The sequence below is a fragment of the Pholcus phalangioides genome, unplaced genomic scaffold, assembly GCF_987345545.1.
Source record: "Pholcus phalangioides strain wild (caught in Gottingen) unplaced genomic scaffold, Ppha-v1.0 ptg000027l_1, whole genome shotgun sequence".
Taxonomy (NCBI): domain Eukaryota; kingdom Metazoa; phylum Arthropoda; class Arachnida; order Araneae; family Pholcidae; genus Pholcus; species Pholcus phalangioides.
The window spans coordinates 8,491,208-8,603,120 of record NW_028301617.1 but is presented as its reverse complement, the minus strand read 5'-3'; the positions used below and the strand labels follow the sequence as shown (position 1 = coordinate 8,603,120).

Below are 111,913 nucleotides of genomic sequence, written 5' to 3'. Positions count from 1 at the left end.
GACCAGATTTTTCACGGTCTACATATATAGTAAACAAAAAAAAAAAAAAAATTAGGAACTCTTCTGGGTTCTTGGCAGGGCCGTTTTAAGAGCATCATGGGCTCCGAGCCAAGTGATTTTTCTAATTCCCTACGTGAAAAATCCTCGAAAAATACAACTACCTCTTGTTTTTCTGAGGCCCCTCTTCTCTTGAGGCCCCCGGGCCATGCCCGGGTGGGTCCATGCGTTAAGACGGCAATGGTTCCTGGGCTTGAGCCATGCTAGCTCCACGCTAGTGGAGGCTACAGTTTCTTTCACTGTCTTCTGTGGTCTAGATACTGTGTTTCCCAACTGGCGTCGGGCCGGAGCAACACCTATAGCGGAAGGCCTCCGCGTGAAGCTCATGACATCACTGAAGTTGCCCATTACTGATTTTTTACTACTTTTTCGCGAAATCTTGGTAATTTACACTTTTTGAAGTGGAAAATTAATTTTGCTCACAATACTTGTGAGCGTGCTTGAAAGGGAAACAACCACAAGCATCACTTCTTTCCCCCTTTGACGTTGCGTAATAAATACAGTCGAGTTCGGTTATAACATAGCCCCTAGGTTATTCGAAAAGTGTATGTCATAACCGACGTGCATGTTATAAGGAAGGTGTTGAAATTAGATTACGTAGCAATAGCATATATGCATTATTGAGATTGTCGTGGAAAAAATAAGCTTATGCCTCACATAATTGAAATATAATGTAGCATGAATACAGTCAAACCTCGTTAGTGCATCACCCGGTTAACACGTCACTCCGCTTACCAGGTCACTTTTTGGAAGTTCTAATTGTCCTCAGGCAGGAATTGGCACAGCTATAGCTTACTCCATTTAACGAGTCACTCCGCCTACTAAGTCATATTTTTGCTCTCCCAAGAGTGACTCATTAACGAGGTTTGACTGTATATAGGTTATGATTGGTATCTGAAAATTTTGGAAATTTATTTGGAAAACGAGGTAAAAAAATATAGGTGCCACATGCATATTTATTGAAATGTTAATGATTTTTTTGAGTTTATGCCAGTGCTATCTGTTGATTAGGAAGTGTAACTATTCCATCCATGTATTGTTGCGTTTATTGGAAAAATTTAGGTCTAAGATATCACCCGTATATACAAGGAATGTCGTCCATAAAAGGTTGTTTTTGACTATATTTTCCTGGGGTTTTTTTTTACACTGTAATATCTGAATTATTATTTTTTGGTTAAGCCCGTTTTTTTTTTTGTTTTGTTATATCCACGGCGTATGTTTTCAGCAGGGTATGTTATAATAGAGATAAAAATGTACAGGACGTGAATGTGGGCCAAATTTTAAGGATTTCACAACCGTATTTGTTATCCACCGGTTATGTTATAAGTGTACCCGACTGTATATGCAACTTTTTTTGCATTTCGGAAAAGGATGCGGTAAAAAGCATTTGAAAAATAAGGTAAAATTAATAGAAAATTAGATACATTTTTTTTTTAATGAGAAATTTTTGATTTAAACCGTTTCATTTATTCGAGTTGTTGTTTTCGTGTGTGTGTGTGTGCGTGTGTGTGTGTGAGAAAAAATTGATTTGGAATTCTTTATTGTGAATAAATGCGAAATTTCTGATTTAAAAATTAAAAATTTCCGAATAAATGAGGAATTTCGGATTTAAAAAACTTTTTTTTTTTTTTGCGAAATTTACGTATCCCCTAATTATAACCGACCAGCAGCGGTATCATAAAGGTTGAAAACCACTGATCTACTAGAACCTAGGACAGTTTCCCAAGTTTTTGTTTTACCGCCCCTTCAATTATCGGGTTGTCAAAGGAATTGTTGTGTCAAGTTCTGGCTTTCTATATTTGGGTGAGATGCCCATCCCCCCCCCCCGACACTTCTGCCTTGTCAGGAGGAAAACACAACATGAGGTGGGGACTAAAGTGAAAAAGAAAAACTTCTTTGCTCACAAGCAAAGAAAAATAGGGAGAAATATATTCGCCATATGTGAGCAAGAATTTTGGAAAAACCGCCACTCGCCAAAGCCAAAAATTTCCCGCCTAACCGTTTTCAAACCAGCCTAATTTTGCGGAAAAACCGCCAATCTGGCAACTCTGTGTTAATGTATCCCCTTGGTTTACTAGTGCGTGTGCGCAAGCGGGCGCGCGCCTCGCAACTAAGGAGGCATAGAGTGACCATACGTTCCGTATTTTCCGGGACAGAACCGGTTTTTTCTGGTCGTCCCGATTTTTTACGTATTTTCACCGAAGACAACTCGACTTTTTATTCTTCAATTTATTCATCAAATCAACGTACCTTCCCAACTCAGAAATGATATTACGACAATTAAGACTTACATATAAGAGCATTCATCTTTATTGTCTTTAATTTTAATTCACTGCAATTTGAAGTGGGTCTTCGTTTCCCACGATTGGTGACTTTTCTGTGGTTTTAGCATGTGTTGGCGACTTTGCTTCGTTTTTGGCGATAATTGGCAATGTCCCGTATTTCGAAGCCCAATTTCACGAATTTTTCCCGAGCATATATGGTCGGTCTAATAAGGAGACTGTATGAGGATTATTCTAGAGGCTATATTCAGAACGAAAACTCGTGTGACGGCAGTGGGTTCATCATGTGCCTCTTCTTGGATATTGAGCGTAATGCAACGAGGGACCGTACAAGCATTACGTCAGCAGATTTTTAGCTATCTTTGACCCCGCCCCCCTCGTCAGCACTTCCCCCTACCTCCTAACGCGTATTGAGATCAGAGACGTACGCGGAGGAAGTTGGGCACGAGCCCCGCTATGCTGCCCCACCCCCGATGCAAAAATTATTTAAAACACATTAAAGTTTCGGAAGAAAATAAATTTATATGGTTATTACAATCAATTTCTGTTAATTTCAACGCGTTATTTGAAGGGTAAGAACTCGAAATTTCTCTTCGAGAATTTCATTGCGACCCACCCTGTAAGCCATATATGCTAAACCTATGTATATGTCCACGGGCCAAATGTGGGCCTTGAGGGTTATATGATGTGGCCCGCCACCTCAAACCTGATTTTGTAAAAATGAACTAAGCGGCACATTTACAGATCGCTTAAATGACCCGCGGCACAGTTCCAGAGCATTTAGGCGACCCGTGGCCCGTTTTCAGATCATTCAAATAGGCCGTAGCCTATCGTGCAAGTCGGGTCCCATTTGGTATATGTGCAAAATTTGGCGACGATCGATTTAAAATTGTAGATTTGTATAGAGAACTTACACGCACGCATACAGAAAATCAATTTTATATATATAGATAATGGCTTGCCACTTTTTCAATCCTCTCAGCAATTGAAGAAAACCCTGGCAGCGCCGGGTATTATAGCTAGTCTTTTGATAAATTTGCCAACATAGTGAATGAAGCTAGCATGTAAGCTACACATAATAACAAGGTTATAGTATCAAGCTACAAGGAAAGAAAAAGCCCAAACTAAGCTTCTAACGAGATGGAATACTTCAGTTAATTTTCAAAGAGTGACAACCCGCTACTGGCGAAGAAATGTACTTTCGTTCGGTGTTTGGCTCGTAACTGACCGTCAGAAAAATGACACGTAACCAAAAATCAAAGTGTTACAATTCACTTAATATTCGTCCGACCCAAAAAAAAAAAAAGCGAAAAACACGTTCCTTACGCGACTCACGTAAGCATTATTTCCAGTGTTTTGCATCCCTATGACCAACAAGTATCTTTCTAAATAATATCGAAGATTTGGTTTTGCCATGTTCTAGAACAGGGGACTTGAACCTTTTCACAACTGCTGAAGGGTGAAAATATTCGAAAATTTTCGCCGCGCGGCTCAAATACGATAATCTATTTGCGGACCGGTGAAAAATAAATAAATATAGGAGAAATAATGCACAGATAGACGAAAAGTAAATTCGAAAAATAATTCGAAGAAGTCCCGCCAACAGTAAAGTCAGAAATATAAACCAACATAAAGATGGCAAAGTATTTAACCGCTTCGCGTTCAAGCTGTTGACGATGAATTTGAATAGCTATGTCCTCACCCGTGCGTCTTCTTTCAACTTTCAATCTCGGTTTTTTTTCTTTACCGTTTAAAACGCTGGAAAACGCTGTTCTAGAAGTTGTAGCAGGTGTTATACCAATAGTATGAACCTGCACGCATCGGATTGGTATTGATTCTTCCTTATAATTAAATATCCAATTACAGCCATCCATATGCTAAAGCAACTAATGACTTTCTCAACAATCAAATCCGTTATTGAGAAGTAACGGGGGGGGGGGGGAAGTAAAATCGTAAAGTAGCAGATGAATTTTTTCAGAAGATACATTTCCTAAGGATCTTCCTTTGGTAAATACAGTAGAGTCTTGATAATTCAAGTCTCGAGACTTCGGTTTCAAGAAATCCCAGTCGCCGCAATTTCATTCTAAACCTGCTTTTTTGCCAAGAAAGAATTTCCTTTCATTTTTCACTGTTGAAAAGTCTTTTTTTCCTACAAATGCGAGTCCTATTTTCAGTTTGAAGCGGTCTTAACGATTCCCGGACTTCCATAGGAAATTTATACAGTAAAAAAAAATAGTAATAACATTGGGCTTAGCGCCCCCTCCCCCTGTTTATGTTCAATGAATTAACCCTTACAGCAGCAATCCCGAGATATCTCGTCAAACCTGATCTGCTTTATTTCGATCACAACCAAAATATGTCGCGTTCTTAACTAAATGCCCCTTTACACGTACAATCTTTGCCGCACGCCCGGAGCGGGACGTTCTTGCGCGAAGGATTAGAGGGCGGTTAGGAACGCGGCGTTCAAGAGCGCGTTGTTAAAAAGAGACACATTCTTGCGCGCGCTCTCTCCTGCACGAAAGAAGGCCCCGTTCAGAATTGTGTGTGTAAAGGGAAGCGTGTGGCGAAATTCATACGCTTTTGCGTGGCGCGTGGACTTTCGGGGAAGCACAAAACTCCACGTTCCTGGCCAAAGTTTTTTCCCTGTTGGCAGATCGAAATCGGCTGACGTTTGCGCGGAAAAAATAGAGATTTCAAAATCTTATTATCAGTACGTGGATTATTCATTTTTAAAAATAATTTCAGTAATCATTAATTGAAATTACTGTTACAAATTTATGGTAATTTTTTATGCAATTGATAAGAAATTGAGAAATAAAATTTCTGTGATCGTTAATTTCAAATTTTTATTGTTTCGATTCGGCTTTCATTTGTTCGTTCGACTTTAATTGCTGTAATTATCTCTTAACTACATTTTCTGAATTTAATGGTTTATATACTTAATATTATAATTTTACCGAAACAAGAAAAAAATCAGATTTATTTTCTTCCATCAGTTATTGACTCGGTGTGTAGCCGATGTTTTTTTAATACTACCAGCCAGAAAAATAGATAAAAACTATTAAATTGAAACTTCGCTACAACGATTCTCGATATAACGATAAATCCTTCTACGACGATATATCTTCAAATCTTTTTTGGAAATGTCTATATTCTAATGTTAAACCGCTGCCTCCCGATATAACGATAATCCCTCTACAACAATATTTTTTTCTTGGTGCGCTGAGTATCGTTATATCGAGGTTTCACTGCACTTTTTTGAAATTATGGTGTTATTTTGTAGGGCTTTATTTCAGATATTTAAGAAATTCTTGATAAATTTCTCTCGGTTGTATTCATATCCTCAAAAAATCATTTCAGTTTGATGTCGAGCATAAGCACTTCATAACAATACAAAAATAACAAATAAATTGAAGCATAATTTTTTTCAAATTTTTAACAACAACATTCCGTTGTGTGTCATACTATGACAGCAATAAAATTAAAATTGCGAATAGCAATACGTTTTTAGTTGGATATCATTCATGATATTGGATGGTTTTTGGTTTTAAATGAAATCAGCGATAATCTTATAACATGAAACATCCCTTTTACTTGGTATTTTGAACATCACTTGATCTTGGACATCTTTTGTGATCTTATCATGGAAAAGTACAGCACATTGTCCACTGAACACCTGCTATGAATGCAGAGTTGGCTGGATCTAATGAATAGGATGCTTCTTTTCAAACAGCACCATTGTTAACCTTCAGACATTCAGATAATGAAAGTTTTTTCCACAACCCTAAATCCCTTTTAATTTTTTTTTCTAGTGAGTTGAAGTCAAATTTATACTATCAAATTTAAATCAGATGTTCTTAACCTTTTTAGCAACGGCTTAAAACATCACCACCAACTTTGTGTTCCCTAGATATATTTCCAATTTTAAACATATGCGTATTGAATAAATTTCTAATTAAAATGGGGTTTTTTTTCGAAAATTCTGTAGCCACTGGTAGGCGTCTTAACTGGTGAGTGAACAGGAATGGAACCAATGCCAAATCAAACAAGAGGCTCCAAGTTATTGAAAGGCTTTCATCTATTCTGAAATTATCTTTTTTCAATTCTGGATTTTTATTAATTTTGGAATAATTTCTTTCATCAATTCGCGCATTATTTTGCATTAATTATGCGAACATACTTCTATCGTTAATTTCAAATTTTGAAACTGATCTTTCTTAAAATGCTTTTTTCTATTAAAAAAACAATTATTTTCTTATTTTCTTTAAAAAGAAAAAAAAGAACTTATAGGTTAAGAACCCCTAGTTAAACTATTTTAAATTTTTCCCACACCCTGAGGATAAATGAAAGCTTGCGAAGTTATCAAAGTAATAATAGTAATTTAATATATCTATAAATCTGATAATAATGTTAGTAGATAAAGGAACCAAATCAAAGTTCGAAAATTATTACGATAACCTAATAAATGTAATTACGGCATTTGAAAAACTAATTTATCATTTCTTTAAAAAAACAATTCGTTGGAAAAAGGAAGAAAAATCGTCAAATAGACTCTGAAAAAAAATTGCAATAAATGTTATTGCTGAAAAAAATTATTTACATTGTATACATCTCTTTTTTTAGAACGATAATGAAGGAAGACGACGCAGGAGACGAGAGATTCGCCCCGTTTTTGCCCGTAGGGTGGGTTTGCGTTTAGACGTACGATTTTGAGTTCGCGATTGAACGCTGGAATGACCAGTTCCTGCGCGCACTCCTAACCGCACACTTTTTTCGCCTTTACACGCACACTCTTGAAGGCGGTTCTGAAGTTGTTTACAGCTATCGCGCGCGCAAAAGCGTAAGTGTAAAGGGGCCTTAACACCACCTACAGAACAAGGCCTCCGCACGAAGCTTGTAACGTCACTGAAGAAGTCCATTTCTCCTATTGCTATTGGACATACGGCAAAAAAAGGTAAATATATCGAATGCGTCGGCCTGCTATATCCAATGGCAATAGATAAAATGGCCTTCTTAAGTCACGTCACAAGCTTCGTGCGGAGGCCTTGTTCTGTAGGCGGAGTTTGTCTTAACACGCTTTTATTTTCAATGTGGCAGTTATAATGCGGATCAGGAAAACTTTAAAAACCGTTTAAAGGCTAAAGGCTTTTGAATTACGAGCAAGTGTTGCTGGTAAACCCCCTCCCTCTACTTAAGAGGTTCTCAACCGGTGATCCGGGAAGCCCTCGGGGCTCCATGTGCACTTCCCAGGGCCTCCGCGGCCACTCAAGGATAATAAAATAAATCAATAAATTTGATAAACAAACAAAAAAAGAAGCCAAAAGGATACCGACGCCATGTAAATAATATACTGAAAAGGGCTTCGCGAATTAGAAAAGGTTGAGAACCGCTGCTCTACTTGAAAAGTCGTTTTCTACTTCATTTTATTTCAAAAATAATTGTTCACAATTAACATACTCAGTCATGGACAATCTCCAACGAATGTACCATCATGTGCGTCTTCAAGCTGGAGCTAACTGAGAATGATTTCTCGCAAAAGTTACACGCATATGGCATTTCTGTGGAGTGGACTCTTTTGTGCTCCTTGAAACTGGAGCTTTCCGTAAACTTTTCTTTGCAAATGCCACACTCGAATGAATTTTCTTCCATGTGAGACTTTCCATGATTATTCAAACCAGACCTGCGGGAAAATGTTTTACCGCACACTTCACAAGCATGGGGCTTTTCCCCAGTGTGAATCATTTCATGTCTCTTCAAATTGGAGTAGTGTTTAAAACGTTTGTTGCAAACTTCGCATTCATATGAGTTTTTTCCAGTATGACTTCTTTCGTGGTATTTCAATGAGGAGTTACGACGAAACTTTTTCTGGCAGAACACGCACTCGAATGGTTTTTCATCGGTGTGAATCTTTGCGTGACTGTTTAAACTAGATACACATATAAATTTCTTGCCGCAATGTTCACACTCATATGGTTTTTCTCCAGTGTGGATTCTTCGATGTCTAACTATTGCTGAAAAATCGTAAAATGTTTTACCGCAAACCTCACATTCATGCGGCCGTTCTCCTGTGTGGATTCTTTTATGAATTTTCAAGACGGAATCAAATGTAAACGTTTTATTGCACAACTCGCACTTATAAGGCTTTTCCCCGGTGTGGATTCTTCTGTGTTTTTTTAATCCATAGCTGTTCGAAAATTTTTTTGTACAAAACTCACATTGATACGGCTTTTCCACAGCATGGACTTTCTTGTGACTGTTCAGACCAGACATAAGCCCAAACTTCTTAGCGCAAATCACACACTCATATGGTTTTTCACCGTTCGTTATACTGGTATGGATTTTTTTATGACCATTTAAACTCGATTTGGTGCGAAACATTTTGCCGCAAGATCCACACTCATATGGTTTTTTACCAGTGTGGACTGTACTGTGATTAAGTAAATTATGTTTTTCTGCAAAACTTCTACCGCAAGACTCACATTTGTGCGGTTTTTCTCGAGTGTGCACTTTTTTGTGACGCTTTAACCCTGACTGTTCTGTGAACTTTTTACCACAAAACTCACATGCGTATGGTCTTTCTCCAGTATGCACTCTTTTGTGATTTTCTAAACCTATCTTTTGTCTAAATCTTTTACCACAAGTATCACACTCATACGGCCTTTCTCCAGTGTGAACCCTTTTGTGAATTGTCAAACTATGCGAAAACCCAAATCTTTTGCCACATACATCACAGCCATACGGTTTTTCTTTGGTGTGGACTCTTTTGTGCGAGCTCAAATCAAAGCCTCTCGCAAACTTCTTATCGCATAAGTCACATTCATGTGGTTTTTCTTTGGTGTGGACCACTTTGTGGTTAATTGAATTGGACAAGTCCGAAAATCTTTTGCCACAAAATTCGCACTCGTGCGGCTTTTCTTCTGCGTGTCTTCTTTCATGAATTTTCAAAATGCCCGCAGTCCCAAATCTTTTACCACATAAATCACATTCATGCGGTTTCTCTCCAGTGTGAACTCTTCTGTGTAAGCGTAATGAATAGCTCGTCGCGAACTTTTTATCGCATAAGTGACACCCATAAGGCTTATCTTTGGTGTGGACTATTCTGTGATTAATTAAATTGGACACATCCGGAAACCTTCTGTTGCAAAATTCGCACTCATATGGCTTCTCTCCAGTATGGCGCCTTTTATGGGGAATAAAACTCTCCTTATGCTTGAAGCGTTTACCGCAAACTTCACATTCATACGGTTTTTCTTCACTATGAACCTTCATGTGACGGTTCAAATTGGCCTTTTGCACAAACTTCTTGTTACAAATTAGGCACTCGAACTGCTTTTTCCCAGAATGGATTTTTTCTTGATTTGTAGTATCTGTTGCTGTTGTTGTGACAGTAGATAACTCTTCCATATCAATATCTTAAAAAATATCAGAAGATAGAATGAAATTTAAAGCAGAAAATGACCTTTTCTTACACAATATGTTTTCCGTTGACTGGATATTGTTCTATGAGCTGTAACGGTCCATTCACATTCGCAAAACTGAGAATTTTCTTCTGGAGGATTTGATGGCGATCTTTATTCGCCTGCAAGAAAAACGAAGTCATCATCATGAAAAGGGCCACCAAGTTACCACGAAGACATGCCAACACATTGACCTTGAAGCATTTCAGTAATGAGGAATCGTACACGACATTTAATTATGTGATTTAAGCATATGTAAAGTGAAATTGAGGGAGAGAGAGAGAGACAATGTAGGTAGGCCCCTACATGTCGTGTGAGAACAACAGCTGATCTGGTATTTCTAACAAATGAACCCTCGGACAATCCGAGGGGGCATCCGATCACGTGATCATCTCGTGCTCCAGTACAAAATGTACTGAGATTTTTTCACGTGACCAGCGCGCGTGCTTGATATGAGAGCCAATGTGCAAAACATAATAATGTCGAGGCTCTTCACCAGGCATCTTCGAGCCGTTGCTCGCGAGCACCATGGTGCTCCCTAAAGCACCCAGGGGGGCTCGATGCTCGTGTCCGATTCGGTGCTCGCGAGCACTTGGCCAACATTCCAATTAAACTCCTTGTACAAATTGCATTCAAGATTGAAATCATCCTAATGTCGTACATTTGTTTGTCAAGCATGCTATCAGGGTGCTCTTCTTTTCACGATGGGTGCAGGCAGTGCTCGCGACTATAAAAAGATTGAAGACCTCTGCTCTACACATTCACTTTCTTGAGCTAGTCGGCAATTTATAGTGCCTACTAACAAGAAATGGCCATCCTCTCTGACAAAGTACCGGAACAAATAATGGGAATCGCAAATCTTCCTCAGAAACTGACGCTTTCCATCAAGGTTCAAAACATGGACAAATCAGGTCTTCAACACTGGCAAACACGAAATGGCCCGTAATGTTCACCGATTTGTATGAACAGAATAAGAAGAATATGACCACAAAATGAGTCGAGACATTTTTCCAAAAGTAACTTCTTTTCTCATGGAAATTAATAGTTATTTTCATCTCTCGGTAATATTCGACTAATTTTCTCTAATTCTTTATACCGCGAAATTTTTGACAACGTGCGTTCCCAGTTAGCGGGCATTTATTCTGAATCATGCGAGATGTAGGAACCTGAGGATAGTCTAGCAAAGTGCCGACTTGGGCTATCCACTTTAGAAGCGGCCTCACGGTTGTTAGCGTGTTTTTTTTTTTAATTTTGATGCGTTCTATTCATCGGAATCACTTTCGCTCGAGCCATTGCTCTCATATGCTTACAACAGCGTGGTTGTTTTGATAAAATATGTAAGATATGTTAGTCGACTGCGTAAAAATGTCTGCATTCTGAGTCGTTGTTGCCTTAGCATTTCTGAAATGTCAAGAGAACATTGCAAATTATACTGAAATGATTTCAAGTTTTTGAAATGTTAATTATCTAACAGTGTAATTTCATTAATTAAGTTCATAAATAAATTAACTAATCAGGTTTCTTAGGGCTTGTGTTAACTAAGGAAAAAGAAGTATTCGTGAGTACTGTATGCACTATAGACCACTCTTTTGGTCAATCACCGATATGGTCTCTCGATCACTCTTGTGGTCGTTCACCATGTGTACAAATTCTATAGATCACTCTTGTGGTCGTTCACCATGTGTACAAATTCTATAGATCACTCTTGTCTTGTGGTCGTTCACCATGTGTACAAATTCTATAGATAACTCTTGTGGTCGTTCACCATGTGTACAAATTCTATAGATCACTCTTGTGGTCGTTCACCATGTGTACAAATTCTATAGATCACTCTTGTGGTCGTTCACCACGTGTACAAATTCTATAGATCACTCTTGTGGTCGTTCACCATGTGTACAAATTCTATAGATCACTCTTGTCTTGTGGTCGTTCACCATGTGTACAAATTCTATAGATAACTCTTGTGGTCGTTCACCATGTGTACAAATTCTATAGATCACTCTTGTGGTCGTTCACCATGTGTACAAATTCTATAGATCACTCTTGTGGTCGTTCACCATGTGTACAAATTCTATAGATCACTTTTGTGGTCGTTCACCATGTGTACAAATTCTATAGATCACTCTTTTGGTGGTCACTTCCAAGCTTGCACACCGTAGAAGAGATATAGCAGTATACTTTCTCGAAGTTTCTCTCCTCCTATACCTCTTCTAAGTTATACTCTCTAGGCCATTCTTGTAGTCGGTTACTGACCTGGTCTTACGCTCCAGATCACTCTTTTGGTTGCTCACACGAGCTGTAGGTCATTCAAATGCTTGTAGAAGGCCGGTGCAAGCATGTGACTCTTTTTGGGCGTTCTCATGCTTACTTCCTAAGTCACACTTTTGCACGTTCTCACGCTCACTCTTTTGATCACTCATTCACCTGGTCTCTCGCTCTCTATGTCATTCTTATAATTCTTGACATACTTGCACACGCTCCAGGCCACTCTTTTTGCCGCTCCAACGCTCACTCTCAAGGTCACTCTTTTGATCAATAGCTCACAGATGTGGTCCCACATTCTATAGATTTGTCTTTTGGTCACTCCCATTCTTCCACACAAAATGAACAAACTTCCACATTTCTAGATCACTTAAGTGACCCGCATTGCAGTTCGGTATCACCTAAGTCATCTACGACACATTCTAAGATCAATTGAGTGACCCGCAGCATATTTACAGATCACATGAGTGACTTGCGGCAAAGTTCCAAAGAACTTAAGCGGACAGCGTTTCGTTTTCAGATCAATTTAGTGACTCGCGCCACAGTTTCAGATCGCTTGAGTGTACCAGAGCATATTTGAAGATCACCACGGCACAGCTCTATAGCATTTAAGCGACTTGCGGCACACAGTTTCAGATCACTAAAGTATCGCGACCCATTCCCAAATCTCTTAAATGACCCGTGACATATTTTCAGATCACCAAGGAGCATCATAACTCACTCTGAATAACCCACAGCATACTCGGCAGGTCACTCAAGTGACCTGTGGCATGTTTACAGACCACTCGAGTAGCCTTCGGCACATTTACAGCTCTCAAGTAACCTTCGGCGTTGTTCCAGATCACATGATGAACTGACCTGCGACACGTTTCTAAATCAATGAAGCGGCCCGTATTCTCCTTAGGCTTCAATGCACTGTCAGCTTGACGTCATCATCGAAGAACGAATGAGAAACGCGAAACGTGCACCAACATTGACTGCAGGAGGGGCCAGGAAACGGGAAACGAATCACTGAAGAGATGAATTACATCATCCGTCAGGTGGAGCATAAAACTGGATTTTTTGAATCTCGCTTTTTTAGTGACGTCACTAGATTCGTCATATGACCTCTGCTAATGAGAAAGTGATGCAAAATTGCTTTGGTTATGAATTGTTTATTGGAGTAATATTTCTAAACATTGCAAATTTTTTTGAGCTCGAATATCGTCCATTGCCAAGACATTTATTTTAATTTTTTTTAATAAAGTAGCTAGTTCATTTTTGACAATTTTTTCTTTCAGACCTCATGCAAGAAATGCTAAATTTATGACAAATTGATTTTTTGCAAAGAAAATGCCGGAACTGAATCATCAAAAATGTCATTCTTTTGTAGTCGTAATTACCGTAATGTAATTTCTGAATTTGGGAAGATAATTTTATTAGTTGATTTGAAAAATAGCTAGTCAAGTTGGTTTAGTTGAAAATACGTGAAAAACCGGGACATTTTTGCAAAAAGGTCGGGACAGCCAGAAAATAAAAAGGAAACGGGACTGACTGTCCTGGCAAATATGGGACGTATGGTCACCCTAGTTATTACAAAATCACCCCCCCTTTCCCCCCCTGCCCTCCCAACAACGAGCTCTAGCAACGCCCCTTTCCGTGATACAATATCACGATAGAAACAATGAAAATTCGGAAATCATTTTAAAAATAGGGAAAGAAACAATTCCAAAAACACTGAAAATTAACAAACATTCAAATAATTTGTGGAATGAAACAAAAAAAAAGAAACGATGAAAATTCGGGAATATTTTAGAAATTAGTGAAAGAAACAGTAACAGTGAAAATTCAGAAACAATTTCAGAATTAATGAAAAAATAATTTCAGGAACAATAGAAATTCAAAAAATATTCAATATTCAAAAGAAATTCAATAGAAAATCTAAAAATTAGTGAAAGGGGGATCATGTTCTTACTGATGAAAAGTGCCGGCATTTAAATGGGGTACGTATGTTCAACTAAGAGTTAAATTGATTATGAAAATATATATATTTTTTAACAATATATAAAATACAATCAGAAACGTATTTACGGTGTGGAGCCTCAGTGCGAGCGGCAGAAAATATTAGGAATGACTGGTTGAGAAAATTAGTAAAATGGGAGCAAGGCAATGAAATTTTATGGCCTTATTCAATAAAACCATGATTCCTCCCCTGCCTTGTCAGTGAGTGACCAAACGAAGGACCTAGAGAGTGTGCGAGCATCTGAATGAATAAAAGAGAGACCAGGGATCAGATCAGCGAGTGGCCAAAAGAGAAAAATAAACAGTTGGCAAGCACAAGAGTGACTAACACAGTGTGCAAACTCATGAGTAATTAAGGCAGTGTTCAGTCATCAAGCACGTGACTGACCGAAACCCAAAGAGTGAGTAATCCGGTCAATAAATGACCTAAAAAAACAATCTAAAGTGTACGCGCAAGCATTATAATGACCAAAAGATTGACTTATAAAGCGATGGACCAAGCGAGTGGTCAAAGGAGTGGCATAGAGAGCAATGGATCATGTGAGTGAGTGGCATAGAGAGCAATGGATCACGCAAAAGAGTGGCATAGAGAGCAATGGATCATGTCAGTGAGAGGCCAAAAGAGTGGCATAGAGAGCAATGGATCATGTCAGTGAGAGGCCAAAAGAGTGGCATAGAGAGCAATGGATCATGTCAGTGAGAGGCCAAAACAGTGGCATAGAGAGCAATGGATCATGTTAGTGAGAGGCCAAAACAGTGGCATAGAGAGCAATGGATCATGTCAGTGAGAGGCCAAAACAGTGGCATAGAGAGCAATGGATCATGTTAGTGAGAGGCCAAAACAGTGGCATAGAGAGCAATGGATCATGTCAGTGAGTGGCCAACACAGTGGCATAGAGAGCAATGGATCACGCGAAAGAGAGGCATAGAGAGCAATGGATCATGTAAGTGCGAGGCCAAAAGAGTGGCATAGAGAGCAATGGATCATGTAAGAGAGAAGCCAAAAGAGTGGCATAGAGAGCAATGGATCATGTAAGTGCGAGGCCAAAAGAGTGGCATAGAGAGCAATGGATCATGTAAGAGAGAAGCCAAAAGAGTGGCATAGAGAGCAATGGATCATGTCAGTGAGAGGCCAAAAGAGTGGCATAGAGAGCAATGGATCATGTCAGTGAGTGGCCAAAAGAGTGGCATAGAGAGCAATGGATCATGTCAGTGAGTGGCCAAAAGAGTGGCATAGAGAGCAATGGATCATATCAGCGAGTGGCCTAGAAAGCAATGGATCATATCAGTGAGGGAACGAAAGAGGGACCTAAAGAATGTAGGCCAGAATAATGTGTGACAAAAAAGGGGTAATTTAGAGCGTGTGCAGACCCCCAAGCAGAATGTGCCGAAATCTGCGACGTACGTCGCAGAAAAATTACCGTTACTGCATAACAATTAGGAAGAATTTTAAGAAAAAGTGCAAAAAACACTATTACATGTATGGGGATTTTTACCGCAGAACATTTCCAGTTAGTCAGCCAAGAGCTCGTTGCAGAACAATGCTAACACATTCTGCTTTGAGGGCTGAGACTACACTCAACAAGGGCCCTCCAACCAATCAATATTCAAAGTTTCAACATAATGCTTGAGATATTTTTCAGTGCGAAGTTATTTAAATTTGATTTTATTTAACTTATATACGCCCGTAATCAGGGGACGGATCTATGGGTCTATCAAGCAACATGGGATAATTCATGAAATTTTTGGAACTTCTATATAATATTGCAACAACAACTTCAAGAAAACTTCGACCAAAAAAAAAAACGGATAAAACCGAGACATTTTTCAAATAAGTCGGGATAGGGAAAAATACTGAAAAACGGGACGGTGCTGCAAAATGCAGGACATATGGTCACACGCGGTAGGTTTTGTCACGAACTCAACTAAAGTCGCAGAAAAGGAAATTCCAGTGAATCAAAAAAAAAAACAAAAAAAACATGGCAAATATGTGAAAGGGGCCGTTCAAGTATTAGCAAAAGTCATCAAAACTATAACCACCCCCCTCTCCCCGCAACTCTCTTGTCACCAAAATTTCGGCATCAGCTCGGCCCCTCTGAATCCTAACGCATATTGGTGGGATCAGAGACATACACGGGGGGCATAAGGGACTCGTGACCCCCAGACGATCAAAAATTTATTTTTTTTAATTTAAAATTTCGGAAGATAATACCTTTATATGCTATAATCAATTTCTGTTAGTCTCAATGTTATTTGAAGGCTATGAACTCAAAATTTATCTTTATTAAATTCATTGCGACCCCCACCCTCTAAGCCATATAATCATAAATCGCATAAAGGCCTTTGGCCCGTGGACCAAATATGGCCCTGGGAGTTATCTGATGCGGCCTGCCCACCTCAAGCCTAATTTTGTAAAAATGAACCAAGCGGCACATTTACAGATCGCTGTAGTGTCCCGTGGTACAATTCCAGAACATTCAAGCGTCCCGTGGCACATTTTGAGATCACTTAAATGACCCGCAACACAGTTCCAGAACACTTAAGCGATCCGTGACACATTTATAGATTCCTTGAGTGACATGTGACGTAGTTTTAGAGCACTTAAGTGGCGCCCAGTGCGGTTCTACATCACTCAAGTTACCCGCGGCACATTCTCAGATTATTTAAGTGATCCGCGGCATATAATTACGGATCACTTGAGTGATGCGAGGTGCAGTTCCAGAGCACTTAAGCGGCTAGGATACATTTCCAGATCACTTGGATCCACGAAACATTTAGAGATCACTGAAGTGGCTCTGTAGGGCACTTATCAATGGGGGGGAGGTGTTACTTCAAGTGCCCACAAACTATGGAAAGGTTTTTCTCGTTTTTGGCGCACCGAGTAAGCTGTCGGTACAGCCAGAAAATCAGAAAAAACCGGGACTGTCCTGGCAAATACTGGACGTATGGCCACCCTTGAAAATCACACCCCCCCCCCCTCCCAACAGCGAGCTCTAGATACGCCCCTTTCAGTGATACAATATCACGATAGAAACAATGAAAATTCGGAAACAATTTTGAAAATAGGCAAAGAAATAATTCCAAAAACACTGAAAATTAACAAATATTCAAATAATTGGTGGAATGAAACAAAAAAAAAAGATAAAACAATGAAAATCCGGGAGTATTTTAAGAATTAGAGAAAGAAACAATTTCGGGAACAGTGAAAATTCAGAAACAATTTCAGAGAATTAATGAAAAAATAATTTCAGTGACAATGAAAAATCCAGATATAATTTCAGAACCAATGAATCGGTTTCGGTAACAATAGAAATTCAAAAACAATCTAAAAATTAGTGAAAGGAACAATTTCAGAAATAATGAAAATCCAGAAACGATTTCCGGATCAATGAAAGTTCAAAAAAAAAATTCAGAATTAATGAAAGAAACATTTCCGGGAACAATGAAAATTAGTTCCGGAATTAGTGAAAATAAACAATTTTTGGATCAATGAAAACTCATAAATAATTTAAGAAGTAATGAAACAATTTAAGAAGTAATGAAACAATTTAAGAAGTAATGAAACAATTTAAGAAGTAATGAAACAATTTAAGTAGTGAAAGACCAATTTCAGAAACAATGAAAATTCAGAAAGAATCTGAGGATGAAAATTTAGAAATAATCTAAAAATCGAAATTTAGAACATGGAAGAAATAACTTGAAAGAAGCAACAATGGAAATTCAGAAACAATTCGAGAGTTAGCGAAATCAAGAATTTTAGGAAAAGCGACGATTCAGAAATAATTCCTGGAACATTGAATATTCAGAAGCAATTAAAAAATTGGTTATGACGTCCGCTTCTCCCTCATTTGCATCAAATCCTATAACCAAACGATAAAGCAGTTTTTCATGATTTGAGGCACCATTTTATATGGCAATTCATAGATGGCAGCACATGCGAAGTAGAAAGCTTGGAAGGAATATGTTAGAAAAAGAAGAAATTTCACCATTTTTGTTTTTTGATAGAAAAAATGAAGAGACTCACCTTCAACGTATGAAGTTGGCAGCGTCTTAAAACGATCAATAAACACGTTAATTATGATGTCAATTAGATGTCAATTCAATCCACCGATGTCTAATGGGAAGCTAAAAATTAATGTACCGCTAACCGCGGGATAACCCGCTCGAGCGATGTTAATGTATCCTTGTATCAAATCCCTTTGGATTACTAGTGCGTGTGCGCAAGAAGTCGCGCGCTTCGCAACTAAGGTATAAAAAGACCATACGTCCCATATTTCCCGGGACAGAATCGGTTTTTCTGATCGTCTGAATGTGACCATACGTCCCGTATTTTTTTTTTTTTTTTTTTTGGCCTCCCGATTTTTTCACGTGACACCTACTTGAATTTTCATTCTTTATTGAAGTCAAACATTGAAATCATTTTTCAACTCATAAATTATATTATGATAGTTACATATTAACACATTTGTCTTGGTGAACGTTTTATCTCGTGGAATTCATTTTGATCCACTGCAATTTGCAGCAATGTTTCATTTTCCGCCATATTGTTTTTCACAGTGATTTCAGAAATATTTAGCAACTTTGTTCAGTTTTGGTAATAATTGGCGATGTCCCGTATTTTCCTGTGTTTGGAATCCCAATTTCCCGCATTTCTCGAGGAAATATGGTCAGCATAGGTCGTCCCGATTTTTCACGTACTTTCACCGAAGCCAACTCGACTTTTTATTCTTCAGCCGCGGACACTGAAAGGAATTCGTTACCATTATGAAATACTGCTACTTACTTGCTTATGTTACTTGAGTAACATCACTTCATGAAACTTTCAGCTTGCTGTTCAGAAGTCTTAAAAATCGTGGTACGTAGCAGACTAATTTTTTGAGAAGAAACTTTTTACCTAAGGATTTTATTTTGTATATAAATATTGTAGAACAGTGTTTTCTCAACTTTTTTGAACCCAAGAACCAGTAAAATGTCTGAAACAATTCGACGGATCACTTGCATCCCGCATTACGGAAGCATTTCTGTATTTTTAGTGGTTCTGATTTTCTTTTTTATACATACTTTTTATACGTTTTTTCAATGACGTTTATTTGAATTTATAATGTTCACTAAATTTTTCGTTAATAAACAGCGTTTTTATAACTTACTAGTTATAATACCCGGTGCTGCTCGGTTTTCTTTCAATTGCTGGGAGAATTGAAAACGTGACAAACCTTATAAAGGCATATATAAACTATAATACATATACTGACATGATTTAAAGAAGTGACACACCATTGTAAAAGCATTTGCATGTCTGAAACGCATTGGTAGGAAACCACGATAACCAAAGTAAACATCCCGAAAGTGGTTGTTGAGGCCGATAACCCCGCATCAAGTCGGGGTACATAAATATGTATATATTCCAATCCATTTGGTATATATATGCAAAATTTGGCAACGATAGATCTAAAAATGTAGATTTGTATAGAGAACGCACACACATAGAAAATCAATTTTAAATATAGATGATAATTTTTGGTATAAATACAGATATTCATCTCACATTGTAAAGTTAAACTGCTTTTCCTCAATTTTTCAGCAATTGGGGATTTTACTGACGTATGACAGTTTTTAAAGACATTTAGCGACGTCCCGTATTTTACAATAATCGAGTCATTTCAATGTTTCCCCCCGTCAAATTTTTTGTTTACTTCGATTTATAGCAACGTTTTATTTCCCCACTTTTAACCTCTTTCTCGCAGTAATTAGAAAATTTGTCATAAATTACATTTTTGGGCTGCAAATTAGTGATATCCCGTATTGCAATTTCTTTGATGAATCTGAGTATGAAACTACAATTTTTATTTGTGAATCCATATGGATATTACTATAATATAAATTACAACAATTGAATAGTTTTCCATTCAGTTAGAATTGAATTGCCTGCGGATCACTTACACCATCTCCGCGGACCATAGGTAGAGAAATGATGCTGTAGCATGTTTGAACTTGGAAAAACACTTTGTTAGATGAGAGCGTTTGTAGACAGGACCGTCTTAAGAATATCATTGGGCCCCGAGCCAACTGATTTTCCCGAGGCTCTGGAAAATTACTCTCGAAAATTTCCAGATCTGATTTTTGTGAGGCCCGAGTGAGCCCATGTGTCCCAAAAGACGCAATGGGAACTATTCGGCGTAGAAAAATTTTTTGCATCAAAAAATATGTTGAAAGCTTCCTTCAGAATCGACATAAGTTGGAAACTAACCTTTTACAATAAACATACTCATTCATGGACATTCTCATGCGAGTGTATCATCATGTGTGTCTTCAAGCTAGAGCTAACTGAAAACGATTTCCCGCAATTTTCACACGCATATGGAATTTCTATGGGGTGGATTCTTTTGTGGTCCTTGAAACTGGAGCTTTCCGTAAACTTTTCTTTGCAAATGTTACACTCGTGTAAATTTTCATTGGTGTGGAATTTTGCGTGACTACCTGAATCAGACTTGCAAGGGGAAGTTTCACCGCAAACTTCACAAACATGGGGCTTTTCACCAGGGTGAACTATTTTATGTCTGTTCAAATCAAAGTTCTCCTTAAAACGTTGGTTGCGAACTTCACATTCATGTGAGTTTTTTTCACCATCACTCCTTTCGTGGTATTTCAATGAGGAGTTACGGCGAAACTTCTTGTGGCAGAGAGAACTCGCACTCGAATGGATTTTCTCCGGTGTGCATCTTTCTCTCTGTGACTGTTTAAATCAGATTTACATGTGAATCTCCTACCGCAATGGTCACACTCATAGGGGTTTTCTCCATTGTGTAGTCTCCTGTGTCTAATTATATGAGACATATCGTAAAACGTCTTACCGCAAACCTCACATTCATGCGGCCGTTCTGCCTGGCAAAAACTGAGTGTCTCTTCTTTTGTTCACTGCGACCGGGGGGGAAGGGCATGGCGTCGTCACGAAAAGAAGCCCAAAGATGCATGGGGGGGGGGGGGGGTTGAAAATTCGAAAGCAATGATATTGCAACCGAAATAAAAAAAATACACTCTATGAAGAATAGGTGCCAGAACGTAAAGGGATTTTGTAAGGGAACTGAGCCGCCGCCGCCGCCCCCCCCCCCCACGCCCCGAGTATAATTACTGAAAAAACCAATGCAATGCATCCTCTCTCTCCTTCGTAAACGCTTGAGTCCCGTATATCCGGGAGAACCAATAAATTTCAGCACCCCCCCCCCCCAATGTTTTCTTGAAAAATATTGGGAAAAAACAGTACATTCTAAATGTCCATTCATAATAGATCTTGAGGGCCGATGCCGAAGCATTTTTCGAGCCTCTTTACAACAAAATTTGACTGGGGGTGGGAGTAGAACATAGAATCAAATAAACGACAAGTGAATTATAATATTGATTTAAAAAAAAATGAAATAAAAAATGAATGACAATTTTTCAAAGGTTCAGAAGCCTCTCGACCAGAACCAAGAACCTCGACTCCTCAAGAACTTCAGAAGATTATGTTGATTTTATAGTTGATTGTTTATTGTATATTATGATCCGCCGTTGTCGAGTGTTGATTATATGAAAAAAAAAAATTCCACCATACACATACACCGGTCCTCCGGGTACGCTTCGATATCTCTGAGTTTGAGTTGTGAAGCGGGGTGTGTCCGGTCTTCAAAGGTCTAAGGCGTAAGTCCAAGCCATAGGCGTAAACTTGTATGTGGCCCACGGGCCCAGGCCTCTCCAATAACTTTGGAGGACCGGCTCAGCGCCCCCCCCCCCCAAAAAAAAAAAAATTCGCGTGCATACGTTTCCCATATTTGTGTCGGAAAAACACTTTATGATTAGTAAAATTGCCCCCAAAAAAAAGTTTAGTAAAAAAAATCTCAAAATTTTATTTCAATACTTTTTTAAAATCGCAATCGAGTTGTCGTTGGCCTTTTTTTGTAGCAATTTGTAGTATTTCTCACAGTCAACGACGACACTCGATTTCCAATTATCATTCTCCCTTGATGCCCCAAAGGCATGCATCTCTGGATGACATCTGGAGACGATATGGGGTAGGTGATTTGACCCTTTCTTGTTCCCACTGTCGGAAAAACTCAGAAGCATCTCTTCTTTTGTTTGAACGTGACCCTTGGGGAAAGAAACTTCCAGACGATGCAGCAGGAGGAAAAGAAAGGTTAAAAAATGGACCGATGATGATTGAAACCGAAACAAGTACACTCCGAGAGTCATATTTTACTTATCGAGTTCGAGAGCCCGGGCCGAAACATTTTTAACAAAATACTGCATGACTAATAACACCGAGACAAACAATAGCTAAATGAAATGCAGCGAAACCTCGATATAACGACTGCGGACGAAGAAAAAAATATCGTTGCAGAGGGATTATTGTTATATCGAAAGGCAACATTATCATCACATGCCTTGAAATTTCTGTTGCTGTTGGCATATTTTCTGAATCATGTTGTTAGTACCACCAAAAAAATGCGCTTTTCAGTATTTATTCACCGCAAAAATAATTTAATTGATTAATAAAATTCATTTGGATGTATTGCCCCCATAAAGAGCTTAATCGCAATACGCCGGCATCCTCACATCCTGTCGGAGGGCGCCAAGACTGAGATCTTTGGCGAGCCCTAGCCAGACTGATTCTCATGGGCCCCTATATAGTAAATTTACTGCGTGAAAAGTAAAAAAAAGACAAGAATCATCGCGGGATGGAGCCTTGTCAGCCCCACCAATGTGGGGGGGGGGGCATGCTGAAGCACCCACATGAAGAAAACATTGAAGGGGGCTGAAAGTTGCTGGTCGTCCCGAATATACGGGACTTGAGCGCGTACGCAGGAAAGAGAGGGTGCCATGGTCCCCACATCTTGGTGAAGAGCCCGAGGCTGGAATATTTGTCGGGTCCCCCGAACCAGATTTTTCAAGGAATTTTTACTAACCGAAACGGCGACCCAGTCCATATTTAGAAATTCTTCGCCGTTTCGGTTAGAAAGTAAGTAAAGCCCCCTATACTGAATTTATAGCATGAAAAATAAAAAAATAATAATTTTCCCGGGCCCTGCCAGCCCTATGTGGGACCATGTGGGAGCCATGGAGGTTGCATTGCATTGTTTTTCAGAAATTATTGGGGCGGGGGGGCTCAGTTCCCTCATAAAATTTATTGGGAGGGCCTCCTCAAATGGCTCCGTCGGCCCACGGAACAGGAAAAATAAATTTCAAATAAATTAAGTCGTATTTGAATATCAGTATTTCATGAGTCATTGCAGAAAAATAACGTGCGGCGTGTAAAACGCTGTGATGTTTTTACAAAAAATTTTGGCCCTGGGCTGCAATTTTGGGAGGACAGCAAATTTTAGGGGAAACAAAAACTATCTTTCAAAGTCATCGATTTTGACAGTGAAGGTGATGTAAAACTACATTTGTTTCAGCCCTGCTGAGTCCTGTCAGCCCCACCCTTGTGAGGGCCATGATTGAATAAGGGAAGAATGAAAAATCCGCGTTTGCCGTCTGTGCATATTGTATTCCTCCCCCCCCCCCCCCGAAACTATTGCTTGTCTTTAGCCACAGGGGCAATGGCTAAAATTGGCTAAATCCGATAGAGCCAAAGGTTCACGTGTTGCTTTTGAAAGAGAAAGTACCGACAACGACATTCAAAGCACAAAGAAAGTGTTCATATCGAAACTTGCGGCCTTGTCCACGACACGCAGCCTACCACAATTTTTTCCCACAGAAATAGAAACCAAAGATATTTTGAATTAAAACCATTAAATTCTTTAAAAAAGGGCTATGGCTAGAGGAGAGGGGTCATTTTCAAAAAAATTCATTAAAACGACTTTCACATTTATACGACGTCTTGACCAGTACGAGCGTGTAGACCTCGTTTATACGACGCGTCGTATAAACGAGGTTTCGTTATATTGATACTGAGTCCCCCCCCCCCCAACATTTTGAATAACTTTACGCCTATGACCACTAGTTACACTCGTATGGAATTTTTTTTATGACCATTCAAACTAGATTTAGTGGTAAAAGTTTTACCGCAAAATTCACACTCAAATGGAGTCCTTCAGATTTTTTATGACAGCATTATTGAAATCGATCACTTGTTTGAATTCTTGCAGCTTGTTGGTTACGAAGTCCTTGAGCTCGGTGTTTTGTTGCATAATCCTTTCCGAAAGAAATCCGAAATATTCGTGGAATCACTGCCGCCACCGAAAGGACCCTTGGGAGAGGACGTACACGCTACACAAGTTCATTTCCTCAGTTTTTCCTGCAAAAATTCACGTACAGCGATTACCGCTGAAACCGTCACACGTGAAACGGAAACTTCGTTGGCACACGGTGCATTTGAGTGAATCAGAAACCTCAACTGAATCCGAGAGCGTGTTACAGATTCGGTATGATTAAACGATGTTAAATTAGATGACAGGAGGTTAAACACTTACATAAATTAATTCATCGACAATTGTCTGAACCTGTTAATAAAAAATTAGCCACCAAACTTCGTGTAAAATTATTAAAAATTAAGAAAAATTACGGAGCGACAAGTAAACAACCGATGCCGTTAGCTGTGGCCACTCACTCACTCACTCACTTAATCTGAATGAAATAATTTAATTCTCTTAATAAAATACTAAATATTTTGTGTTATGTGTAGAATTTATTTTATAATATTTCGTAATCATAATATTTGATAATTTTTTTTCTAGATCATTATTATTTTTGATAGTAGTATAATGATATTTATTTGAAGTATCTATATGTATAAAAATTGATTTTCTATCTGTGTGTGTGTGTGTGTGTGTGTGTGTGTGTTCTCTATACAAATCTACAATTTTAGATCGATCGTAGCCAAATTTTGCATATATACCAAATGGGACCCGACTTGAACGATAGGCTACTTTAAAATTTCGTCAGCCCAGGGCAAATGCCCCAAACGGGCAAAACACTGTCCGGCAACAATGGTTTTTGGGCCTCAACAATCACTTTCCGAACGTTTACTTTGGTTACCGTGGTTCCCTAGCAATGCGTTTCAGACGTGTATATGCCTTTACAACGGTTTGTCACTTCTTTAATCCTGTTAGTATATATATAATAGTTTATGCCTTTATAATGGTTTGCCATATTTTCAATATACTCTCAGTAATGAGGCTTTTTGAATAGACGTCATAATCATCGTCAGCATCGCTTTGAGAGTCAGGAAAAGGGTGATCCTCATTGAAATCAGTGCTAAAATTGTCGATTTTACTGTAGAAATGCGGAAATTAGTGGGATTTTCCGCCCCATCAATAATTTTAAAAATTGTATTGAATTCTCGATTTTTGAAATATTCAGTTCGCTTAGAGATATACGAAGCCCAGGAGATTAAATACGAAGTAATTAGCCAAACCTATACTTTTGAGTTGGATATTCGAGCAATATCATTGATTTCATTTATATCTTCTCAAGTACGAAAATGAATGTCTCCATATTGTCTCTTTTGATATTTATTTGCATAAATTCATGCGGGTTAGGATATTTTAAAATTAGTTATGAGCCCGTGAAAAGTGCATCGAAAAAATTCCACAGCTTTAACTAAGGATTTTTGGAAGCTGAAACAGACAGATGGATAACTTGAAGTTCAGGAGGGGAGGGGGGGGGGAATCGAAATACCTAGCGCCCCTTAAAAAAGAAAAATATATATTCGTTTCTACGTTTCTGCGTAAATCTATATTTGTTTATTTCATGAATCGCGCAGGTCGCCATATTGGTTAACTTGGACACGGTTTGCATGTCCCTCAAAGAAAGAGAGAGATATCACGTGATCCAAAAAAGCCTCATTCAAGAAAACCCGTGCAGCGCCGGGTATTATAGCTAGTAAGTTATATATTTATTTGAAGTATAAGTTATATATTCACTTAAATAATTAAATTATAAATACGAAATTATAAAAATTAAAAATGTTCCCCTATTTCTATCTTCAAGAAGAAAATAAAACTTTTCGTATGAATTTAATTTTTGAATTTAAAGAATCACAGTTTTGAAACTGAAATTGCACTCAAACCAATAAAATTATCAAAATTGAAATAAGTTTAATCTAAAAAGTTTCTTTGTATTAAATTTTATTGCATCTAAAACCTAAGTTATGTCTCAGAGAGTTTGAGAACATTTTTAATCATAAATCTCAAAAAATTATTTAATTTCACATTTTATTCTATAATTCCAATTTTCGAAATTTCCAATTGGATCAATTAATATGATGTTTAAGTATTTTTAAACTTCAAATTTATGTATTTCTGCTTTTATTTACAGTTAACAAACCACACGAATTTTCGCGTCGTTAAATATCCGAAATAATAATTGTTATTTATCAAAGCGTTAACATCAGCTAATGAGGCTTTTCGGATCACGTGATATTTTCCTCTTTCTTGGACATGCAAGCATAAGAGGAGATTGACTTGGAAGTCTGGGGGGCCACGATGATGATGATGATGATGTCAATTCATATATACATATATACATTAGATCAGTCGAATCCACCTTTGACGCTAGGGGAAGGGGGCACCGCCCATGCATGCAAGGTAGCCAATATGGTGACTTGCTGTGTGACTCATGAAAGAAAGAAATCTAAATTAAAGAGACATAGAAATTAATCGGTTTTTTTTTCTTTTTAATGGGAGCTAGATGTTTCGAAATTTTTTTTTACATCGTTATCGATCTGTCTGTTTTTTCCTTCAAAAAATGCTTGATTAAAGCTGCGGAATTTCCTCAATGTAATTTATATGGGTCCATAATTAATTTCAAAACATCCTAAACTATATGGATTGATGCAATTGGATAATATAAGACAATACGGAGACATTAATTCTCAATTTTCGCGCTTGAGAAGATATAAATAAAAAGTTGTAGTTTGTAGTCAATGTTATTACACGGATATCCACCTCAAAAATGGGTCTGGCTCATTATTTTATATTTAATTTTCTGGGCTTCGTATCTCTAAGCGAACTCAATATTTCGAAAATCAAAAATTTAATTCAATTTTTAAAATTATTGGTGTGGCAGAAAACCTCGGCTGACCATATTTCCTCGAGAGAAATATGGGAAATTGGGATTCCAAATACGGGACATCGCTAATTATCGCCAAGAACAACGCCAAAAGTGCAACAACCAAATATTGCTGAAATTACGGGAAAATCGCAATGGCGGGAAACGAAGCGTTACTGCAGTGGATTAAAATGAATTCGACAAAATAAAACATTCAACAAGACAAACGTGGGAAATTAAAGTTCTTATTTGTAGCTGTAATTATCATAATATAGTTTATGAGTTGAAAAATAATTTCAATCTTTGACTTCAATAAAGAATTAAAATCCAAGTAGGTGTCATGTAAAAAACGAGAAAAACCGGGACACTTTCGCCAAAAAGTCGGGACGGCCAAAAAAAGAAAGAAAACCGGGATTGTCCCGGGAAATACGGGACGTATGGTCACCCCGAAAAAACCCTGCTAAATTTCCGCATTTTTAAGCTAAAGTCGACAATTTTAACATTGACCTCTATGGGGATCATCTAGTGTTTTTCCCTCAGAGTGATGCTGATGATTATTATGACGTCTATTCGAAAATTATTTTCCTTGAAAAATATATATATAGGCTGACCATATTTCCTCGAGAGAAATACGGGACATTGCGTTTCCAAATACGGGAAAATACGGGACATCGCCAATTTTCGCCAAAAACAACGCTAAAACCAAACAAAGTTGCCAAATATTGTTGAAATTACGGAAAAATCACAATGGCGGGAAATGGTGCAAATTGCAGTGAATTACAATGTATTCCACGAAAGACAAATTTTCAAGGCAAATGTGGGAGATTAATATTCTCATATATAGTTGTAATTGTCGATAAATAATTTATGAGTTGAAAAATAATGTCAATCTTTGACTGCAATAAAGAATAAAAATTCAAGTTGGCTTCGCGTAAAATACGGGAAAAACCGGGACACTTTTGCCAAAAAGTCGGGACGGCCAAAAAAACAGAAAATACCGGGACTGTCCCGGGAAATACGGGACGTATGGTCACCCTATATATATATGAATATAAAAACAAGTAAATGAGAAAATGTTTTTTTTTTGATAAATTTTAATTCACTTCAGGAGTTTATTATGAATTTTTCTCCCCCAAGCTTGTGGAGGGGGGGGGGGGAAGAGTTTGTCCCGAACAGATATTTAAGAGCAGTTTTTGACATTTTTGCGCTATAGTTGGCAATTTCCCTGTAATTCGGTGATAATTAGCGATGTCCCGTATTTCCCCGTTTCGGCAAACCGAATATACCGTATTTTGCTGGATGAAATATGGCCAGTTTATTTAAGCTGTAGAATCTTCTACTCTAGAAGATTTTTTTACCTGTTGGCAACACTGCTCATCGCCCGCCCTGCCTTTCCTGCTTCCGATTCCGTGGTTTTACGTTGATTTCAACACATACTGGCTTCTCATTGAACATCCGTGGAGTGAAGTGAAAGTCATCATCGATCGACCAACGTGTCTGTTGTTGGTGTTGGGAAGGTTGCGAGCTTCGTATATTTAGAGGTAAGCCATTTCCATTCCTTCTAAAGAGAACGTCACTGTTAATTACTCTTCCTTTAAAAACAAACTTCAATGCATTGGATCGTAACGTGCTGCCATCTGTTACTGAAAACATATACTCAAATGTTTTCATAATCAAAGCTGTATTAAGAAATGTTTAATACAGTTTCGTAATCAATAGAAAAAAAAAAAAAGATTGTTCCTTAAATTGTTTCTTTCATCATGGCCTGCACTAGGGGGGGCTGATAGGGCGCCCAGGCCGATATTTCTTTTTTTTTTAACACTCAGTGGTTCTTAACCGAGGGTGACCGGAGAGAATTCGGGAGTGCGAGATAGAAACGAAGGACTTACGTGTTCGATGATTATTCGGGAAAAATTGAATTTTTCGATTGTTGAAGAACATAAAATTATACAGATATGTTTGACACATTCAACTTGTGATTGTAGAAAAATGAAATGAAATTCACGTGGAAAAGGTTTGTTTTTCTATTAGCGTTCGTACTTTTGTTTTACATTTCCATTTTAAACCATTAATACCCAAAATATTTCGCCGTTCATTAACATTATTGTACCTCGTGTTATTAGCGTGCTGCGCTTAGGTTGGATATTGTCTCTAGCATAGGGTGACCATATTTCCTCGAGAGAAATACGGGAAATTGGCATTCCAAATACGGAACATCGCCAATTATCGCCAAAAATGACGCCAAATCCGAACAAAGTTGCCAAATATTGTTGAAATTACGGGATAATCCCAATAATGGGAAATGAAGTATTACTGCTAATTGCAGTGGATTAAAATTAATTCCACGAAAAGCAAAACGTTCTTCAAGACAAATGTGGGTGATTAATATTCTCATTTATAGTTGTAATTCTCACAATATAATTCATGAGTTGAAAAATAATTTCAATCTTTGATTTCAATAAAGAATAAAAATTCAAGTAGACTTCGTGTGAAATACGAGAAGAACCGGGACACTTTTGCCAAAAAGTCGGGACGTCCAAAAATAAAGAAAATACCGGGACTGTCCCGGGAAATACGGGATGTATGGTCACCCTACTCTAGCATGACATATCTCAGAAAATTTAATCTAGTGCCAAACAAACACGCGCAGCTCGTGAAGGAGGCTCGAAGGCGCGCTCCCTCCTGAAAATTTCAAGTCATTAATTTAGTCCTTCAAATGTATTTGGTGCTAATTTAATGCCATTGAATTTATTTTCAAATGAATTTGATAACTTCGAAAAGAAATATTTTGGTAAGGCTTCGTCATATGGTCAAGGTACGGCGGAGCCTTACATGGAGGAGTTCTCTGTTATTATTCTGTACCGCTGAGCTATAGAGCAGTGGTTCTCAACCTTTGGCGGCCCGGTATCATTTATTTTTGTGACTGGAAGGCCCGGTCAAACACACGACCAACGGAAAACAAATGGGAAAAAAGTAAACGGCCAATCACTCGCGGGCTTGTATGAATTATATCAGGACCCAGAGTACCGGGCCGCGGCCCGGCGGTTGAGAAACACTGCTATAGAGAAACTTTCCTTATAGCTCAGTATTCTTTCCTTAGGCGCTGTATTCTTTCCGACCTGCGCTGATACGAAATACACTTAGTACTGATAAATGCGAGAGAAGGGGAAAAGGGGATTGTTACAACACCTTCTAAAGCAGAAAGCCATAGGCGGTTGTAGACTTGGAAGTCTGGGCGGGGGGGGGGGGGGCACGATGATGATGTCAATTCATATATACATTTATGCATTAGATCAGTCGACTCTACCTCTGACGCTGGGCCCCCCCCCCCCGTATCTCCGCCCATGCAAAAAGCCTTTGCCCACAATATTTTCGATGCTGTGACGTCATCACGGTCCGGCCGATGTTAACGAGAAAGAGATTCTCTTCTCGGCATTCTCCCCCAACCGAAGTTGCTTGTGCCAGATAATCGCCATTATAACAGCAGTTCGTAACGAACACACGTGGTCGCCGATTGTTAATTCAGAGATATTTTTCCTGAAGTATGCCTGACAAGTGATGTGTTCTACCATATTGTAGAGAAAATTACCTGTCAGGACCGAAAGTATCTATATTTTATTTTCCGAAATGTGAACATCTGAAGAGGAAGTGGTTAAATGCCATCCAAAGAAAGGACTTCGTACCCAATGATCGCAGTAGTGTAAGTGCTCATTCCGTAACAAATGATATTGTTTTATTAGGAAAAATTAAAAAACGAAATGAAATGTGCGTGCGAAAAAATTAACTCCAATTAGCTATGTCAACACTGGTGCGTGTTTTCTGCGTCATTGCGCTTTCCACTGGCACACCTGTCATCAAGCGTGACTCAATTTTGTTGAAAGGCCGCCATTTTTTAAGAGGCATTCCTTTTCCTTCTGCTCCATCAGGTGTGGATTTTCTTTCAATTTCCTTTTCTTGAACATTCAGTGTTGTTTTCGTAAGTTTTTCTCCATGTTTATATGATGCCATCCAAAAAAAAAACTGATACTTTTGAAGACTGTTCAGGTCACGTAGCGCATTACGTGGTATTATTGAAGGTAAATTTAAATTAACGGTAATTATAATTGCAAAATTATAAATTAAATGGTTGTCATGAAAATTATGTTTTTGGTAGAATTTCATATTAAAATGCTGGTCGATTTCTTTTTCATGGTTTTGCGAAGAGCTCGCGTTACGGAGGTTTGCTGTGTAATTATAAAATATTTCACGAGCTCTTCGCGTTGCCACCTCAATGCATGGGGCAATCCAGACACGGTGTGAGAACTTTAACCAGATGTGTTGGAGGGCTATTTATGGTAATAAGATCTAATGGTATATGATTTTTCAAAATATGTAAAGTTGGTAGGCCCTCCAATATCACTTTCATCGGAGGTCCACGGTGCTGTTGAAACACGATTCCACGTTTTTCCAAACATTTCGTGGAGGCACACGAATAATACTTAGTCAACTGTTGGAGGATCACCCTTACCGGATGCAAGACCCCTTTACCAGTGCTTGTTTCTTGCATGGACAAACGGGTCTGTTATTTGCGTATCTTTTCTTTGACTTGTGTACGTCAGCACCACCTATCAGCTGTTTTTTGAGTTTTTTTTTTCCTGTCCTTTCCCGTGACCTAGTAATGCCAATCATGCAAATCGTTTTTTTATTTCGGTTATTTTTCCGGTTTTTATGATTTTTTTAAAAGTTTCTACGGACTTTTTTCCCCACCCTGTAATAAAGGTAGCGACAAACTCAGGGGCGTAGCCAGAAATTTCGTTCGGGGGGCGACCACTTTCATTTTGGGGGGGGGGGGGACCAAAGTGACAGAACAATAGATTTGGCCATCTTTTTCCCTTTTTTCGGTCATTTTCTCACATTTCGGGAGGGGGGGGGGAACCAGACCCCCAATTCCAATTTCCCCCCCCCCCCGCCCGCCCTCGCTACGCCCTTGGACAAACTGTTTGAAGCATTTGAAATAGAAGAGACCGTTTATAGGCCATTAGAGAAGTTTACTTCTGGGAACTAACTTACAAACACTCGTGTGTTATTCCAGTTTTTATTCTGACTGTATGCAATGCAACGCACGTCCCCTCCTCCTCGCGGACTCCTTCGAATTCTGTATGTACTGGATCAGGAGCGAACGCAGGATCGAAGTTCGGGGGGGGAAGGCAGGAGAAATTTCTTCCAAGAAAAATTCGCATTACCAACCTTCAAAAATTATTTAAATAACGAGAAATCGATTAATATACTATAGCATAGAAAAAGTATCTTCTTTCGATGTGTTTCAATTTATACCTTACCAGAATAAATTCTCTCTCCTCCCCGAAACAAACGCAAAATACAGTAGACTCTCACAAATCCGGCACATATCAGACCAAGTTGTGCGGAAGAATTACTGGAAGTTAATTGAAAAGCCAATTTATAAATAAGGGGCCGTTCAAGTATTACGTAAGCAAATTTTTAGCCATATTTGACCCCCCCCCCCTTATCAGCAAACGTCAGCAAAACTCTGATACCCCCCCCCCCCAATATCAGCAAAATTTCGTCATCAGCTCTGCACCTCTGAATCCTAACGCATATTGATGGGATCTGAGACGTACGCGGGGGAGGGGAAGGGGCGGGGGGGAGACGATCAAAAATTTCAATTTTCAAAATTTAATGCAAAAAATATTTTTTTTAAATTGAAATTTCGGGAGAAAATACCTTTATATGTTATTGTAATCAATTTCTGTTGATTTCAATGTTATTTGAAGGCTGTGGACTCAAAATTTATCTTTAATAAATTCATTGCGACCCATCCTCTAAGCCATATATTGATGAATTGCATAAAGACCCTTGGCCCGGGGAGCAAATATGGCCCTGGAGGTTATCGGATGCGACCTGCCCTCCTCAAACCTAATTTTGTAAAAATGAAATAAGCGGCACATTTTTACAGATCGCTTAAGTGTCTCGTGGTACAATTCCAGAACATTTAAGCTGCCCGTGGCACATTTTCGGATCACTTAAATGACCCGGGACACAGTTCCAGAACACTTAAGCGATCCGTGACACATTTAGAGATCCCTTGAGTGGCATGTGACGTAGTTTTAGAGCACTTAAGTGGCCCCCAGTGTGGTTCTACATCACTCAAGTTAACCGCGGTGCATTCTTAGATTATTTAAGTGATCCGCGGCGTATAATTACGGATCATTCGAGTGATGCGTGGCACAGTTCCAGAGCACTTAAGCGGCCCGGACACATTTCCCGATCACTTGGATCCGCGAAACATTTATAGATCACTAAAGTGGTTCCGTAGGGCAGTGGTTCTCAACCAGGGGCCCCCCAGGATATTCCAGGGGAGCCATGGAGGAAAAAAATCGCAAAAGGGGAGTCACGGCTGCTGATAAGGGGGTCGTGAAGAAATTTATTAAAAGAATGACCAAAAACATTTAATTTCAAACAAAATGCATAGAATATTTTTTTCGCAATTTTTTCCCTTAACCCTATTAGTATTAAGTTTTCCTATTAGTATGAAGATTTGATTGATTTTTGATTGGTTGGCAGGATATTCCAACACCAAGCTAAGGATCTGAGTAGTTGAAAGATGAAATTTAGCACTTGAAGTATCAAAAATTTTAAGAGTTTCACGAAAACAATCACAATGATTTTTTTAGGGCTCTGATTTTTTTTACCTAAAGATGAAACATCGTTGCTGTTAAGTTATTAGCATCTAAGTTTCTTCTTTAGGTCATAAAAATCAGATTCTTAGTCATAAGCTTGTGTTATCAATAATTATAAGGTTTGGAGATGGATGTATTTATATATACAGTGTCACTTTATTGACAGTAACATTTATTTGAAGACAACCAACCAAAAGAACAACGTTAAATGCGGATAAAACGGTTTTGTTGGCATCAGGAGAGACAGGACAACAACTTTGTAATTGGGTTTTTGAGCACACGGGTGTACGTATAAAAAGTTAACATTTTTATTTTAATAACTATACAACCGCCTCGCAACATGAATGGCATATCTGAGTACTACACGTTATTTGGATAATTTTTCTAATTGAAAATATTCCTGTAGGGTGAACGCGGTTTGCCAGTGAAATACCATACGTCTTGTTACCTCTGCACGCTGTACATTACATGTAGTAGTGTCTGTTATGTGAAATATTGTGTAAGCCAAAAACTAATTAATAATGGTCGCAAGAGGGCCACAGGAATGAGAAATGGTTGAAAGGGTGCCATGGGAAAAAAAAGGTTGTGAACCACTGCTTTAGGGCACTTATCAATAGCGGGGGAGGATGTTACTTCAAGTGCCCATAAACGATCGAAAGGATTTCGAATCTCATTTTTGGCGCACCGAGTAAGAGGCCATTAATAATATTTCATATTTTCATAAAGGGTGGTTGATGACGTAAGCATCACGTAATACTTGAATGAACCCTAATGTAATCAGTGCCGTAACTAGCCATTCCTGTGCCTTGTGCAAGTATTTGCCTTTTAGGCCCATTCTTGGGGACCAAAATGGGCCATTCTGGCCTCCCCCCCCCCAAGTGGGACCTATGCGGGTGCACATGTTGCACCTGCCTAGTTACGGCAATGATTGTAATCTAAAATTCTGCGCACAGACGCGCAGTGATATGTTTTCCTCTTTTAAGGCCCCTTTCACACGGAGCGGATGTGGGTCCCGAAGAAGTTAACAATTGGTATATGCGGAGCCTTTCATACGAGGCGAAATTCGCCCGCAACTTCGAAGTGTTCAAAGCGGGTCCGAATGTCGTCCGCGTGTGTCAAAACCTAAGTGCGGGCTCCGCATCCGCACGTACAAGTTTTGCGTATTTGGTTATTCGGAGCTATTCACACGATGCGAAGCGAATATTCGTCCGCATCTTTGGATACATTTTTAAAGATGATTTTGCACGGAATTTTTTTAATTATTTGCCATAAATACCCTTAAAAACACCATATGAAAGTCCCTGTTCATCAATAGGATGTGCCCACATACGTCTATACCTTCTCTCTGAGATGAAGGAGATATAGCAACTTTAACTGCCTTTTGTCCATACTTTACAATTTTTGTACAATAAAACTTGTCAAAAACGGCCACTGACGGGACCAAAATTATAAGCCGTTCTGGAATTCATTGCGAATATTTTAATTGACTACATACTTTAATAACTTTTAAATTTAATTTAAAAAAATTTGATTCTTTTCCATTTAAATATTTAAAATTATTTAAAAAATATGACTTAAAACGTTTGACTCGATCTTCAAAAGCTTTTTGAGAAAAAAATAACAGATCCAGACTTCTGGTTCACCATTCGTCTTTCATTGATGAAGATTATAATTGCAATATTTTATAAGTCATACTACCATAAGCCATGAACTATTTATCAATATGTTGACTTCATTATTTCCCATTGCCAGGTACTTGAACATCTGGCGGATCAATTTCCTCGAGGAAAAGAAGAGAACGTAGAAAAATCCACAACCATTTCAAAATAAATAAGGCACACCGCGAGAACTTCATCAGAAATAGCAGGCTACAATTATAATTGAAGAAACAGAGAGTAAAGTTTACATCTTCTTCCAAATCACCTCATAATTTCAAATCAAAAAAAAATCGTAAGATGGACGGCTTGTCTTCAATGCTGATACAAAATGTAGATGGAGCTTATGATAGTGATTCCAGTGATGTCTCGTTCATGACAACATGGATTTCATCAGAAGAAGAATCGTCTGCTGAAGAACAAAAAACGAAAGATACGCGCTGCGATTTGATTTCTTGTTGGATCCATACTAATGAAAAACCGAATGAACAGGATCTACGCTGCGACAACGTTCTCCCGCAATCCCATTCAGAGGGACATACTTTAGATAAAATAAGTAAAAATGATGACTCAAGGCAAAAGTCTGCATCTTCATCCATACAAAGCCATAGCACACGGAACGAACAGCAAAAACAACATCATGAAAGAGATGTTTGCTTGCTCCACATGGTTGACTTTAATCTGAATCACAATGGTCAAGATACATTCGTGTGTGTAGTTTGCAATGAAAAATTTTCGTCGCCTACTATATTCAAGCACCACAACATCGTTCATTCTGAAAAAGAACAATCCGAAAGTAATAATTTCTGTGAAATATTTTCATACCTTTCGGATTTCAAACTGCAAAAATATATCCATTTTGAAAAAAAGCCTCAAAAAACGGATTCGGGCATCCCCGCAAAGATGCCATCAATGAAGAAAGCGGAAAAAGCCCACTATGATGAAACGCTATATAAGCGTGATGTGTTAGATGTAAAATTAACCGAACTCGCTGCACACAATACACATAAAACGGTTCACGCAAGGCAGAGACAATATGAGTGCGATGGTCGTGTCAAAAATTTTTCGGAAGGCTCTTCCTTGGGTACCACAAAAGAAGTCCATATTGGCGAGACACCATATGAAAGCGATGTTTTTGATAAAAAGTTTTCGCAATTGTCTCATTTACAAAGACACAAAAGAGTCCACAGTAGGAAGAAACCGTATGAGTGTGATGTTTGTGGTAAAAAGTTTACAGATAGCTCTTCCTTTAATAAACACGAAAAGGTCCACACTGCAGACAAACCGTATGAGTGTGATGTTTGCGGTACAAAGTTTTCAGACCGCTATTCCTTTGAAAAACACAAAAAGGTCCATACTGGAAAGAAACCGTATGAGTGTGATGTTTGTGGTAAAAAGTTTACAGATAGCTCTTCCTTTAATAAACACGAAAAGGTCCACACTGCAGACAAACCGTATGAGTGTGATGTTTGCGGTAGAAAGTTTTCAGACCGCTATTCCTTTGAGAAACACAAAAAGGTCCATACTGGAAAGAAACCGTATGAGTGTGATGTTTGTGGTAAAAAGTATTCGCAGTTGTCTCATTTACAAAGACACAAGAGAGTTCACACTGGAGAGAAACCGTATGAATGTGATGTTTGTGGTAAAATGTTTTCGCGATTGCCTCACTTACAAACGCACAAAAGAGTCCACACTGGAGAGAAACCGTATGAATGTGATGTTTGTGGTAAAAAGTATTCGCAGTTGTCTCATTTACGAACACACAAGAGAGTTCACACTGGAGAGAAACCGTATGAATGTGTTGTTTGTGGTAAAAAGTATTCGCAGTTGTCTCATTTACAAAGACACAAGAGAGTTCACACTGGAGAGAAACCGTATGAATGTGATGTTTGTGGTAAAAAGTATTCGCAGTTGTCTTATTTACGAACACACAAGAGAGTTCACACTGGAGAGAAACCGTATGAATGTGATGTTTGTGGTAAAAAGTATTCGCAGTTGTCTTATTTACGAACACACAAGAGAGTTCACACTGGAGAGAAACCGTATGAATGTGATGTTTGTGGTAAAATGTTTTCACGATTGTCTCACTTACGAACACACAAGAGAGTTCACACTGGAGAGAAACCGTATGAATGTCATGTTTGTGGTAAAAAGTATTCGCAGTTGTCTCATTTACAAAGACACAAGAGAGTTCACACTGGAGAGAAACCGTATGAATGTGATGTTTGTGGTAAAATGTTTTCGCGATTGCCTCACTTACAAACGCACAAAAGAGTCCACACTGGAGAGAAACCGTATGAATGTGATGTTTGTGGTAAAAAGTATTCGCAGTCGACTCATTTACGAACACACAAGAGAGTTCACACTGGAGGGAAACCGTATGAATGTGATGTTTGTGGTAAAATGTTTTCGCGATTGCCTCACTTACAAACGCACAAAACAGTCCACGCAGAGGATATACCGAATGAGTGCGATGATTTTGGTAAAAACATTTCTAAAAACTCTTAGTTGAGTAGACACGGAAAGATCCACAGTGGATAGAAACAGCATCAGTACGATCTCTGTTGCATAAGGTTTTCACAAGTCTCTGGCTTTGATATACACAGAAGAATCCTCACAGGAGAGAAACTGTCAGTGCGATCGTTCTGATAAAAGTAGGCTGATCATGTTTGGTCGAGAAAAATCCTTGAAATATTGGCCTTCAAAATACGGGACATTGCCAATTGTCACCAAAAATGATGCCAAAAGTAAGGAAAGTTGCCAACTCGTGCTAAAATCGCATTTAAGTCGCCATTCGAGAAAAATGAAGTGCCACTTCAAATTGTAGTGAATTAAAAAAATTGACAAATATGTGAAATGAATTTTATTATTTGTATTCGTAATTATCCTAATGTAATTTCTGGGCTGGGAAGATGATTTTGATCGTTGATTTGAAGACTGTAAGTTAAGTTGACGTCGTTGAATATACGTGAAAAACCAAGGCATTTTTGCAAAAAAAAGTCGAAACAGCTAAACAAAAACTTGAAAAACCGGGACCGTCTCAGCAAAAATGGGATGTACCCTAGGTGAAAGGTTCTTACAAGTCCGGCTTGAATATGCACAAAATGATCCACACTGGAGAGAAACTGTATCAGTGAAATGTTGGTGATGAAAATTTCTTTCGAGAGTCTGTGATCTCCACATACACAGAAGGACCTACAGAATCTCTCATTTTCTCCAGACATTCAATGTCTTCTCCCCTATCCTCCGTATATTCCTGACTTTCTCAATATTCCTTACACAGGAACTGCAATGGAAACAGGCCTCGACTAAATCCATGTCGATAGACTAGGGTAGGTAGCCTAGAAATACTAGCGGGCTCATAAATAAGAGTGGCAACCCTTTTGAGTCCACTTATGGATGGTTACAGTGTCTCCCCACAGAGAGCAACAGGTCTACAACGGTATAATTATTCAATCATTACACGGATCGTACGATCCCTTAGGTTAATATTGGAATGTAATATGTGTTTATGTATTTGTGTTCTGTATTTGTCTTGACGTGTTAATGAAATTTCATTTGCAAAATATATGGCAGATGGCAGCACTTTTACAAGCATTACACAGAAACAAACTTCACGTAATGTTCGCAACAAATACACGCATAATTCATAGCAAGGCCAGGGTCTTATTCGACAAACTGTTACATCACTTCATTGAGAGACAGCGGCGGGCCACATGATCTGGTTAGGAGGTGATGGCAGACGATGCCTCGAAAATCATGAAAAAAATCGTTAAACACTCACTTACTTCAACAAGGCGACAATATCTATTCGCCCCGTCCACGACCCAACATTAAATACGGAAAATGATATATCGAAAACTTTTTTTTAAAGAAAAAATTATTTAAAATAGCTTATGCATTACAACAGCGCATGCGTTGCCATCGTATCCGCCATCACCGAGCACTGTGACATCAGCATTATCGCTTGATGAGCCTGCCCGTGTCTTTAGACGCTATTATAGGTTAGGAGGAAGTGCGTGCGTCGTCATAACTACCGAATAGGGAGGAAGAGGGGTTTTTTTTTTTTTTAATTGTATCAAATTAATTAATTTATTAATTTTTTGTACTTCCGAACAAAAAACGATAATTCAAATCTGATGAAAGAACTGATAATCAGATAGTATTACTTTCAATTAGTCAAAATTTTCATTATTATTATACAAATACAACGCCACAACAGGCAAATTGCCCAACGAGGTGGCTGACTTAAGAACATCATGGATCCCCGAGCCATTTTTTGGAGGCCCTACCTACTACACCACACATGTGGCCCGCCCACACCCCCCCCCCGGAACCCCCCAACGAATCGGTACATGCGGGAATGTGCGTGTACGTGTAGTGAAACCTGACGTGAAGTTTTGTTGTTTCTCAGTAATGCTTGTTATGTGTAGTGCTGCCATCTGCCACTAGTTTTTCTAACTATGAATGAAGTGTTATGATTGAATGATTTATTGTTGTAGGACTGTTGCTCTCTGTGGCGAGACTTTTTAACGGGGAGATCGGCTCGCATTTGCGCCTTGAAGTTGGGAACCACAGAAAACCAACTTCAGCCGACCAAAAACCAACTTCAGCCGACCAAAGAATATAAGTTATTTCTTAAATCAATTTCCAATGTCCATTTCGTTGGTTCATTTTTTTTTTTTTTTTTTTGTGGGACTCCCCTTGCGGGTGGAATTTTGAAAACCCCTTCTTAGTCAGTCCTTACGTCATGAAGTGAAATTATTCACAGAATTCGGTATTTATATCTTCAGCGGTTTCAACTCGAAGTGATTACTCTATTACGTTTGAATCCCCCTTTTCAACCCCGTAGGGGTCGAATTTCGAAAAACCCCCTTCTTAGTGAGTTTTTACGTCATGAAGTAAACTATCGACCAAATTGATATTTGTAACTTCAGCGGTTTTGGCACCGTGAAGATGAATCATTCAATCGGTCAGTCACGACATTTTATTTTATATACAGGGTGTCCTACCAAGACCACTCAAACTCTGCGCAGCCAGATTCCTCGATTAAATGCCATACATAAAAAATACCAAAACAACTGTACCTGCACGACCCAATTTTCGAGAAAAATGCGAAAGAAAAGTATGACGTCATATCCGGTGCAAGGGAAAAAACAACTTTATTGGAAACATGAACATCGGTATTTGCATATGTTTACATAGGAAGATGTTCAAAATATCCATCGCACATATCGAGGCATGCATGCGCGCGCCGTGGAATGATGTGGAAAGTTTTTCTTTTCTTGCACCGGATATGACGTCATACTTTTCTTTCGAATTTTCCTCAAAAACTATGGGTCGTACAGGTACCGTTCTTTGGGCATTTTATACATTCCAAGCGAGGAATCTGACTGTGCATAGTTAGGGCGGTCTTGATGGGAGAACCTGTATATAAAGGTAGAGACTAGCCGGGGGGGTCGGAAGTGTTTCGAACCTGTGGGTGCCCGTCTTGAGATTCATGTAGGAAATTTCGATTTTTGAATCAATTCTGTGGGTGCTCGAGCCCGTTCTACAAACTTCCGTGGGTGCTCGAGCACCCCCGGCTCCGACGCCACTGGAGACTAGCCAAGACGGGATTTCAGGAATTGCAACTCCCAGGGGTGGGGGTCATGAGGGATTTAAATCAGCGCAAAGCAATTTTCAGATCACCAAATCCACACGAGCGAAGCCGCGGGTAACACAGCTAGTTCTATATAAATAGATAATACCGACCGAATTTCATATTTATAGCTTCTAGCGGTTTGGGCTCAACGAAGATTGTCCCATATAACTTTTGAACACCACCCCTTCCTCCATGGCCCCCTTACAGTATCCATTTGATTAAAATCCATCGTTAGTGAGTTTTTACGTTACAAAATAAAATTAATGCCCAAATTTGATAGTTCGGCGATTTCAGCTCAGCAATTATTGTCCCATATAACCTTTGGGGCCCCCTCCATGACCGATTTCGGGGACAAATTTCGGAAAAAACCTTCTTGTTGAATCTTTGTCATCAAATAAAACTTTTGACCAAATTTCATAAATACAGATAGCGCTCCAGCGGTTTTGGCTCGGTATGATTTCTCTGTTTAACTTTGAACCTCCCTTAGGGTTCGAATTTTTAAATAACCTCTTCTTAGTGAGTCTTTACGTCATGAAGCAAAACTTTTGATCCAGTTTCATGAATAGCTATCGTGGTTTTGGCTCGTCGTGATTTCTCTGTATAACCTTTTAACCCCCTTATGACCCCTTCAGGGGTCGAACTTTGGAAAAACGTCTGCTCAGTGAGTCTTGACGTCGTGAAATAAAACTACTGACCAAATTTCATACATTTCTCTAGCGGTTTCGGCTCGGCATGATTTCTCTGTATAACATTTGAACCCCTTTATGACCCCCCTCATTGTTCGAATTTCGAGAAACCCCTTCTTAGTGAGTCGTTACGTCATTAAACCTCACCAAATTTTATTTATTTTCATCATACTCACCAAATTTTATAAATGTTGCTCTAGCGATTTCGGATCGGCATGATTTCTCTGTATAAACTTTGAACCCCCCACTATGACCCCCACCCCCAGGGGCCGAATTTCGAAAAACCCCTTCATGGTTTGTCTTTACGTCATAAAGTAAAACTTCTGAACAAATTTCATGACTATAGTTTCAGCGGTTTTTGTCCGGCATGATTTCTACATGTTACCCTCGAACGCCCCCCCCCCTTTTTTGACTCCCTTGGAGATCGAATTTCGAAAAACATCTTCTCTGGTTTTTTTACGTCATGAAATGACACTTCTAAACGAATTTCATGATTATAGCTTCAGTGGTTGTTTAGGTTCGGGATGATTTCAATATGCTACCTTTGAACCCATTTTTAGCGGTCGAATTTCAAAAAAACCTTTTCTAGGTGAGTCTTTACGTCATAAAACAAAACTATTCACCAAATTTGGTATTTATAGCTTAGTGGTTCCGGCCCGGTGATGATGAATCAGTCAGTCAGAACATGTTACTATACACAGGGTGTTCTGTTAAAGGACCAACACACTCAGAAGGTTGTTAGTGGACACCAAGAGGAACAAAAATTGCAATAGAACGTGGTGTCGTAAACCACGTTGAAAGGGTTAAAATCGCGAAAAACGCATGCAGGCTTCGGCGTCACGCTGGAACGACAAAAAGTACAATAAATAACTACAAAAACGTTTATTTTATTAATTATTACAAGAGTTGTTGGAAGCGGCGGCCGCTGACGCCATTGCACAGCGTACAATGGCGTACGTAAAAACGATTCCCGGACGCGCTCGAAGATACCATGCTGTTGATGTCGTCCGCAGCACGTGATCCTACCCCAGCTCATGCGTTTTGCGACTCTGCTTACGTCAGGTATGGTTAGCGAACCCACGAACGCATTCAGTGGTCAACTGACATCCACCTTTCGTCTGCTCTGGACTCAGGGCCTGCATGCGATTTTCACCCTCTCAACGTGGTTTGTGTTAGTAACGATCCTCCCTCTTCGTGGTCGAGTAACTGAACACGTACTCATTGATGAGTCGTCTTTCAAAACAATAATCATATTTATTTTGATTAAGGAGGATAGAGAAAAGTGCTACACAACGAGCACATCACACCTTACAACAGCACACTCATCATAATAATAATCAGGAAAAAAGACCCCAGGGGGAGCGTTTCTCTTTTCTTCTCTCTGTGGCTCCCGCGCTATATTTTTCAGGGTAGTTTTTCCCTCTTTTGCTTCTTCGTTTAGCAGCTTCCCTGACGATTCGTCCCGGAACCTTACTCGTCCCCCCTTGGGAGCTCATTGTCTATCTTTTTTTTCAAGACAACTGAGCTTACCACATTTAGGAAAAGAAATGAACAAAGAAAAACATGTTCAAGCACACATACAAAAAAAAAATCACAAAATCAACAATTACCATCGTGGGATCAATGAAAATACCATACTGAATACACATTAGTAATACATATGCACTGAAATGCATTCACATTTACAAACATTTTCCGTGTACTTTCCTAATATATACATTCCCCGACTGCTGAACACGTCTAAAAATTCTTTCGGTTTCGAATAATTGCCGTTGCTGTGAACTTCCAGCTTATTAGATAACCCCATTACGTGGTTCTGAATGTCCTGGACTGATTTCATTTTTATGTGAACAGGAGCGTAGTCCACATCTCCAAATTCTACGTCCTGATCAAATATCAGTCCCACGTGTTGTACTCTGGCAATGTATGGCCTCTGCTTGACTTGGGTTCTAAGGGTCCAATGTAGTCAACGCAGCAGACCTCGAATGGGTTTTCGGGTCTCACGATTGGTTGGATGGGTAGGCGATCTCTATACGTGACGGTGCGTCTGACTTGGCATTCTCGACGACTCCTACGAAACTTCTGAACATCCTTTTTGATGGTAGGCCAGTACGACGAATACTTCATGCGTTGTTTCGTTTTGCGCTCCCCTAGATGTGCTGCCAAAGGTATTTCATGGGCCATCCGAAGCGTTTCCATTCGTTTGCAGGTGGGAACGACAACCTGTACGATATTTTCGCCGTTTACGTTCTCGGAGTGAGTGAGAACACCATTCCTTACGCCATAAGGTCTTTGGCCCAGACGTACGAAGTCCCAGCCCTTCTCGAGATCGCCATCTCCAATTAGCAAACCGATAAAGTCCTTGTCTCCTTTATCGGGGACTTGTGATGCATCAGGGATGCAGTTCCCTCCTTCCACGTTCGAATCCAGGAGTTGTACGACCGACATCGTTGAGTCTCCGGTATGCCGAATGGACCCAGTGAGCTGCACACTTTCCGACAGCGCCTCGTACGCAGTTGAGCATATTAACATGTCGTTAACAAGTTTCTTCGACACGGCACAAGTTACAGGAATGTCGCTGTGCATACCATCATCGATTCTCATCGGGATAACTTTCAGTGCCGCTACCTCAGTTTCCCCGAACGCAGATATTATTCGTATAGTGCCTTCTCCGTCGCAGTTCGAAGGCACCAAATCCTCTCTCAGAACTGATATCTGAGCTCCATTATCAATAATCGCTTTAAATTTTTTCGTTCCGCATTTGATGGGTGCAATTTTAAGTTCATCGATTTTCCCCGTGACCTTCGCAGAAGACACAGGAACCGAAACCTTCACCGTCAAAATATTCGAGGCTTCACTTGGTTCCACCGTCATTAATTGACTCTGTGCATTCACAATGGCATGCCCTTTCGCATTATTGTTGCAAACCCTCGATATGTGCCCAACCGAGCCACAAGAATAGCAAGTTGGCTTCACAAAGGTTTTACGCGTTTCGGTTTTGAGTCCTGGCCTGGAATTCGGTGCTTTAGGAGGAAAACTTCTACTGTTACCATATTTGCCAGCTTCATCTTTCACGTTATCATTGCCCGAGCCCACCTTCCTGAAGTTTGACCGCACACTTTCGTATTCATCTAGCTTGTCAGCTAGGATAGACGGAGATATGAAAGAGGCCCATTCGTCCACGAAATGGCCACGTATATCGCCGGGAACGCGTCGTTTTAGTTGGTCAGTAATGACAAGGCTCTTCAGTGTCTCGAAGTCACCAACGTCCAGACCCCGGATCCACTCTTCGAAGAAATTCGATATTTCGAAGACAAATTCTCGCCATGATTTCGCCGGGTTGCGTTGATGTTTGGTGAATTTTTGCCGGAAATGTTCCGCACTTAATTTGAATTTCCTAAGGAGGATCTCCTTAATGTACTCATAATCATCAAACTTCTCTTCCGATTCTCGGGCGATTAATTGGGTTATATCTGACGGCAATAAGGTCAGCAAAGCTGACACCCAGTTTCTTTTGTCCACCCCGATTCTATTCGCCTGGCGTTCAAATATTATGAGAAATAAGGCGATGTCATCCTCCTTGGCGTCAAATTTTGGAACAAGCCTCGTCAGTTCCGTACTGAATGAGGTTAAATTCTGTCGTCCATTTGTGGACGCGTTCGTCCTTTCCATCTCCAAGCGGAGTTTTTCCATCCGAAAGAGGTGTTCTCGTTCTTCACGCATCCTCCCTTCAGCTAGGTCACGCTCTTCTCGTGCTTCCCTGTCTCCCTTGATGACAGCTAACTGCTCTCGGATGAACTCCTCGTCATAGCCGTCACATTTGAGGATGCTATTCCTCAAGTCCAATATGTTCGACCCGTCCTTGACCACCAGACCCAACTCCTCTGCCAAAACCACCAAATCACCCCTCCTTGCACGCCCGAGATATGCCATGTTGCTTGGTATATCGTTTTTTTTTCGCTTATAAATGTTCACACTTAATCTACGTGTATACGTCCACCGTCATATGTTAATGACTAATCATTCGTAAAAAAAAATATATACATATATAGATAGATATATGCTCAATAATACTGACGTATTTCAAACAAACCCAAAAAAAAAAAATAAATAAAATCGTACATTCAAAGATAATTGAAAAAAAAATTAGTATGTGCGATAATACTGCTGTTCAAAAAAAAAAAAATCACATTCTCAATAATAAACTGACGTTTCAAAAAAAAATATAATTTTCTGAGCGAATAATACTGACGTATCTTTTCAAAAAAAAAAAAAAAATCAGTACTCGCATAATTACCGCCGTTTCAACACACAACAGAGCAATGATGCTCTCACTTGATAAACAACAGAGCAATGATGCTCTCACTTGATAAACAAAAGGGCAATGATGCTCTCACTTGATAAACAAAAGGGCAATGATGCTATCACACTTGATAAACAACAGAGCAATGATGCTCTCACTTGATAAACAACAGAGCAATGATGCTCTCACTTGATAAACAAAAGGGCAATGATGCTATCACACTTGATAAACAACAGAGCAATGATGCTCTCACTTGATAAACAACAGAGCAATGATGCTCTCACTTGATAAACAAAAGGGCAATGATGCTATCACACTTGATAAACAACAGAGCAATGATGCTCTCACTTGATAAACAACAGAGCAATGATGCTCTCACTTGATAAACAAAAGGGCAATGATGCTATCACACTTGATAAACAACAGAGCAATGATGCTCTCACTTGATAAACAACAGAGCAATGATGCTCTCACTTGATAAACAAAAGGGCAATGATGCTATCACACTTGATAAACAACAGAGCAATGATGCTCTCACTTGATAAACAACAGAGCAATGATGCTCTCACTTGATAAACAACAGAGCAATGATGCTCTCACTTGATAAACAACAGAGCAATGATGCTCTCACTTGATAAACAACAGAGCAATGATGCTCTCACTTGATAAACAACAGAGCAATGATGCTCTCACTTGACACACAACAGGGCAATAATGCTCTCACGTATATCACTAGAACTGATGCTCGCCACACGAACCGCCGGAGCAATGATGCTCGTCAACTATGCCGCTGGAGCTGATGCTCGCTGAATACGCCACTGGAGCTGATGCTCGTCAACTATGCCGCTGGAGCTGATGCTCGCTGAATACACCACTGGAGCTGATGCTCGCTCAATGCGCCACTGGAGCTGATGCTCGCTCAATACGCCACTGGAGCTGATGCTCGCCACCTACGCTGCTGGAGCTGATGATCGCCACCTACGTCTCTGGAACAATAATGCTCGTCAACTATGCCGCTGGAGCTTATGCTCACTGAATACGCCACTGGAGCTGATGCTCGCTGAATACGTCGCTGGAGCTGATGCTCGCCACCTTACGCCTCTGGAGCAATGATGCTCGTCAACTATGCCACTGGAGCTGATGCTCGCTCAATACGCCACTGGAGCTGACGCTCGCCACCTACGCCTCTGGAGCAATGATGCTCGCTGAATACGCCACTGGAGCTGATGCTCGCCACCTACGCCTCTGGAGCAATGATGCTTGCCACCTACGCCTCTGGAGCAATGATGCTTGCCACCTACGCCTCTGGAGCAATGATGCTCGCTGAATACGCCACTGGAGCTGATGCTCGCCACCTACGCCTCTGGAGCAATGATGCTCGCTGAATACGCCACTGGAGCTGACGCTCGCCACCTACGCCTCTGGAGCTGCTGGTCGTTGAATACACCACTTGAACTGATGCTCGCTGAATATGCCATTGGAGCTGATGCTAGCTACATACGCCTCTGGAGCAAATGATGCTCTTCACCTTTCAACTGCAGAGCAATGGTGCCCTCAGGAACCACCCGTCATCAGCAGTCCATGCTTTCTCTTTCTCATAGCTTGACAATGGAGGAACGCTGTGGCCATTTTGCCCTTCTTCATAAGTGTTATTCTTCAAAATGTTCCCCCGATTTTTTTTTTCAGTTCTAAATCCTACCGACTGCGCCAGTAACGATCCTCCCTCTTCGTGGTCGAGTAACTGAACACGTACTCATTGATGAGTCGTCTTTCAAAACAATAATCATATTTATTTTGATTAAGGAGGATAGAGAAAAGTGCTACACAACGAGCACATCACACCTTACAACAGCACACTCATCATAATAATAATCAGGAAAAAAGACCCCAGGGGGAGCGTTTCTCTTTTCTTCTCTCTGTGGCTCCCGCGCTATATTTTTCAGGGTAGTTTTTCCCTCTTTTGCTTCTTCGTTTAGCAGCTTCCCTGACGATTCGTCCCGGAACCTTACTGTGTTCCATTCCAATTTTTGTTCCTCTTTATGCCTAATGACAACCCTCAGAGTTTGTCGGTCCATTGACAGAACACCCTGTAAGTATAGATGTAGGCCTACATCAATATACGCTGGACGGATTATGTAATAGTCCCATGGGCTGTTACATAAAGGGTAATATATATGTTCTTGTATAATGTATTCGTATTTTATGCGTATTTTGTTTTTCCGTGTGATGGGATGGTGTATATGTGTGTAATAAATTTCATATTAAAAAATAATTGGGACGATAAAAATTATTGAAATATCCCGTACAATACGGGTCATGCGTTCACTGTTTGTGTTTTCAAGTTTGTAGCCCGCGAGCGGCAGAAATGCCGCATATCTGGCCCGTGGTATGAAAATATTGTGCAACCCTGCATTAAATAATGGTTTTAGATAAGTTTTATTTAATGTGGTTTTCAGTTTCGCTTTTTCATCTTGCTCACAAAGAAAACATTAGTGGGGAGGGGGGAATCTAGGGTATCTAAACGTTATATACAGGGTGATTATAATTAAAGTTCGTTTTTGAAAAGGCTGTAAAAAAGAACCACTGGTCAGAATTACCTGAGATTTCACCCGAATAAGCAATGGCATTTTGTCTGGCAAAAGAAAAAAAAAGTGAAAAATTGGCCAATAGATGGCACTGTACTCGTCATAAGATGCAAATTACAGGACATGACATGCACATTGCCATTGTGATAAAAGGCGTTGAACAAGCAGTTCCTGTTATTCTCTGCGTCCGCGAAGGTCGTCATGACGTTGTCATTGGAGGATCGGGCTCTGCTTTTGAAACATTTTTACAAGAACGGTTACTGTGTGGAACATAGGACTTGGAAGTCTGGGGGGGGGGGGCGGTACGATGATGATGATGTCAATTCATCTATACATACTTGTATATGTGTCGGAAGTGAAATGAAGTGATGTATAATAATCGTATCGGGTGAAAGGCCATGGAGCCGAAGAGATACAAGGTTGTTGACTGTTGGACAGGAGAGATGTCGACGCTCTAGTTTAGGCGTCTATGTAAATAAATATGATTATGAGTTATTCTCGTTGGCTCTGGTGTATACTTAAATAGTGATATGTCTAAGAGGCCAAGCGAAGCAATATATACATTAGATCAGTCGACTCCACGTTTGACTCTGGGGGAGCAATGCCCCCCCCCCACGCTCCCCGTATCTCCGCCCATGGTGTGGAATCTGCATTAAAGAAATTACGGACATTAAAGGGTGTTAGAAGCGGCTCTGGTCCGATGTCTGCAAACGGTCTAAAGATGATTGCTAAATTCGAAGAGACGGGTTCGTTTGACGTGAAATTTGGCGGGGGGGGGGGGGAAGGAATTTCTTCGACTTCAGTGGAGCAAGTGGCTACAGCATTGCAGGAAGCGTCAAGCAGTGCTTTGGGAGCGTGCACTGCTCGGGGAATCGGTCGAACTTTAGACATGCCTGTCAGCACGGTTCGTAAGATTTTACGAAACCTGCAATGCTATCCATACAAAATTACGCATGTTCAAGAGTTGTTTCCTGCGGACCTGCCAATACGAGAAAATTTCGCCCTGCAATTTCTCGCTCGGATGGAAGTGGATCCTGCATGGCCATGGAACATTTTGTGGACAGACAAAGCCCATTTCCATCTCCAAGGTTCTGTCAATATACAAAATTGCAGGATATGGGCGAGCGAGAATACGTTCCAAATGCAACCATTGCCTCTTCATTCTCCAAAGGTCACTGTGTAGTGCGCGAGTTTACGGCAGCGTTTATCGTTGGCCTTTTCTTTTTTGAGGAGATAGGTCCTTCGGTTCCTGCAACCTGTACCGTCAGTAGGACACGGTATGAATCTCTTTTGCGCAACCAGCTCATTCCAGCACTGCAACAGCACGGATGTGTGGATAGCACAATTTTCATGCACGATGGCGCTCCACCACATATCGCAACGCCAGTGAAGCAACTGTTGAATTTCCATTTTGGCAATGACAGTGTTATCAGTCGCCTTGAAACCATGCCGGTTGAGCGGCTGGGCGACGGCTGGCCGTCAGGCAGTTGAATGCATTCTGTATGTTGTGCACTTAGTATACAGTCGCTTTTGTGGCCCGGGGTATTTGGAGGACACACACACACTCATACTTCCGGCACAACTCAATCGGTAGTAAATTGCCTATAGCGATAGACCGGAGTTGTGTTCGGTTTGAATGAATGAATGAATGACCTGAACTCTTGTGGCTTCTGGCTGTGGAGTCATCTAAAAAATGGTGTGTACAGTGGTCCGATTGCGAACTTGCCTGAGTTGAAAAACCGCATTACGCAACACATTCACAGCATCACTTCTGATATATTTCGATGTGTTGTGGCACATGCTGTTGCTGTTGTGCGCTTTCTACTCATAGGAGAAAACGGTGGAGAGCATATAGAACATTTCTTGAGTAGCAGCTAATTTACCACATCCTTTTCCTGATGGTTCCATCACTGTTTGCTTTTCTACGATTTTCTAACTGTCACTTCTTTTAATTTGCATCTTATGACGAGTACAGCGCCATCTATCGCTAAATTTTTGAGCTTTTGCCAGACAAAATTCCATTGCTTTATGTATATTCTGGTGAAATATCAGGTCATTCTGATCAATGATTCTTTTTTACAGCCTTTTCCAAAACGAATTATAATCGCCGTGTATATATACCGAATTCAAGGGCGTCCGTATAAGAAACATTGCTTGTGCATATATGAGTTAGTTATGTGGGGGACTTACCCCCCACACACAGAGACAAAGTTAATTGGAGGCTTAAGTACCGAGAATCCTCATACTCCGACGCTCCTATAGACATAGAATAAATTCATTGTTTGTGAATGGGTTACCTCACCATATGTACACCATGTTGCAGGATGCGCAATTTTTTAGTCCATGAGCCTGATTAGTGGTCTTCCTGCTGCTCGCCGGAAAGAAACTGGAATTTTCGGGGTGACCATATTACCCACATTTTATGGAATTTTTTTCTAAATGAAACTTCCCGTATTTTCAACGAAGCTACTGCGTAGGATGAGAGGACTAAGAGGCACATGCATATGCTAGCTGTTGCTGTATAACCATGTTATACATGATATTGCGAAAAAAATTCTTTGCGGATTCCACGTTGGGCCTTCTTTTCCTTCTATCTGTCGCAATAATTGCAAACGCATGACGGATTGTTTTTGCGCCTTGACAGAATTTTGTGTTGAGGTGTGCCATGAAAAATTGAATTCATTATTTATATACATGCCGAGATACTTGATTGTGCATGAAGGGCTTACTATTGAGCCTTCAGCTACTAAATACTTTTTCTACCGAAACACTTCGCGGTGGGCCGGAGGTTGTAAGCTCTTCCCACCATGTTGTACGCAAGATGCTCACTTGTCGATGAATTTTACATGATTTGCATTATTATTCGAATTTGCGATTTAAAAGTAAAAGAAGGTGACACAAAATGAACATTTGTATGAAAACGGGAAGAGACATCCGAACTATATTGGAGGGAGAGGAGAAGATTTGACCATTTCCCGTGAAAAAAAAATGGGGTGTATGGTCTTGGTTTTAAAATTTGGGAATGGTACTCACATCAATAAATTGTTTTTGTGCAAAAGGTTTACAACTTCTGTGTTAGCTGGGGGTATTATTTTGCGTCCTTAGTTTTGATTGTTTTTATTCTGATATTGGAAAGTTGAAATTTCACGGATTCATTTTTCTCTCGATTTTTAGCTAATTGTGAATGAATGTTGGGGATTTGTGGTTAATTTATTTTCCATATATTTGGCAATTCAAACTTTATTTCACTGATCCCCCCGTTATTTTTGGTAACGGGATTTAACGTGAAATAGCCCCGTTTGGTTCCCACATTTCAGAAAGCCTTGTCTTGAGGAAACTCGGCTTAACAGAGTGAATACAAACAAATGCATTGATTGATTTAGACTTTGTGATAATGATCTCTTTTTTTTTTCTTTTTCGCAGATAATTGAGGATTCCAGTCAAAATCTTCAGGATAAAATAGAAGAATCTTTACTAGCGGATAATGCGGAGAAACTTTTCGAAAAACATTGAAGTAAGAGAATCGTGCAAAATATAGCAGATTTGATTGTCTGCCCTTGGTTTGAAAACATTGAAGTGAAGGCAATGCCTGTTTTGTTTCAATTTGCACTGATCGCTACTAGGCTCTGATCTATATCCGCGATCGAGTCGCGTGAGTGTGACGTCTGTGACAAAGAATTTCCTCGAATCGGCAATTCAAAAAGAACAAAGATTAACACTGAGAAGCTAAATGAGTTTGACTTTTGTGATAAAGTGATTTTTAGAATTATACATTTAAATACACACATAACAGTCCACATACGAGGAAGGTCACACGAGTGTGACATCTGTGGTATAATGTTTTCTCGAAAAGTCGATTTGAAATCGCACAAAATAGTCCACGCGGGAGAGAAGTCACACGAGTGCAATATTTGCGGTAAAGCATTTTCTCGAATACTCTATTTGAAATCACACTGCAGGATTCATACGGGAGAGAAACCACACGAGTGTGAAGTCTGTGGTAAAAAGTTTTCCCAAACCAGCAATTTATGCAAACACAAACGAATCCACACTGGAGAAAAGGCACGTGAATGTGATATCTGTGGTAGCAAATTCTCTGACAGCAGCACCCTGAACCGACACAAAAGAGTTCATACTGGAGAGAGGCCATACGGGTGTGAAATTTGTGGTAAAACATTTACTGACAACAGCACTTTAAGGGGACACAAAAGAATCCATACTGCAGAGAAGCCGTACGAGTGTGAAATCTGTGGTAAAACATTTTCTGATCGCAGAACTTTCAACCGACACAAAAGAATTCATACAGGAGAGAAGCCACACGAGTGTGACATCTGTCATAAAGCTTTTTCTCAAATCGGACACCTAAACCAACATAAAATAGTCCACACGGGAGAGAAGCTTCATGTGTGTGACATCTGCGGTAAAAAATTTTCTGTCAGCAGTGGTCTGAACCGACACAAAAGAATCCACACTGGAGAAAAACCGCACGAGTGTGAAAGCTGTGGTAAAAAATTTTCTCAAATCGAGAAATTAAATCAACACAAAAGAGTCCACACCGGAGAGAAGCCTCACGAGTGTAAAATCTGTGGTAAAAAATTCTCCGACAGCAGCACTTTCAACCGACACAAAATGATCCACACTGGAGAAAAGCCCCACGAGTGTGAAATCTGTGGTAAAAAATTTTCTATCAGCAGCACTTTTAACCAACACAAAAGAGTCCACACTGGAGAGAAGCGACACGAGTGTCAAATCTGTGGCAAAAAGTTCTCCGACAGCAGCACTTTCAACCGCCACAAAAGAGTCCATACTGGAGAAAAGCCCCACGAGTGTGAAATCTGTGGTAAAAAGTTTTCGGTCAGCAGCAATTTCATCCGACACAAAACAATCCACTCCGGCGAGAAAGCGCACGTGTGTGAAATCTGTGGTAAAATGTTCTCCGACAGCAGCAATTTCAACCGACACAAAGTGATCCACACTGGGGAAAAGTCCCACTAGCGTGAAATCTGTAGTAAAACATTTTCCGACTGCAGCATTTTTAACCGACAAGAATGAGTCCATACAGGAAGAAAAAAACCATGCAAGTGAGACTTCAGAAGTGGAAAGTTTTCACGATTAGGTCATTTAAGAAAACACAAAACAGTCGACTTGGGGGATAAGACACACGAGTGTTGAATCTGTAGTGAAACTTTTCTTCGCAAAGCTGCAGTTTTTACTGTCGCAAAATTTTCCGCACTGAGGAGAATCGACATGGACGCTTTTTTTTGTTTACTGGAAGCTTCCGTTTAGCTCTTATTTGAAGTAAAAGTTGATCCATTCTCCGAAAGAAATTAAATCAACACAAAAGAGTCCACACTGGAGAGAAGCCTCACGAGTGTAAAATCTGCGGTAAAAAATTCTCCGACAGCAGCACTTTCAACCGACACAAAATGATCCACACTGGAGAAAAGCCCCACGAGTGTGAAATCTGTGGTAAAACATTTTCCGTCAGCAACACAGATGAAATTCTTAGAAACAAGCTAATGGCTTAGAATAAGAGAATTTTTTAGCATGACAATTTCTGTGGAGGAATTTACAACTCTTCCAAGTCGCGCAGAAAGGTTAGAGGGAAAGAATAATGGAATGTTTAAGAACACAGTGTACTTTTTTTTATTCCTATTAAGTGAGTAGTTGTGCATGTTAAAATTTTTAAAGATTTAAGTAAATTTTATTGCAATTTTTGTCGATTAACATGAAAGCTGAGTTTCCGATGGAATGCTCTTTCGATACTGTTGATTTCATCGATCAAAATTATATGTTATGTCACACGTCGTTCCCCGCATGTCAGAAGCACGAATGTGAAAATTTTGCTTTTTTTAATCAACTGGTTGGATATCTTAATTTGATAAGTTGTGCTTTAACTACTTTACGGTCAAGGACGTAATATTGCGTCCAAACGCCTTTGGAATGAAGTCAAACAAGCTCTTTGTTTTTTTCCCCTCTCGTATCACCGTCAGGCTTTGCTGTAACCTTACGAAGCTGTTCTTTTTACCTTCCTTTTATTTCTATACAATTATTAGTCACTTTTTCTCAATATATGATGTATCCTTCTACTATATGCGTATGTATGTATGTACCGTTGAGAAAAACCTGCAAAAGCGAGTTGTAAGAGCGGTCAAAAATGGGTTAATGGATTCCTGTAAATTTAGTAATGAAAATAAATCCGAAAGCACGAGCTACTTTGGCCCTGGGGTGTTACTTTGATCCTAAATGGAAAAAAAAGATTGAGACATGCGTGGTACAAGCTGATTGTTTATACAAATACAACGCCACAACAGGCAAAATGCCCAACGAGGTGGCTGAGAAAAAGATGCCCACAAAAATATGGATGCCATACGTTTCAAAAAAAAAAAAAAAACAGCAACCCAATTAAAAATGCAATTAACACAAATTATAAACAATATATACACATGATAAAATATTATACAACGCCCATAAAGAATACTTATGGTTGTCTTATTCTAAGAATGGACCGAGCTTCTCGATTTACCCCAACATGTTTATCGTATTTCTTTTTAAACGTGTCAATTGTGCTACAATTTACTACCTCCGGGGGTAAGCTATTCCATTTATTAACAACCCTATTAGAGAAAAATTCCCTGCGACACCATAACCTTGCATTGTCCCTCACCAATCGATACTGGTGTCCCCTTGTAAAAGCAGTCGATTGGCGGTGTACTAAAAGTTCATGGTCCATCCTATCCATCCCATTTAAAATTTTGAACACTTCGATCATATCTCCTCGACCTCGACACCTACGTTCATCCAATGTAAACATATTCAAAAAATGAAGTCTCTCTTCATAACTCAAGCCCTGTGTGCCAAGAAGAACACGCGTAGCTCTTCTCTGCACCCCTCTGTCCCTCGTATGTCCCTCTGTAGGTATGGTCTCCAAAACCTTACAGCATACTCCAGTCCAGGACGAACTAATCCTCGAAAAAGCGGAAGAATGACTTTAGGAGAACGCGAAGAGCCCTTTTTGAAAATGAGACCAAGCATTCTATTCGATTTTTTGACCACCGCTGAACAATGTTCAGAAAACCTAAGCCGCTCGTCAATGAGAATTCCCAAGTCGGTGACCCTAGTTGCATCCGGGATAGTGACACCATTCAACTCGTAAGAGAGCCGTGGGTTGCTCGAACCAAAATGAGCGACCATGCACTTACCAACGCTAAACGTCATGCTCCATTCATATGCCCATGCTGCAATCTGGTTTAAGTTGGTCTGGAGCAGCTCCCTATCGTTTTGATTCCCGATTACCCCCATCAGCTTCACATCATCTGCGAATTTGCTAGTAATCCCATCGATACCCTGATCGAGTTTATCGACAAAAAGTGAAAAAAGTATGGGGGCCAAGGACACTTCCCTGAGGAACTCCACTTGTGGCGTCTGTCCAACCAGAGAATTCCCCGTTCACCATAACACCATAACTCGTTGCGACCTATCTCTTAACCACGATTCTTCTATCCAATTCAGCAAGTTGCCCCCGATTCCAATCTCGTGTAAACGCTTCAAGAGTTTGCCATGTTGGCAAACTCTTAAAGTTCGCTTCTTAAGGAACTCTTAAGGTTCGTTTAAGGTTCGCTTGATAGCCATCAAATTTCGATGGCCAAATGTGGCTCTCGCGGCAATTTCTTGTGGCCCGCCGATCCTTTCAGAATAATGGTTGAAAACATTGTGTGTATGAGAAAAACGACTAATTCTAAAATCAAAGAAATAATTCTGGAATTAATTAAAGAAATAATGAGAATAAATGAAAGAGAGAAATAATTCTAGAGCGAAATAAAAGAATTCCATCGATTCCATTAAATCGATGATAATTCAGAGTTGATGAAAGAAATAATTCCAGAATTGACGAAAATTGAGAGATAGTGAAAAAAAAAAACTTTGGAATTAATGAGAGATAATTTCGTAATTTTTATGATTGAAATTATTTCGCAATCAATAAAAGAATTGCATAATTATTGAAAGAGGAGATTTGAACATATGTATATTCTCAGAAAGAAAATTATTCCAGAATTGACGAAAATTTCAGAATTTTTAAAGTAAATAATTACAGAATCATTTAGTGATTTCAGATTGAAATTAATCACAGAATTAAATAATTCAATCAGTTATTAATTTACAAAAATCTAAAACTTTTTCAGAATTAATCAAAATTGATAACCTAATATAAGAAATAATTTCAGAATCAATAAGTTCTAATTATTTTTTACTTTTGTCCTTGTTTAACTCTGGACCCCGTTAATGCCTTCTATTAAGGTGTAACAGGAGTTGTTGGTCCGCAGGCTCAGGGTCGCCCTTAGCAGACGCGCTGAGGCGTCTCAAAATTTTCTGGGCACCAAAAATTTTGGGACCCCCCCACTTTGCCCCATGTTTTGCATTTTGTGGGGAGGGTGATCAGCATGCATTATATCATGATATACAGGAATGCTGAGAAATATACATAAACAAATTTTTGAACACACAATTAAACGTGAAGCAGCACAGAAATTGTTGAAACTTCAACACTGAAGGTGATTTTAAAATGATGGGAGGAAACAGTTAACGAAGATGATGAAAATTTTTTAATTGGTGAATTAAAAAGTTTTTGAAAGAAATATTTCAAGCATTAATGAAAATTCAGAACTAATGAAAGAAATGGTTCCAGAATTGATAAAAATTCAGAATTAACGCAAGAAATTGGTGAAAGCCTCCAATAATTTACCATGAGTACGGGGGCCTGACAAAGTCTAGGGTGCGGTACCTGTTGCACACTTCTAAGGGAAGCTCTGTGCGGGCTTCGTGGGAAGTTGCAATTTGGCCCGCTTTGTCTGGAAGGTTGAAGACCCCTGGCTTAAGCAAAAGCGCGAACCGCGTCCTCCAAGTTTCCTCCATCAATGCTTACGTAATATTTGAATGGCCCTAACCTGTATAGGGCCTCTTAAAGAAACCATAAATGTAATGCATGAATGAAAAAAACCATGTAGGACGTCTTGCCCTAACCTACTTGGCAACTTTCTTCTCCCTCTCCCCATATAAAAAAATGAAATAGGAAGAAAAATTTACACCGCCTTCATTGGTGGATTTTTGCGGTTTCACGCCTCCTTTCCCATAATCCTTTGCGATCTTCCCTACTGCCGAGAGAGAAACCGGCTCTTTTTCATTCCCCATGTAAACGTGGTATCATTAGCAATAAGCGAGGAGTTTTTGTTGTTTTTATTGCGAGATATTGCAAGACGACGGATGAAAAAAGTGGTTTCTTCTTCGTTTCATCTTGCTTTAACAACTTCTTTACCTCGTGGAGGGAGAGGAAAGAAGGTATATTACCTTCTTTTTCGCAGTTATTTGTGGGTTCAAACGTTTCTTTCCCCCCCCCCCCCCATAATCCTCCGCGCGGCGAATGAAAACAAGCTGCAGCTGTATTCATTCCAAGGTTAAGCGATCTCCTGCCATTTTCTTTCTTACTTCGTTTTATATATCGCCGGAATATTTTCCTGCCCTCTATTTTCGCGCCATGTCAAACGAAATCGCAAGAAGTGGCCGTTGGAGGGAATCGGAAATCATGAAATTAATTTCAATTTACAAAGTTTACGCGTTGCAAGGCAGGTTCGACGGCACCGTTCGCGATAGTGAACTGTACCGCGAGCTATCAGAGAAGCTGGCGAAGAAGTGTATCGTGAAGTCTCCTATACAGATCCGCACCAAACTGAAAGGCCTGAAAAGAAAATATCGGGTCATCAGAGACTGCATGAAGCAGAACGGTCCGACCTTCAAACATTCGTTCCATTATTATGAAGAGATGGACAACATTTTGGGCAGTCATGTCATCAAAACACCGCGGGTACCCTATGATGTTGATTCAGATCCTGATTCAGGTGAGTGTAAAAAAAACAAAAAATTCGTAAAGGTTTAGACTTTTCAACCCATGGGCGGATCTAGAGTTCGCTGTTGGGAGAGATGATTTCACAAATTGCTACGAATTAGTCGGTAAATAATGTGACCATGCGTCTCGCACTCTGTCCCGTATTTTCCGGGACAGTCCCGGTTTTTCCGTTTTTGAGTCGAAGTTTTCTTGAATTTGTTATTTGATCAAAAACATTGATACAGGTAATTTTCAACGAACTGATTGAACGCAATGTTATCATCTAGCACATAGTTTCCCAAACTTTTTGTTCCATCCCCCCTTCTTTATAGAAAATTTTTCTCTCATCGCGCCCCCTCCCAACTCAGGCGTACCTATAAGATCCTATGTTGTACCCGCAGCATCTATCGCCCCCCCCCGACCTTCCCTTCGCCCACCAGGAGGCGATATTGCGCACTTTGGGAAACACTGATCTAGAAGTTCCGAAAATTTCATGAATTCTCGCATTTCGCTTGTGGGGGGGGGGGGAGAACACGACCCCCCACTACCCATCCCATTGATCCTCGCATGGTTCAGCTATGTCTGGTGGATTGTGAAACATTTAGAATGCATGCAGGTTCATTTTTGAGTACAAAGTCAACCCACAGCACCCCATATTCCATACTTGCTCACTCCGTGGCCTAAGGGACAAATGTGGCCGTCAGGATCATCTGGTGTGGCCCGCAACCACAAAAGTAATTTTTTAGAAATGAACCAAGTTACTAGCACCTTTCCAGATCACTTTAGTTACCAGCGGTGCAGTTCCACATCACTTGATGTGGTCCTTGGCGTATCCCTAGATCAGTTTGGGAGCTCGTGGCGCAGACGATCGCTGAAGTGACCCACGGTGCATTGCCAGATCACCAAGGGGATGGTATTCACTGGCGTGATTTGTTTAAACCGTAGTTACAATTTTTGATAGGAGATCGACACGTATTGGTTAAATTCAGGTTTCTAGGCCTGAATTTCTAGGCCTTTCTCTTATCCAGAAATTGTGACTATAATTTACACCATGTCGGTAAATACCGCCCTTAACTGACCTGTGACATATTTACGGGTCACCGCGGCGCAGTTCCAGAGCACTTAAACTAATCGGGTCAAAATTCCACTCAAACGACTAGCGAAATATTTACAGATCACTAGCGTGGTCGGTACATTCCCAGATCACTTAAGTGGTCCGAGCACATTTTCAAATAACTTGAGTGACCCACGGCACAGTCCAGATCATTTAAGTGGCACGCTGTGCATTCCCTGGTAACTTGCGACCCGCCGTATATTTACAGACCGCCATTGGCACAGTTCCCGAGCACTTAAGCGAATCACATTGTGTTAAAACAGAATTTCTACAAATTCTCATCCAAATTTTTGTATGAAATTAACAATTTCGGAAATTAAAAAAATCTATAGAGTGCGCCACACAGTGTTTTTCAAAATTTGTTTACAGCAAAAATTTACAATTTCAAAAATGAAATTTTTTGGAAATTTTATTTTGGTTTCTCTTATGGGAAATTTTTTTTTCCCATGACCATAAATAGAAGTTATCTCTTTAAAAACTAAAAAAAAAAAAAAAAATTTCCTTAAATTTTTTTGGTCACGTGGTACATGAGGTTTCTTAAAATCATAATTGATAATTATTTAAGTTGAAGAAATTTTTCTAACACATTTTTCAAAGATTTATATGAATTAAATAGTTAATTAACATCTATACACATATACAATGGACGCCAGGGTCTCTGCCACCGGACGTATCACGTTGCCGAGATCTCTTCCAGCCCAGCTTCGTGGCAGAGTCTGGAATAAAGTGAGTGCACCTAACAGTCTGAGTGTGCAGCTAGTGTTGTGTCTGATATTCCAGTGCCATCTATACTTCAAATTGTGAGTGAAGTGTGATGATTGAATATTTGTAACGTTGTAGTGCCTGTTGCTCTCTGTGGCGAGACTTTTTAACGGGGTGATCGGCTCGCATTCGCGCCTTGAAGTTGGGAACCACAGAAAACCAACTTCAGCCGACCACCACTGTGGCGCCGGTGGGGTTCGTACCCGGATCCTCGCGATGCGAGTCCGTCACTGTGACCACTCGACCACCACAGCGGCCTATACACATATACAGGGTGTTCTGTTAATGGACCGACAAACTCTCAGGGTTGTTAAGCCAGGTTTTCCTGAGAGCAGGTTTCTACAGTGCGTGCAGCGTGAAAACTCTGATTCGTCAAAAAAAAACCTGAATTTCAAGTTTTTAACCAATCAGCGTTTTTACGCTGCACGCGGCGCAGAAATTCTACTCCTGGGAAAACCTGGCTTTATTAGGTATCAAGAGGAACAAAAATTGCAATGAAACATGCTGTCGCAAACCCCGTTCAGAGGGTGAAAATCGCGAAAAAATGTGCATGCAGGCTCCGAGTCCAGAGGAGACGAAAGGTGGATGTCAGTTGATCGCTGAATGCGTTCGTGGGTTCGCTCACCTTACCTGACGTAAGTAGCGGGTCATAAGAGGGTTCAAAGATTATATATCGAAATCGTGCTGAGTCGAAACAGCACCTCCTGGAGATAGAAGGCCTCCGCACGCTGCTTGTGACGTCGCCGCTGTGGTGGTCATAATGACAGATTCGCATCGAGAGGATCCGGGTTGGAACCCCACCGGCGCCACAGTGGTGGTCGGCTGAAGTTGGTTTTCTGTGGTTCCCAACTTCAAAGCGCAAATGCGAGCTGATCTCCCCGTTAAAAAGTCTCGCCACAGAGAGCAACAATCCTACAACGATAAATCATTCAATCATAACACTTCACTCATAGTTAGAAAAACTGGTGGCAGATGGCAGCACTACACATAACAAGCATTACAGAGAAACAAACTTTACGTCAGGTTGCACTACACGTACACGCACATTCCCGCATGTACCGATTCGTTGGGGGTTCCGCAGAACAATATGGACGAGGTACATGTGTGGTTTAGTAGTAGTAGTGCTTGTGACGTCAGTAAGTAGTTCACTTCCCCTTAGAATGTTCGGGAAAAAAATTCCCTGGGGCTCAGAATTGATGATCTCTATGCCCCACATTCAATCAACATGCGGTATTTGTGAGCCAATCAGGAAGATTCTACGCCAAAATAAGGAGAAACGAAATAGGATGCTGTGTTTCAAAATATGGCAAACTTGCTAGGCAGTCTGAATGACGTTTATGGCAACCCGTGCGGCTTCTATCTCTAGGAGGTGCTTGTCGAAACCGCGAGAGTTATAATTATGAATTTTAGTTATTAGTTTTATTTCATGGCGTAAAAACAGACTAGAAAGGGGATTTTTGAAATTCGACCCCTAAAGCGGTTATAAGTGGTTTCAAAGTTTATATAGCGAAATCATGTTGAGCCGAAACCGCTGAAGCTATAATTATGAAATTTGTCAGTAGTTTTTCAGTTTGTAATGTAGAGTCTCACTAAAAACGTACATTTCGAAATTCAACATCTAAGGGGGTCATATGTAGGGGTGGGGGGTTTCAAAGGGTATATGGCGCAATCATCGTTGAGTCCAAACAGCAGAAGCTATAAATGATGAAAATTTGTGGTGAGTATTATATTTTACAATACAGAGAATCACTCTATATACGACGGGATTTCTGAAAATGTAACCCCCAACGAGGTGCAAATGTTACATGGAGAACAATTTCAGATGACCGAATTCGCTTGAGTGAAGCCGCGGGCTAGTTACATATAAAGAAAAATACACTAAATTTAGATTAAAAGTGTTTAAAATTTTTTGAAACTTCTTAAATATGTTATTCAAGTAACCAGTTATCATGTACAAAGAAAATTGTGCAATTTGGTGATGAATTGGGAGGACCGGTCAAAAATGCGTTAAGTAACCTGCGGCGGCGCTGTTCTTATCACCCAATTGAAAGTGGTGCGCGACGCGTTTAGAAATTTAAATTTTGATTTTGTTTTAATTTAGAGAGAATGGTCCCCTTCATGTCTGTTCACTGTCGGTATCATGTTATGGTCAATGTGAATTTCGGAAATTAATAATAATGCCATTTTTTTTTTTTGTAGACTTGAATGTGCCCATTGAAGGAGAGGACTATTCGTTGGTCATGAAATGCGAGGTGGCGGATGATTATGAGTAAGAATCATAATGAATTGCTTTCGATAAACAATTATTGCTGACTACTAAATATTTTCATAATAAGGGGCCGTTCAAGTATTACGTAAGAAAATTTTTAGCCATTTTTGAGCCCCCCCCCCTCCCCCCATTTTCAGCAAAATTTCGTCTTCAGCTCTACCCCTCTGAATCCTAACTCATATTTTCATGAAGGGTGGTTGATGACGTAAGCATTATCCAAACCCCCCCCTCCCCCCTTGTCAGCAAATCGGAAACCCTTTCCTCCTTCCCCCCCCCCCATCGAGGATGACGTAATACTTGAACGGCCCCTAATTTATAGTAATAATGAGTGCGGTATGTTCAATAAATACAATCACACCACCATATTATGATTTTAAATTTACACGTAATGAACCCAAATTTTTATCGACAGTATTTTCATGTAATTTGACGTGAAAAATTAACTTTGGCACTTTATTATATTCTTTTATAGAGGGGGGAAAATTATTAATTCCTTTTTTTTACTTTTTAAATTCTAGCCCAATGTCTCCAGATGGCGAAGGAAACTCAGAGCATAAGTACCTCAGTACCTCACAAGCACCATGTATCTCAACGACACCAGCTTGTCATAATGACAAAGGTATAACTATACAGCCCAGTAATTCACAAACACCATGCACATCTACGAACACAGCTAGTCAAAAAGACAAAGGTTCAACTGTGCAGCCCAGTAACTCACAAACACCATTCGCCTCGACGACAACAACTTATGAAAAAGACGGAGGTATAACTTCTACTGTTAATGGTCTTTTATTCTTGAGCACGGGTATCTAAAATTGCCAATTTTCCTAACTATGTATATGTAATTAATATTCTTTCATTCTATCTCTGAATTTGATAGTTTGTTTATAGCTTCAGCAGTTTCGGCTCTAGACCATAGTTTCCCAAACTTTTTGTTCCATCGCTCCCTTCTTCAGAGAAATTTTTCTCTCATCGCCCCAAACTCAAGCGAACCCATAGGATCCTATGTTATACTCGTGGCTTCCATCGCCCGCCAGGGGGCGAAATTGCCCACTTTGGGAAACACTGGGCTAGACGATGATAAGCCAGTCAATGAGTCAAGACATGTCATTTTATATACGGTAGGGGCCCAAATATCGCCGTCCATGGTTGCTTCTTGACTACTGCTCTGCTGGTAGCTAGTGGCCACTACCGAAACTACGACGCTTTCTCCTTCAGTAGTTGTTTGTTGTGGAAGCTAGACGCATCTGTGTTGTTTTTCTTTTCTCAGGGAATTTTTTCTGATTTTAGTGAACAATGAGTTAATAAAACACGTTTCCTCATTACTTTTAGTGTAATCAATAAAGTTCAAGTGATAACATTACATCATTTAAGGCAGTGATAGCGACTATAACAGGCTAAATTTTGGTGTAGTTTGTTTCTTGGTTTGTGATTCAATTCCGAGAGTGGAGGCCGCCATGTTTGAGATTTAGGTTGCTCCCAATATCACCCACTTGAGTGTTCCCATTCGCAAACTTTCGAAGTAGGGTTCTTCTTTTCAGATGTCACATAGAAAGACGTGGAACAAGATTAAAATGAAAAAGATGTATAAAATAGCGGTGAAAAATAGAGATGAAGCCATTGAAAGCATCGGAAGCTTTTCAAGTACCTGGATCTACATTAAAAGTCTACGTGTGATAAAACCTGAAGATGAACTTCAAAAATTACTTGATGTGCCACTAGGACGAAGGCCTTTTTATCTCCTCGTGTAGAAGATCAATTTGTTGAGTATTAATTATCAATTTACAAATGGATGAAACTTATTATGGACTTACGACAAAAAAATGTAAAAGGGCGGTAAAAGTCATAGAGGACAAAAATACGGGGATGTCCCGCTACTCACGCTGTAAGTTCGTGGTCCGTGGAATTATTTCAGGCATTTTACTGGTCCTTGGATTTAGAAAGATTGAGAAACGCTTTTAGAGTTGATTATTTTGAAAAGTTATGATTGGCATGTGTGTGCATATATATAATATATAAATCATTTACATCATAGGTCAAGCTAGAAAGAGAATGGATCCACACGAGGAGATATTGAGGAACATTCTAAAGGACACAACAGACAGGATATTGCACTTTCAAGAAGCTGCAGAAAAAGCGGCCGAAGCAAAAAGAGAATCGTTCCGGAATAAACTTCTCAAACAAAATCAAGAGATCCTTGATCTATTGAAAGCCATTTTGGCGAAAAAATAAACACGAGTTTTCTTTCATTGAATTCAGTTGCATTTTAACATTATGTATTTACTTTTCATCTGAATTAATTGAATTGTTGCTGGGCCACCGAACGAGTTGTTTTTCCCCCTGAACTGTTGTTGCTTAATTTTGCATCTTTATTTCAAACAATTAGAACGTTAAAGAAACTTATGAGCGAACTCAATTGGCAATCATTTCCAAAGTGGTTTTAAATCTAGTCCTAATTATTGAACCAAAAAAATCCCATCTTTTCTTGGAACGTATTTGGACCAGACCCATATCGTGCGTAAAAAGACCGCAACGAATAGGTTCTGTGAAAACGAAACCACATAAATATTTTCAGAAAATGAAACTTTTCTATATAAATTTAAATTTCTTTTAAAAAGTTAAAAGACATACACTGGTGAAATAAATTAAGAGAATTTGCATATTTTATCGAATTTCATGAAAAGAACTGAACTGAATGTAAAACCACTGCTTCTAGACAAAAATGCAAATCTTGTACGTCAAGTACGTAAGCGTACACGTGTGTGTAGGCGGAGCCAGTAGAGAAACAGGTTTTACAAGCGCGCGTAAGTTAAGACGCATTTCGTTCGCTAGCACACCTCGGCGAATTTCTTGGTGTTATTTTGCAGCAATCGGTTAATTTCAAATTGTAACAGTAAAAATGAGTAACCACCAACGTTTAGATGATGGAATGAGGTGGCGAATTGTGGTTGAGGCTAGAAGCAGGCCAATCACAAGTCCAGATTTGTAGAGAGTTCAATTTAACGCCCAGCGGCGTGTGTAACTTATAGAAACAGTTCCAGGATACCGGATCCATCGAGAGAAAGCCTGGGCAAGGTCGTCCAAGAGCCTGGTCTGGGCAGGCAACATGTTGGATGGCCGTACACCTCTCCATGTCTTTGAAAGAGGCACTGTGACTGGTGTGAGGTATAGGCATGAGGTCTTGGAGCCCTATGTTCGCCTTTTCAGGGGTGCAGTTGGCCCTGAGTTCAGTTTAATGGACGATAACGCGAGGCCACATAGAGCTCTTCTGCTCGACGATTTTCTAGAGTTAGGATATTCGCCGGATGGATTGGCCAGCCAGATCTCCAGACCTTAACCCTATAGAGCAGTTGCGAACATGAATAATTTGCCCCCCCCCCCGCCCGTTTTTCCATGGAAGATAGTAATATCTAATAATATTGCAAACTAGACTTCACATTATTGCCAAGTTTTTCTCGATTGGCTTTTGACAATTTTCATAAAGTACGCCCAGGGCTGTCTTAACATCATCATACGCCCACATACAAAGCGATTTTTCTGAGAGAGGCACTACTACCTATAGCCAAAAATTCCTACCTACCTATTTGCATATTTACTCTTGAAAATTGGAACCAGATCTAATTGTCACTTGGTTGCCAGAAGTGACCAGATGGGCCCCATGCAGCAAAGCAAGTTCTACACAATAAGGACATGATTTTTGTGGGTCATTAGTGGATCAACTGTGTAGTTTGATTCATAGAATTAAAACAAATGCTACCAGGTGTAAATTACAAACTTGACAATGTATCTAAAAAGAAAAAATACCCAATATATATAACGGTGAATCGTCAGAAATAAGATACCTATTGGCAGGGTCGCAACTGGATACTTGGTTAGCCGGGGCAACTACTCATTTAGGCAACCCCCCCCCCTCGTAATGCTGAAGGATAGGTTGAATGGTTGAATTTGCGCCCCCTTTTGTAATGCGCCTCGGGCACCAGACTCGCTTGCTCCACCACCCTCCCCCAGTTTTGCGGCGCTGCCTATAGGTAATATTATGGACATTATAAGATTCAATGGTTCCTCCTTGGAGTGTTGGTACAGCCTTTATTCATCAACCGTTCGTCGTACTGGTATGGTTCTAATTTTAAAAATTCTCAAAATGTGACCAGAAATTACCCTGTACGAGTTTTGAGGAGGAAAATACAGTGTACACAAAATAAAAAAATGTACATTTTTGTACGATCCCCCCTCCCCCCACCACCTCTGATTTCCAATCAGACAGTTGTTGCTCTTTCTCTTCGAGCTCAACAAACAAATCACATGTTTTTAACTGCATTACTCTGTGGGATATTTAAATTCAAAATCAGAGACAGGTCCGGGCTCAGGAGAATTTCGCGGCCCAATGCAAAAAAAAAAAAAAAAAATGTTTGCGGCTCCCTCTAAAAAAATTTTATGTGGTTGTTCCCGACTTACAAACTTTTCGAGTTACGGACGTAAATCTTGAAGGGGAAATTTTTTTTTCTATTACTCTAATTTTTTCACTATTTCAGGAACGCGTTGATAGTCTGGATCGTAATCAAACACGATATCCATTGAGAGGGAATGATATTTAAATTAATTTTGCAAAATTCATAGATTATTAATAACAATTAGCGCGTGGTTCACCTGCTAACACTTCATCGTGGCTCGAACCATATTGAACAGACATAAATTTTTGTCATACTTTTAAAGCACTTCATCATCTCTTTATCAAATATACGTTGCAATTCGATAACTTTGATCATTTTTCGAATCTTTTATAGCTGTTTTTGTGTCATTAATGTAAATTAATAGAAGTAAAGGAATCAATTACTGGAATTCCATGACTTCCACAAGAGTAGGGCTGACAGGCAGGATCGTCGCAATAGCATCATAGGCCCCCCGAGCCCAGGGATTTTTTTTGAAGGCCCTACCTGAAAAATTCAACTGAGGCACCTCTTCTCTTGGGGGGTGGGGGGAGGCATGCGTTAAGACGGCCCTGCCTAAGGTTCGCACCAGGCTTCCTCATTTTTCAGTTTTGAATCTGGTAACCCTATCTGAAGACCACATAATCCGTGTTTTCACTTATTTGTTCGATCATCCATATTCTCCGAATGTTTTCGTGGAAAGAAATAGTTATTTTTCTACATAAAATCGATTATTGCAAATTTACAATTTTTGTTACCGAAATTTTCGTCTCGTTAAAAAATTTCATGCCAAAAAATGACAAAGAACTCTCTGTTTCATCATCGCATGAGTTGCCTGAAATTTCGAGATTAAATGGCAGCACCAACAGTATATAACTCAAGCCTCTGGAGAGAGTATGACGTCATCGGTCTCCGCCTTGGCAGTCCTGAGAACCGTGTCCCCCAATATCTTCCGTCGGAACATCACGTGACTCGGTGAAAACAAACACGAACCCCCCCCCCCCTGTTATTTTCTTATGGCATAAATAGGAGTTTAAAACAATAAATGAAAAAATAATTTCAGCTTGGACGAGATAATTCCAAAATTAATTTAAGAGATAATTACAGCATTGATAAAAGTGATAATTCAAAAATTAGTGAAAGAAATAATGAAAACGATAATGAAAAAAATTAATAATAACGTGATCCTCACGTATTCCCAAGGGATCAGCATGATCCGTCCAGGGAATTTGTTAGTGTTAGTAGACATCCATGCCCGAACCGGGATTCGAACCCAAACCTGCACAGTGAGAAGCTAGTTCCCTAACGGTTATGAATGAATGAAAGATATGAAATTAATGAATTATGAAATTAATGAAAGATAATTCCAGAATGAAGGAAAGAGATAATTCCAAAATTAATGGAAGAGACAATTCCAAAATTAATGGAAGAGACAATTCCAAAATTAATGAGATATAATTTCAGAATCAATGAAAGAAATAATTTAAGCATTAATGAAAGAAACAAATCCAGAATTGATGAAAGCAATTATTTCAGAAGTGATGAAAGAAATAATAATTAATGAAGGAAATAAAATTCCAGAATTAATGAAAGAATATTCAAAAAATAATGAAGGAAAATTCAAGAAATGATGAAAGAAATGATTCCGCTATTAAATGAAAATAATTGAATCTTTTTTCACCTTTAAATGAGTTCTTTATCCTTTTTTTAAATCTTTAAAACCCAATATTTAGAGACCGAACTGTACATTTCTTTGGAAAAATTGCCAGACGGGAAGTTTGTTTTGACCGAGTCACGTGATTTCCTTGCATTTGATGTCGCTGCAGTCGCGATGGCTGGATGCTCCCTCTAGTAATAAGTGCGACCAGTAATGTCGTCTGCTTCTCTCCAGGATACTTGTTTTGGGCGTCTCCTTGTGTCCTGAAAAAATTACCGAACTGGCAGTTCGAACTTCCAGTTCTGTTTGTGAGCTTAACTCGTAGGGAACCGACTTCTTCTCTGTCGTCTGCTCATACAATACAATAATAATTATACAGGGCTCTCGGCTACTAGGACCATACCCTATCGTCGTCTGCTCATTAAGAGGCTCTTAGTTTTGGACGTCTCCTTATGCTCAAATAAAATAACCGAACTTATAGTTTAAATTTCCAGTTCAGTTCACGAGCTTTGTTTATAAGGAACTGAGCGGAATAAAGAATATAGTTTTTTTTACTTTGAACTTCATCATCACCACATGTGTCACTTTTAAATTTGGCATTAGATGGCAGCACATTACTATAAAGTGGAGTGTGGAAAAATTCACTTTTTACGATCTTACCTTTCGTCTGCTTGTGTGGAGGTATGTACTTTGTTTTGGATGTCTCCTTGGGTCTTGAAAAAATTACTGAACTGGAATTTTGATCTTTCAGGTCAGTTTATAAGCTTTGTTTATAAGGAGCGTAGCTGAATGAAGAATTTAGTTTTTTATACCTGAGCTTTTCTCGCCATCACCACATAAGGCAATTTTGATTTCGAAAGTAGGTGGCAGCACCACCAATATTTTTAAAAATGAATTTCTTAAAGTACTCTAGAGTATTATATTAATTTTAATTCCCTTTTAAAATTGTTAGTGCCATTGTGAATTCGCGGCAAATGCTACAAGGCAAAAGAAAAAAAAACCGCTATTGGCGGACGGCGTAACAGTTCGAGTCACCCGGTATATACGGGTTTTGTCATTGCGTAACGCAGTGACAAAACTGTTCATGTGAATATAATAATGATTGATTGTCAGGATTTCAAGCCAATCGGAAAATGTAAATAATGGGCCATTTAAGTATTACGTAAGCATTTTTTTAGTCATTTTTGACCCCCCCCCACATGTCAGCAAAACACATCGGAAAAGACAGAGAAACAACTTCTGGGTTCTTTGGCGCACGGGGATGGTATAAAAAGTTTTTTATTTTTATTTTATAACTATACAATCCCTTACAACATGAATGACATCTGAGTTGGACACGTGATTTGGATACTTTTTCCAGTTGGGTATGTCTCTAAGACTAACGGCTCGCAAGTAGTGGCATACGCCATGTTACCCATGCAGTCTGCATACGCACGTAACAAAAATAGTTTGAGACGAAATACACTCGACTCTCGTTTCAACGAATACCGTTATAACGGAAAAAAATATCGTTTTTTTTAACGAAAACTTTTCTAATCCCCCGGATAAATTTACATAGGAACAATATAAAAATCTGAAATTTAACGCAATTTCTTTATTACTCCGGTCTCTTGGAGTTCATTATAATGGGGTTGACTGTATTCCCACCCAAAAAAATCTGATATTTTTGCAATTTTTGATGTGAAAGCAGTAATTTTTATAATGATTATGTCCTTTTTACTTTTATAAATTTAAGAAGGAAACAAAAGAAAGAAAGGGTGGGGGAGAAAAAAAGAAAAATGGCCAAGGGGGCTCGGTTGTGCGTAAATGCCTTGAAATTCCTCTTGTGCGCAAGGGGATTCGTGCCCTACTCTTAGTCTTATGACAAAATTTCACATTTATGAGACGTATGACTATGGTTACGATTAATCTCTATATACGTATATATAGAGCTTTCAATATTAAAATATTTCATTTATACGAAGCACAATTTCAGTTATTTGACATTTTCATTTTGACTCGAACTCCAAATCTTTGGCATTTAGACATCATTTCCAACTATCAAATCCACAAGGTTTTTGCAGATTGTGAAAAAGCGTCGCTGAATTGGTTTTGTTGGCGCATTATCAACACTAAAAACCATAAATTTTAGGTTGACAGATACAAAGAGACGCATTGAGCCGGTTGATGTGGTGTCAATCTTAGTCCTACCAAGTCCCAATACATTATCTGCTTGGATTACATATAGAAACCAATCACCAAACCAAATGACGTTAAGACCGTCTTAAATACGTTTAAAATTACGTTTTTCCTGTTAAATTGAAATGAATGGCATATGAACACTTGCGATTTTGAAACAACAGTAAATTTATGCAATTACAGTTTTTAAGTTATACCGCACAATGAAGTTTTAAATAACTAAATTATGCGGGTATTTTTCCTCATGTATGATTTGGTCTCTTGCAGTTCGTTATAACTGAATTCGACTTTATTTCTTTTCAGTGGAGGCAATGGGTGTTGGCACACCCCTCCCCAAAAATTCATTAAAAAAAATACCCCAGAGCAATCGTCCTTTATTCGATTTTTATAAATATATTCCCCATCAGACCACTCAGGTTTAGAGGTGTCGCGAGTTCGATGCCCGGTTCGTCCTTGTCAGAAAACTTTCCTGACACAGGGGTACAACAAAAAATTGCTACCGCACAGAGTCCCCCATCGAGGGGTTAGCGCACCAACCTCTCGATGAGTATAAAAAAAACAAGCCTGCCGTTCGGAATCGGCAATAAATTGTAGGTCCCGGTCTAATTAGCCCTCGCGTGCAGAAAATGACCGTGGTGCGACAAAAATGATCAATGATCACACCACTCAGTGCCGGTTGAAGCAAAACTTCGAGCTAAACTAGATGGCTATCCGTCTGTAATTGCATGAAAACGATGGGGTTTTTTTACACACAAGCTTTCATTTCTCACCCATCTACTTCTTGGATTGCATTTACTACCAGCACTCAAAAGAATGTCAATGAATGGTCAACAAATCTTTGTCTGCTTTCTTTATGGCAGCCCTCTTTGAATGAAACGTCTTCGAACACACACAACTTTCTGTCTTTACAGTTACTCCATTTTGCTTTAAACCTCTTCTATAGTTTGTGTCAGGGCCTAATGTCACCCCCAAGTCGTAAACTCACCGAGATTACATGCAACGCTTTTTTATTTCCTTCCTCATGTTAATTTTACTTTAATAGCGGAAAAATTGCGAAAAATATATTCTATGCATTTTTTGTTTGAAATTAAATTTTTTTTTTTAGTCAGAGTGACTAAAAAAATTTAATTCCACAAACTTCTTCGTGGCCCCCGCATCAGTAGCCGTGGCTCCCCTTTTGCCAGATTTTCATCCGTGGCCCCCCCTGGAATGTTCTAGGGCCCCCCCCTGAGGTCATATGGCCCCCGGTTGAGAACCACTGCTATAGAGTATGTCTGGGACGCTCTGGGAAGGGCAATTGCAACTCGCAACCCCCCTCCGGGAACCATCCAGGGAATGAAAACAGCGTTGCTGAACGAGTGGGACCAATTGCCACAGGAAATGATAAACTGCCTTATTTCAAGTATGAAATCACGCTGCGAGACCTGTATATCTGTAAGAGGGGACCATACCCCCTATTAACACATTTTTTTGTTTATTCTGCAATCGCTGTTGCATACCTTCCGACTCCAACGAGTGTTACGCACGATCATGCGTGTGTATTACAATTATTGAATGGTTATTTGTTTTGTATTGTATCAATGTATGTACATATCAAACTTCAATAAAATCGGTACAGTTCTAGAGATAATCGACCAAGTCTGCAAATTCTCTTAATTTCTTACACCAGAATATAATGCTAGCTTTACTTACATACCTAATGTAAACATAATGATGTGTGTGTGACTCATTTATCGCATTAACCATAGATTGAAGATAATGCATAATGACCTGCAAATGTGATAGATTCACGGTATGAGAGCATAATTTATCAAACTTACCGAAACAGTCGATGATTATTCATAATAACAGCAGCTCTCCCCCCAGCACTTTCAACATAACATACATTGTGGGCAATGCGCTCCATCCCCGTGGACGTGGGAAGAATTTTTGATTCGAATCATATTGGATAATTAAGTATGAATATGTTTCGGTTTTTTACTGCAACATGGTTCAAAAAGCATTATGTATTTATCATTTCTTCGCAACCGTGTTCACATTTCCTTAAATGAACTCCGCCATTTTTTCAGGCTAGCGTCATTCTACAATTACTTTTCCTCTTCCCCCGTCTTGTCAACAACACCTTGTTGTTAATTTTTAGCTGGACGCTGATTGGTCAGTTACGACATTCCCCAAAAAGGGAATTTTCCGGACTGTCCATCGTCACATGACCTTAACATTTGTCTTTAGCAATCGCATCGTGGTTGCATTCGGAGCTCGATTCTTAAGACGCTTCTTACGAATCTATTTTTACGTATGAATGATTGGTTATTAAGAATCAGAAGGTGATATACCCCCGTTTTTTTTTTTAACAACTATAAGTGCAGCAACATTTACCACTCGGTGATTTTATAAAGTGCACGTCCAGTTCAACTGGAAACAGTGACAAATGGATGGGAAAAGAAAGTGAAAGATTCTCACTCTTTGGAAGATAAATTTAATATCATAAATTGAGAGAAGTGTTTGTTGTTGTTTTTTTGCTACTAAGGAATACGTAAAACCGAATATTTTCTCTACCAATTGTACATTACACAGGTAAGCCTTTATCATTTTATCAAAACAGGCCTTCGTTAATTTTTATTATTTATTATAGTCAATAATCCCTAGCATATTGCAGTGTATGGAGGCTTCGCGTATAGCACATTGCAGAGTATGGAGGCTCCATACATAGCATATTAATGCATCTCATTATATTTTTGACACTTAAAAGTGTTACATAAACAAGACTTAAAAACGTCAGCCTCGGTTGTAACGACAAAATTTCGCGGAATCTTCGATATCATTATAACAGAGTTCGACTGTACATTTACAAAAAGTTTTCAACCAATTGACATTTCGTCCACCGTCGAATGCAGATTTCAAACCGAAGCACGTGAAAAATATTGCTTGGGTTCATTTTCTGCAAACTGAAAGAACCAGAGGGTAGTCGGGTGTTGATTTAGATTCAGTGGAGTCACATGAAGAAGATCAATGGGGATTATTAACAGAAACAGCAGTCTCAGAAACAGAATCCACTATCGAAAGAGCTTCTAATCGTTCCTGCTTTGGAACAGTATGAATCTTCTCATGTGTCACCAGAATCGATCTTCTGGAAAATCGTTTACTGCAAACTTTGCATTCAAAAATCTTCTCTGCCGTGTGAATTTTATTGTGTTTCGTGAGAGCCGATTGGGCCGCAAATGATTTGCCGCAAACATCGCATTTATAGGGTTTTTCTCCAGTGTGGATCACCTCGTGTCGTCTTAGATTGCTCAACAATGCGCACCTTTTCCCACAAATCGGGCACTCGAAAGGTTTTTCTCCCGTGTGGCTCCTCTTGTGGCCGTCAATATCTACATGCTTGCTGAACTTTTTACCGCAGACGTCACATTCGACAGGTTTCTCACCGGTATGGACAGTCTTGTGTCGATACAGAGCAGACGGGTCCGAAAACGATTTGCTACAAAGAACGCACGTGAAGGGCTTCTCTCCGGAATGGATCCTTTCGTGCCTCCTTAGGTTGGTCGATTGAGAAAATTTCTTACCGCAAACTTTACATTCGTGGAAATTCTTTCCGGTGTGGATTTTTACGTGCGTCCTCACGTGACCGCGGTCCGAAAATTTCTTGCCACATATTTCACATTCGAAAGGTTTCTCTCCTGTGTGAACCCTCCTGTGACATCTCAGACTAGCATCATTTGAAAATGTTCTCCTGCAAATAACGCACTCATAGGGTTTCTCTTTCGTGTGAGTTCTTCTGTGACTTACCAATTGGAACTTCGTTGAAAAAGGCTTTTCGCAATGTTCGCACTTGAAAGTATTCTCCAGGGAGTGGAACCTCTTGTGAGTAGTCAAATAGCGTTTCAGCTTGAACCTCTTTCCGCAAACCACGCATTCGAAAGGCCTGTCGCTTTCAGAGTGGATGGCCTCTTCGTGTCTTCTGAGCTGATACTTTTGCGGAAAAGCCTTTTTGCAGATGTCGCATTCGAACGGTTTCTCTCCCGTGTGAGTCCTTCGGTGCATGTTTAGGTTCACGAGAGTTGAAAACCTGTTACTGCATAGGTCGCATTCGTATGGTTTCTCGCCCGTGTGGGTTCTTCGGTGGTTCTTCAGGTTGTTGACTTGCGTAAATCTCTTATTGCAAATGGCACATTCGTACGGTTTCTCTCCCGTGTGAGTCCTTCGGTGGATCCTTAGGTTACCGAGCAGCGAAAATTTCTTATTGCACGTGACACATTCGTATGGTTTATCTCCCGTGTGAGTCCTTCGGTGGATCCTCAGGTTACCGAGTAGCGAAAATTTCTTATTGCATGTAACACATTCGAATGGTTTCTCTCCCGTGTGAATCCTTTGGTGGTTCCTCAGTTTGGAAGGTTCTGCAAATTTCTTATTACAAATACCACATGAATATGGTTTTTCGCCGGTACGTCCCCTTACATGTATATTCAGATTAGTACTACTTCCAAGCATTTCGAATGTTCTTGCTTCAACGCGAATCTCCTTTTCGGGTGATTCGGGTTCATTTTCCTCCATTTGAATACCCTGTTCTTTTTTTTTTCTCCCTGTTAGAGATATCTTTTTTTGATTGGTTCTGTTAGCTGTTATTTGCGAAACTATCGACGACAACTTTGTCTTTGTTTTTCACGAACAAAAAAATCATGAATAGCATAGTCCGAAGGGAAATGGCGTTCTCAGGTATTTCCGCTCGCTTCGTGTTGCATCAACTCATCAGAGAGAAACAACATTCCGAGATATCTCTTTGGTTTCTGATCAAATCACCTGCAAGGAAAAGGAATAAAATTCTATGTAATGAATCAAAAAAAATTTAAGAATTTTAAAAATTTAACTCACACAGAATACAGAGCCAAAATGTGAATAATGCAATTGGCTGTACAGCATTTATAATGGTATCAATATTTTTAGCTAGTTTTAAATTTTTAAATAATACGTTTTCCAGTATTTTTTTCCATTGACGATGTGCGGTCATGTGCATGGGCCACCACGGAGGTGGGGGGGGGGGGTGACAGGGCTCCAGCCCTGCGGCGATTCTCATCATTTTTTTTGTTTTTCATGCCGTAAATTCACCATGAAAGGGGTTCGTGAAAAGTCTGATCTGGGGCCACCGTCAAATGTCCCAACCTAGGGGCCCTGCTCCAGTATGTGTGGGCTTCGTGTTCGACTCTCATCGTGAGGACCCCCTTTCGAACCCCGTTGGTGGCACAGTGGTAATCGGCTGCAGTTGGTTTTTCAACTTCGAGGCGTTCTGGCGATGTGCATGAATGAACTATGCACTTGCCGTGTACATAGATTTTGTACTAATCGTGTTCACCAACATGCACTACTCAAGCTATAATAAATGGTTAGGTTTCATAGAGGCACCCGAGTTCCGTGAGCTTATATCAGGGCCAAACCAATCCTAGGCGACAGGTCACTATCGCGACCAAAAACTTGACACTGGCGCCTAATTTTTTTGTCATATGACCAAATTGAAATCTTAGGACAACACAGAATTTTCGGGAATTATGTATTAGTATGTCTGCTGGCATGAAAAGCGGTCCTCAAGTCCCAGAAGAGGTAAAAAAAAAAAAAAAAAATACAAATCTGCAGCGTTTTATCCCCTTCACGCACAAGCTTTCGCCAACAAATTTTGATATCTGACGAATTGGAGAAAAATTTGGTAACTTTATCCTAATCCTCTCCTACAATATTTTGGACATATTGTGTCAATGAAAATATGGCTGGCATCTATGAAAATTTGATGACACTTAATTTTTTTTTTTTTTTCTGATTGTTCGACCCCTGGCTTATTCCAATCACAACTTTGAGGCGTAAATGCGAGCCGGTCTTGCATTTGAAAAAAATCTCCCAGCAGAGAGCAGGCAGACCTTCAGCAGCATACTTGCATAACACGAAAATTCAAGCATTTGCCATCCTCATTTCAAAATATGGAAAACACAGATGGCGGTATCAGCAAGAATGGAACAACCATAACTCTGCCAACATAATTACGTCATAGGCCACATAAGCACTCAGAACACGCATTCATTCATTGACAATTTCTACATGTATGCTTCTCAACAACCTCCGATGTGTAAGGCCTATATTATGCGATGCGAGGATACACTCTCTGCCTCTATTTTCACAGCAAAGTTAACCGGACGGACAGTAGCAAATCTGCAGCGATTGAACAACGTCACGTACAAGCTTTTGTCAACAAATTTGGATGATCTCTACCTGACGAATCGGCGATAAATCTGGTAAACTTGTCCTAGTCTAACCACACGTTACAAAAAAAGAAGGGAAATAAATGAAATATAAGAAAGGGGGGTAGAAAAAAATAAATAGAAAAGGGAAAACAGTATAATAATAATAATTAGATAAGAGAGTATACAGATTTCTTTTCACCCTCACCCTACGTGTTCGATTTCGCTCTTACGTGTATATAATAGAAAAATCAATATAACGAGAATGCAGAAGAAACGGGGGGTTTCAGTTAACAGGGTTACTTTGCTGATGGTGAGGAGAGGGGAAATAAGACACAGAGAACTGGATTGAATTTAGTTCACTGGACGAAATATTTCGTCCGTGAACGTGAAGGGGTTGAAGTATTTCAGAAAAAGAAAATGATTATTATATACAAATAAGCGAGATGAATATTTAGAGTCATATTAATTATAACACAATTTATAACCTATGCAAATTACCTTCATTTCCGACTCTAGTAAAGATTGACAATTAAAGTAAGCTTGATAACAAAGAAACAACATTTTATGAAGGAAAAAAATATTTGAAATTCTTTGAAAATACGGAAATGTCCCAGATACGGGTCACGTCAAATGAGGAGCAGGCCAGAGCGTTAAACTTCCAATAAGTCCGTTCTTTAACGGCAAGCATCAATAAAACAACAGACGAACATTCCCTCAATGCGGTGAACTCAAATTCTATCAATTTGCAGTGTAACCTCACTCACTGCCGCTATGGTGGTCGAGTGATCATAGTCCGGGTCCCCACCGTTCGATATTTTTTCAAGTCCTATTTGGAAATTTCTATAGAGTAATGTTGAAAATTTATGTCTGTCGATATAACGGTTTTTTATGTTAAGATTTCACTCTATAGGGAAGATCTGCTTCACTCTATTGAAGCAGAAACGACGAACAAATGTATTGTTAGGGGCCATTCAAGTACGATTTTTAATCTTTTTAGTTTTTTAACCCCCCCCCCCTTTTCCAGCAAAATTTCTTCAGCTCTGCCTCCACCTCTTAACGCATATTTAGGATCAGAGATTTTCTTTAACAAATCCATTGGTACCCACTCCTAAGACTTTTGAACCCCCCGAAACCTGCGTGCGCCTCTGATTGCGACTGCCCTTCGAGAATAAGCATAGAGCATCAGGGCAAAAATAGACACCCAACGATCACCATATGTGCCCCCTTGGTGCACAACACGGCCCCGCCCCCCCCCCGCCCCTCAGTTGGAATAGCATGTATCCTCGTCTTTGGTTCTTTTTTTCAAACCGAACACGGCCTCAGCTCTAATTAATGATAATATTAATGTGATCAATCACATAAAAACTAAATTTTCTAAAAACGCATTATCCAAGGGGGTGAGAGAAGGTGAGTCGTATCGCACTGGGGGGTGTAGGATAGAAATAAAGGTTAATAACTACCTTAAAAATTGTATTAATATTAAAAATGTATTAATAACCCCTGCTTCATCGGCTTTAGCCCATTTTAGCCATTGCCCCCTGCCAAAAGGCGAGGCCGTGTCGGAGAAAACTTTACTAAACAAAATTAAGTGCACCTACATAGTGCTATTCTATACAAAAAATATTATAGCACAAAAAATTAAAAAACAACGAATAAATAAAAAAACAAAAGCATGTATCCGCTTATGTACGCGAGTCCAGCAAATAACACAAGGATAACGCGTAACTGGACGCGCTGAGTAGACACAAAATTGTTCAGCCGACCCCACCAATAAGTGAGACACGACATGGAAAAGCGGGGGGGGGGTTCTGTTGAGGTGCGAGAGGTCTACTAGAGAAAGTCTTTTGAGCACTTATGAATAAGGGGTAGCGCTAATTCAGGTGCTTACGTAGAGAAAGGTAGATAACAAAACCAGGGAAAAGTTTTTCTCGTTTTTTCGCATTCCGGGTAAAGATGCCATTAACAGTATTTCATATTTTTATAAAGGGTGGTTGATGATGGCTTAAGCATCAGTCAAACTCCTCTTCTCCCTCGTCATCAAAAGTCAGCAAATCCGAAACGACCCCACACTATCTATGCTGACTTAATACTCGAATGGCCCCCTTATAAGAGAGTTCGTGACGATTTCGTGGACGGGCAATCAATTGAAGTTACAGCGGTGATGTCGTTTACAACAGACTTTGACTGACCTAGGATCACAACGGGCCCAACCGTGATTAGGCATTAGCGCCGTATTTGTTATAGCGCCAGAATTCTACGAAATGAATGGTGGGCGTTAAATCGGGGTTCGACTATAAATTCGCAACAGCATCGATAGAGCGAATTTTTTCCGAATACCTGACTGACGTGCGTGTTCAAAACTGGGACATAAACATGGATGTTAGTTACGTAACTCAAATTTAATTCAGAATTCTCATTAATTATGAAACTTGAATTAAATCCGAATTTCATTCATTCCCAAATTGATAGATTTAATTCTGTATTTTAATCTGTATGAAACCTGCTCAATTTAATTTCCGAAGTTTCTTGATTCATGAAATTGTCCATTTCATTAAATTCTGAATTTTCATTAATTCTGTACTTCTTTTCTTCCTGTTATGCACTTTTTTTTTATAATAGTAATTCTAGTTAATTTCGAAAATATTGCTTTCTTTTTTAATTGATTCTGTAACTAGGCGTTGTTTATTACAAAAAAAAAATGTAAAAAAAAACCGCTGAAAAAATTATCCACACAAAATGAAGTTAATATTTAATGAAAGAAATCATCCCAGAATGAATGAAATTAATAAAAGTATGAAAAATTTCAGAATCGATGGAAATTCAATAATAATGAAAGAAAGAATTTCAGAATCGATAGAATTTGAGATTTGATGAAGAATGAGTTCAAATGAATGATTTCAGAATCAACGAAAATTTACAATTAATGGATATAATTTCAAAAATATTGGAAGAAATTGAAGAATTTCTTTAAAAAGAATTCAGAATAAATTTTCAGATGTAAATATATTTTTGGAATAAATTTTCAGATGTAAATATATTTTTGGAATAAACTAGAGCAGGAGTAAAAAAAAATAAGATTCAATGAAAATTTTCAGAATTAAATTGATATAAAAATCATGGAAATTCCAGAATCAAATGAAATGGATAATTTCAAAACCAATGAAAATTAGCTAAATGAAATGAAAAATTTCTAGTTTATTCAGAGTTAATGAAAATTGATTATGAATGAAAATTAAATGAAATGAGCGATTTCAGGGTAAATGAATATTCAGGGCAAAAATTAAAAAAATCTAGTTCTAAAATTGTTCATTAATGGAAATTCAGCATTATATAATGAAAATTCAGAACTAGATAAAGTTGAGTAATTTCAGAATTAATGAAAACTCATAATTGAAAGAAATGGTTAATTTCAGCATTGAATGAACAATTTCAGAGTAGAATGAGATGAATAATTTCAGAACTAAATGAGATGAATAATTTCAGAATTAAATGAGATGAATAGTTTCAGAATTAAATGAGATGAATAATTTCAGAATTAAATGAGATGAATAGTTTCAGAATTAAATGAGATGAATAATTTCAGAGTAGAATGAGATGAATAATTTCAGAATTAAATGAGATGAATAGTTTCAGAATTAAATGAGATGAATAATTTCAGAGTAGAATGAGATGAATAATTTCAGAATTAAATGAGATGAATAATTTCAGAATTAAATGAGATGAATAATTTCAGAATTAAATGAGATGAATAGTTTCAGAATTAAATGAGATGAATAATTTCAGAATTAAATGAGATGAATAATTTCAGAATTAAATGAGATGAATAATTTCAGAATTAAATGAGATGAATAATTTCAGAATTAATGAAAAATAGTTATTAAATGAAATGGGACAATGGCAAAATTAATAAAAATTAGTTATTAAATGAAAATGAGCAGTTTCACAATAAATGAATATTCAGGGCAAAATTTAAAAATCTAGCTCTAAAATTTAAAATTCTTCAGCAATAGAAATTCAGAACCAAATTAAATTGAGCAATTTCAGAATTAATGAAAACTCATCAATTGAATGCAAAATGGACAAAGAGAAAATTCGGAATCGAATGCAATGGTTAATTATTTTCTGAATTGAATGAACAATTTCAAAAATTAATGAAAATTAATTATTTAATGAAAATTAATTATTTAATGAAAATGAACAGTTTCAGAATAAATGAAAATTTAGGGCAAAATTAAAAAAATCTAGTTCTAAATTTTAAAATTTTTCAGTAATTTAAACTAAAAGCTAAATTAAATTGAGCAATTTCAGAATTAATGAAAATTCATAATTGAAAAATGGACAACGAAAATTTATAATTAAATGCAATAGTCAATTTCAGAATTAAATAAACAACTTCGGAATCAATTCAAATGAACAATTTGAGTATTAAGTGAAATAGACAATGGGTGTGTGTGTGTGTGAGAATTAAATGTAATGGAAAATTTCAGAATTAAATGTAATGGAAAATTTCAGAATTAAATGTAATGGAAAATTTCAGAATTAAATTTAATGGAAAATTTCAGAATTGAATGAAAATTCCTATTAAATTAAAAAAAAATAGTTACAGAGAACAAAGTACTTTCGTCCGGGAAGCCAATGCTGTTCAGACGGCCCTGGGAAGGGAGGGGCCCTAATGTTCAGTGCCGTCTCAACGTATGGGCTCACCCGGGCACGGCCCGGGGACCTCAAGAGAATAGGGCCTCAGAAAAATGAGAAATAGTTGAATTTTTTCGAAATTTTGCCAAGTAGGGCTTCAGACAAATCACTTGGCCCGGGGGCCCATGACGCTATTAAGACCAGCCCTCACTGCCAATGTTAAATCATATCTTTCAAATTTTACACTTAAAATCTATCTTGGAAAATCGGGTAAAACTCTCAGTAAAATAGAGCTCCGACTTTTTTTTAATGATTAACAAACCATTGCCCAAAAAATTGATAAATAACTATTTCGCAATTATTTTTCATAATTACTTTGAATATCTGTCATTTTTGAAGAACCTCAATTATGTGATCCCTTTCTCGCACAAGGGAGTATATATTCTAGTATCTAGTGTATATATTCTAGAACCTTGCAAGGGAGCATCGCACTCTGGCGCGGTTGGCTCGGCCCGTTTGGACGCCACTGAAATCTTTCTACATCATCAAAAACCTTTCTTACCTCCACGTTGAAAAGAATTTCCCTCTCTCTCGCTTCAACCCACGAAGAATCGAATCGTTTGTGAATGACAAATTATCAATGAAGAATTATAAACACTCGTTAAATATATAAACAATCGGAGAGCACAACAATGAAGCACGTGAGCGACTCTCAACAACGTAACTTTGTTGCATTATCAGCTGACGACGAAAGCCTTTCCTTTCCGGAGCAACAACGTCCGCGGCCGTAATCGTCGGTGACGCGAAATGCTCCCAGAATCCATTGCGCGTGCGAGTCCTTGGCGCTGTTTCCACGAAAACAAGTAGGTTATTGATTGCTGTTCTGTCGCCAACAGTTTCTGATACTCGCAGTTAAATAGAGCCAAGAGATTAGACTTTTATTTTTTTTTAAACTCTAATTTCGCTTTTGATTAGCTTTGGATGAACGGCGTTCCAGTTTGTTAAACTGAGACCTACTTGATTAAGTATGCAGATACACAGAAGTGCCTTGTTGATTTTGGGGGTATTAGCGGAAAAAAAAATTTTCGAAGGCATTTTCGGGGCCATTCAAATATTACATCAGCAGATTTTTAGCCATTTTTGATTACCCCTTGTGAGCAAAATTTCGTTAGCTTTACGCGCCCTTCCTAATGCATATTGGGATCAGAGACGTAAGGGTGGAGGGGTATTAACCCTTCCATACCCCAATGGGCGGGTATAGGGGGGGGCATGGGTATTACCGCCAATGCCCCCGTATATCCACCAGCGTCAAATAGGTAAAACCGACCGTGTGTGATCTAATGTATTTGCGTAAATATGAATTGACATCATCATCATTATCATCATGCCCCCCCCCCCAGACTTTCAAGTCTATGTCCACCTATGCATACCCACCGTCTGCGGAAAATTCACCGACCAACAATTCACCGCTAGGAAAATTATTTATTTTCGATGCGGAAAAATATTTAAAAAATGATTAAAATATCGAAAGTACATTTATAAGTTATTACGATCAATTTTTGTTAATTTCAGTTCTATTTGAAGGCAAAGAACTCAAAATTCCTCTGCAAGAAATGCATTGCGGCCTACTTCCTAAGCCTTCTGTGGCTGCGTAAGCCTCTGATTGGATTGCACAGCTGTAGTGAACTTTGCACCTATATACTGTTACTGATTATGTTATTAATAACAATAAAATATTTATTAATAAAATAATATTTATTATCATAACTAGAGCCCGGAAGTTCAGGCAAAATGCCATAAATGCCTTTTTTTGCCTATTTTCAAACTTTTTTGGTAAAAATGCCTTTTTTGAAATTTTCGTGGCTTAAATAAATATATATATATGTGTGTGTGTGCGCGCGCATACCTATTTTAATACATAACGCCTAGTTTTAAGTTTATTAGTGCATTCCAGAGGCAAAATTCTGTAAAACTTGGACATTTTGGACATTGAGAACTTCAAAAGATTTGCTCTTTTTAAAATTTTCCAACACTCAGTATTAATTATCATCAGAAAGCCCGTCCCTATTGCAACCCCTATTAGACACAACAATGTTATCTTTAAGGCCGAACACATACTGGGGATTGGTGGGGCTTAGAGATTGGTGGCATTTTTGGCATGCAATAACTTTGCTTTGATAGGATGGTGTTAGACGTGAATGATTTTGATTCACGCAGCGAAATTCGTTTCCCCACTGCTTCACATAATGTCTCGCTCAGGCATTGGACTGCGTAGTATATGTATAGCGGACCAATGATTGTCCCAACAGGTCATGAATTGACGTCATGGCTCACACAAAGCGGAGTAGGAGCTGACAGGGCTCTGGGGCACGACCTCCTATATCCTAGGTTATCTAGGTGGTCGTGTCTGGGGCCCCATGTTGTTTTGATTTTGTTGTTGTTTTTTGAACCATAAATTCACTGCAAACAACCATGGCTATTTATTAAACACGCATATTTAGTATTTGATTAAATTGACAAGAGTCGCCCTCAGGGGGTGTGTGACAGATGCAGCCATACAGTTCCCTGGGCGTAAGGGAGTTCAACCATATATATCAACCATAGAAATGAAAGTGATAATTCCAAATAATACAACAAATAAACGAGAATTATTCGAAACTCGAGGGAGCCCCACACGTCATTTTCTCTACGGGGTCCGCGTCTGGTAATGGTGCCCCTGGAATTCGCTTAATCCTGAGGGTCTAGTGACATTTTATTTTCGACTTGAAATCATTACATTATCCTAATTAAATAGATTTCAAGTCGAAAATAAAATGTTACTAGACCCTCAGGATTAAGCGAATTCCAGGGGCACCATTACCAGACGCGGAGCCCGTAGAGAAAATGACGTGTGGGGCTCCCTCTAGTTTCGAATAATTCTCGTTCATTTGTTGTATTATTTGGAATGATCACTTTCATTTCTATGATTGAAACATGGCTACCTTGTTCTATTTTTGTAAAAAAGAAAAAATTAACTTTTTTAAATTATAATAAACTTAAATAACTATAAAACGGGGGGGGGGGTGGTGGTGGTGGTGGTGTAGCAGTAGTAGGTAGGGCCTCCACAAAATGGCTCGGGGATCCATGATGTTCTTAAGTCAGCCACCTCATTGGGCAATTTGCCTGTTGTGGCGTTGTATTTGTATTTGTATATGAACGGAAGAAAAAAATTGACAGCTTGATTATTATTGTTGTCCTACCACGGCCATTATCCACACACGAGGTGTAATGGTTTATTAAAATTGTTTAAATCAATTTTGAACGGCAGTGCATGGTGGGTGGAATTTAAAATTTCAAGTTAAGTATTAATGTGTTAGTTAAGGTATGATGGTGAAGTTGAAACATTCATTGGTAAGCTAAAGAAAACATAACCGCTAAATAGATCGATTGAAATTTTTTTTAAAGAAATATACATTTTAATAAGAAGTAAATCGAGAACTCAACAAGAAAAACATTAAATTTCAAGCATTCCTTTTGTTGGTCTTATCGAAATTCAAACTCATAAATGGAAATTATGGAAACAAAAATATGTTACAATATTTTTGCCACTGAAAAATATTTTCTCATTAAGACACATAACTATTCATATTAAGATAAAGAATTTCACTGAAATAGAGAACAAAAGAGAGTAAAAAGAAAACAGTAGATAAGAGAGCATATAGTAGATTTCTCTTTTTACACTCACCCTATGTGTTCTCTTTCGCTCTTACATGTACATAGTAGACAGACACGTAATATGTGGGGGGATCACTAACAGTAGTATAGAAAAAATCGGTTCATAGGGTCACAATAAAGCTTCACGGTAATGAGGAGAGATGAAAAAAACCACAAAGAAATGATTGAATTTATTCCATTGGCCTTTGGACGAAATATTTCGTCCGTGAGTGTAAAGGTGTTAAATTCTACATTACCCTTGTATTCCTATATGTTTACAACTGGAATAATCAGAGCAGAAAATTAAAAAAAAATACACTGCAAAACATGATGATGTGACCCAAAAGCGACAGCATATTTCTTTATCTGAAAAAGCAGAAAAAGCAATCAAAATACAGTATCTGTATTTCGTACGAGGCTGAGGATAATTAGGTCAAGGGGCATGAGCAAATGATCGTCATCGACAAATAAGTAGATAAAACACGTTTGCTAGATTGAAAATATAATTTTATTTCGATTCATTTATTAATTCAGCACTTGATATAAACTGAAATTAAACTTTTGAATGCACTCTGTGATCATTATTAGACCTCACTTTCCCCGGAAAGCCGCAAATTAACCGGAAACCAACATTACAAAAGCTGGTATCGCTCGAATTTAACGGTATAATGACAAAAGTGGGAAAATATGGTTAGTTGAGAACAATAAATCGTGAAAACCTTTCACCAGAATCGAAGCCTTCATACACTGGAGAGCCAAAAAAATTGGTATAACCTGCCTAATATCGTGTAGGGGCCCCGCAGAAGTGCCGCAACACGACGTGGCATGGACTCGACTAATGTCTGAAGTAGTGCTGGAGGTAATTGACACCATGAATCCTGCAGGGCTGTCCATAAATCCGTAGGAGTAAGAGGGGGGTGCAGATCTCTTCTGTACAGCACGTTGCAAGGCATCCCAGATATGTTCAATAATGCTCATGTCTGGAGATTTAGGTGGCCAGCGGAAGTGTCTAAAGTCAGAAGAGTGTTCCTGGAGCCACTTTGTAGCAATTCTGGACGTGTGGGGTGTCGCATTGTCCTGCTGAAATTGTCCAAGTCCGTCGGAATGAACAATGGACATGAATGGGTGCAGGTGATCAGACAGGATGCTTACGTACCTGTCAGAGTCGTATCTAGACGTATCAGGGGTCCCATATCACGCCAACTGCACACGCCCCATACCATCACAGAGCCTCCACCAGCTTGAACAGTCCCCTGTTGACATGTAGGGGTCCATGGATTCATGAGGTTGTCTCCATACCCGTACACGTCCATCAGCTCGAAGCAATTGGAACCGAGACTCGTCAGACCAGGCAACGTGTTTCCAGTCCTCAACAGTCCAATGTCGGTGTTGTCGGGCCCAGGCGAGGCATAAAGCTTTGTGTCGTGCAGTCATCAAGGGTACACGAGTGGGCCTTCGGCTCCGAAAGCCCATAGCGATGATGTTTCGTTGAATGGTTCGCACGCTGACACTTGTTGATGGCCCAGCATTGAAATCTGCAGCAATTTGCGGAAGGGTTGCACGTCTGTCACGTTTCGATTGAGATTCTCGTCAGTCGTCCCGTTCTTGCATGATCTTTTTCCGGCCGCAGCGATGTCGTAGATTTAATTAATTGTTTACCGGATTCCCGATATTCACGGTACACTCGTGAAATGGTCGTACGTGAAAATCCAAATTTCATCGCTACCTCGGAGATGCTATGTCCCATCTCTCGTGCGCCGACTATAACACCACGTTCAAACTCACTTAAATCTTGATAACCTGCCATTGTAGCAGCAGTAACCGATCTAACAACTGTGCCAGACACTTGTTATGTTATATAGGCGTTGCCGACTACAGCGCCGTACTCTGATTGGTTCCATATCTCTTTATTTGCATACGCATGCCTGTACCAGTTTTTTTGGCTCTTTAGTTTATATCGTCGCACACAGAATGAAGTGAATATTTAAAATTATAATACATAGAAACAAACAGTAATAACTTTGCTTAGACTTGCAGACTTCCTATTTATAGCATATCGAAGCGTATATGCTAAGAGAGATGTGTCATTTCGTTTGTACTTAAAAAGAGTAATAAATTTTCCGGTTATCAAGTTCTAGTAGTGAGGCTATGCTATGATTTCTCCTCAGTGTGGACTCTTTTGTGAGTTTGTAAGTCAGACAACTGCGAAAATTGTTTGCCACAAACATCGCCCTCATATGGCATTTCTCTAGTGTGAACCCATCTGTGTTTATTCAAGGAAGAGCAGCCCGAGTACTTTTTACCGCAAATATCACATTCATATGGTTTCTCCCCAGTGTGGACGCGTTTGTGAGTTTGTAACTGAGACCGTCTCGAAAACTTTTTGCCACAAATATCACAGTCATACGGTTTCTCCCCAGTGTGGACCCTTCTGTGTTTATTCAAGGACGAGTTGTACGAAAACTTTTTGCCACAAATATCACAGTCATATGGTTTCTCCCCAGTGTGCACCCTTCTGTGTTTACTTAAGGAAGAGCAGTCTGAGAATTTTTTACCGCAAAAATCACATTCATGTGGCTTGTCTTTAGCATGAACCCGTCTGTGTATATTCAAGTAACAGAGTTGTGAAAACTTTTTACCACAAGCATCACACTCATATGGTTTCTCCTCAGTGTGAACCCGTCTGTGTTTATTCAAGGAAGAGTTGTACGAAAACTTTTTACAGCAAACATCACACTCATATGGTTTCTCCCCAGTGTGGACTCTTTTGTGTGTTTGTAAAAGTGACCGTTTCGAAAACCTTTTACTACAAATATCGCACTCATATGGCTTCTCTTTAGTGTGAACCCGTCTGTGTACATTCAAGTTAGAAAGTTGTGAAAACTTTTTACCACAAGCATCACACTCATATGGTTTCTCCTCAGTGTGAACCCGTCTGTGCATATTCAAGCAATTGAGTTGTGAAAACTTTTTATCACAAGCACCACACTTATATGGTTTCTCCCCAGTGTGGATTCTTTTGTGTCTTTGTAGGTGAAACAGTCTCAAAAATTTTTTGCCACAAACATCACACTCATACAGTTCTTCCCCAGTGTGCATCTTTCTGTGATTTTTCAAGGAAAAGCTGTTCGAAAAATTTTTAACACAAAAATCGCACTGATATGGTCTCTCTCCAGTGTGAACCCTTCTGTGTTTATTCAAGGAAGAGTTGTACGAAAACTTTTTACCGCAAACATCACACTCATATAGTTTCTCCCCAGTGTGCACCCTTCTGTGTTTATTCAAGGAAGAGCAGTCCGAGAACTTTTTACCACAAACATCACATTCATACGGTTTCTCTCCAGTGTGGATTCTTTTGTGTGTTTGTAAGTGAGAGCGTCTCGAAAACTTTTTACCACAAACATCGCACTCATATGGCTTCTCGTTAGTGTGAACCCGTCTGTGTATATTCAAGGAAGAGAGTTGTGAAAACTTTTTATCGCAAGCATCACACTCATATGGTTTCTCCCCAGTGTGGACTCTTTTGTGTGTTTGTAAGTGAGACAGTCTCGAAAACTTTTTATCGCAAGCACCACATTCATATGGTTTCTCCCCAGTGTGGACTCTTTTGTGTCTTTGTAAGTGAGACAGTCTCGAAAACTTTTTGCCACAAACATCACACTCATATAGTTCCTCCCCAGTGTGCATCTTTCTGTGATTTTTCAAGGAAGAGCTGTTCGAAAATTTTTTAACACAAAGATCGCACTGATAAGTTTTCTCTCCAGTGTGAACTCTTCTGTGTTTATTCAAAGAACTGTCTGAGAGCTTTTTTACCATAAAGATCGCACTGATATGTTCTCTCTCTCCAGAGTGAACCCTTCTGTGTTTATTCAAGGAAGAGCAATCCGAGAACTTTTCACCACAAACATCACATTCATATAGTTTCTCCCCAGTGCGCTCTTTTGTGTGTTTCTGAGACCGTCTCGAAAAATTGTTATCGCAAAAATCGCACTGTTTGCTTTCACTCCAGTGTGGACCTTTCTGTGACTTTTCAGGTTAGAGCTGTATCATTCGTTCTTTGTCCTTGAGCAGATGGCTCTTACTCTGATGAAATTGGAATCGTTGTCATAGGCTCCATCTATATTTTGTATCGGCATTGAAGACAAGTCGTCCATATTAGAATTTTTTGATTTGAACGTATGAAGTTATCTGCAAGATGAAAACTTCATTCGGTTTCTTCAATTAAAAGGGTAGTCTGATATTTATGATGAAATCTTCGCGGTGTGCCTTATTCACTTTGAAATGGTTCGGGGAGATATATTTCTCCACGCTCTTTTTTCCTCGAAAAATTGATCCGTCAGATGTTCAAGTACCTGGCAATGGGAAATAATGAAGTGAGCATATATTAATAAATATTCCATGGCTTATGATAGTATGACTTTAAAATTTAGAAAAGACGAATAGTGTGAATATACAGGGTGGTCCAGAAATCTGAACCTGTTATGAATTTGAAAAAAAAAACTTCCAAATGTGGAGAAAAACGGCTTAAAGTATTTAAAAGAGAAAGTTTAGTGACTTCAAATGGCGCATCGTACAAGTAATGTAGCTTATTGGCATGTCCATGTTACAAAGAACATAGCAAGAAATGCTCTATATAGACTTGATATCCTTCGTGCAAATAAAGGAGCGCAAGTATAAATTTTAACAAGCAATTGAAACGTTGCAATTTTTTTTTTTTGCAAATGATTTAAGCCGTTTGGTTTCTACACAGCTTTTTTTGTGAATTTTCTTTTAAACAGGTCCAGGATTCTGGACCACCTTGCACTTAAAAATGTGAGATGCTTTGCAATGCAATAATTGCATTTTTAATTGAGTTGCTGTATTTTTGAAATATATGACATCCATATTTATTTATGGGCATCTTTTTCTCAGCCATCTCGTTGGGCATTTTGTCTGTTGTGGCGTTGTATTTGTATAATGTTACATAGTATTTCATCAAGTAAACGATGACTACGACCGAAAGTGGCCGGAAAAGCAAAATTAACCCCTTCGCTTTTATCATGTCATATAACATGAAACATTTTTTCAATTTTTGCCTATAAAAAGCGAAGCCATTTTTAGTATTCGCCTATTCTCCTGCAAAATCCAACACCTCCCGAAAATAATACCAAACGCGACTTGGTGACGGAGATCGTTAAACATGCACGCATTGGCGAAGAACCAACACAGAATACACCATAAAACGTTTGTTTGAACTGTACAAACTGGATGAAACTCACCTCTCATATACAAAATAAAGGTCACGCATGGCGCAAACTGGCGAGAAAAATTGCTTCTAAAATCGCCGAAGTGTGAGTTATCGAACTTTGCTTGGCATCGAGAAAATGGACAGTCAAGATTTCTAGTGCATATTCTGGGGTGTTTAATGCGTATATTGGGATTTTCAGTGTATATTTGGCATTTCAAAGCGCATATTATGGTATTTGAAGTGCTTATTTTTGCGTTATTATGTGCTTATTTTTGCATTATTATGTGCTTACTTTTGCATTATTAAGTGCTTATTTTTGCATTATTAAGTACATATTTTTGCATTTTTAAGTGCTTATTTTTGCATTATTAAGTACATATTTTTGCATTTTTAAGTGCATATTTGCGTATTTTTAGAGCATATTTTACCACTTTTTTAGTTCATATAATCCGGGCTCTAGTAATGAATTACAGGACGGCTTATAATTTTGGTCCCGTCAGTGGCCGTTGTTCGCAAGTTTTATTGTATAAAATTGTAAAGTATGGACAAAAGGCAGTTAAAGTTGCTATATCTCCTTCATCTCAGATAGTGGGTACATCCTATTGATGAACAGGGACCTTCATATGGTGTTTTTAAGGGTATTTATGGCAAATAATTAAAAAAATTCCGTGCAAAATCATCTTTAAAAAGTAGCCAAAGATGCGGACGAATTCGCTCCGCATCCGCATCGTCTGAATAGCTCCGAATAACTCAATTGTCAAAACTTAAATGCGGATGCGGAGCCCGCACTTAGGTTTTGACACATGCGGACGACGTCCGGACCCGCATGAACATTTCGAAGATGCGGGCGAATTTCGGCTCGTCTGTGAAAGGCTCAGTATATTCCAATTGTTAAAACTTCTTCCGGACCCGCGTCCGCTCCGTGTGAAAGGGGCCTCAGATTACGGATTCATCCTGATCCTCGCTTGCAAACAGTGCCACCTGCGCGTTGTCAGGGTGAAGACGAGGTGATCTTTCCTCAACGGAGGCACTAGTACCGGAGTTAGAGGAGTCGGGTCCTTTATCTTTTGTCAGGATGTTGCTCAATGAATTTCACCATCATTATTATTATTATATTTTTCTTATCTTATCTTTTTCATTAATCCTCTCGGCGTAGTATGCCAAGCAGCCATGGTCTGTGTAGATGGGCGGCCGGCGAACGGAAGTGAAAGGGTGTCGTTTCTGGACAACATGTGACGTAGTGCAGGGATGACCGCATCGGAGGGGTATCCGTTAAGGGGGATTTTACTGTTCTTCTAAAGTTAACGGTTGCAGAGATAGTCCTATGGGCAAGCAACTTGAATCACCCTTGTTTTGTCGTCGGTGAAATTACTCAATTATGCTTGTAAAAGATCTGATTAGGTACTCGAAGATCGTGATTTCACAAGAATCTTTTACTATGGGGTATGTTCTTACCCATACAGCTCCACCGCAATGGGAAGTGATCAGAGTCCACAATTCGACAGGCTCAACATCGGCGTACGCAGGGGGTTTATAACCTCACCCCCCGCCCCTGAGCCGAGGTTTTAGTGTTATTTTGCAGGAAAAATTTAACCCCCCGCCCCTGAGCCGAGGTTTTAGTGTTATTTTGCAGGAAAAATTTAACCCCCCTCCCCCTCCCAGAACAAAAAAAAATTGACCCCCCTTCCTCGAGAAAATCCTGCGTACGCCCATGGACCTCGAAATTACTAATAAAATGAGCAATATAGGCCTACCAGTGACAAAAACTGGGGGGCGCGGTAGCCCAGGTTGATAAGATATCGCCTAAAGTATCAAAGGATGTTTTGAGGTGACGCAAGTTCGATACCCGGTTCGTCCTTACACAGGGGTACAACAGAAACGGCGACATAACCACAGAAAAAATTTCTACAGCAGGGAGTCCCCCATCGAGGGTTTAAGGCACCAACCTTTCGATGAGTATAAAAAACAAGCCTGCCTTTCGGAATCGGCAATAAAATTGTAGGTCCCGGTCTAATTTTAGCCCGCGTGTGCAGAAAATGACCGTGCTGTGACAAAAAAACTGATCAAATGACAAAAACTGGGGTTCCCAGTTTTCAAAACTGGTAAAGAAGGACGCTTTCGCCTCGCACCATTGATGACGTTACTTTCCCCAGCAGATGGCGTCACTTATACAAAAAAAAAAACGCCGCCACAATCATTTTTCCCAACTACGGAACCGCTGAAAAGGCAAAAAAATAACGACCCGCTCCCTTCGGCTTTCAAATGAACTGTTTACACTAATATTTCTCAACCTATGTCCACGGAACAGAGGTGGTCCGCAGGCAGATACGATAAAATTATTCACCCGTTGTAATTGATATTAAATAACATCCATATGGGTAAAAATAAAAGTATACCTTCATACTTAGGTTCACCCTACATCAGCGGTTCTCACCTGGTGCTCCGCGGCCACTCGAGGAATCTATTGCTTTAAATACAATTTGCTAGCTACTACTAAAATTGTTGAATGGTGTGGAAATGAAAGGTTGCTACTAATCTCAGGCAGGGATTACGCTATAAAAGTTTGATAAAAGATCTTTTAAAAATCTTGACAAAGATCTTTTTATAAATTTTGTATTCAAATTTCTTTTATACAGTTTATTTTATAAAGGAAATGTACCACACATTTTACACTATTTAAAAGATTTATATAAAATTTTTTTTTGCAAGTTTTCGTCAGCTTCGCAGTCTTCGTTAGTCTTGTGCTGTTGCCGGTAGTAGTTATGGGTGGAGAAAATTTTTTTACCATTTGCTGTAGGAAATTTATCATTTGCAATCTCTGTAATGGCTTCGGTTTTTAAAAAAAATGAAGCTTGTGTGGGTGATTGTACAGGATGGAATAATTTGCGGAAGAAACTAATTCTTTAATGCATTACATCTAACTGGGCACGCAGCTTTTAATGAATAATGTGTCAAAATATTGTCTGAGGCTTTAATAAATAATGCGTCAGTTTATAAAGAAGTTGAGGAATACAAAAGACCAGAGAGAAAGTTTAGCGACTAAATTGCCCGTGTTTCACCGTATTACTTATTGAGGCTTATATGTCACGGTAAAATCCCAAAGACTCGGGTTTTGCCAAGGCGAGTTGGTGAGAGTCTAAAAAAGCGCTTGTAGACGTTTTCATTTCGGATTTTTGCCAAGTCAAAGTCCGTTTTAAATGAATCAATCAATCATCATGAACTTATCAATTCCTGATGCTTATTAGTTATTTATTCAATACTGCTTGGCCGAGGCCTGTACAAGGTAACGCGGAGGTGAAGTTAGACAGAGACGATTGATGTTGCAAAGAAAATCGGATACTGTTGTACAATCAATAATGTTTGGCGGGAGGTTGTTCCAGTCGGTTATTGTAAGAGGAAAGAAACTAAATTTGAAACAATCTGCGAGTGCAAATATGGGTTTCAATTTTTGTGAATGGTTAATTCTTTGTGAAAAGTATGAAGCTGGAGTTAGAAAATTCGAAGTGTCGATATGAAAATGGCCATGAAGGGTTTTGAAAAGGAAAGATAATCGAGAGATATATCCACGGGTAAATAGTGGTTGCATATTGAGTTGGCGCTTGAGTTCAGTGATGGAGGCAGAGAATGTTAAGAATGAAGCGGGCGGATTTATTCTGAATAGATCCTAATTTGTCTATATTGGATAGAGTATGGGGGGTCCCAGATTTCACAGGCATATTGAGAGTACGGGAACGATGTAGGTTTGGAAGCAGAGATGTCTGAGGAGGTGACGGGTGGAGTTTTTGAGGTTCCGACGACGAAAAAAGAGTTTTTGGAGACACTTAATGAAAAACGTAATCAACATGGAGATTCCAACGGGGAGGTCGGTAGAAATACTTACATCTAGATATTTATAATTAGAAACTGCGGTGATTAAGGAGTTATTGATAGTGTAAGAAAAATCGAGGGGAAGTCTTTTGATTGATAATAATTTAATAATTATAAACAAATAATGAATAAACAAACGAAATAACCACCGTGATGAGGTTTCGACGCTATTTAAGTCCATGATGCTCGTAATTAATTTACTCCTACCAGTTAAAGCCCGTTTTAAATGAATTAATTAACCATCATTAACTTAATAGTTCCCCACTCGACTTGATTAATTAATGATTGTTTAATAATTTCAATTACTAGTGTGAGTGACGCTTAGTACCTAATGAATGACGCTTATTAATGAATGTATAGTGATAAGTATTAAAGTGAAACTTACTTTGTCGTGATGGCCCGCTGCTCGCGCTGACGCATGGGAGCGCTGGAGGAGCTTTGCCCGCTGAACCCCCTTTCAGTGAGGGCATCTTGACGCCTCATCCCTCTGGAGATGTCGGGACACTAACTAACGGGCTTGAGTACAAGTGAACCTAAACTTGGATACGTGGCAGCATTTAGGAAAACTAATAAGTTATTATCGTTTTATTAATTTTTTTTAAACGGGTTTTTATTGTGGAGAATAAATAAAATAATTTATTCATTAATATTAATTCCCCAATTAGCCTTATTTTTTAATCAATTAATTAATAATCGTAAAGAATTAAAGTTAATGATGGTTTATTGACTGATTAAAAACGGGCTTTGACTTGGTAATGAATCCGAAATAAGAACGTTTGCGAGTATTTTTCGGACACCTTGCCTCCGAGCTTTTACCTTGAACCGTGGCATATACATACATCGGAGTGGCACTTGCGGATCGTGATGCAGCAACTGAACATTATATTGGCTCTCGAATAGAAAGAAGTTGGTCACCCTTCATATGATGAACTAATTCAATCTCCACCATCTCAGATGAGAATTAAATGAATGTATCATTAATGTGAATCCGGTGATGTGATAATATGACAGGGTTTCTCAAAGTGGGCGCCGTGGCTTCTGGGGACGTCCCGGCGGGGGAATGAAGATATTGATTTTTTGTGCCTCTTTTTGCTTTGAACTGGTTCTTTTATAAGTGAAAACACCACTTAACTATTCTGGGGAGCAGCAGCAGGAAACCCAGGAACTGGGCAAGTGAGCCGCGGGTGACATAAAACTCATTTTCTATAAGACCTCATTGTGCCTTTTCGGGGGGCTCCCGGGCAGACTTCTATTTGGGGTCTGCTCCGACTTTTTTGCAGGGTCCTGTATTTGTGAAAATTTTCTTCAATTTTGTGAAAAGTGTCATTAATTTTGTGAGAATTTTGTAGGAAGCGAAATAATCTAGTTTGTCTATCACAAAAGAAATTAAATTTAAAATTTATGGATTCGTTATTTTTTTTATTTCGTGAAGGGTTCGTTTTTCGGATCCGAAATTTTGTGAAAGGTCCGGAAAACGGACCCAAATTTTGGCTGGACAGACCCCCGGTAAGTGTAAATTTTTGTGGAGCCCCATTCGGCTCGGAGCCCTGAGACAGTGCCCCGGTCTAGTTACATTCCTAATTTTCTATCATATTTATTGTTGAAAACGCAAGTTTCTTTTTAATCCAAGAAATACACACGGTAGAGAATCATTTGTTTTTCCTCCCCAGAAAAGGGAGGAGCAAGTGAGACGAAAAGGTGACGTACAAAGAACAGGTTTTTGAAGAGTTAATACGTCACAGGGTGTCATGTACTTGAAACCGCAGGATAGGAATCGCATCAGCATAACTCTTTAGTCAAACATTTATGAAGACGCAATATTTGACGAAAGATTTCGCACCTGATATATACACTGCTCAAAACAAGTAGGGGAACAAGCAAAAAAGTGAAGAAAACCGTGCGAGACAGCCACGTATTGGCATACAATGGATAGTACACGCGTATCAATGCGCAATACAGAAAAAAGACGTAAAAAAATTTGGAATTAAGCTTTAATTGTTTGAAAATATGGAAAAAAAACATGAAAAGATGATTTAGGGCAACAATTTGGTTACATGTAAACGATAAAAAAACGTACTGTTTAGACATGATGCATGAGTTTTAATAGGGCGTGTGGTCTCCTCGAACAGCAAAGTCTGCTGCACACCTGTTTGCCATGGATGCGATGAGGTTATCGATCAGACTTTGGGGAATACTGTTCCACTCCTCAAGAAGTGCAATCTGCAAGTCTCGGACAGTAACAGGCGGCCTTGGTCGCGCAGCAATGCGTCGTCCGAGCATGTCCCAAACATGCTCGATTGGATTCAGGTCAGGAGAGCACGCTGGCCATTCCATACGCTGTATTGTTTCAGCTTCAAGCATGTTCTTCACCAGACGAGCTCTATGCGGTCGGGCATTATCATCCTGGAAAACAAAGGAATCTCCAATGGCTCCACTCCAGCATAAGGGATGACATGAGGTCGCAGTATCTCGTCTGCATACCTTCGGGCCGTCAAAGTGCCATTCCGAATGATATGCAGGTCCGTACGTCCGCCAATGCTGATTCCACCCCATACCATCCAACCAGCTCGTCTGTATTGTGACCTTTCACGAACGAATGCGGGGTTATTTCGAGTGTCCCTGTCCCTCCATACCAGAACACGTCGGGTGTCACACTCCAGACTGAATCGGGACTCGTCTGTAAACAGCACTTGGCTCCAATCATGTTGCTCCCAATCTCGATGTTCAGCAGCCCATCTTCTTCGGGCCGCACGGTGGCGTGGGGATCAACGGAATGCAGACCATTGGCGTACGTGCATAGAGCCCTCCCTCATGAAGCCGATTACGTACTGTTTGGCTGGACACCCTTCGTCCTGTTGCCAAGAGCAACCGTCTTTGCAGCTGCGTAGCATTCTCTGTTCTGTTTCGACGGGCTGTTAACCGTATATACCGGTCATCAGTTGCTGTAGTGGCGCGTGGCCGACCTTGCCCTGGTCGACGTCTAACATTTCCTGCTTCTTGGAATCGATTCCACAGCCTTGCAACAACACTTCTGGCGACTCCAACAGCGTCCGCGACACTACGTTGTGTTTGCCCGGATTCCAGTCTGCCTATAACACGCCATGCCATGGATTCCGGTAAATCACGTTGTTGAGACATTCTCAAGTCACCTTGTCTCAAAAAACAATACTGCGCAATCGAATTTCACAGTAAAACAGACGTTTCTGCAACATCCCGATTTCTGCCCTTATCTCCTTTTTCTGGTTTTTGACGTCATGAACTTTGATTTGCATATGAAGTTTTCTTCTTCCGTTTCCTGCTAGGCTTTAAATTATGGATGATTCATTTTATGTTACTTATCGGTATACATCTTTGCGTAATTTTGTTAAAACCATGTGCTCCCCTAATTGTTTTGAGCAGTGTATAATGTATTGGGTCACTGTCCACCATCAGAGATAATGAAACAAATGTATAATCAATGTAAACCAACAAATCCAGTGATGCGTCATGTATAAACAGCAGAGCCCGGATATAGCGAATTGGCACGTGAAAAACATCCGTAGTATCCGATATTCGTGAAAATCGATAAACCATAAATATTCGAGTTTAATGAGAAAAACTCCCTTCTAAACTTACTCGCGATGATGGAACAGGTTGTCCTCGAACAGACTTAAAAATTTAAGAAACTAAAAATGAAAGTTATTCACGTAAGTCACATTGAACATTGAAGGACCGGACACACCCCGCTTCCCATCTCAGAGAGATATCGAAGCTTTCCCGGGGGATGGGTGTATAAGGAAATTTATTAATTATGTGAAAATAACAATGACATACATATATACAATAAATAATCTGGAATAAATAATCGTACAAATTGTGATCATATAGCATCATCCACAGATAATCAGTCCGTAATCGTAATAGTCCTTATATAAATAATCAAAGAATAATTTTTTTTTTTTCTTGTATGTGATAGAATCTGGAATTGAGTTTATCCAATCTAGAATATACCAATTTCGGCAATCAAGCTGTAATAAGATATAAATTGACGTCTATATGTCCGGCATCTCCATTTCATTCACACCCGCCGGAAAAGGATTTTAAAATTTTTGTTTCCAATGCGTCTGCCCAAATAAAAAAATTTCACTCAACCTGGCGGAATAAAAATAAGCAGAATAAAGTATCCCTGCGATGCGGGGTCGGAAATATCCTGACATCGTGATATTTTGACGTTTCCTCTCAAAAAAATTTAATAACAAGAAATTAATTGCATATAGAAACGTCCTCTCCACTTGTCAATACAAGATTCAAGACTGGTTATTTGTGGAGATGAAGATTAGAAGGAAGAAAATTCATCACTGCCCCCCCCCGGGGACTCGAACCCCGGTCTCTCGCTTGCCGGACGAGTGCTCTACCATCTAAGCTATGGAAGTAGATCGAACATTTCAACCTATAACCAGTCTATGATAACCAGTCTTTCGATGAATCTTGTATTAAAAAGTGGAGAGGACGTTTCTATATGCATATGGCCATCCGGTTGGCATTTGTCATTCACGAGCTATTAGTTGATTGTTGACCCCGTCCATGTACGATGCCTTTCAACATATATATATACGCTCCAAGGTTGAAATACTCTACCTGCTTCCATAGCTTAGATGGTAGAGCACTCGTCCGGCAAGCGAGAGACCGGGGTTCGAGTCCCCGGGGGGGCAGTGATGAATTTTCTTCCTTCTAATCTTCATCTCCACAAATAACCAGTCTTTCGATGAATCTTGTAAGAAATTAATTGTCAAAATAGTTGCAGTTCTCAAACCTGGACAAAAGGGCAAATTTTCTAAAACGTAGGACACTTGAACTTATATCAAAAAAGAAGACGTCCGTCAACCAGGGACAGATCTTGAGCTCGGTTTTTTTTTAAACATTGTGAACATGGTGACTATACGTCCCGCATTGTCCCGTATTTTCCGGAGCAGTCACGGTTTTTCTTTTTTCTGACTTTTTTTGAAAAAAATACCCGTTTTTTTTTGTTTTTTTTTTTTTGTCAAAGTTTTTTTGCATTTGTTAATATACAATATGTTTGTTCTTATACAATCACCTTCATTCTAAGAAGATACAGGACTCTTATTTTCTCCAATGCACATACACTTAAATTCTGTATCACTCACATTTCTTTAAAAGTTGTGCAATTCAGCCATGTTGGTTTAATTTTCTTGCTTTCAAACTTTAATATTGTGGTCTACAAACTTCAAATGCCCATCTTCTTGACGGGAACAGATAATATTCTCTCCAAGGACTACTACTAGAATTTACTAGAGAATATTCTTATCAAAAATAACGATTATTCTCAAGTTGTTTATGGAGATTATTCATTATAATACATGTTATTACATATATTCTTGATAATACTCTCTGGAAAGATTTCGGTAAATGAAGAATATTCTCATTGAGGAGAATACTCGAGAATATTCTCCGGAAGGACTATTATTAATAACTTCAGAATGATTCTTATTATTTTCTATAAGAATATTCCCCAGTAATTTATGAAAGTAGCCCTTTCGGAGAATATTCTCAAGGATATTATATGCAACTGTATTATAAATAACAGGAGAATATTCTCATCAAATACATATAAGAATATTCTCGAATTGTTTATAATAGTAGTCCTACCAGAGAATATTCTCCTCGATGAGAATATTCTCCGAAAGATTATTCTCGAGAATTTTACATCTCTAGTTTGCTTGGCCCGTTTGAGAAAGTATCTAGTTGCGGCGCTAGATAGATGACAACAGCTACTGAACACAAAATACGTCAAATGCTGGGCACACACACATAAGCACACTGTTAAGTTTCACCAACACAAATCTGACATAGCTCGCATATTCAGGTGTGAAAATATGTGGCAGTTAAATGGCGACAGATCAGAGTGGTGGACCATCAGGGAGGGAAAATAAAATCATTTTACCAGAAAAACCAAAGTATGAATAGGGAATCAGAAGATAAGAGTCTGAGAGAGAATCTAATTTGGTCAGAAAATATTGAAAGTACTAAGATTTTTTTAATGAAATGTAAAATCAATCAGAAGGGAATTTACAGATTGATTTATTAGTAAATATATAAATGTGTGCCTCCAACTGTTAATTAAAGTGGATCCTGCTTATAACGTTTTTCAAAAAACCATCATAGAAAACGTTTTAAATAGGAAAACATTTTAACCCTAGTTAACAACAGTGCATAACTGTTGCCAATTAGCAACAGCTATTTTAAACATGTTTCTTTTTCCGTTGTCAATTGGCAACTTCGTGTTTGAAATATTCATTGTTCCCATTTCTCAATTTCTTTCAAAAGACATTTATGAATAGGCTGACCATATTTCCTCGAGAGAAATACGGGACATTACGTTTCCAAATACGGGGAAATACGGGACATCGCCAATTTTCACCAACAACAACGCCAAATTCAAACAAAGTTGCCAAATATTGTTGAAATTATACGGAAAAATCACAATGGCGGGAAATGATGCAAATTGCAGTGAATTACAATGTATTCCACGAAAGACGAACGTTCAAGGCAAATGTGGGAGATTAATATTCTCATATATAGTTGTAATTATCGTAAAATAATTTATGAGTTGAAAAATAATGTCAATCTTTGACTTTAATAAAGAATAAAAATTCAAGTTGGCATCGTGTAAAATACGGGAAAAACACTTTTGCCAAAAAGTCGGGACGGCCAAAAAAAAACAGAAAATACCGGGACTGTCCCGGGAAATACGGGACGTATGGTCACCCTATTTATGAATGACAGTAAAACTCCACAATTAAAAAAGAAATGTAAATCTTCTGTAAAACCTGTCAAAAAAGAAAAATATGCACTGTAGGGTCGAAAAATGACTTATTTGCATTTGTTTCTTTTTTTTTTACGTTGAAGTTGGCAACCCAAGTTTTTTTTCTTCTATAGTTGGAATCACAAAGAAGGTAGTTATGTATTTGGAAAGTAATAATACTTCAATACATTTATTTTATATGCGAGTTTACATCGTCTTGCACCTGTACGTCCCCTTTCAGACCATGTATAAGGAGTACAACTCGAAATAGATTTTTTTTTTAATTTGTTTTCCGGCTTTCTAAAGGGTTTAATTAATTACGGAAAAAATTATCAGCTCAAAATAAAAGAAATCATGCATTGTAGGGTTAAAAGGAAATCTTAATGAGAGAATTACTTATTGTTAGGACCAGGAAAACTAAGTTATACAAAGTGGGAAAAGTTCTAAATGGGAGGAATGTTATAAGCGGGATAAACTGTATATTTGTTTTAGATTTGCGGAACTCCATACGTTTTAAATTCTCACCTTTGGATAAGTATGAACGAACTTTTGGATAGAACATGTTTTAAGCAATAAAAATTACTTGATTCACAGATACCTTTTTCTACCCACAACATGGCCCACAGCTCAGTCTCAACGAAGAAATATAAGCAGGTGACCTGGGCATGCCCTGGAAGATAATTTATAGGAATACCAGTAAGTTATTGGGGGGGGGGGGGGCGCATAATTTTTTTTCAAGATAAATTTTTATATGAGAGGGACCCACTTTCACTCAAAAAGGACCCAGATTTTTCGAATAACCAAAGCAAATCGAATTTAAAGCAAATCGAAGCCATGATCAGTGAAAGAAATAATTCCAAAATCGATAATGAACAATCAAAATCCAGATATTACGTAAAAAATAATTTAGGGAACAGAATCAGTCAAAAAGAAATATATATATAGGGTGACCATGCGTCCCGTATTTCCCGGGACAGTCCCGGTTTTCTTTTTTTTTCTGGCTGTCCCGACTTTTTTGCAAAAGTGTCCCGGTTTTTCCCGTTTTTTTACATGGTGCCTACTTGGATTTTAATTCTTTATTGAAGTCAAAGATTGAAATTATTTTTCAACTCATAAACTATATTATGATAATTACAGCTACAAATAAGAACTTCAATTTCCCACGTTTGTCTTGTTGAATGTATTATTTCGTCGAATTCATTTTAATCCACTGCAATTTGCAGTAACGCTTCGTTTTCCACCATCGCGATTTTTCAGTAATTTCAGCAATATTTGGCAACTTGTTGCACTTTTGGCGTTGTTCTTGGCGATAATTGGCGATGTCCCGTATTTTCCCGTATTTGGAATCCCAATTTCCCGTATTTCTCTCGAGGAAATACGGTCAGCCTAAATATATCAGAAACAATCAAAATCCACAGATTTAAAGACAGGTGATTATTTCCTGAGATTTAAATTCTATACAAACGTACGAGTACTTCCTTTCACTGATAGATGGCAGCACATTATGTTTAAATGTACAGAAAGAATAAATTTGCTTCGGAAAAATGGAATGAAATTCCCAATCTTTGATAAGAACAAAAAAAGAAATGTCTCACCTAATGAATATACGAAGTTGACAACCTTTCCCACCAACAATGGATGCGTTGATCGATCAAATGATGGTTTTCACTTCAAATGCAATGATGCCCAATGAAATATAAACATAAAACTACGGCATGATCGAAAGCCCTTAAAATACAATGAATGAATGCCAATGTAGATAAGAGATGGGCGATCTGCTCATGAGCCGTCTAGAAGAGCCGCTCTTTTCAAAGAGTGAGTGGGCGACGGTGTTCTTGAAAAAAGAACCGCCGCCCTTTTACACTTCCATCGCACACAAGAAACTACCAAGAACAGGCAGACTTTCGCAAATGTGAAAAGAACCGTGACGGCTCATATTGCCTGTTACTAACGAACCGTGATAAACTACGAACGGCGGAAATTTAAGTGAATTGTTTTCCGTTGAAACGCCTCTTGTAATTGGTCGGAAATGACCCGTGATCCACTTTTATCGCCCATGTTGCCTGCTCCTATTGGCTACTAACGAACCGCGAGCGAGGGAAATTCAAGTGACCCATTTCCTCTTAAGGGGCAGTGATGGTAATACGTGGGATTTTTTGGGAAAATTTGACAAAGTGGGAAATTTCTTAGCATTTCTGGAAAATTTTGAGAGAGCATCAAACAAAAGAATTTTTTGAAAAAAAAAAGAAATTAATGCAGTGCTATACTTTTTCTATTGTAACATACTTGGTTATGTATTTTACCCGCTAGATGGTAGCACATTTTTCGGAATGCATGGGAAAAATTTAGTCAAAAGGGAAATTTTTGAGGGAAATTTTGCTGGAAGAGGTTACCATCATGGTCCCCACATAGGCGGAGCTGAAAGGGCCCGGGACGATTATCACCATTTTTTTGCTTTTTCATGCTATAAATTAGCTACAGAAGGGGCCTGTTAAAAGGCTGACCGAGGGGCCCGCAAAAAATCTCAGCCTAGGGACCCTGCTACAGGATGTGGGGACTATGGTTACCATCACTGGTTAGGGGCCGTTCAAGTATTACGTAAGCAAATTTTTAGCCACTTCCCCCCCCCCCTTGTCAGCAAAATTTTGTCATCAGTACTGCCCCTCTGAATCCTAACGCATATTGCTGGGATCAGAGACGTACACGGGGGGGGGGGCATAGGGGGTCTCTCATGCCCCCTCCCACGATCAAAAATTTATTTTTGTAATGCAAAAAAAATATTTTTTTTTAATTGAAATTTCGGAAGAAAATACCTTTAAATGTTATTATAATCAATTTCTGTTAATTTAAATGTTATTTGAAGGCTATGAACTCAAAATTTATATTTAATACATTCATTGCGACCCACGCTCTAAGCCATATAATGATAAATCACGTAAAGGTCCTTGACCCGCGGTCTAAATATGGCCCTGGGGGATATCTGATGCGGTCTGCCCTCTTCAAACCTAATTTTGTAAAAATGAACTAAGCGGCACATTTACAGATCGCTTAAGTGTCCCGTAGTACAATTCCAGAACATTTAAGCGGCCCGGATACATTTCCAGAGCATTTAAGCGGCCCGGACACATTGGCAGATCACTTGGATCCGCGAAACATTTAGAGATCACTGAAGGGGCTCTGCAGGGCACTTATCAATAGGGGGGAATGTTACTTCACGTGCCCACAAACTATCGAAAGGTTTTTCTAGTTTTTTGCGCGCCGAGTAAGTTGCCATTAAAATATTTCATATTTTCATAAAAGGTGGTTGATGACGTAAGCATTATCCAAACCCCCCCCCCTTGTCATCAAAAGTCGATGATGACGTAATACTTGAGCGGCCCCTTAAGAGGCTCGGAAAATGAACCGTGAGCCGCTTCGCTCGCCACTGTTCTTTAGAACGCAACTGATCTTCCAAGTCCCACCCTCCCTTCTAAGAATGCATTGGCCACCTTTTCTCTTTTTTCTCATTTTGCAAGGTTATTTTGCAAAAGGTTTTTTATAACCCCTTCTTCGCTTGTTTCTTTTTTATTTTCACTTATTTATTTTTCGCTCTTTCACCCATGGGCTGAGATACGCCCCCCCCCCCCCCCAGCGTCAAAGGTGGAGTCGACTGATCTAATGTATATATGTATACATGAATTGACATCATCATCGTACCCCCCCCCAGACTTCCAAGTCTATCCCCGCCTATGCGTTCACCATGGCCCCCACATCCTGAAGCAGGGCCCCTAGGCTGGGATCTTTTACGGGGCCCCCTTTATGATGAATTTATAGCGTGAAAAAACAAAAAAATGATTAAAATCCTCACGGGCCCCAGGGCTGGAGCCTTGTCAGCCCACCCCGTGTGGGAGCTATGGAGGGGACGGGATCATTTTCGTTACTATTATTGTTATTTTGCGTATTCACTAGGGGGGAGGTCTCAGGTGTAGAGGAGGCCTCTTGAAAATGAGATGTTAAAATCTCCAAGAGTAGGAGTTATGTAAGGTTTAAATTGGAAGGCAGGAATTTTTAGCCAGATAGTGCAGGGCCGCGCAATCTCAAGGGGGAGTAGGCGGGTCTGGTGACCGCAGGCGCTGGACTAGTGGGGGAGCCGAATTCACTTTTTAACTGTTTCTTCTACATTACACGGGGGGCACAGAAATGCGAGCTTGTCCTGGCTCCAAAAGTATCTAGTTGCGTCCCTGGATCGGGGGAGATGGAGACGGCCCTGCTCATCACCTCGGATTTGTTGCCCATCCTAGAGCTGCTCCCTCCCTCCCTCCCACAGTGGACAAAAATCATTTTCCCTATTTTTTTATCGACTTTTTACTTCAGATTTCAGATTTGATTCCATTTCCTATGAGCAGAAAGAAACAGTTTTCCCTAATATTTTTGGTCAATAAGACTCTTTTGACCATTTCATCATGGATTTGGCACCCTTCTTAAGCGGACAACAGCCATTTTCCTTAATTTTTTTTTTGTAGATCTTTAAATTTTTTTTCACTCTGCCACCTCGGATTTGGCGCCTCTCCTAAAGCGGACAGAAATCATTTTCCCTAATTTTTTCTGCCCTTTTATCATGGATTTTTAAATATTCCCTCTTTCGAAGGTTTTTAACAACTGGCTGTTGCGAAGATGAATTTTGGAAAGAGAAAAAATTCAACAGCTTTTGCGGGGTATTGAACCCATGTCCTTTCACTTTCCGGGTGAACGCCCTAGACCTTTCGTATGTATAGCGGAGAGTGACGTCATCCTCTCTCTCTCTCTCATTCCCTCTTTCACCTCGGATATGGCACCCCTCATGGAGGGATCATTTTCCTTATTATTATTATTTGCCTATTCACCAGTGTAGTCTTACGCACGGGCCAACCCGGCACATCCCCGGGAAGGGGGGGGGGGAGTCTCGGGTGCAGAGGAGGACTCGTAAATATGAGATGTTAAAAATTCCAAGAGTAGGAGTAGGTAAGAGTTTAACTTCGTAAGCAGGAATTTTTAGCCAGGAAAAGCAGGGTCGCAACTAGGGGGGGGGCGGGGGGTTTGGCTGGTCTGGTGCCCTGGCGCTGGACTAGTTGGGTAGCCGAATTCACCCTTTGACTGCTCCTTCTACATTACACGGGGTCACAGAAATGCGAGCTTGTTCGGGGCCTTCGTGATGTTCGTTTTTCACTTCTTACCTAATATGAGCCGGTAAGAAGGGGAAAACGAACATCACGAAGGCCCCGGCTTGTTCCGGCTCAAAACGTATCTAGTTGCGTCCCTGGATTGGGGGTGAGGAGGAAGGTATCCCAGGATACTCTCAAAACGGCCCTGCTCATAACCTCGGATTTGCTGCCCCTCCTAGAGCTCTAACAGAAATCATTTTCCCTTATTTTTCTCCCCTTGATCAATATTAATTTTTTTTTTCGCTCTTTGACCTCGGATTTCCACGTTTATAAATGAGATTAGCAGTGGCGTAGCCGGGGGGGGGGGGGAGCAAAGGGAGCGATTGCTCCCCCAATCGAAATTTTGCCTACATTGGCGCCTATTTTTCTAAATGACTGTTGATCTTTAAAAAACTTGAAAAATACTGACTTTTTCATTTTCTACCTTCATTGACGATAGGAATGATGAGTAAGGAAAAAAAAACCTACATTTATATTTGCGCTTTTTGCAGTTTCACAGTGATTGGGTTTGCACTAATCTTTAAGAGAAGAAGGATAAAAAGAAAATGGAGGTTTTTTCATTACCATTTTTGGCAATCGCTCTCAAGCTCTTCGTCTGGAAGCATGTTCAGATCAGCCCCTGTCAGAATCTCTTGCCTGCTTCTAGCTGTAACTTTTTTCTCTTGCTATTGGTCGTTCTCGGTAGAGCTCCTAGAAATACCTTTCATAGGTATGAGGACATGGCGTTCACGAAATGCTCATTCTGTTCTGAAGGGCCACCAAGAGCATTGACTAAGGCGCCTTTTGAAGAAATCAGGCACGGGAACTTATTGTGGACAGACCACTGAACCTATGAAGTAATGACTAGAATTCAAGCTCCAAGAAGTATCGCCTTTTCTTTGGGCGCCTTAAGTAGAGTTTGAGCTCCTAGAAATACCACTTTATGTATGGGCGATGAGCCACGAGCACACACACTTTGAGAATCCTTTGAATATTTCCGAAATAAAATAATATAAATGCTGTATATACTCATCGCTTTTTAAAGCAGAATTCCGGGCGTTATTTGTTTCTTTATATTTCCCACAACAACACATTGGTGGTCCACACAGGGCGGTCTTACGGGCATCAAAGGGCCTCTAAGCCCTCTACCTGTTCAGAAATTCCTGCCTAACAGTTCACTTTCGAAAATTTTAACTGGATCTCATCTTCGTGAAGTCCCTTTTGCACTTGAGGCACCTGGGCCGGGCCTGGAATTGCCCATGTATTACGAGGAAAGTTTAAAAGTAACTGAAGATACATACATATAGTATTTCAGAAAAACAGAAAGTGTCCACGAAACGTTCAGTCTACTCTCAAAAATTATCTAGTGTTTTTCAATTAGCGCTTATCCGAGGGCTTACGATACTTTCAAATATGAACTATGGCGTCGTGAGGTTTGCCAGCACTTACCTGAAGGCCCTCTGGTGAAATTACGAGGGAAAAAATCCAAGAACTTATTAGTTCTCAAACTGTGCGTTACCAACCTTTGTCAGGGGCACCGCGGAGCATCCCGAAGGTTTCGCAAAGAGATTCTTTGTTAAACTGCTATGGTGAGCCGTTGGCGAACATTGATTAAAGTAACGGGGCATCGCAGATGGACAAAGTTTGAGAACCCCTGCGCTAGTCTGTACCATTCATCACTCGACATATTGCCATTCTTCTCTGATTTGTTATGAAACAGATCGCATGAATTTATTTCACTGGAAATAAATATACATATGTAACGAATCTATTTTCCCAGTATGTATATTTTTACTAACTCTCTGTGTCCTTACAGCACATAATGCGTTTTGTTTGTTTATACGTTGTTAAAAGAAGGTGAGAAGAAAAAATCTATCTTCCAAGAGAAGAGAACGTGAGTTGGAATGTGGCTTCCGTCCTGGAAGGTTGTATGTTTTGAGTGTGCTTCTAAGGGCTTCTTCGTTAAGTTCCGTAGTTTCGTGTATAAATTGGACACCCCCTCGAATATCAAGTGTATAGGGATATTCCGCCACCTCACGGAAATGTGACGCACCTCCGACACGACGTCCCCTTAAAAAACTGGCGCCCAGCGTCGTGGCTCGAACTGAAGGCAGTACGAAACGGACATTCGATCTCAACTGTGAAGTTCCTGATAGCGCCTAAAATCGAAATGGCGTACTTGGCCAAAGGTAACAAACGAGATTTGATCCTACTCGCTCTAGAATTATGAGAGGAAGTTCCGAATGATTCGCGTGTAGTAGTCTCTAACACATAATAACAAAGTCCTCCGGTTATGAGGAAGAATTCGTGAAAGCCCTGCTGGCTACTATTATCGGAGAAAGAGAGGGAGAAGAAGAACGAGCTAGAATAGTTGACGAAAGAGAAAAAGAACGATCTAGAATCGCCGAAGAAAAGGAACAATCTAGGATCGCCGAAGAAAAGGAACGATCTAGAATCGCCGAAGAAAAGGAACGAGAACGTTCGTTTGAACTTGAAAAGATGCGGTTGCAGCATGAGTTTCAACGACTCTCGCAACCGGCAGAAGAGCCATCCGTCGCTCTCATCGATCAGCCCAAGTTCGACGTGAAGAGATTGATCCCGAATTTCAATCCGAGTGAAGATGATATGTCGCTATTCCTAAAGTTGTTTGAAAGACAGCTAAAATTCTTGAAAATGCAGAAGGTGAACTGGGTTGCGTATGTACTGGGAGTTTTGCCGAATGAGGTTGCTAAACTCATTGCGCGAGAACCTGAAGATAAGGCCCATGATTACGACCACATCCGGGAGGTGCTCTTACGCCGTTTCAAGCTAAGTGCAGAAAGGTTCCGGCAGCTCTTCTCTACTCACAGAAAAGCACCTGGAAGTACCTGGAAGGACTATCACTTTGAGATTCAAAGTTACTTTGAGGGCTGGCTGTCCGAACTGAACATTTCAAACTTTGACAAGCTGAAAGATCTAATGATTTTGGATCAGATGAAGATGAGGATCCCTCCTGAAATTAGAGAACATTTTCTGGATGTTTGGAGTGAGTGGACTACCCCTGATGAGATCGTGGAGAAACTTGATGCTTATGATAACCGTCGAAACAAAAAGAGTGAAATCCAATGTGAGGGGAAGAAGTTTTAGTCAAAGCAACATGAACCCCCCTAGGTCTCCAGTGCGACAAAGAGACTATCATTCTAATCAACGTGCGAATCCGGAATCGGAAGATGCAGGACGTCATCCTGTCTTAAGATGTTATGGTTGTGGGGGAACCTGGTGTTACAAAGTCCCGCTGCCGAACTTGTAATCCTCCAACGGATAGACCAGGACCCAGTGTCAACGGTTTAGACTTATACAGTTTATCATCCCATCCTAATACGGAATCGAAAGATGCCAGTAGCAGTCACGTACTAAGATGTTACGGGTGCGGAGAACCTGGTGTCGTCAAGTCCAGATATCGGACGTGCAATCCTGCCACGAACACCCCAGAAGTTAGTGTCGGCACCTTGGACTTTTACAGTTTCTCAACTGAGAGACGTCAAAGAAATGCTATCGAAGTCATGATCTGTCATAAGCGTGGAGCAGTGTGTGCTGACACTGGGGCCACACATTCGGTGGCAGGGGAGAAGCTATATCATCTCTTACAAGAACATTTGCTGTGATCTATTTCGTTAATATAGATGGCAGCATCTAATAGACCTTATTCTGTGCTTTGTTTATAATGTTCAAGTGATTTAAGATTGCTGTCTGTTCTGCTTCTGTGTCTCACGCTCTCTCGAGCATTCGCACTCATGTAGCCAACGCGTTAACATCTATTTCTATTCGTGCTTCATCCTATATCATGTGTATGTGTATTAAATGCAATAAGTCAAAGAGTTCACTTCGTCTTCTATCGTCTTCCACTCGGACGAATGTTTCAGCGAGAATGAAACATAAAACTGGCGACGAACTATGGGATGTTTACCAAACTGATGCCTGATGAGAGCTGGTATGTTTATTTCGACATTGCTTTTCCTTATCACGCTCGAGTTTCGTGGCACTGGTATCTATTTATATTGATGTTTATAAAATTCTAACATGGCAACAATTGGGTCTATGCCTGAGTTCGATACCTCAAATTCGGGGTCCTGGGATTTATATATACAACAGCTGACTTTTTTCTTGGAAGCAAATGCGATAACGCTTCCTGAAAAGAAAAGGGCTGTTCTTTTGGCTGTGTGCGGAATAAAAACGCTAGGGATTTTGCGTTCCCTTGTGTCGCCTCAGCAGATTTCTGATGTGAGTTTCGATAACATACTCGAACTACTGAAGAATCATTTCTGCCCAAAACCCTCCGAAATTTATTGCAGATTTCAATTTCATAAGAGAGTACAGTTAAACAATGAGTCAGTAAATTCGTACGTTACCGAATTAAGAAAATTAGCTGAAAATTGTAATTTTGGTACTACTCTTGCTGAACGATTGCGCGATCAGTTGGTATGTGGATTACGAGATGAAGGAACTCAACGGAAGTTACTGGCAGAGCCAAAATTGAATTTTGACGATGCTGTTGCCAAGTGCCTTGCAGCTGAAACTGCGTTTTCACAATCAAAACAAATTCATTCTCAAAATTCTCAAGTTTCTAATTCAGGAACTTCTGATTTCGTTGATCAAGTGAAGTGCAAAAAGAAATTTAATTCGAAACAAAAAAATGTTTCAAAGGATGATTTTTCTAATAACAGTTATGTATGTTTTGGTTGTGGTGGACGACATGACCGTTCTAATTGTCGTTTCAAATCAGCGACTTGCAGGCACTGTGGCAAGAAAGGGCATGTACAAACTGTATGCCGGGCCAAGAGTATTCAGAAAAATAAAGCATACACACATAATACACATGAAATTAAAACCGAAAATGAATATTCGAATTCTGTAGTTAACTTTTCTGGTTTCAAACAAGGTATCGAGGTTTTATTGAACAACCATGCATTAAAAATGGAGATTGATTCTGGATCTTATTATTCTATAATTTCTAAAGAAACTTTTGAAACTTTGTTTGGTTGCTGCAAACCTAAGATTAGAAACACTTTTGTGAAGTTGCGGGATTTTCAAGGAAATTTAATTTCACTTCTAGGTTCATGCATAGTAGAAGTACAATTTGGGAACAAGAAAGTCAGATTACAATTGCTAATTTCAAAATGTAAATGCACAAATATTTTGGGTTTGTCATGGTTTGAGCCTCTGGGTATTTCATTGAATGGAGTCAAAAAGATTGAATCTAATCCTGTGGATTTTGTCATTCAAAAATATAGCGAGGTTTTTGATGCTGGATTGGGTACATTTGCAGGACCTGTCGTGTCTTTACCTCTTGATCCTCAATTTCCTCCCATTCGACTCAAGGCTAGGAATGTTCCACTTGCAATGAAACCAAA

General features: G+C 39.4%; 6 protein-coding genes across 8 annotated transcripts; 2 read left to right on the top strand and 4 right to left on the bottom strand.

Moving 5' to 3' along the window:
- Positions 1-7,762: 7,762 nt before the first annotated feature.
- LOC149068355 (uncharacterized) lies at positions 7,763-18,271 on the bottom strand. Its single transcript, XM_089251549.1, has 2 exons — positions 18,084-18,271; positions 7,763-9,918 (listed from the first exon to the last, which is right to left on the bottom strand). The coding sequence occupies exon 2, from the start codon at positions 9,741-9,743 to the stop codon at positions 7,797-7,799; it is 1,947 nt and encodes a 648-aa protein (XP_089107675.1). The 5' UTR covers positions 9,744-9,918; positions 18,084-18,271; the 3' UTR covers positions 7,763-7,796.
- Positions 18,272-28,450: 10,179 nt separating this feature from the next.
- LOC149068354 (uncharacterized) lies at positions 28,451-38,233 on the top strand. Its single transcript, XM_089251622.1, has 2 exons — positions 28,451-28,620; positions 35,509-38,233. Exon 2 carries the CDS (start codon positions 35,712-35,714, stop codon positions 37,917-37,919), a length of 2,208 nt encoding a protein of 735 aa, XP_089107748.1. The 5' UTR covers positions 28,451-28,620; positions 35,509-35,711; the 3' UTR covers positions 37,920-38,233.
- A 5,404-nt stretch (positions 38,234-43,637) lies between these two features.
- On the bottom strand, positions 43,638-45,674 carry LOC149068353 (uncharacterized). Its single transcript, XM_089251930.1, has one exon. The coding sequence runs from the start codon at positions 45,672-45,674 to the stop codon at positions 43,638-43,640; it is 2,037 nt and encodes a 678-aa protein (XP_089108056.1).
- Positions 45,675-53,626: 7,952 nt separating this feature from the next.
- LOC149068352 (uncharacterized) lies at positions 53,627-64,908 on the top strand. 2 transcript variants are annotated; one of them, XM_089251624.1, is made up of 4 exons: positions 53,627-54,288; positions 62,585-62,654; positions 63,173-63,417; positions 64,690-64,908. In XM_089251624.1, the coding sequence occupies exons 1-4, from the start codon at positions 54,177-54,179 to the stop codon at positions 64,884-64,886; spliced, it is 624 nt and encodes a 207-aa protein (XP_089107750.1). In that variant the 5' UTR covers positions 53,627-54,176; the 3' UTR covers positions 64,887-64,908. The 2 variants fall into 2 exon arrangements, with proteins under 2 accessions (XP_089107750.1, XP_089107749.1); XM_089251623.1 differs by lacking the exon at positions 53,627-54,288 and adding an exon at positions 57,810-58,522.
- An 8,467-nt stretch (positions 64,909-73,375) lies between these two features.
- Positions 73,376-103,121, bottom strand: LOC149068350 (uncharacterized). 2 transcript variants are annotated; one of them, XM_089251654.1, is made up of 2 exons: positions 102,960-103,121; positions 73,376-75,713 (listed from the first exon to the last, which is right to left on the bottom strand). In XM_089251654.1, the coding sequence occupies exon 2, from the start codon at positions 75,465-75,467 to the stop codon at positions 73,923-73,925; it is 1,545 nt and encodes a 514-aa protein (XP_089107780.1). In that variant the 5' UTR covers positions 75,468-75,713; positions 102,960-103,121; the 3' UTR covers positions 73,376-73,922. The 2 variants fall into 2 exon arrangements, with proteins under 2 accessions (XP_089107780.1, XP_089107779.1); XM_089251653.1 differs by lacking the exon at positions 102,960-103,121 and adding an exon at positions 82,338-82,583.
- Positions 87,620-88,567, bottom strand: LOC149068351 (uncharacterized). The gene is made up of 2 exons (XM_089251929.1): positions 88,126-88,567; positions 87,620-88,041 (listed from the first exon to the last, which is right to left on the bottom strand). The coding sequence occupies exons 1-2, from the start codon at positions 88,565-88,567 to the stop codon at positions 87,620-87,622; spliced, it is 864 nt and encodes a 287-aa protein (XP_089108055.1).
- Positions 103,122-111,913: the final 8,792 nt, after the last annotated feature.

Excerpts from the sequence above, each read along its gene's own strand:
- LOC149068355 (XM_089251549.1), bottom strand. The coding sequence starts at position 9,743 with ATGGAAGAGTTATCTACTGTCACAACAACAGCAACAGATACTACAAAT.
- LOC149068354 (XM_089251622.1), top strand. The coding sequence starts at position 35,712 with ATGGACGGCTTGTCTTCAATGCTGATACAAAATGTAGATGGAGCTTAT.
- LOC149068353 (XM_089251930.1), bottom strand. The coding sequence starts at position 45,674 with ATGGCATATCTCGGGCGTGCAAGGAGGGGTGATTTGGTGGTTTTGGCA.
- LOC149068352 (XM_089251623.1), top strand. The coding sequence starts at position 58,048 with ATGAAAACAAGCTGCAGCTGTATTCATTCCAAGGTTAAGCGATCTCCT. Across the intron at positions 62,655-63,172 it reads GAGGTGGCGGATGATTATGA|CCCAATGTCTCCAGATGGCG; the intron begins GTAAGAATCATA and ends TTTAAATTCTAG. Across the intron at positions 63,418-64,689 it reads AACTTATGAAAAAGACGGAG|GTCAAGCTAGAAAGAGAATG; the intron begins GTATAACTTCTA and ends TTTACATCATAG.
- LOC149068350 (XM_089251654.1), bottom strand. The coding sequence starts at position 75,467 with ATGGAGGAAAATGAACCCGAATCACCCGAAAAGGAGATTCGCGTTGAA.
- LOC149068351 (XM_089251929.1), bottom strand. The coding sequence starts at position 88,567 with ATGCACACTGGGGAAGAACTGTATGAGTGTGATGTTTGTGGCAAAAAA. Across the intron at positions 88,042-88,125 it reads TCACACTGAGGAGAAACCAT|ATGAATGTGATTTTTGCGGT; the intron begins ATGAGTGTGATG and ends AAGACAAGCCAC.